General features: G+C 41.7%; 4 protein-coding genes across 6 annotated transcripts in view; all 4 read right to left on the bottom strand.

Moving 5' to 3' along the window:
* Window positions 1-46470, bottom strand: part of WWOX (WW domain containing oxidoreductase) — a 538444-nt gene extending 491974 nt beyond the window's left edge. Inside the window, exons 1-5 of the mRNA XM_083629828.1 lie at window positions 46226-46470; window positions 43970-44034; window positions 42245-42302; window positions 38993-39171; window positions 24058-24164 (exon numbers count right to left, since the gene is read on the bottom strand). Coding sequence (XP_083485954.1) covers window positions 24058-24164; window positions 38993-39171; window positions 42245-42302; window positions 43970-44034; window positions 46226-46332 — 516 coding nt within the window. The 5' untranslated portion in view covers window positions 46333-46470. The remainder of the gene's footprint in view (window positions 1-24057; window positions 24165-38992; window positions 39172-42244; window positions 42303-43969; window positions 44035-46225) is intronic.
* Window positions 46471-51024: 4554 nt separating this feature from the next.
* On the bottom strand, window positions 51025-56403 carry CLEC3A (C-type lectin domain family 3 member A). Its single transcript, XM_083626646.1, has 3 exons — window positions 55782-56403; window positions 54279-54362; window positions 51025-52215 (listed from the first exon to the last, which is right to left on the bottom strand). Exons 1-3 carry the CDS (start codon window positions 55924-55926, stop codon window positions 51824-51826), a joined length of 621 nt encoding a protein of 206 aa, XP_083482772.1. The 5' UTR covers window positions 55927-56403; the 3' UTR covers window positions 51025-51823.
* An 11754-nt stretch (window positions 56404-68157) lies between these two features.
* On the bottom strand, window positions 68158-120338 carry VAT1L (vesicle amine transport 1 like). Of its 3 annotated transcripts, none has more exons than XR_014551904.1 (10): window positions 119857-120331; window positions 109919-110048; window positions 107407-107622; window positions 102175-102317; window positions 97262-97365; window positions 94206-94261; window positions 93445-93639; window positions 76001-76084; window positions 70150-73224; window positions 68158-69890 (listed from the first exon to the last, which is right to left on the bottom strand). XR_014551904.1 is itself a non-coding variant. In XM_083629827.1 (10 exons), the coding sequence occupies exons 2-10, from the start codon at window positions 110152-110154 to the stop codon at window positions 73123-73125; spliced, it is 1056 nt and encodes a 351-aa protein (XP_083485953.1). In that variant the 5' UTR covers window positions 110155-114998; window positions 115459-120338; the 3' UTR covers window positions 70663-73122. The 3 variants fall into 3 exon arrangements, 2 of the variants coding, with proteins under 2 accessions (XP_083485952.1, XP_083485953.1); XM_083629827.1 differs by lacking the exon at window positions 68158-69890 and adding an exon at window positions 110129-114998 and having other exon boundaries at window positions 70663-73224; window positions 115459-120338; XM_083629826.1 differs by having other exon boundaries at window positions 68158-73224.
* A 22943-nt stretch (window positions 120339-143281) lies between these two features.
* NUDT7 (nudix hydrolase 7) overlaps window positions 143282-144179 on the bottom strand; it is a 7027-nt gene continuing 6129 nt past the window's right edge. The window contains exon 4 of the mRNA XM_083629834.1: window positions 143282-144179. This exon is cut by the window's right edge and continues 1234 nt beyond it. The gene's annotated coding sequence lies outside the window, so the exon portion shown is untranslated.

The following is a 144179-nucleotide window of genomic DNA, read 5'->3' as shown; positions in this document are numbered from 1 at the left end:
GTTAAGTAAGTAAGCAATGACAGATCAAGCAATGTTACATTGTTTATGTTTTTTGGAAGAAATAAATATGAATGAATGAATGTAAAAGCTATACCACTAATTTTTACACTTGAAATACAACTATGAAAATGTTGGCTATCACATTTTGCCCTCCTTGACAGATAGGCAGGCACAAACAAGATAACTTCTGGGCTCATTCAACTCACTGCTAATCATCAAATTAACATGAGATAAATTCTGTTCTATTCTGTGCTGTAAAAGCAAAGTCTATCAAGACATTTACCAGACAGCAGAGTGTGTAGAAACAACTACTGCTTAATGAATGTACAAAGTACAATGGAATGAAAGAGAAGAGGTTGTTAAAGCAGAAATCTAATGCTACAAGCACAGGGCACAGAATTAAGAGAACTGGAGGAATGCTGAAGGGAAATAATACTATATTGTAAAGATGCTAATTTTCAAGGTAAGTGAACTCATACAGGTTTGCCAATTACATTTAAGAGCCATATATAAATGGTGTAAGAGGCTAGTCAAGCCCTCTGTTTTACATATATAGGTCTCACTCTGCCCAGTATTCTGCCATCACCTCAACAATGCCACAGTATCACCAACTGTAGGTGACAGGATGTACCCACTCCAACCAGAACACGTTGGGTGGCCTAGGGATGCCATCCTGGTTAGCCCTAGGTGGTTGTTGTTTTTGTTGTTGTTGTTGTTTTGGGGGGAGGGGGGAGTGGACACAGACTTTTTTTCACCAGACAAATTTTCCACTCTGTCCTTAAGATCAATGGGACTTTCAAAGCTTAACTTTGGCTGAATTGTGCTCAGCAGCTATTACTCACTGAGGCCTGGGTGGAGGAGCTATGCAATGGTGATCTGGCACAGCTTTGCCCACCTGGGTTCTCAGCACAACACCTGCATGGGTTGGAGGGCCAGGAAGAGGGGTCACCATCTTCCATATGACCTTGCTGTGAGGATCCTCTGGCTCAGGCACCAGATTTGAGGCACTGCACCATGAAGTGCAAGTAGATAAATAAGTACCACTCCAGCGGGAAGGTAAACGGCGTTTCTGTGCACTGCTCTGGTTTGCCAGAAGCGGCTTAGTCATGCTGGCCACGTGACCCGGAAGCTGTATGCCGGCTCCCTCAGCCAATAAAGCAAGATGAGCACCGCAACCCCCGAGTTGGCCACGACTGGACCTAATGGTCAGGGGTCCCTTTACCTTTACCAGGGACTCAGCTACATTGGCAAAGAAAAAGTGCTTTATGTGGGTTATAAAACTGTGACACCATATGGCGCTGTGGAGTTCCTTTTTTCACGAACGTGATTTCCCTTTATGAAATTTAGAACGCATTTTCCTGAAACACTTTTTTGATGTATCTAGATCCAGCCCAGGTGATGGAACAGAGACACAGAATAGGCAGCTTAGTGGTTTGTCTACCTTCCTCAGAGCAGCAGCCCTGAGATGATCCCTGCTGAAGACCAACAGAGTTTGCAAATTATACCTTTAATCTGGTCTTTGTTACAGGTGGGTAAGTGTAGATCTGAAATTGAGAGGGGGCTGATCTAACTTCGTTGTCATGGACAGATCATTTCCAGGTAAGGTAAGAACTTACTGTGACTGCTCCTTTCTGCAGGAATAGAGGACCCAGAAACTAATGGCATTTGATGGATTCTGAATGCTCTAAGATAATTTCTGGCTAACATGGCTGGTGCTACAGTCAATACCCTAGTGTGATAGAAAAAGCTACTGACATGAACATTCCTAAATGCCCTCTCCTGCAAAGTAGAGCCCAGTTAGTCCTCTGGTATTTAAGGGAACTATACACAATGAAGCAGATAGGATGTTGGTGATAAATGTGCGAAACCTTTTGTGTGTGAAGTTGTATTCATACATGCAAAACTTTGTACTACTGTTGTTGCAGGTCTGGGAGAGGTGTCCACAGCACAAGTTCCATGAAGTGATTAATGTCTCTGTGGAACAGCTCTTTCCTTCAAAACATTAGAAGCAGTCAATACCCTATGCAGTGACCCTATTACCCATGTAGGTTATAACAGTACTCTGGCAGGCATCTAAATAATACTAAAACAAAAGGCAGTCATTAGATAACTCTTCACATAATAATGGTTTATGATGTGATCAATCAAACACCTCCCAAGGTTCAAACTATTTGCAGTGAATCTTGTCTATGGTACAGCACCATTGCTACATTACACTAGTGGACGCTGGGCAGAGATAAGGAGTACAACATTTTGTTCTTCCTGTTTGATTTCATATCTGTTGTGTTTTGAATCTGCAACTAGCCATAAAACCATATCTAAAAAACCCAACTGCCTGCTTAAAAGGGGAAAGCTCCTAGATCTATCAAAAGGCAGCAAAGAGTCTCTTCCAAAGCTAAAAGGCCCTCATAGAAAGTATGAATTTGTCAGTGGCTACTAGATGAAGACAATGGAATAATCCAAAAATTCTCTGTGCCAGACGTTAAAGAGTGTGAAAGCATATGTGGAAGGCATGATGCATTTAAACAGATCATTCATTATTTAAAACCTAAAAGGACCATTTAGTTGTTCAACCAATAATTTCTGCAGAGACGACAATCTGAAAAAAGAGTGCATGTGCTGCCAACCCAAAACCACCATGATGCTACATGGAAGTATTGCGTCAATGAAGGCTCTGCCGACCTCAAATAAATAAATAAACGGCTCATTCGCAAAGTCGAGATTCACTGAGTTAAAAAATTAAGTTGTACAGATCAGAAATGTAATCATGGGAGACAAGCTCTGAGAGTTTTTCAATCACTGTGGGGCTGCATCAATTTAAAGTCATGTTACATTAAAGAGAAAAACGTCTGGGAAAGTCTCCCACTTGTCACTTTGGATTAGATTTGTTGTTGTTATCAGACTGTGCATTTGGTAGGCTTCTTTTACATTTTAAAGATATTGCCTAATGCAGCTGCTCAGTGCATAAAGAAACCAGTAACATATGACTTTCTATCAGATTGCCCAGAGACTAGGAGCCTGTGCAAATTAACCAAATATCAGAGAGGGAGGGGAAGAGAGAAAGAAAGAAATGTTCATCTCTTCTGGAAGCCTATTAACATATTAAGATGAACTAACTACCTTAGGGTAGTGGTGCAACATTGGGGTCTTTTCTTCTCTTGAATAATGTTGCACTTAATTTAAGAGTTATACAAAAATCAATTTATGGTTTATCTCACTTCACCTCTTCTAGTGCACAGAAGGCAATTGGTAGCCTTCATTTAATATGTTTCAAGCCTAAATCAAACTCTGCATCTATCTTAGCATCAACCTCTGGTTTAGTCTCATACAAAATGTCATTTTGTGCCTGGCTCTGTTCAAAAGAAAACACATAAATATGTCACTTTATATATTTAACACAATGGGACGCTCCTAATTCTGCCCATAAATGTGTAATTTTTCACTTCAGAAGCTGTGTCATATTTAAATACATCAAAGCCTCAGGTAATAAACAACTTGTGATAATGCAGTTCCTAAATAGTAAATGAAACAAACTTATGCACATTATTTTTGCCTCTCAATTTTTAATTAAACAAGATAATTTTGTGGTGTATGTGGGTTACTGCAAATTATTTGTTGTTATATTCCCTGATTTTATTTGTATGTTTTACTGGGCTAATAATACCCACCCTTGCCCCCTCCCCCAAATCAGAGGAGATGGAAAGAAAAGGGATATGCTAAAATTTGAATGTGCAACCATTGTTTTCAATTGGAGGTGCATCCAAAATGTGCATAAATGCACAAATGCATTCCATTACAAGCAACACAGTAGTGACAGGTGACATCTGTGTTCAGATGCCATATAAAAATAACCTCTGGTACTGAATCATTAGTGTACACACTAAAATTAACTTTCTTAGATCAGTGTGCCTTGCTTCTTTAAGCCAGCTTAGAGTCCCACTCAAAAGCCTACTAGAAACCATGAAGCACCCACCTCAATCAGAAGTGGGTAGTCCATACCCTGGTAATCTCTAGGTTAGATTACTGCAATGCATTATACATAGGGCCGCCTCTGAAGACTGTTTGGAAATTCCAGTTGGTGTAGAATTCGGCGGCCAAGTTACTCACTGGCCCGATGCACTGGCTGCCAGGGCCAATTCAAAGTGCTGGTTTTGACCTACAAAGCGTTAAAATGGCTCAGGACCACAATACCCCAAGGGACCCATCTCCCCATGAACCAACCCAGACCCTGCAATAATTATTTGAAGCTCTTCTTCATGTGGCTTCCCCCCCCCCATGAGAGGTCAATCCTCTGCTCCAGCTGGGAAGATCCAGTTCAAGAAGTGATACTGCACTGGCACCTCTCCAGTCCTCATGATGGTTGGGGGATAGGAGGTGCATGTGAGTATGCAGGCCCACACACCCCTTCAACCCCAAAGCTACCACAGGGGCATCTCTTGTGATCAGAGGATGAACAAGCATGCTGCCTTCAGTCCCTGAGCTCATTGCTCTAACCCAGACAGCACTGGGGTCAAGGAAGAAGAACACTTGTGTCTTCTTCAGTTCAGCCCTGTCCATCTGGAGTTTGGTGGTGGGAAGAGAAAACAATCCATCAATTCCAAGGCCAAGTTCCCCTGCCAATCAATTATACTGCCAAGTAGATAGTCCACTCTTACAATTTGAGGGATACTTTTCAGTTTAGGAGGATGCATGCTTCCTTTCAGCCTACTCATCTCCTCGTTTGAAGCCCTAGGTTGAAAGGGTCAAGAACAAAACCATTTGCTTTCCTTCAAACTATAATGCACTTGCACACTGTTCTCTGATGCCAACATCTGGAATCAGGATGTGGCAGCCTTCCCAGTTAGGATTCAAGGTGGGGGCTAGACGAGTCTGGAAAAAACAAGGTTTCCCTGCAGACCTTAAGGAATATCCTCTTATCATACCACTTGGCCTGTTTTGACACCAGCATACACAAAGATACCCACTTCATTAATTATCTTCTCATTCTTAGTTTAATAAGTTACTGTAAGCATTCAAAGGTCACTGCACACAAAAAGAGCAACACACCAAAAGCCAAACAAATGGAGAGAATTTGGACTGATTAATCCAAACAAATCTCAACCCAAACATGACTACTGAGCTCTTCATCAGGAACAGCAGAAAATTATATGCACAAACACTAATAAAACTACCTTTGTTCTAATTCTAACACATAGTAAAACGAACTATATACTTCATATAGACGTAAACTGCAATAAATGTTAACCCTAATAAAATTTACATAGTTAACTGAAAATAGTTTAATAAAGCAGACAAAAACTACAATAAAGAGAGCCAGTGTGGTGTAGTGGTTAAGAGCGGTAGTCTCGTAATCTGGGGAACCGGGTTCGCGTCTCCGCTCCTCCACATGCAGCTGCTGGGTGACCTTGGGCCAGTCACACTTCTTTGAAGTCTCTCAGCCCCACTCACCTCACAGATTGTTTGTTGTGGGGGAGGAAGGGAAAGGAGAATGCTAGCCGCTTTGAGACTCCTTAAGGGGAGTGAAAGGCGGGATATCAAATCCAAACTCCTCCTCTTCTTCTTCTTCTTCTTCTAAAAGGGATGCAAGTTACACTTCTCTGTGGCTGTCCATAGTATGGGTAAGTTATTAGAAGGGTTCTCCTTCATTTATGCTTCCAATGTGATATGCAACAAGCCATTATTTGCCCACTGAGATGAAACTGCAACCTACGGTTTGGGGCGAACAAAGACTGTAAATCTGGAATTGTAACATGCACAAGGAGAAAGGACGCAGCGTGCCAGCCTGAGACTCCATAGGGCTCATTCATAAGATTCCAAACTATGGCTTGCTGTTGCATCTTGAGGACTAGCTACTGAAGTGCCAATACTTCCCATATGCCATGCCAAGTGTCCATTTGCCCAAACTGCCAGCCAAAAAAAAGTATTCAATGGCAATCTTTTTCAAAAGGCTGCATTCTGAAATTATTCAGGGAGTATCACAAGCAGCTTATTAGATTCAGGACACTCCTTACATGAAACAGTGTCAGAATCACACCTAAGGAACCTTTATTCAGTTGCCAACAGAGAAGCAGGGGCAACAAATAATATTGACTCCCATGAAGTCACGGGAGATTTCATTATTGACTGCAATGGCATCTGTGTTACTCCAACTTGCATAGCTTGCATATAAGTAAATGTGGAGAGTGTTGTAATTTCTTATGGAACTCTGATTTATCCCATTTAGCACCTTAGGCAATCTTCCTAAATCACAGAAATTTTCATGTTGTTATTTTAACAGCTTTTCAAATATTAGAAACCAAACGTAATGCAAAATGCTTCACAAATGTAGGGGAGTGCCCAGTATCTAACAAGGAGCAATCTTGCAAATACTCAAATTATTACAGATGTATTGATGACTTCCATTTGAATCTTACAAAAGAATATGAACATTCTAATATTTAAAAAACAAAAACTCAATGGTTTTAAAAAATAAAACCCTACTTAGAAATCCACTCATGAGCCAAAAGGCATAAAATTGAATGTTGGTACTTAATGCGGTTAAGTTCCAACTCTCCACCAGCATAAAGTCCAACCCTTGAGAGGGTATACCCTTGCCAGAATTGGTGCTTACGCAAGTATTCATAGCTCTAGTCCTTAAGAATATTTGGGCATACACAGACTATATTAGAGCTTTCCAAACTTTTCATATTGATGACACACGTTTTAGACATGCATCATTTTGTGACACAGTAATTCAGTTTTACTAGCAAACCGTAGGTTAAACAAACCCCTTTTCAGCTACAGGAGGAACACAGGGAGCATTTGTGCGAAACACCTATACACTGCAGCTGACACACTAACATGTCACGACACACAGTTTGGAAAGCTGTGGACTAGCGATGAGGGTTGTGGAGGCATTTCAAACAGAAACCATTCACCATAATGCCAATTACCTCAATTCTCTCAGATATAAGCCCATACAAATTCTTTTAAGTAATAAATTAACTTTTCCACATTTGAAGATTATCTTTACACCATGAATAAGCCACATCCTATCCTGAAGTGAAGCAGTTATAACTAGTGTAGGCATGGTGTACCTTTTAATAAGTTGCCCCAAATCTGTTCAAGTTCTAGAAATGTCTCTAGTCCCTTCAATTTTATTATCAGCAAGGAAAGTAGACCACCAAGTAGACCACTTTTTGTTCCAGAAGCCATGCCTAAATAATTTAGCTGTTCAAAGAAATCTTTAACTATAAATGTACTAACATTTTAACATTACAATAGATTAGCTACAAAAAGAAATTAACACTGCCTTAGGAAAAATGAGATAACATTTTCCCAAAGCTTTTTGATATGCTGGTTTTAGAGTTATATCAGAGTGTGCTAATATTTTTAAATGAGACTGTCAAAGCAAGTGAAGAAATTCACAATCTGGAATTCTTTAGACTGCATAGAAACTTGTAATTTGCAAAACTTTTTCTGTGAAAATAGCATAAAATTCATAGGTTTTCATCTTTTAAACACACACACACGAGAGAGAGAGAGAGAGAGAGAGAGAGAGAGAGAGAGGAAGGAAGGAAGGAAGGAAGAAATCCAGTTCTTTTAAGGAACTTGGTTGGAAAACACTACCACAAAAGATGATCACATTATTCCCTAACAACTTCAGAAGTTTCTCAAGGCTTTATCATTGCCACTCTCAGTGCAAGTAGGCTGTTTGCATTTGCCAATACAAACTGACAACCTAGTGATACAGTGCGTTAAAAATTCTCTGTAGTATTGACTGCCTGGAGCTCAGGCTCCCTTGGCTAAATACAGTACAGTTCAATTAACAGCTCTTCAATATACAATTTAATTTTTCTTTCATCTTGATCCACAGCCCAGCTTGAAATGAGGAATGTTGAAATAGATGGCTTACTTCAATATTCAAAGCACTTTATAAATAAACCCATCAAGCTCGTAATGATTTCTGTCATAATGTGACAGAACGGATGAATGGAGGATGCCGGTCTTCCAAGACCTGGGTGTCATTTGCTCCAAGAAAGTCATCAGCTCCATAAGGTGTGGTCCCTTCAAAACTATCTCCTGGAATAAAACCTGCATCTCGTGAAAACATGGTCTGTTGGATTCTCAACAAGAAAGCTGACTGCTTGGCAGTGGCGTAGCGTGGGGGGTGCAGGGGAGGCCAGCCGCACTGGGCGCAACATCTGGGGGTTAGGGTGAGGGGGCGCAAATCCATGGGTTAGGGGGCGCAAATCCACGGGTTAGGGGGTGCAAATTACTTGCCTTGCCCCGGGTGGTGACAACCCATGCTACGCCACTGCTGCTTGGGAATGTAGGATGTGCATCTGGATGCTACATACTTTGAACATGGTTTGTTCAGATGCACAATCTTCTCTTAAGTATAGAGCTCAGGGGAAGCCTTTAGTTTCTCTTTTTATCTGAAGCCAGCTGTGCTTAACACTGATTGGATGACTCCTTGTGAAAGTACAAATCCATTTTCTTATCAGTACCAGGGGCGTGAGGGACAGGCCCATTGACCTTGACAAATCAGGGCACAGGCTTCATGGCATGGGGGGAGGGGATGTGTCATAATATTGACTATTGCATTAGAATCAGCTTAGTCTCATATATATATACATACACACACACACACACACACAACTCTGCTAATGAACTTCTTCAATGCATTGCATTAATTTTCAATCACCTTTTGTGCATCTGTCCTTCAGATATATGTATTAGTTCACTCACATGAAGAAACAGAACCTACTTCAGAACATAAAGTTCAATTCAATGCTGAGAATGAACACTCATCTGTAGTTGTTGTGTTCAGAAGCAGCTAGAGATAAAATTTTTCATTCATTTCAGGAAATATAGCACCAAACTTGGGTCAAAATAGTCATAATAATTTTTTAAAAAATGAACTAGGAAATGACAGCACTGAATTCTGGATGGTGTACTCTAGGGCAGCTTCTCAACTTTCAGAAAAAGTGGTGTTTTGTTGTTCTTAAAAGTAAGGGGAAATATGTTTATGTCCCACTTTTAACCTTTTTAAAGAGGGAAGTCTAAAGTATGTGAGGAGAAACATATATCACAATAATGGATATTCCAAAATTGGGGGGGGGGGGGGTTAGGCCTAACTATTGAAGCATATGCACAGTAACTCATGGTTTTTAATATATCTAGAGAACACCAAATCTCAACTCACTCACTCTCCACCAACTTTGTCTCACATCTCCACTTTCAGTTCATGTTCACTTTTGGTTAACAACCTCCCTCAATGGAATTAAAATGCAATGGATTGGGGAACAAATAAAACAGAAGTAAATATAATCATGTAGGGTTATTTTAATATATTAATTCTAATAGCAGTGTTAAGCCTGCTGTAGCCGAAAAGGAAAATCACTGCAAGGAGCCCTGTGGCACACCTTCAAAGCTAACAAACTGATTTGGGCAGGAGCTTTCAAAGGCAGGAACCTACCTCAACATGCATCTGATGAAAAATAGGCTCTTCCCTATAAAAGTTCATGACACAAATGCATTAATCTTTAAGGAACCGCAGGGCTCTTATATTTTGCTCCAATAACATCTTTATTGAAAACTTCAAAGAAATAATGAACAAAAATAAAGTCCTTGCATCTTAGTCCAGCTGCTGCTCCTGCCAGCTAGTACAAATGGCTTGTGTACAGTAAAGGTGTATTTTTTAAAAAGTGTAATCCGTATCAGGATTTCTGAAGACAGTGTTACATATGATATATGATGATTCCAGATTATTAGAAGATTGCGTATTTATTCACAAGCAAATCTAACAGTTTGCTCTGAGCTATAAGATACAAAGCACTGCATTTAAATTATTCTCAGTTATGTATCTTGAAAGATACCATTAATCGCTTAAACTGTGTCTGAGGAGGCATCAGAAACAACTTCATTTCTCATACATGTATTATAATGTTCTCAGAATGGAAAGGTTCACTATTTCTCAACTGATGCACGCATTCTACTGTGAACCAAAGGCACTCTTTGCTCTTGAAACACATTTCAAAATAAAAAAATGACAATTTGTCTTTTGTCTTTGGTATTAGAAGTGGAATACTGACAAGGTTGTCTAAGAAACTTCCCAAATGCTTTTTAATGAGCAATAAATCTGCAGTTATTACAGAGTAGTTTAGATTATTTAACTGAAAGTATCTTGGGACATTTTGGGGAAGCAGGAAATGCAAGCCATGCAGACTTCCTGTTCTGCACGCTTGATTGTACTTTGGGAGATAAGGGGAAGCCAGGAAAGAGCACAGTGCCCAAGGCAACCTGGTGACCTTTACAATGTAGCAGGGATTTAAAACCAAGGCTTCAGCTTTCCAACTCAACATTTCCTAGCCACTACCCTAGGCTGGCTGTTGGCAGGGATCTAGTTGCCTTTAGTCAAAATAACATCTCAGCTGAGGGAGTATTGTACTTCCTGGCCCTTAAACCATAATATTTTCATTGCTAGTAAAATGTGATTTCTTGCCATGTTAAAAAACCTGTTGCACCTTTTCTGGAGGGCTACATAGTAAGGATATTGTGAGCATCTGAGCAGAAGTGTGTATAAGCCCCTGCTCCAATGCTTGCAGGCAGGAATGAGGTTAATACAGCTGATTTCAAGCAGGGCTGTGCTTGCAGTGATTATGTGAGTGGCCACATTTCTTTGTAGCAAGAGAAAAGAAAGGAGGCAGTAGTAGTCGGCGGCACCCTGTTACTAGTTTGAGAATTCCTGGCGTTCACAAAGCAAAGGCCTCCAACACCACTTTCCTGTGCTGGGACAGGAGCTATAGTATCATTCCTGGCCATCTGTAGTCATGGTACCGAAGCAAAACTGAGATTAGGGCAACAGCTTTTAAGTTGCCATGGTAATAGCAAGGCATAATGTGTCTGAGCCAAGCTGTCAATGTCCCCAGCTGCCTTACACCAGAATGTCTCTAGCCAGGCATTCTGTCTTCAACAGTGGTTGGTCAGGTACCTCTGCAATCTTATAAGGACATGATGGACCATGCATTTCCCTCTTAAATCTCCAACATGTGACACAGCCATTGCTCATTGCAGCTCGATGTAACTATGAATTTTACACATTATTTAGCTAGTTATCATTATCATAACAATTCAGTCTTCCTTAAAATATAGTGTAACTTACTTTCATTGCAATAAAACAACAACATTTAATTTGTGTGATGACATATATTTCCAAACAAGCATCACTTTAAAAATGTGAGCTGGTAGATTATCTAGAATTGTTGAATTCCTACCAAATCGTTTGGGGTGCATTATTTTTCAGTTGACCTAAATGAGACTTCTGCAGAATAAGTTTGAGGTCAGCTCTATTGTTATCACCTAGTTTCATCTTTGCTTTTATTTCTGGCTCTGCTTTTTAAATCTTAACTCAGCACTGTGATTTTAATTGTCAAAGAAATAGCATTTAACATTTACAGTAATTAATTCAAGATTATTTAGAATAACTACACTAATTGGTATGTTCTGCAAATCTGCAGCACTGCAGAATTAAAAATAAACATCACAAAGATATAATTTACAGCTAATCTATACTTACAATTAAAGTAAGTTTCAAGATTTATTTCAATCTATATTTTTTATTAGCTGTAACACAGTAATGGGGTGTACAGAGTTCTGGCTTTTCAAGCACCTAGATTATAAAACATAATTACACAAATTAATTAGAAATGAGTGCATATATTTATGCTGTTGTTTATAACCACAGAATATTAAACACGACAAAGTTAATGAGCAGATTCAACAATAATAAATATTGTCACTAGTATTATGAAATCAGTTCTGGAGCAACTGGACTTCATTTATCTCACTGCATGATAAGGGGGCATAATTTTCCTAAGTATATTCACCTATCACCATTTAGTGTACACATAAGAGGATATAGAAGGAGCAATTAAGAGCAAAAGGCATGCTGGATCAGGCCAAAGACCTGCACCCTGTTCTCACAGTGGCCAACCAGATGCCTATGGGAAACCTGCAAGCAGAACCTTAATGCCAACAGCATTCTCCACTTTTGTGATTCACAGCAATTCGTATTAACAGGCATACTGCTCTGACATTGGCACTATAACACAGCCTGATTCCCCCATTATTTACATAGCCTCCATTAAAGTAATCCAAATCACTACATATTGTGGGAGGGAGCAAAATCCAGAGTTTAACTGTATATTATGTGAAGTACTTTCTTTTGTCTGTCCCAAATTTTCCAATGTTTTCATTGAATCATAGAATTGCAGAGTTGGAATGGTTACCAAGTATCATCTAGACCAAATCCCTACAACCTAGTTCAACCCCCTCAACTAAAGCATCTGGGATAGATGACCATCCAACTTTAATTTACTATTACATTTATATCCATGGAGCTCAAGGTAGCATACATGGTTCTCCCCCTCTCCATTTTATCCTCACAAAAACCCTATGAGGTAGACTAGGCTGAGGGATAAAGGACAGCCCAAGCTCACCCAGTGAGTTTCACAGAGGGGATTTAAACCCTAGTCTCCCAGGTCCTGGTCCAACACTCCAACCACACAGGGTCTTCCTTAGATGTCCCTATTTAGCTTCACTGGATGTCCCAGAATTCTAGTATTAGAAGAGAGAGAAAGAGTCCTGAACACATTATCTCTGTTGCATCTTGAGTGGCTTTGCACATCATAGGAAGAACCCAAAAGTGGATGCATGAGATACTCATAATAAATATGAGTATTAGCTTCCCATTGACACCTATTCAAAACAGCAAAAAACAGATGGATAATAACACTGCTTGGATAGTAACACAATAATATCAAAACATAATTTGCAAAGCTTGACCATTATTTGGTATTGTGTGCAAATCAACAGCATGAACTGAGAATGGCCAGCAAACTAGAATCTGAAAATCTGGTTTGCTAAACAATTTGCTCACAGTCTGATTTGGTTTTACATCCAAATTGTCTGATGAATGACAGTTCTGAGTCAACAGAAAGCAAAACTCCCGTGAATCTTTCATAGGCCTCTCAACCATACAATCATGCTAACTTAATATTTTTATTAAACAGTCATATTTAACAGTGAAGCATATCTCAGCTATCTCACATGAAATAGGGACAAGAAAGGGAAAAAACTCTGAAAAAACTCACTATGCTATAACTTATTTTTACCACCTCCTTATAAAGTTATATGCAAGTAATAAAACTATTCCCACAAAAATGATGCACTGAATTAATAGAGGTTTCGCAAAAAAATGGGAACAATTTAGATTCAATTTCCAATCTAATTTCCCTTATAAATATGTCCTGAACATAAAGAATTGTGGAAGCAATGGGAAACACAGTTTACTTCGCTTTTTCGAAATGTTTCACCTTTCAATTTAAGGTTCTGATTGACAGCAATCCTTCCTGGCCCACAGTACTCACATGGAAAGTCACAACTGAAGCAAGAATACATTTTTAATAGCATGGGCCTGCATTCAAAAAAAATCTTTTCTTTCCCCTTTAGCACAATCAGAAATGCACATATGTGAAATGCTTCCTTACAGCACATAAAACAGAAAAGAGTAATGTAGAGATTTTTTGCTTTACCTCACTTTGTAATGAATGGACAGTTATATCTCGGGCGTACTCCCAACACACACATAACATCAATCTACCTGTACTCAATACAGTGCCAGATCTTTTTAAAAAGACACCCCCACAACCCCCCCCCCAGCATTTCTGACTTCCACTTGCACCACCTTTCTTTTTCTTTTCTTTTCTTTCAAATATGGAAAGCTTCACAAATTTGGATGTCATTCATTTGCACTATACATACTGCCGAAGGGAGCCCTTGCACCATCTTTCTAAACCAATCAAAATAAGTGATTTTTAATTTAAATTTATAACCTGAGCAATGCCCAAGGCCTTGGAAAAGCCACATATTCTCATCTTATTTATTCTTACAACAACCCTGTGGAATAGGCTGCTGTTACTCCCAGTTTACAGATGGGAAACCAATCCTGAGGAAGAAAGATTCACTTGAGGCTAGTTGGACTCTCAACACGTGTCTTGAGGTCCAACTTTATTAACCACTAGGATGCAATGAGCTTCTGGGAACAGAACAAAGCAATGTTTTAAAATCAGCACCTGTTACTCTAACAGGAGTGGGCTAACTTCATTCCTGCATAGCTGGTTGGTTTTAAACCAAAATCTATGTGGGTCACCATCAAGTTTTAAATCGACAAGTGTGCATCTGGGCCAAAACTTTGAACTCAGCCTCATTTTGTGGGGGAGAGAGATGGTGGGTGGTAAAATAGGGGCAGAAAGGGAAGGTGAGATTTGTGTTTTGAGGAAGATATGAAGCTTACATTCTGCATAAGTTCCCCGGCCCCCCCACCAATAAAAAAATCAAACCATCGATAAAGCCTCAATGTTCCTCAAGTTTCCTATGCAAGTGACTGTGAAAGCTGAGACTTTGGCCCAGCACCACTTAACTGTCAAACTGTTAAGCAATCCAGTGTGTGCACTCTGGTTTAAGAGCAACAATGTTTTGGTGGATCAGACCAGCATCCATTAGGCCAGAATTATTGCAACAATCCCAATTGGTCCTTTGGTGGACTACAGCCTCTCTTATGCCCTCCTCAGCTTATAAGGGAAAGCTTTCATGAGTTTCAATAACTATGTCTAAATGTGGTTCATCTCAGATGTTAAGAAATATTCATTTTCTGTATAGCAGGGAAGTAAGTAGCTTCTTTCACTGTGTGAAAATTCTGCTTTATTGGTAACATTCTCCTAACACCTATCAAGTTTGCTGAATTCTGAGGGTGTCTTCAAAGTTATTTTTCAATAGAGAAAATAATACTATGTGTAGGATATCTGTTAGTAGATTTTTAAAGACTCACATTAAATTCAATTGAGCAAAAATGGGCTGGGCTCATTTTTCTCCAGGACTTCCCATTGAAACTAATCACAGCATGTATTAAGCCACTCCCCAGAAATTCTTCTGCTGGATGGTTTTAAAATGCAGACAATGAAAAGCACTGCAGAAGCAAAATAAGGCCAATAATATAATTACGGTGGTATGCCTGCATAGTCTGAGTTAATGTTATTATTTGACATTGCAAGGCTATGTTTTCTCCCATGAGTCACAACGGAGACAAGGTTCACCCTAATTGGTTCCAAAGCACAACCTACCCTCAACAATCTTTCCTCAGGACCAGTAATGTTAATTTCTACACGACTGTAAATAGTGTTTGCCAACAATACAAACATGGTAATAAGAGGCTAGGTGGGTAAATAATGTGGTTACAAAGCAGCTTATTTGCATTTTTATTTAAAACTGCCTTCGTTAAAAAGCAGCTCAGATTTCTCTTTGCAGAAGCAGCCTTGGTTAAGAAGTAGAGCAGTAATTACTCTCTTTAGGGGTTCTTTTATATGTCCTTTAGGGAATTAGAATGAAAAGATAAGCAGAATTAGAAAAGGAATCATGTAAAGTATGAAATGTACTATAAACACTTAGTAGTGTATTTACCATAAGCTAAGCTGGTCTTCTTCATTATGGAATATGTAGCATGCTTATATTGCCAGTACTACAGTAGAGAGACTGAAGAAATTTAGAACTGGCAAGTTTACTTCTTCAAAAATTAAATTATAAGCAGAACTTGCTTTATGCAAGAATGAATCTGGAATGTGTGCATTCGTTTATATGTAGACTTATACACACAACCCCAGTGTTATTGGCATTTTGCAGAGATGTCCTGTGCACATTCCTGTCCACTTCTCCCAATCTGAGACAGACTTGAACTCCAAACAGCATTCAAACCCATCTATACCATTAACTCCTGTGTCAGGTTTTGTATCTGAAGTTTTAAATAGAGAGATTTGAAATATTCAAATTTTTACAATTTTGAAAGCTTCAATATATATTAAATGATATGAATAAATGACTAAGGTATTCCAATGCAGATAAACACCAGTGTGTGCTGTTCTCTCAAGTGAGCAGACTCTTAATTCTATATTGGACATAAGCTCCTGCCCACAAAAGGAAAGAGGAAAGTTCCTGTATGTGAATCCTCATGTTCACTTGGCCATAGGCTTAATAAATACACTTCCTTGTAAATCACCAAAATCTAATGTTGAAAAATTCAAGTAGTAACATTACATCACTTAACCTTTTTGGGACACCTCCATAAGACTCTTGAAAAGTGCCTACCAAATCTTTTAAAGTATCTTCTGCTTACCCACATGAACCAGAGAGGCAGCTTTTGTATTTCAAAATCTAATTACTTTTAAGAAAATTGCTGCATTTATTTGGATCATAAAAATCACATCTTTATTATGTTGGTAGTACAAGGCTAGTGATACACATAGACAAAGGTCTGAAACAGTTCAGCTGTTCTCAGGACATTGATTTGGTATAAATGATATCCACAATTCAACAATGGGCCAGCCTTTCAGAGTGCAAAAGGCTCAACACATCTGCTATATAATTCAGACCCTATTTTACAGTGGTTTCATTACCAACCATAAAAACTGTAACAGTGGAACTGTATAAACAAACTGAACAGTGTTTTTACTGTAAAACATGAACGTACTATAAATATTTGTCTTTCCCTTCTCTCAGCATCTGTAATGAGAGAAGGAAATTCATGCCATATGTTTATAGTACAAGGGGAAAAAAGTGTATCTCAACAGTTCATCCATGCAGTTGTTTGTGAAGCTGTTAAATTGCTTTAATTTGCCCATTTGCTTTTTAACACATTCATTTACTTACAGATCATTAAAAAAAACTAGTGCTTCACTGAATGTTCCTGAGGTTCAGTTGTTGATATTGTCAACAATGGAAGGCATGACCAAAAGGTCCAGGGACAAACCCAGCCGTCTGCTATTCCGGTCATCTTTGTGTATGATTGCAGCCACCGTTTCCTTGATCTGCCACTAATTTTCTGCCATTTTAATCTTTTAACTTGGAAACGTTTTTCTTGCATTTTTCCAGCCAATCAGGGAGCAAACAGTGAATAAAAACAGTCACCATGCCACAGATTTGTCTATGTGATGATGTCAATGAAGGCATGTATAAGAATGTATACAAAGTTGGGATGGGGACTGAGGCATGACTGGCAATATAGTGATAGCAACCATGTTTTCAGCGATAACATGTTTGTTGCTGTGGCTGACTGAGAAAAGCTTATTGTGAAAAACTGGATTGTTTTGCATCAGGTGTGAATAACCTCTGGCTCTCCAGATGTTGCAGCTCCAGCAAGCATCTCCAATGGCCAGGGATGTTTGTCCAGCAACATATAGAAGGTAAAAGATTCCCCACACCTGTCTTAAATGGTGCTACAGAATTACACAGAATGATACGCTAAACTACAATGAATGACTTCAGCAGTCCAAAGGCTAATTTATACTCAGAATTTGAAAGTTCCATATTCTAGAAGCGGCTTAAAAGTGCTGATCTAAATTCTTCAAACCATCTCATTCTCAGAATACAAACTGGATAGCTATTTAATTTGTGCATTAAATCTCTAAACGTAAAGTATACAGATATAACAGGAATGCCATGAAAAGCTAAGGTATTGGACCACTATCAAAACTTGGATCTGGCTGTTGAATACAATAAAGGATATTAAGGTATAGTTTTTAGAGCCTCTCAGCAAATTTTGCCTAAAATGAGGCTTTAGGAACGCTTAGCTATGGAACTCTGTGCTGCAAGTAAAATGCAGTGGCCAATAATTTAGCAATTTCCAGAAATGGATTAGATATCAGTAGAAAGCAATGTCTGTATTTGCCAGGTGATTATGCCCAATTTTAACTCCCACTCATACCACTTTGTGACTCTTCCGCCCTGCACCACCATTTAATGATTGATGAGACTATGATTTTCAGTCATCTCTAGTGGGCCCTGGGAGTAGGAAGTGTGAGAACCCTTGCTCTAGGAAGTAGCAAAACAAACAAATAAACAAAAACCTAGCTTCCCATTGTAGAACTGTGTAAACTCTTAAGCATTTGCAAAATAGTGCTAGTAGATGTTTGCTTTCTTATAATTATCTTTTGGCTCCAACCCTATAATTCTGTTTGTGTATATTCTGAAGTATTTCTTAAAGAGATGGCTACAGTCGGGAGCTGTGAAAACCCTACTCAATCATTACTCTTTCATTCAATGGTGTCAATAATATAATACAGAATAAGCCCCTGAGTTCTTCAGCTCATGGGATAGGATTTCAGCCTTCTCCTGAGCAAATGTGTTTACAAACTGTGCCAGAGTGTTTTTCATTAAGCCTTAAAGTCAATTAAGCTGCGAATTGGAACAATCATTCCTCCTTTGCAAAGTATTGATATTTTTTCCCCTGCTCGCTTTAGGGTCTTTTCCACTACTCAAGAAGAGATTTATGCTTGACAATTTCTGATTAAAATGAATCATAGCTTTAAAATTCTAATTTCCCTTTTTTCCAGCACAAGAAATTGTCACAGTTTTAAACTGATATCAGCCTCCAACATGCAATGAAAACCTCATGACAATTTGAAAACCAACAGAAATGCATTCTTCGTGTTTTAAGACACAATAAACCACCTAAACATCCAAGAATTGTGGAAAACACTATACATACACCTCTCACATGCAGCTTTTATTATTATTTTCTTCCTTTAGGGGGTTCAACAGTAGTCTCATGGTCTCCATCTTTTAACCTTGCAACAACCCTGTGAGGTAGGTTAGGCTGAGAAGGAGACTGGACAATGGTCACTCAGCAAGCTTCAGAGCTGAGCAGGGATTTGAATCCAGGCAGGTACAGTGGTACCTTGGGTTAAGTACTTAATTTGTTCCGGAGGTCCGTACTTAACCTGAAACTGTTCTTAACCTGAAGCACCACTTTAGCTAATGGGGCCTCCTGCTGCTGCCGCGCCGCCGCTGCGCGATTTCTGTTCTCATCCTGAAGCAAAGTTCTTAACCTGAAGCAATATTTCTGGGTTAGTGGAGTCTGTAACCTGAAGTGTATGTAACCTGAAGCGTATATAACCCGAGGTACCACTGTACTCCAAATCCATGAAGTTGAGGCTATGATAGCCCCCCCCCTGCAATTTTGAAGGGGCCTTCGGGGGGACACGAAGGGACTGGGAGGGAAGATTGGGGAAAATAAAACTGAGGCACTAATGAAGTTACAAAGCTGTTGTAACTATCAGTGAGAATTAAGGAGCAAAAACCTGTTGGTCTCTCAGCTGTGTCAGTGAACTGGCCCAGCTTCTCATCTCTCTACACTGCAGCCTGATGGAATGGCTGCCATCAGCCACTACATCACAATGGTCACCAAAGGCTGCATACAAAAACAAAACATTAAAACCAACTTTAAATACTAAACCAAAGAGCAGAGCAGAAAATCTCTCAAAACCACAAGGAGCAGACTCAAAGATTCACATGATATAAACTATTAAAAGCCACATGGAATAGAAGTGTTGTTTTTTTCACCTGAATGTAAGCAAAATGGGACCTGTTTAATCTCTGCTGCAAGGGAATTTCATACCACAGAAAAGGCCTAGCCTCATCTTGTGCAGCATACAAAAGGACCTCAGAAGAAAACTGTAATCTACTCTCAGGTTTGCATGGCAGGAGGTGGCCTTTCTGATATCCTGGCCTTAAGGGCTTTATAGGTAAACATCAGAACTTTTAATTTGGTCTGGAAATAAATCAGAAGCTAGTCTTTGATATAAAACAGGTATAATGCAGTCTTATAAGGCACACATCAGAAAGCAAACTGGCTGCAACATTTTGTATCATCCATAGCTTTTGAACACTCTTCAAGGGCAGCACCACATAGAATGCACTGCAGTAATCTAAACAGGATTAGGCTGACAGATCAGCAAGCAGCTCAAGGCAATGTGGTAAGCTTCAAGGCTGACGTGAACCACACAGGGATCTGAACCACACTAGCTCTGGAACTACAGGCATTAACTGTGGGATTAAGAGTTCAACCTCACTGAATTCAAGGCAGAGTTGAATATTTATGAAGAAACCAAATGAATTATAGTCAAGATACATCACTTCTGTGTCCCATTTTTGATCAGATATTATTTTCCTTTCAAGTTATGTATCACCCCACCAACAGGTCTTGGCATCCCAGTCTGCCACTGTACCAGAGACAACACTGGCAAGTTTTTGAACAGTGGCTTTACCACAAAAGTGACAAGCTTGGCATCAAAAAATGGCTTGTTTTGCTAAAGGAGAGAGAGAGAGAGAGAGAGAGAGAGAGAGAGAGAGAGAGAGAACATGTGCACATGTGCATTGTCTCCAAAAGCATAGCTTAATCATCCTCTGGAAGTTTGTTTTAAATTTTTTACAAAATACCTAGTGTGACACATTGCATTTTAAGGATTATTATGCCAAATTTAAGGTCAGGTTTATCAGGCCCTTTTTTTTGCAAAGCTTATTCATATGCTAGAAGTGGAGGATATAAACATTATTTTCATCCAAATACCTATTGCTTTGTGGCACTACTGATATAAATGGAAAAGAACATTTGTGTCAAATATACATATAAAATTTACATTTAATGCAATTCTCAGAACACATGTCTTATCAACATTATCAAATTATTAAATTGAGCTATTGCAATCAGAACATTACAACTGTTGAGAAGCCAACTGTTTGCTTTGAACGTGGAATATATTTCTGTTGCTATTTCATAATTCATGTTCTAAGGTCTCTCCTGTCTCAACTGCTAGCATCGTTGACGTAAGAGCAGATAAGTCAATAGTAGTCAGGGGGTGGGCAACAATGTCCTGTTGTGATATCAGAGCAAATCAGACAATGGCATCATGAGTTATAGCAAGCAAAAGATCACAAATGGAAAGCACAGGTATTAAAGAAGAGGTTTCTGACAGGCAGCTTTTTTAATGGCCACTAGCAAATATCAAACACATATATGTGTGTATGATTATAGGCCTCAGCATTTTAATAGCAGTACCAATCAGCTAAAATTTATCAAATAGATTTTTGTAAAAAAAATAATTCTTAACTTTAAGTAGCTACTCTCTTTTATCTCCTACTCAAGACTGCTTGTATTTTGATGTAAATATTAAGCATTCTGTAATTCATCAACTAATTCTCTCCTAGTTACACATTTCAAGTAATTAAAGTTCAGTAATAACTTATTCTTTCTGCTCCAGCACCTGCATTTCATTTGTTTATTTTCCCAGAGTCATAAATCTGAGGGACTGTCAAAGTGCCATAATATTAGTGCAATAATCAAAGTTAATTAGTCCCTCTCAATAAACAACAACAAAGTCATTACAAAGATGCATTGAAGGTGCTCTAGCTACCCACTTTACAGATGAGATTGTACTGAAAACAATTAGGAATGGGGAATGGTTAATAAATAAAATGCATTTTTTTCTGAAGTAATTTGAAACAAAGACAATGTGGGACCTTTGTTCTTCAATTCATTCCCAGAAATGCTCACTTCATACTGCAATGATGAGACAGGTGCATTAAACTCAAATCCAACAACAGCTTCACATTAAGCATGAAAGGGATACAGCCATCTCCAGTCACACATCAGGGAACCATGGCCAGTTGTGGTTCTCAAGTATATGCTGCCAAACATTTTACCATATATGTACTTATTGCAGAAAACACCAATGTAGTGACAGACACAATTGCTATGTAAACTGTGAAGCAACTAAATCTTCACAACGTTGTAAGGTTATTATAAGGCTGTTTCAAAAAATGGGTTCATGGTTCATTTCATAGGCCCGGAAAAAAAGTTATATAAGCAATAAACAAAATCTCTTAATCCAACATGATATTCTTTGAAATTTCAGGTTGAGTATTTTCATATACACACTCATTTATTCCGCTAATTACCTAGAGATAATCGTAGCATTAACCTTTGGTGGGTGTAAAACAGTATTGCATTTAACAACTTAGCTGATTTCCATAGGCAACTAGGAATTCCAGGCAGGCTAGCAAGATAATTCTGTCCCTGATCAGCTGGTTTTCATGCTAGCTGTGTAGGAAGGAAAGCCTTTTTCTCCATGACCAGCTGAAACGTAGGCTGGTAAACTTTGTGGCCTTATTAGGTTATTGTTCAATGTAAATTCAGGTCCTCAAGTGAACCAAATGAAGACATGAAAATAAACAGTTTATAATAACTTTTTCACAAGAACCAGATCCATTTAGGCAGCTCCATTTTAAGTCAAAATTTTAAAGAATTACTTAGCAATGTATTTAAACCCACATTATTAACAGTACAGTAGCCAACAATGGCAAAATTAGCGCTGGTTCTAAACGGAAAGCTAATCAGCAGTCTTTGAAATACTTATTTATCTATTTGTGTGGACAGGCGGGGTCCCCCCAACCCCAGGTGACTTCCGATCGGAATAATGACTCAAGACAACGTGCTATGGGATTAAAATTGGCCACAACTTTATTAAGTTTCAGATGTAGGGAGACCTTGGCTCAGGCACTGGGCATTTATCCTTCCCAGTCCCCAGCCAGGGATCTGGGCGACTTCAGGGTTATCCAGAATGTGTGGGGATTGGGCTGGTTCTGCAGAACATATGTTCAAGCAGAGAGCCTTCCCCCCCCCCCCTTTCGCCACCATTGGAGGGCAGAGCAATGACAACCTCTCGGTGTATGGCCAGTGCCTCCCCTCAAGACCCCTTTAACGGGGAACCCTGGTATCACCGACACAAAGGGTGGGGCGCATGGGTCACTGCTTCACACCCCACCCCCATTTAGGTAGGTAGACTAAAGGATTCCGCCCAAGGCCTGAAACCGCCAAAGTTGTGACGTTTTGCTACGGGAAAGGCAAAACCTTCCAATGCAGGAAAATTCCTTTCTAGCTCTTCAACAGCGACCCTGACGTAGCAGTGCCTGCATACCTGTGGAGAAAAGGTTAACCTGCAAAAGAAGACTTAACTGAGGGAAGGCAGGGTGGGAGAAGCTCTGGAGCCGACTGCTGCTTCGCAGGTAAGATTCACCTTCTGTTGTGTGGGCAGGACGGTCCCTCCCCTTACCTGGCTATTCCCCTGGCAACGCCTCCCCAGGCAGGATTGGGCGGCTGGCTGAGGTAGGTGGAGACCCCCAGGTATCCAGCCTGGGGAGGATGAAGCCAGCCCAAACTACCAGGAGTCGCACTGGGATCCGGGGGGCTGCGTGCGACCACGCAAAAGGCACCCCCATTTGATGTGTGGAGCGGTCATTATTTAGTTCTAAATATGGCGTGTATCTTTACTGACAGCTACAATATTTTCATTATTTACATGTCTCTGTAAAAATTTCACACAAAAACACAACAGGTAATGATTGTGTATTCTTCCTCCTCTTCCACCTTCCTTCCCCCCCCCACGTCAAAATTTAAAATGCATGCTTCTTAGAACAGGGACCTCCTTACACTGCAAAGTACCATACACACCAATAAATAATGGCATACATCATCTTCCCTGCTCGCAGTATTATTTATTTATTTTATTAGATAGTCATACAACACAAAACAGTTTCAGGGTGACTTACTATCCATTTTAAAAACATACAAAATGGTTAACAACCACCATAATTTTAAACCTTCCAATCAATACATAAAACACCAGCTTTCCATTGGGCAGAGGAACACTAATCAGCAACCCAGAGAAGCACTAGCATAAAGCCTTCACTCAGCTGGCTCAAATTCCATCAAATGCCCAGGTGGAAAGCACAAGTCTTAACCTGGTGTCAAAAGATGCCAGTGTCAGCAGCAGGTAGCCCTTGGTCCAGAGAGCATTCCACAGGCTCTACAACCAAAAAGCTCTCTCTCATCTAATCAAGCAATGACGAAAAAGACAATAGTTCAGGTAGTTTCAACCCCACCCCTTACCAGTGCCTCCCAAGCCAATCTTCAGTGTAAGGGTGCAAGTCAGATAGATAAAACCTGGTATCAAAATACATTTGGAATTTTACCCAGGGTTAAGAGCAACAACCTATAGCTAGTATTAATCATGGCTACGGTTGTATCTTTCCTTTGATACAACCCTCCCACTCTTTTGAACACTTTCTTTTCAAGAGCTTTTGACCTTTCTACAATACTTATTGGTGCCAAGAAACACCTTCTCTTACCCATTCTTCCATGATGCGTTGGACAGCGTCATTAGCTCTTAACGTATTTCGGCAGGCAAGGATGACATGTGCACCATGTAGCGCAAAGGACTTGGCTGTTTCAAAGCCTACAACAAAACACATATTGAGAACATAAAGAATCAGAATTTAAAGCTAAGCAGCAGGTATTAACTAACAACCAAGAGACTGGAAATATCTGGATTCTATCTGCATACTACAATATATTGATTATTGAGTCAAAATGTTTTTACCATACTTTCTCATTAAAGTTCAAAAACTGAAAACCAATAAAAGAATTAAAATAAAACCAAATTGAAATAGAGGTATATATTCAAATTGCAACATTACATTTGGCCAGCAGCCAAGTCTATTATCTTTTATAAGCTGTTTTTAGGCATAATGTTGTGAATCTGATTTTTAAATGCTGATATTCTCTACTTTGATTCCCCCCTTCGCTTGTGATTTTTAATTGTAGTTTTAATATGTACCATTATGCTTTAAGTATTGTTTTTAATTATGTATTTTTTCTGCCTAGTGCAAAATAATTTAAAATAAAAACAATTCTTAAAAAAACAAAGTTTTTAGGAAATTTAGAGATTTTAGCAACAATCTAAGTGTAATCAAACTTGGTGCAAGGAGTGAATGTTGGCACAGTTGACGCGGCACAAGAGAAACGGACTAACATTCATAGCGGCACACCTAACCTACAGGAGCAGAGCCTCAGAATACATAAAATTAATATAGAAGAAGGCATACTCAAATTACTCAAATGGCCTGAAATGAAGGTGAGAAAAATGTTCATTTTGACTCTATTCAAATCACTTGTTTACCACGTCAGTACCAAGCATACATGGAACTTAAGTGAGTCTTTTCTCTACCTGACATCATTTAACAGTCAACCATCCACCCAAATGCATTGCAGAGGGACTTGAGAAGTGGATTCAAGAAATAACTTGCTAGAAAGAATTGTTACGTATCCCAGGGGAGTGACTTGGAGTCATGCTCATATGATTTGTTATTATGATTCCTACTCCACTCTAGGGGCCCTCAGTGTGGCTTACATAATACACACACATTAAAATGCAATTACAATTGTATTTTAAAAAAGAAAACTCAATTAAGAACAGAGAAATTGGATTAACAAATGACAACACCCTTGGTCCCTGAATAAAAATGTTATGGTGTGACAATTGGTGCTCACTGGGAATACTCACTAAAATGCTCAGTTCTCATGGTGTTGTATTGGCCATTTGACCCTTGGGTGCTCCCTTGAGCCCCTTGTTTATGGGTGGTCCCAAATGGTAAATGGGTTCTTATACAGAAGGGAAATTGAGGCATGGGGGGAAACGCTGAAGATGTGAGCTTTTTAATGTTAAAACTAGGCTAACGTAAAAGTGACTGATACAATTGTAAAACTAACTTCGAGGTACATTGGAAGTAGGAATTTGACAGTAGAATTTGAAACTAGAGTATTCTGACATTGAAAAGATTTGCATATTTGCCCCTTTTGCAATAGGAAAAATCAAATTCCTATCATATCATCCACCATGTATTTTGGAAAGTGGATCGCCTGTCTGTCTGTTCGTCCTCTATAGGTTTGGCTTCCTCTCGAAACACAGTTGCCAAACTTGGTATGAAGGTTTTCGAGGTGGGAGTGGCAGTCTTTGTTGAAGTTTGGATGCCAGGAACCATTTTGAATCGTGAAGGCAGACTGAAATATGACTTTGTCATGTCAACTCATTTTTTGATGTTACAGGTCCAAAATATGCTGATGTGGACCACATCCCTGAAGATATTGTTGCCCCACTGGTGGTCCTTCACCAGAGTTGGCATGGCTGAAGCGTGGGATAAAAAGGCTTTTAATTAATAAATACATTTTATTTCAAATGGAGGCACCACAGAGCCTTTCTTCCAAGGCACCCAAGTTGCATTCTGCTTGTATATTTGTAAATAAACCATATTACCAAGACAGGTCTCCAGTGTGCACTCAGGCGAAACAAATCTAAATGCAGTATGTAGTGAAAACAAGCAAGCTCTCTGAGGCTCTCCTCAGATTGATCCAGGAATTTTCTAAGTTTCATGGGGTAGCAACTCACAAAAGATGTCCCAAAAAAATCTGAGAGCTCCGAAGAATGTTCCATACACAGCATCAGACTGCTCCACTCAAATACAATCTAGCCATGATATACACCTTAATAACTTCAAGTTACTTAATACTAGCAGCACTATTCCAAGTGTGGCTGAGGAATTCTAATAAACCAAAATATAGTGCAGTTTTGATATGTTTAATCTCCCATCTTGAACTGTATCCGAATATAGACAAAAACCTGCTCCTTGATCTCAGGAACCACTATGGCAGTATTTGGTTATGACATCTTAAGAGGCATCCAAATGCATAGCAAACAACAACTTTGCAAAACGTAGACTCAAAATCATTAATTAAATAATACTCCAGGGCTAACAGTAGCTTCAGGTTGGTGGAGGAGGGGATGTTCATCAGGACTGCCTCACAGGAGGAGGGGGCTAACCCCTTCACTGATTTAAAAATTGTCTAGTTTGGCCCTCAGATATAGCAGTAGGATTCAAGAAAGGAAGAACACAAAGTGCAGAGCCCAATTGTTTTGCTAAATTCCTTCCTGTTATTTCACAATACATTATCAATGCCCATAGCCAACTTTTCCACCTGTGACAACTGGTAGGAAATATAGCAGCAAGAATTATTAGGTGGTTTTGGTGCATGTTTTTGATAGATCAAATAGAAAATTTCCTACCAAGTTCTCATGATACTACAGCTTAATGACTTCCAACTGTAAACACTTGAATTAGCACATGAATGCTTAATAGGACAATAATATAAGTATATCAATACCAAGAAATTGACAGAACAAGGTAACTATTTGTTCCACTTTTATTTTAAACATGCTGCAGCATCCATTTAAACGTTGTTTACCCAGGGAAAAAAGCTATTAAACACAGGCTGCTTCACTTCTAGAAACACCCTGGGGCAAGAGAAATTTAGTTTACAACACAGGGTATAACTTAGATTATAGAATCAACAGACACCACGTAAAGTTATACCATTCTCCGCAATTACATGCTTACAGTATTTAAGTCTTAGCAATTTTCCTGCTTGCCTTTTTAAAGCCATTCATTGTACCGAGCAACTTTAATTATCTGGGCAATTCATTGCACACAGATGAATCCAGTTTCAACACATGCAACCTTTCTAATTCCATTCTAAGCAAATGTAGCAAGGAAACTTAAAAATTGCAAACATTATTAGCCAGTCATGCAGTTTACTGTTTCAGTAAAAATAAGCATTGATATTGAATTGTATTTGTATTGGTTTTAAAATGACCGTATTTTTCGCCCTATAGGACGCACTTTTTCCCCTCCAAAAATGAAGGGGAAATGTGTGTGCGTCCTATGGGGCAAATGCAGGCTTTCGCTCAAGCCTGGAGAGCGAGAGGGGTCGGTGTACACCGCCACCCCGTTATACCCTGACCTGATCTGGAGGCTGGCGGGGGGGGGGGGAGAAGCAAGCTTGCTTCTCCCCCCCGCCAGCCCCACAAGCTTGGGGGATAGCGGGGAGGCGGAGCGCCGCCACCCCGCTATTCCCCGACCTGATCTGGAGGCTGGCGGGGGGGGGGGGAGAAGCAAGCTTGCTTCTCCCCCCCGCCAGCCCCACAAACTCGGGGGACAGCAGGGCAAGCCGCTGCCCCACCGAAGCTAGGGAGGCTGTCGCTGAAGGCAGAAGAGGGAGACGGAGCGCTCCGTCTCCCTCTTCTAGCTTGGGGATGGCTGCGCAAACCTGGGGGGGAAATAAAAATTTTCCCCTTGATTTTCCCCCCAAAAAAACTAGGTGCGTCCTATGGGCCGGTGCGTCCTATAGGGCAAAAAATACGGTAGTTTTATACTGTAATACCAACTCCTCACAATTTATTACTAGTCCAACTAAATAGATATATAAACTGAATGATATCTGACAGCAAACAAGTGTTGGAAGAAAGATTTTTTATCCAGGAGCAGATCTAACCACCACCCAAAAAGTTTTCTGGTACCGGTAAGTCTCTTAAAATAACAGAACTAGGTTAAAATGAAAAGATGGTATTTTAGGCCTTTGTGTGTAAATCAGGATAGCAGCAGGAGATACAAATCTCAGAGTTGTTTTATTTATATATATTAAATTTCTATACTGCCCTTCATCCAAGGATCAGAGGGTGGCTTACAATATAGAAACACAAAAATGCATACGATAGTAAGAAATAAACCCTCAATAATCTCCACACACACAGTCTAAAAGGCTATAGATTCTTTAATTAGCCAAAGGCCTGGGAGAAATGTTTTTGCCTGGTGCCTAAAGGTATGCAATGAAGGCAATGTAATGAGCCTTCCCTGGGGAGCGCATTCCACAAGCAGGGAGCCACCACAGAAAAGGCCCGTTTTCATGTTGCCACCCTCTGGACTTCTCACAGAGGAGGCACACAAAGAAGGGTCTCAGATGACAATTGTAGCTGTTCATTTCTCTGTAAAATTCCCAGATATTATATGCTATGTAGGAGAGGGTAACTGTGTAACAGGAAAACAAATATGTAAAGCTGACTTATACTGAGTTAGTCTACTGATCCATCCAGCTCAGAACACTATTATTTTCTGTCTTTCCCATAGCTACCTGGAGATGCCAGGAATTATACCTAGGATCCTTTGAGTGCAAAGCATGTGATCTGCTACTGATTATGGCCCTTCTCCTGTGCTGTTTGAAAGTGTGCATCTCCCAGAAGTTTTGCAAATTTCCATATGCATATAACTTCACCTATATGGTGCTGGTAGCCGGAAATGAAATATTTTTGCAATAATCCCCTGCACTAGCTGGATTTCTGTTTAACTATTACGTAAATAAATACATAAATACAAGTAGAATATGGAGACGCAGGAGAGAACTGTACAAAGTACAAGTCTGACTTTAAAATGCCCATGCAAATTCAGGTTGGGGCAATAATGTTCAGTATAACATTCAGTGTGTTATAAATTCTAAAACGACAACCCTAAAAATCTCATGAGACAGGACTGACCCAACTAGTCTCCGGTTGAAAAAACTCTTATCTGACCCTCTAGTGACAATCCTATTTTTAACAGCAGTAAGAATACAAGCATGATGGAATACAAGCCTTACAAAACTTTTTAAAGCCTCAAATCCAATACTCAGGCTTTTTTTTGTTGTTCCCTCATCCCTACTGAACCCTTAACATTTTATAACATTTCATGTGAAAGTTTAAACATTAAAAGCTCTATGCAGAACAAAATGTTTTCTTAATTTATTAAAACTTCCCGTTTCTGCTTCTTTTTCTACAGCACCAAGGCAGTATAAAACAGAAAAATACTTTGTAATAATCAAACCTACCCACTGACCAGCATACAGTGGTACCTTAGTTCTCAAACTTAATCCGTTCCGGGAGTCCTTTCAACTCCCGAAACCGTTCAAAAAACAAGGCACAGCTTCCGAATGGCTGAGAGCTCCCTGCACTCCATCGGAAACCGCGTCGGATGTTTGGCTTCTGAATTTTTTTTGTGAATTTGGTTTTGCGGCATTCGGGAACCAATGTATTCATCAACTAAGTTATTTGGGCCCAAGGAATACACCTGAGGCCCTTCCAGCTTGAGTTTTCGTACTTGGGAACAATATCTGAACTAGCTCAGTAACTGGTAACAGAAAGTCTACTTAGGGGCTCCCATTTTACCTTCCTAGTGCTTTTCTACAGAGGCCTAGTTTCTTTTGCTTCCTATCAGTTTCCATCAGGAGTAATATCAAGGAAGGTTTATTTTTCTGCTATGATTTGTCATGGCTTCAACACATATTTTTAAGGTGTTCATCTTAGGTATAGATCGAAAATCATACATAGTAGGTTGTACCAATGTTAGTCCTACTCAAAGTGGATCTATTGAAAATGATAGGCACAGAATCATAGAATTATAGAGATGGAAGGGATCCAGAGGGTAATCTAGTCCAATCTCCACAACTAACTTAGATGGTAACTTCAGTTGGCCTCCTCTGAACAGAACTTAGCTGGATACAATCCTGTGCATGTGTGTATATAAAACCATGAAGCAGAAATTAGTTGTAAAGTATCCAGATGTATCCTTCCACATGCTGCTATTTGGTGCAGCAGGTTTCTTTTAGCAGGAGAGGGTGAAAGATGATTTTTGAAGATTTCCCTTCCTCTGCACCCCATTTTCCTACAACCTAAGGTTTCCTAATTTTCTACACATGAAATACAAAATTTAAGCGAAGGTTTCAGAAGGTTTGGATGAGCATGAATAGCAAAGTGCAATTTTCAATAACAGTATTAAGGAAATGTTGCAATTATTAATTACCTATTTAAGTCTTCATTTTGCTAATCATGTACTTTCAGTGTACTTTAACATTTGATGAAAAATTTAAGACGCACTTTGCTGGAATGTGCATCTAAGGGAATCTAAGATGTGCATCTTATATGGTTTAAGGGAATAAATATAGAGAATGCAAACAAAATATATTGCCTAATTTATCAATTCTAACTTCCATCCCACACATTAAAATAAGAGCCATATGATATATGTTAACATTTGTTAACTAGCTTCAAAAAGGCAAAGTAATATGTTGATGTACACAAATAGGGGAGTAGAACCAAATGTTTAATCCAATTGTAGTAACAGCCTATTCAAACAAACAGACAAAAATAAATAGATGAAGCAGATCAAATACCCACTAACGTCCAAATCACATTTAGACAAGATGTGTGAGAGGATTTTTTCTTTCTGTGGCTAAGCTTATTCTCTGGCACTGCCTACCTAGCGAGTGTCCTCAGATACTTTGTTATGACCTTTCACTATTTCTTTAAGAAGACATTTGAACTGCCAAGTTGTTAGTTTTAACTTCCCAGCGTAGTTGTTTTGAACTACTTTATTTGCTACCATTCTGCATATTAGTTTGTATTTCAAACGTTTTTATTATTGTGTACACAAACGTGAGTATTTTAGTGAAAAGGTAAAATAGGTATACACTGTATTTAGTAGTTAAATTACATTGAAGCCAGCATAATACAGATTTAATCTATACTTCTCAAAACTAGTTTTACCTCCAATCCTAAGCATAGTGCCAAGTCAGCCATCCTTTCACAATATGCTCTGCTAAAGGTGAACAGTCACAGCACCTTCCATATTGAAGTGAGGTAAAGCTTTCACAGTATCAGTACACTATGATGTAGGAAAGGAGACACAGACTCAATCCAGTTGCCCTCATGCTCCTCTATCAAGCAGGCAGCTGACCTGCATGTGAGTGGCTACCACATCAATTCAGTAAAACAGCCCTTTATTGTCACTTTTTACAGGCTTCTACTTTACAGTCCCAAACGCTTTTTGGAAGTGCATGCTTAAGAGGAAACATAGCTTGGCAACCCACAAAGGAAACTAGTCTCATTAGCAGAAATCTGTATTTAGGGAACTATACTTGGTATATTCATAATGTAACTGTTTGCTTTACAGCCACTCTTTTGAGGCAAAATCTGCCCCTTCCCTCTGTGGTATCAATATAATGGAAAAAATGACCTGCCTCCAGAAGATGGCACAAAAAAATTGAGTCATCAGTTAAAATATTCAGTTTATTTAGTTGCATATATTGATAAAGTTGTGGTTTCTACTATGCCAGCATTTCCCTGATGAGCTTAAAGGACAATCACCTACTACTTTGTCTTTGCTTTGGTTAAACATGATGACCTGCATCCCACAAAAATAATTTCATGTATCCAAGAGAACTTTGAACATCTATTTCTTGAATATCATGCCACACTGTAACCCTCTTTTTCAAGTGAGTGGTTTTTCAACTTTATTTTGTGACATGGTATGAGGTTCTGCTATAGAGATATAGAGAGAGAGAGAGAGAGAGAGAGAGAGAGAGAGAGAGAAGAAATAAAGAGCACATTAAAAATTACACAGGACATGCTTGAGCCTTCAGCTGAACCTGAAGCACTTATTTGAATCCCTGCCAATATTAGTGAACAAAAACAACACAGACTTCTAATGAAAGCTCAGTTTTATGGATATCTCTGTAAGTCAACTTCTTTCAATCTGGTACATTGCAAATAGCAGCATCAGCCTTTAAGAATTTCATATACTTCAGGACAGATGTCTCACTGCCTTCTCTTCAACTGGAAATCTCGGTCTTCAGCTACATGCCATCAGATTAGCCTGCATTAAACCAAATTCCTGGAATTTTACTTCAATTCAGTTAGCAAGACCCCCTTCTTCTCTTTTTCAATACCTACCCAGCAGATTTGTTTCTTGCGACAATCTACAACCCACAGCTTTGTATTTCACAATTGCTCTACCTATTAATTCTTTTTCCATTTTTTTTCAGAAGACAAAGCAAGTTTATCTTCCAGGGAAAGAATGCCTTTGTGAGAATGAAGTTTAAGAGAAGGTAGGTTTTCATGCCCACAGCAAAATAGAGCAGGAGGGGGTACTTGCTACTCAACAGCTTCTTCTTCAGATGTGAAAATTACTGTGCAGCTCCTCTGTGAGCAAGCTACTGCAGAACAGAGTACTAATTAAGCATTAAGGAAAAACAAAATTAGTTGCATGTTTTAAATCTCCTTTTGGCAAGTACAACAGTGCAATATTAATACAAGCAGTTTCATAAAATTAAAAAGGCATATTTCATCTCAGATGAAATTAGAAGACTGTTTTGTCAGCTAAAGTGTGCTGGATCTTTTCAAGCATTAAACCAACACATTTTCTCTGAGTTGGGAAAACAAGTGTGACTTCTAGATGCAAATGGAACCAACGACAGTTTCCTTAGATCATTCTCTATTTATTCTTTTATTTATACACAGAGGGATCAAATGGACATTAGGAATTGATTAACAAAAGACAATAGCCCCCCTCCAAACAAACATACAACTATCACCAAAACAAGCTCACAGATTTTTTTTAGGAGCAAGAAGATAAACGCAAAGGCTCATCTGCTCTATAGCCTTCAATCCTTTTGTCTGCTTCTTCCAAGAAACTCTGCGAATGCAGTTCTATACATAATGCAGGATGCCCCTAAAGGGTCACAGTCCCAACGCAGTGTATTATTCCCTCCTTCAAATTCCATGCAAAACCAGGGTCATGACAAATGCTAGGAATATATGGAATTTTTCAGAAATACAAGGACAGCAACAATGTCATGATGCCACCACCTAAATGGCAGCTCTTAGATCAGTACTAGTAGTTTAGAAGTATGCCTTAGGTTTCTCTTTTGTTTATGGGTATAACAGTTCTTACTTCTCCCAGTAAAGTGTGGAGAAAGTCTTGCAATTATTCTGATTTGGGGGCGGGGCAGGGGGAGGATAACAGTTTGCTTTGCTACTATAGACTGCTAGAATAGAGTCAGTAGAGCATGAGATTGCTAATCTCAGTGTTGTCGGTTTGAGCCCCATGATAGGCAAAAGATTCCTGTATTGCAGGGGGTTGGACTAGATGACCCTTGACCCCAAATCTACAATTTTATGAGTCTATGTAGCACCAAAACAAATATTATCAAACTCTAAGCAGATTATATGCAGCATCCCAGCCAACTACTGCAACCATTAATCCACATTATGTTTGCCTAAGGCAGACTTTAATAGGTTTCTAAAGCCCCTAAAAAGCAACATTACCTGATATAGACTAGAAGGGCTTCAAGTCTGAAAGATGTGTTGAAAACAAAACACTTTCTATTTCCCATTCTGCCTCCCTACATCCACCCAAGTAAGTCATTAATTTAAGTCTTCCATTTAGAAAGTCAAACTAGATGGAACTGCAGGAACATCACAACATACATTATCTTAGAAAAGGCATTCCTTCTTTCTGAGATAGCACCTGTCACCTGTAATTTTCATTAAGGACTTACTTTAAACTTAAAAAAAACAAAACAAATTATGATGCCCAGTCCATGAACAGCACACTTTTCAAATTGATCAGAAGGTTTATAAGCAGTTAGCCTAACCTACTATTAGCCAGCTAGATGTCGCAGCCCTAACCATTAGATATTCTTGAAGTGTCAAAAGTAAACAATGCTCCCAAAAGGCTTACGGGAAAATTGGAAGGGAGATATAAAAGCAGCAATGACAGCTTGTTCACAAGAACTGAGCTTTAATCCAGCTACGAACCAAGCCTGCCACAAGGGCTTACAGGGGAAACTGTGACAGGGCAAAAGAGGGGGAGCTGTTTCATTCCTTAAATAAGCCTTCATGTGACTCCAACTTATAGAGTTAGGTAGTGCACAGAGTTGTTCTGTAATGAAAGATAAATAATGTTAACAAGTGATATACCAAAGAGATTTCATTACAAGTGTAATTATTGAACCTTTTGGCCTCAATGTAATCTTACGTATTACAAGTTTGTCTTGCATTGTGAATTTCAGCCAAAGTTGATAGAGTTCAATAACTTGACTAACCATCCATGTATACTGCTCATTACCCAAGTAATAGATTTATCAAAGCAGGCATGAGGCAATACAAGGAACAGATACTATTTCTAGAAATACCTCAGTGGAAATTACTAGATTTCAACAAAAGCATTATTATTAAGAATTTAACTCCATAATCTAGAACGTAGAGAAAATGGTATCTAATGTAAAAGTAAGCACAATAAAAGATGGCAACGCTAATATACATACTAGGAGGTCATTTGAACTTAAACCCCATCAAAATAAACAAAAACAAAACTGCAGGTATACTTGACTGTGAGATTCTTCCTGCAACAGTGCAGAATACTTGCAGCACACTTTTGGGGAGTAAGATAACAGACCTTGAGCATTTTTGACACTAAATGCAAGTAAGTTCCATGCAACTTTCCTCCACTGTACAGTTTTCTGCTAGGCAGGCACTGAAGAAATTCCATTAAGGATGGACAGTGATAAGGACTGCTTCACTCCCCACCCACAAAAATAACATATTAAAAATGCATCTCTACCATTACAAGGACTAGGTTTTCACTTTGCTTATTTTTAAAAATAAAGGCCAAGGTTCCCAAGAGCTGTAAATTTCACAGAAAACTCCCAAAAGCCACATGTCTTGGAAAAAAACAAAAACAAGCAATGCCTGGCTTCTGTGCTTGGGGGATTTAAGAGAACTTTCACAGCAAATTTAGATAATCAGGATTCTAATGAAACTCTACTTTCTGATTAATGTGCAGGTTTGGGATTTTGAGCCAACAGCAAGATGATTATTTTCAGCTGAAAATATACCAAAGAAAGTATCCTACTATATGATCTGCAGGAGGTAGGGTATTACTAAACTCTTCATCACCATCTAAAAAAACACTTCCATAGTCCAAGGACGTTTAGGCTATCCTCTGCTAATATTTTAAAGATTTTTTTTCACCTTAATCAAGTTCCTGTTCATATTAGCTCTCCCCTAGTTTTAAGATTTGACAACAGAAACTATTCAAAAGTTCTGCATAGAGGAAAAACAATATTCATAATTCAATCTAACAATTTTGATAGCTTTGCCCCAACACTATGGTTTTACAGTTTTCCCTTAATCCAAATATATTTGATCACATCTGCCACTATGGTTCCAATGACTGCATTCCAATTCATTTTCTCTTTGCATTTGTCTACTTTTGACAAGCCTAAAAGAAATTTAACACAAATGTTACACAAAGATAGTTTTGCATACCTCACATGCCATTAGTTTGCTTTTCCATTTCAAGCATCAGACATTACAAAAAAAGTATTCAGCCCACAAGGGCAAACAAAACAAGGACACCAAGGTAAGCACGTTTGCAAAACTATTTAAAAACTGCATCTCTTATCATCACTTAGGTTTTGGAAAGCAGCTATAACAAAAGGGATGGCACTGTAGAGCACAAAAGTGTTATTGGCAGCTACCTTTTGAGGGGCCAATTGTGATATCATGTATCAATTTCATCATGTCTCAGGCAGAGACAAATGCAAAACAATGCGAGATCAAATAACTATGCAGGACTCAAAGACAAGGGAGCAACACAAAGTAGTTACTAACATGTACAGTCATACCTCGGGCTGAAGTTGCTTCAGGTTGAGCGCTTTCAGGTTGCGCCCCACGGTGACCCAGAAGTAATGGAATGCGTTACTTCCGGGTTTCACCACTCATGCATGATGGTAAAAATGACGTCACACACGTACGGAAGCGGCGAATTGAGACCCGCAGACGCGGGTTGCGTTCGCTTCAGGATGTGAACTGGACTCTGGAACGGATCCTGTTGGTATCCAGAGGTACCACTGTACAAATATCATAGAAGGCAGGTGCAGAGACACTGGGTTGTGGGCAAAGAGTAATTCAAGGGCTTGTCTGTGATAAGTACAAGTTGACTTGTTCTTCTTGAAAGATCAGACCCCCCAACCACAAAGTGGTTTTGTAACTTTTTTTCAGTTTTTGAGAACTGCTTGACACAAGCAATATAGGGCTAATGTTTGAGAATGGGGAATAAAAAGCTCCCCCTTGAGTGTACAGATCTAATTGTGCTGTTTTTTGCATCCTGGCCATGGTGTATATATTTCCTCTCAGAGTGGTGCAACTGAAACTGACAAGATGCGACTTGCTGAATTGTTTAGTTTCCATCTCTCTTTAATCTCCCATGTACACATAAACTCAGGGGCCAGGCATCAACACACACTCAAACAGTTTTCCAATTACTTTGACATTCAAAGGCAAAACGTTTGTTGAAGGAGACTCGTGGCATGCATGCGTATGGCGATCATGACCAAATCTACTATTGTACAGTAGCAGATACAATATTGCTTTTCCTCAAAAGAGTTTAAGCACGTTACAGTTTGTAATAGAAGAATTTAGGGAGCTTTGCCTATGCCCCTAGAGAAAAAGTGTTCCTTTAAAGAATTTCAGCAGCATCACAAGTGTTCTTGCATCGTGTTGCAGAGTTCTTGCACTGCCTACAAGAGATTAGATCCAAGTGAGTACTGCATACACAAAGCTAGACTACACAGGATTTCAAGGACATAAAGAAAGCTTTATATAAGCCTTAAAAGACAAAGGCTAGTGTTTTGATATCCACATTTATCTTTATCTTAAGTTAAAAATTCTGGGATAGTACAAACTACTATGTTTAGTTTTGTCAGATACATTTGCCAATGAAGTCAGCTACTTGCAGAAATTAGTTCACCTACTCTTCCACATTTGAACTTTAGCACCAGCAATTGATATATAAAAAGCCCAAGACAAAACTAATATTTGTTTTGGTAAACTTTGAAGCACTTTGATATGTTGCTCTTTTTTCTCTTTCTTTTTGCTTCATTTTTTTCAGAAGAGCAATAGAGCCCTCTAGTGGGGGGAAAAATCAAGACTGCTAACTCACAAGTAAGGTAGGAGCCCAGGATATGGCTGCCAAATGTGTATTATTTTAAAACATTTTTATGCTATGTTTCTGCTTTACACCACACTGGAAATGCTAAGACACATAAAAAAATCCAATAATATTAAAGCTATGAGCAAAATATATTACTCTCCATAGACTGAACAAAATACAAACACAAAACCTTGCCACTTGATAGAAACAGACTTCCCTGAACTATGCCTTATGAGACATAGAAATACCCTGCACTATATTTTTAATAAAACTTGGAAGCAGTAAATTTTCAAAACCCATCACTAATTTTCACTTCTTTTACTGGAAATACAGGTGAAGGGATGCTAGTTGCTAATTACAACAAGTGTTTATAAACTGTCAGCTAATATTTTTTGTGCTCCACAGAAATGCAGAAAACCAAACTGACAAGACCTTTAATAGCAAGTAAGTAGAACCCAACAATGAATATTTTAAAATTTTCATTTTGAAAAGGTGGTGTACTCAAAGGAAAAGCCTCTTATGTTTGTCATCTTATTATACATTTCCTCACTCTATGAAGTTTAAAGGAACTAGAAAGCAGTTAACTGCCAAATATATTCTCCCCCACCTCCTTAGGTAGCTTTGAATTTTCAAACTGCAAGTATGCTTTCTTTCTAGTTAATTTTAGAACTCCATAGTTTGATGCAACAGCTTACACATATTATCTTTTTTGAAAATACAGTGTTCAAATCACCATGGGAAATAGTAAGTCACATTACTCACTGGCACATATATACATGAACTCTTTTTTATTTAACAATTATTTGCTTCGTTGGTATAATGAGCTCCTGTTTTGGGCTCAATATTAAAAGAAGGTAAAAGTAAAGGGACCTCTGACCGTTAGGTGCAGTCACGGAAGACTCTGGGGTTGCGGAGCTCATCTCGTTTTACTAACCAAGGGAGCTGACGTAGACAGTTTTTCTGGGTCATGTGGCCAGCATGACTAAGCTGCTTCTGGCGAAACCAGAGCAGCACATGGAAACACCGTTTACCTTCCCACCAGAGCGGTACCTATTTATCTACTTGCACTTTGACATGCTTTCAAATTGCTAGGTTGGCAGGAGCAGGGACCATTCAATGGGAAGTACCTGATAGCAAAGCTATCCAGAACAATAACTGCCAAGAATTTAACTATGACCAAAACCTCTAAATAATTATCTAGAACGTTCTTTGTGAGGTAGCCAAACCAGACAATTGTGTAATAACGCACCATCACTTGGCATGCAGTTTTCCTGAGTCATTTCTTACCTTCCTTTGATGACAGACTGTACTTTTAGATTTGATGCTAAGGGACAAATCAGAACTGGGACAAGTTTCTGTGCAGATGAACCTTTACATGGAAATAAGTAGTTATTGGGACTTGCATCCAATTAAATAAATTTAAGTTTGGAATGTTGGTCCTTTTATACATAAATATACCACATATAGCATTGATCAACCTTGTATTTTGAAAATCAGTTATGAAGACCACTGAGGTAATATCCACATGCATGTAACACATGCAAATTCACCGATACAGCTTGCCACAAAACTGAATGCAATATTGACCTACCTATTCCTGAATTTGCTCCAGTGACTATGACCACTTTTCCACTCATATCACGACCCTGAAGGATTTCCATTGCAGTGGTGTTTCCATCATACTTCTGCTTGGCATTGGGTTTCATTGGATTATCTTCTACGGTAAATGCTAGTCTTGGGTCAAGGTATGTTGTCCTTTTATTTATGTGGCTTAAGAAAAACAAGAACGATGGTCATGCTAATATATCTTCAGTAACAATGCAAACACTGAGAAATACTTTATATTCAAACACTGCTATGTCCCTGTTCAGTTTTAAGTTACAGACTTGCTGCTTGTATTGCTGAGTCCGACCTTGTTAGTCTCCACAACCCCCATTCTTTCACAATCCTGGAGAAGTGCAAAAATTATGTTTTATCAGGGGGTTCCTCTCCGATACAAAAATGTGGAATAGTAACGAAAGAGGACAAATGAGAAATTCTATTTATCTCTCATCTGGATAAAGGCATAACTGCAAGATTCTATGACCTTTGGTTAAACTTGGATCATAACCAGGATACATATATGAGAAAATGGGTGTGAGATTCAAAGAATAATAAGGAAACAATGGATTTGTGCCAACTTCTTATCTAATATAATTTCAGCAGACCCAAAGGAGAACTATTTTAAAACCATTGATCAATGGTTTGATCAACACCTTATAAATTAAACTTAATATATGTTAGGATTGGATAGATGTTGAAAATGTGGATGATAGAAAGTGGATTAAATACGTATCCTTTGGAATTGTTCTCAGATAAAATTATCATATACCCTTGGAGCCTTAAATATTTCTGCTTCATTATTTAAAAGATGTTATTCCAGAAAATGATTTAAAAATAGTGTTCAATTTTATAACTATCGCTAAGACTAAAATAGCTAAAAATTGGAGGTAAAGTGTATATCCTACAATATCTGAATGGATTGAGAAAAGATGGTCCATAGTAACTATGATTAAACTAACTAACTTATAAAAGAATACATATAAACTAGTCTAACAGGTTTATTTTAAAAGTTTTTTTTGTAATGTTCTGGAACAAGTGTAAGGATAATGTCGAAACTTATGCTGCTTTCAACCTACTGTAATTGTACCTCATTTCATTGGCAGGTGAAGCCAAACTTTTTTGCCCAGATTTTTGGGAAGGTATAACTTGGAAAACATGAGCACCTGTTTGTCACTGCTACTTTGCTTTTATGGATCTGCAATTTGATGACAGATTTTCATTCTTGCATTCAACTTTGTACTACATTGTTTCAACTCTAATTTTGATGTTTACATGTTCTGTAAACATCCCTGGAACCTTCAGGGGCAGGGTGGATTACAAATATTTTTTATAAATAAGGTTTTTTGAACTATTTGTATAATTTTATAGTTGTATAATTTGTAAATAGTTGTATAATTTGTAAATTTGTATAATTTTATCACGACAATTTGGAGGTCGTGGTAAGAGTCTTTTAGGAATGAAATTAGACCCTAGAGGACAGACCAAAAAATCCTACCAATAATCTTACAGGCTGTAACCAACAACAGGAATATCAAAAGAGGGATTCAAATGAGAGACATTTTGCATAGTCCATTACTGTTTACATTAAATTGTCACTGTTTGTAAGGCATTCTTCTGGTCAGAAATCTATAATAGACATAACTTCCTGAACACTCGGATTGAAAAAACAGATTGATTGCTAAAAAAAAAACCACCCAGCAGCTTACAAGACCTGTGGCTATCTTAAACCTACAAATATAGAACACTTGCGTTTTCCATTATTTTGTTCCTGTAGCACAAAAGGCTGAAAGTCAATGGGGAACAGTTTCCAGTTTCATCTCTATGGATTAGCTTTCCTTAAGTAAAAATAAAGTGGTCTGCAACAAGTAAGAAACATTAATAGTCTGTAACTGAAGGCCAACTGTGATATTACTGGCTTACATTCTCAGTTCTGTGTGTTGGGAAGGTGACAGAAAAATGGCTATGAAAAAGAGTCGAATGTAATGACTACATGAAGCTGGTTTAAACAGTCAGACTATCAAGTCTACTATTGTTCACCAGGACAGTGGTTTACTGAGTCTCAGGGAGGGGTATTTCCCAGGACCTTCAACCAGCCACCACGTACCGCATTTTTCGCCCTATAGGATGCACCGTCCCATAAGGCGCACCTAGTTTTTTGGGGGGAAATAAAGGGGAAAAAATATTTTCCCCCCCGCCAGGCGCGGGGCTGGGGCGGGGGAAGCCCGAGCTTCCCCCAACCCCAGCCCCCGGAACAGGCAACTCTCCGCAAGCCGTGGGAGCCCAACACCGGGCTCCCGCCCCTTGTGGAGAGCTGCATGAAGTCTGGGCACGCTGAGCTCAGCGCGCCCAGCCTTCAGCATGCAGGCAACTCTCCGCAAGCCGCGGGAGCCCAGCGCAGGGCTCCCGCCCCTTGCGGAGAGCTGCGTGAAGGCTGGGCGCGCTGAGCTCAGCGTGCCCAGCCTTCGGCATGCAGGCAACTCTCCGCAAGCCACTGGAGCCCTGCAATTGTAAGTGCAAGGGATGAAACCTATAAACATAAAAGAGCCTGCTGAATCAGTTCAATGACCCATCTAGTCCAGCCTCCTGTTCTCACAGCGGCAAAGCAGATGCCTACAGGAATCCCACAAGCAGGAACTAAGAACAGCAGCACTCTCCCCAGCTCCCATTAGTATTAGTATTTGGAAACTTAATGCCTCTGACAACAGCAGGGTAGAACCTAGTCACTGTGGCTAGTAACCACTGATAGCCTTATTCTCCATTAATTTGTCTAAAACTCTTTTGAAGTCACCTAAGTTGGTGGCCATTGCTACCTCTTGTGGGAGAAAATTCGACAGTTTAACTATGTATTGTGTGAAATGGTACTTTCTGTTTCTCCTGCTCTTTTGTATTCCAATATTATGGGAACTATTTACATGCATATGCTCTGTAAATTAGCTGTGAATTCTTCAAGCCTCTAGACAGACTTGCCATTGACAGCTTCAAGCAACTTTTCCAAAGAAAATGAATTAAATCGTGTTAGATTTAATATGGTTTGGCATTTTTTATTAACTATACCTTTCAAGAGGCTTTTTACAAAACAAGCTTCAACATGCTACATGAAAATCTGGAGGTGTATTTCACTGCATTCCTGCTTTGAATAGTGCAAGGATAGATAATTTGGAAACCAGTGACCATCAAAATAACAAAACTGCAGAAATGTCATTTGGAGGAGAATTTGAACCCTTGCAGTTCTCTCACTTACTCAACAAAGTAGACTTGTCCATTTTCATCTGTTTCTTGCTCCCATCCATACGGCAAATCTGAAGGAATATAAAATAAATTTAGTGGCATTTTTAAAGCAATTTAAAGCTTTGAGCTTAAACTGTATATCCTCAGCAACATTTTGTCTTCAACTGAAGAATGTGGTGGAGACAAGAACCAGTAATATCCAGGAAAGGAAGAGTGTGACACAATAATGGAAGACAATCAACAAATTAACCTTCCACATGGTTTTAATGCTATAATCCTATGCACACTCTTTTGGGACTAAGCACACACTGAATTCAATGAGACTTGCTTCCAGATAACCAAGCATTGGATCAAGCTGAAAATGAGCAATGCCTGTTCGGTAGTTAGTGGCCCTTAAGGGATTCAGTTAGTCTGCACACACCTTTCTTTATAAGTTTATCGCTAAGGCTATTGTAATGGTTCTAGGGGTTGCTCATGCGTAAACCGGCGCCACACCTGGCTGGGTTGCCTGAGTGAACCTTTTCTGTCCGGACAGCCACTCGCCCGTGGCTGTCTCAATCGCTGGCAGAATCCGTCAGTGGGTGTTTCTTGAACTTCTTCCAGCAAAGAAGCTCTTTGACGCCTAGTCTCCGCCTACTCTCCCTGCACGGAAGCCTTCTGCGCCAGGAGGGTGTGGGCAGCGGAGGACCCCTACTCTCCCCGCTGGTCCCCAGCACGGAGTCATGGGACCACCTCGCCGCTTCTCCCATCTGCCCCCCTTCTTCACTGGTGCTACGCTGATTCTCTTCCCCAGAAGATGGGCTGCCTCTCCCCATCCTGGGGCGCTCTCTGGAGTCCCTCTGGAGCCCACTCTCTCCCTCCGGCCCTGATGGCAGTTCCCTGACAGCTATATATAATTGAAGATCTGAAATTACTGAAGTAGGGAGATGAGAAAAGAGAAAGCATTGTAACTGCAACATTTAATCTGAAATGGAAGTGTCATGGCAATGGCCACTGATGTTTCATGTTGTATACAATCCAAAGTTCTAGTATGCCCAATACAGCAACCCCAATAATGCAGGACAATTTGTTCTTCTGCAGCTATATTTTATAAAAGGAACACAATGAGTGAACAGCTGCAATAATTTACTTCCACTACAGAAGAAGCCTCACAAATTTTGGAGGAAGGATTCCAGATTAAATGGTTTAAGGATCAACATTGGGGTCCTCCTATGACCCAAGTATTTATGTTATTCATGTCTTGTTTCCCAGCCATAGAGATTATTATCTGCAATCATTTGCAAATTATGGCACACCAAATTGATGGCTCAGGCTTTAACTTTTCAAAGTTTATTTATTATTAAATTAAATTACTAGTCCATCCTTCCTCCCAAAGGAGCCCAGGATAGCAATTTAAAATAAAAGTGTATTTAAAACAATTATACGTGTTTTATTGGAAAACATTAATTGTTAGCGGGTCTTAAAAAAAATGTGCTTCCACTATTTTCCCTTGAGATTTTACTTGGAAAATTATCACACAGATAATGGGACAGACTAATTTACTAGTTATTAGGACTCAGCTACATTAGTAAAGAAACAGTGAACTGAATATGCTATCAACACCAGATGGCACCAGACTGCAGGAAATTTTAAAATGAGGTTTTCCATAGAAATTTTTTATTTTGTTAAAACGATCTAATTTCTGACTTTCCCCCCCTGTGTTCAGAACCACCCTTAGTCAGCAAAACTAGACACAAACCTCCTGCAACGCGTTTCCGTTTCCCAGATTTCGGATGATCCCACTGAGTTCTTTCTTCCACGTGACTGAAAGGGAAGCATTTCAATATAAACAAATATATTTTACAAATGAAGTGAGAGCTCAATTGTGTCACTATGCATTGGTAATATTAAAACTGGCCAATCTTCCTGGTACAACAAACATTTGCAGTAAAGCAGTGTGCTCCCCCCTACCAATGCCTTCTAGCTGCTTTGGGGCACAAATAATTCCTAGAATACTATAATGAAAGAATATGGGTCAGTGCTAATTCATACAAAGGCAAAGCTGACAGGGAAAATCTGAAACCAGAGTGACCAAGCGTTCCAGAGAGATTGGAGTAAATTTATGCAAAATACAGACAATCATTGTAAACATATAAAAACACTAGCAGGACTGAGATAAAACTCACAACGTTTAAAAGAAGGAACTTTCTACATGTGTTTTGACTTTTGAATAATTTTAGATATATGTAGAATTAAGCTATTACAAATGTGTGGGCATAATATGTGTTTTATAAAAACCAGAAGACGAACGGAGGGAAGTTGTGAGCTCGGTAGAGCATAACATTTTACAAAAGGTGTTAATGTGATATAATTATTGTTAAAAATAGAAAATTAATACAAATATTATTTTTAAAAAATTCATACCAAGGCAGTGGTTACAAACAAGACACAGAAAAGATAACCTGTCTGTATGAATAAATAAATAAAAAATATAAAAAATTGTCCAGTAGCACCTTAGAGACCAGTTTGTTCTGGGTATAAGCTTTCATGTGCATGCGCACTTCTGAAGGTATCAGAAAGAGAAGAGTGAAGGCCCCTGCTTGGTGTCAATGGGTGGGGAGTTCCAAAGTATAGGTGCTGTAAACAATTGTAAACAATCAAGTTCTTCCAAATGCAGAAAGGGCAATATGTGGCACCTGTTGTAGTGCCAACTCTACTCATTGAAACAGACAAGTAGGCCCATATAGGGTAAAGCAATCTCAAAGGTAAACTGGTCCCAAGTTGTTAAGGGCTTTATATTTTAATGGTAACACCTTGAAATTGGCCCAGTAGCAAATCGGCAACCAGTGCAGATCTCTGAGCACAGGTGCTCTATGTTGACAAGGCCTCAATCCCATCAGCAATCATGCACTTCCGCACTAACAACAGCTGCTGGATCAAATACAGTTTCATAGTCCACAACTCCTCAAAATTCCAAGGAACTGCTCAGGTTCCAAGGCGCCAAAGAGGATGCTTAGGAGTCACATCAACCACCCATTTCATCTGACCATTCCACAGTGAGAGAAGGGATTTGACAGGGTCACCAGCTTTCTCCATCGGAAAAATCCCCCAGGGCAGTGGTTCCCAATTAGCTCTGTATTGCAGATCCCCTGAACAAGGCCAAGCCATGGACCCCCTATTTTTGAAAAGGCTTACTTCTGAATAAAAGCGCATGGAATTGGGCTCTACTTTGTTTGCCTTTGAAGATACCAGGAGACTCCTGTGCTGTGCTTCTTTGTGACTTCTTCAGTTTGTTCTGTACTTATGCTACTGTTGCTTTGTGGACAGTGGTCTGCAACTGCCCCCAACCTTAGACTGGTCAGATACAAAAGGGAACAACATGCTTGCACCTTTAACAGCCGAGTAGAGGAAGTAATTTCAGCAGGTGTGAGTTTGCAGGACAAGCTGCACCTGCTGGTCGTGGCAGAAAAGAGGCGATGCTCCTGAGGTGTGCTGTTCGCTTTTGTACGGGTCACCCAACCAAACCAATACAACTGCGGGTGACAGCTTGCATCCCCCCCCCTAGCGTAAACTCCTTACAGAACTATGGGGAGGGGGTTGTTATTAATATTTTTACCACCATCATAACCCTCATTATTTCCAGGAACCATGTTGCACTGGGGACTTCTTGCCTCTCACCAATATAACCTCACAAACCATTCAGGTTCAAGTGAAATTCTGCACACACCCCAAGACATGACGAGGGTGGAGGGGAAGGAGAGAAGACAAAACTTTTCTGCATGCCACCCTCATAAACCATTGAGAAATGTTACTTTTTTGTATCCTACACTGGTAAACTGAGGAGGAGGAGGAGGAGACTTAATGTACCCCCCACCCACCCACGCCGGACAAGTCACTCAGAAAAGCGACCCTTTGCCGCTCACCCCTCACAAGCCTTCCCTCAGCGAAAGCTCACCTCAGAGGCAGGTGCCCTTCCTCACCTGCCTGCCTGCCCACCTGCCCCTCTCCCACTTACTTGGCATAGTAGACCCAGCCATCCTTCGTGGTCCTCTCCTCCCAGCCGGGGGGCAGCTCCTCGTCGCTGTCGGTGTCGTCCAGCCCCGCGTACTTCAGCGCCGCCATGGTATCTCGCGACGGTCCCAGGAAGGTTCTCCTCAGAAACGCCACCCTCCCGCTTCAATTATCGCCCGCCTCCTCTTCCCCCTCCCCGCACAGAGACGGAGCTTCTTGCAAGCAGGTTTCAGATTTTTGGGGCGGGGGGAGTTGTTGGGTTTTTTTTTTAAGGGGGGACAGCCCTTTCCGGTTCTGTTGAGCCAATCCCAGGGCACGGAGGACGAATTGTATCATGGGAAGCGTAGTCCCGGGTGAGGGGAAAGCACGTGCCAAGCCGAGCTTTCAGCGGAAGGAAAATACAGTACCGACGTTGTGCTCGCGGGTGTTGCCGCAGCGGGCAAGTGTGGCTTTTTGTAGTCCCGTGCGAGATTCATCTTAAAGTTTGGACTATATGTAACTGCGTCTCTGTAGTTTGTTTTTACTGTACTGAATATTCCCCGTGTATTGCTCTGTCATTGTTCGTGCTTATGTTTACGGTGAATGTATGTGGGTGAATGTATGATTTTGAGAGAAATGCCCCGATTTGGGGGGAAGGTTGTTGAGAAGTTTTGAAAGCAGGAGCAGAAAGTGAGGGCTGCTTCTGCAAATACTATTTCTACAGATAAGAATAATAAAGAGGAAATTTCCCCTCTGGCAACAGTTGCGCTTTGCCAGTTTCAAGTTCAGCGGTTGTTTTTGTACTTCAAGTGCGCCTGCAGTCTTTTTCACACATGAGAATAAATCCCATTTAACGCACTTTGTAACCACTTTGCTTTGTGCCGCAGTCTGTATTCCCAGAGAAACTCCCCAGCACCCACCACTCTTGGTTGTAAAAACTACGTCTATAAAAATACAAATCCCAAAGTTTTGCGCGTGGGTATATAGTGGATATATAGCTGAATTCAGTTTTCAGACTCAGAAAGTCTACATGAATTGCCATGTAGACTGAGTTGACAAATTAAAATGTTCATCTTATTTGTATGATTGTCCCACTATTACAGGGAACCTATAATAAAAACACTGCACTGCATTGTAAGTGTAATAACTGAACACAGCACCAGATGGTGCAGTATACAAAATAATATAGCAGAATAGCCTGCTTGTAATCTTTTTATGCTACAAACAATTAACCAAAAGAATGATACACGGACCATTTTATATTGCCTGTATACTTAAATCCTTCCAAACCAAAGTTTCTAACTATTTATTTCATATAATTTATTTATTATTTTTAAAAGTCTACTGCCTGATACAATAGAGCTGTATCATGTACTTGTTTTATGAATCTATAGATTGGTTATTAATATGTAAGATTATTTGATTTCATATCTGTTTTGTAACATGGGAAGTATCAAGCAGGTTAGTTTGAATATGGATGAATTACGAATAATCATACAGTTTTCTTTTCTACACCTTTGTGTTCAGATTAAACACCATCCCCACCCCTGCTCTCTCTCGCTTTCACTCTATGTGTAAGTATGTTAAGGAGAATGTAAGTTGAGTGGTTAATGTGACCATGATGCATATCCGCCAGGCCTCATGACAAATGTGCACATAGTCCAGCCATGAAGAGGGAATTTTGCACATTTCCCAGTCACTATACATAATTGCAGGCTTCGGAGAATGTGCATACATATATTGAATGAATTTTGTACATTCTCCTGTCAATATGGCAATTTTATGCCTCTGATGACAGGGCTGCTGGGGAAGGGAGTGGAGAGGATGAGGAATTGATATGGGGGGCCAAGTGAAAGTGCTTGGGGTTAAAGAGAACATTGTGGAGGGTCAAGAGGGCATTTGGAGAAATTGTGCTGAATATGGGAGTGAGAAAGTCCCTAGATAAATTTGGAAAGAGAAGGGAGAAGAAGAGAGATATTAGCATGAAAGATGAACTGGAGCTTCTGGAAGTAGGGACAGGGCATGAGGTTTTTGAAGGGGGCTGGGTGGAGTTGTATGTGTTTGGGGGCAGGATTTGTGCGACAAAAGATAGGCTGGTCGAAAGGGAGGGGATAGGACAGGGGTCAGCAACCTTTTTCAGCTGTGGGCTGGTCCACTGTCCCTCAGACCTTGTGGTGGGCCGGACTATATTTTTTTGGGGGGGAAATGAATGAATTCCCATGCCCCACAAATAACCCAGAGATGCATTTTAAATAAAAGGACACATTCTACTCATGTAAAAACACCAGGCAGGCCCCACAAATAACCCAGAGATGCATTTTAAATAAAAGGACACATTCTACTCATGTAAAAACATGCTGATTCTCTGACCATCTGCAGGTCGGATTGAGAAGGCGATTGGGCCACATCCGGCTCCCGGGCCTTAGGTTGCCTACCCCTGGGATAGGATTACAATTGGTTCTTTGAGAGGGCGGGGAGAGAAAAGAGGAGACAGAATGGGAATGGGGGTGAAGGTGAAAACACAGGTACAAAGTGGGGTGCAAAATAAGAAATAATCTACTCTAGGCAATTTTGAGCTAGATAAGCCAATAGTCTGACTCTTCATAAAGCAGCTTCCTGTGTTATTTTAATAACAATAGCTAAGCTGACCATCACAAAATATGAGTCCAGAGAGACTGCTCTGTACCCCATGTAATTTCAGCACCACCTTTATTCCCAATCCTAGGCTCCTGGCTTGGAAGGATGATCTTCACCCGCCCAGAGAAACTTTCTTCCCCATTATCATTGTATGTTTTTTCCGAACTGAAAGATGCCACCACTCTGTCCTCTGGCTTGCTCAGGAGAAAGCCCTGGCAAATTCTCTCTCACTCACTGTGCCCAGCAAGATGTGGATGTTCCAGGATGCTGAGCACCTGTTCTGCGAAGATCCCAATATTTGTGAAGAAGTGCCCCTGGTCCCAAAAGGCTTTCATGTTGTCCAATACCATCCTGAGCCCAAGCCCTAGAATGTGGATGCTGCAAAGGTCCAGCGTGATTTCCTGTGGCCTGCAGAGGAGTGCAATGCTGTGGTGTTCAAATAGCAGCATCAGATTCAGCACCTAACTTGAGTGGACAGCACTACTGGTGCAGTAGTCAGGCTCATAGGGCCAGTACCCACCACCAGCACAGCGACCTTTGCCCTTCAATGGAGAATATAACCTCCAATGCCTGTATAGCACTATGTCAGGCAAGGTACTCAGAGCTGCTTCCAGGACAGCTTGCAGAGGTTGGCAGCTGCCTTCTCCATGCTCCTCCTGTAAGTGTGCCTTAAACCCGGGTGGAGCATTAATCCAAGGTTTGCCTGCTACTCCCTGCCTCTGCTGAAGGCAAATGGATGACAGTAACACCTCCTCCAATCACTACCAACTTGCCTTAACATATCTTTTACTTACACTCCTACTGTGAATGGGGAAAACAATAACTTTTTTTTCGTAGTGGAAGATCAGGACCAAGAGAAAATTTGGCTGAGCAATCATGGAAATGCTTTTGAAAGCAAGCTTTAAAAACACACACACCAAAAAACAGAAAGTGGGGAGGGACCCACAGTTTTAAAAGTTGTGAATTCACCACTATTTAGGGCTAATGAATGATTATTTTAAGATCAGATCACACCTGGATTGAACAAACTGAAACAATGATTATGTACTCTGTTACTCTGATGGGAAGGAACCATATCAGTGGTAAGACACCAACTTTCCAAGCAGATTGCCCCTGGTTCAATTCCTGGTCTCTCAAATTAAGCAGGACCCAATAGTAGGAATTGTGGGCAGGCAGTGGGGGGGGGACACCTCTCTCTCTCTCTGCCTCAGACCCTGCAGGGCTGCTGCTAAACAGAGTAGATAATGCTGGCATAAGGAGCTTCCTATGTCCTTTCTAATAAGAATTGCAGCCCATTCCTATGCATGTTCACTCATAATTAAGAAGGTTGGCAATGTTTAACTAATAAGATTGGTTTTCAAAAACCCAGTTAACTGATTTTATACAGCCAGCCAAATTTTATTCAGAGTAGACTCATTTATTTCAGTGGGTCTACTCATGGCCAGCCCATAGGTGGCCCTTTCCTATAAAAGGGGATGCCTTTTGGTGCCTGCTGTGACAGATGTGGGTCATTTTATTCTATTTTTAATTTACATTATTATATGTCAACCTTAAAAAAAAAATTTTTTTCACAGGGTGGCTCACAAATAAAACTGCATAATCAACAAAACCACAAATTAGGCTTTTTACTTCAGAATTACTGGTTTTATCAACAGACAAATATAATTCATAAGTTAATTGATTATGCCAGTAAAACTCAAATGGCTGCAATCCTATACACATTTACCTGGGAGTAAGTTCCCCATAACTCAATGGAGATTACTTATGAGTACAGTGGTACCTTGGTTTACGAACTTAATCCATTCCGGAAGTCCGTTCTTAAACCAAAGCATTCTTAAACCAAGGCGTTCTTCCCCATAGCAGCAGGGGACTTGATTTACAAATGGAACACACTCAACAGGAAGGGGAACATGTTCTGCTTCCAAGGCAAAGTTCACAAACCAAAACACCTACTTCAGGGTTTGCAGCGTTCTTAATCCAAGTTGTTCATAAACTAAGCTGTTCTTAAACCAAGGTACCACTGTAGACATGTATAGGATTGCACTGTGTTTAATGGGCTGATAACTTTAAAATGAAGTACAGCACATACTCTCAAATAAGTGTACATAGGATTGGATGTCTTCAGCTCCCCTGTTCACACACACACATCCATGCATTAAAACACAACATTGCCACTGCAACATCAGCTCTTGTGCTTTTGGAAAATAACTTTATTGAAATGTGTAAATCATGCAAAGAGTGAAGATATTCTATTGTGTTAGATATAAAGCATGATGGGAAGATACATGTCAGAGAAGTATTCATCCCACTCACTATATATATGTTGAGAGCAGGGACACTTTTAATGATAACAAGCTTTGAATTATAACAAGAGTAGTTTGTTGCCTGTGTCCTGATGTCATAGGAGCCTTGGAAATAAGAAGTGTGCTTAAGAAGCCAGACTGATGAGGATTTAATACCTCAGTATCTACAGTATGCTTACAGCAAAACCTCACATTCCCTCTGTCCTGCAGTCCATTATAAATCTTGGGATGCATCTACCCTGTAATTAACCCTGCAGTGCTGGGATACTGACTAGGATCAAATAGTGGATCTACCACTAACAGCACAATCAATTCCGTGTTGGTTGTCCTATCACCTCTGTTTATGACATTAGCAGTGTTCAAAGCAGAGCATTGATTTTCTTGCAGCAACGGAACACACAGGGAATTGCAACTGAATGGAAAATTAATTAATAGAGGAAGTATCTGCTTTAAAAGAGAGGTTTGCAGTTTTAGTAAGCAGGAAGGATTATCAAGAGGTATACACTTGAACTCAACAATCCATCATGACTAAAGGCTATTTTGACTGCCCCATACAAAGCTAATTACCTGAAAGTGTGGTCTCTGACTCTGGATTTGTTGTGAAGCTTGGTGATGACTGCAAACTGGCATCCCTACCATATATGTCTTTCAAAAGTGAAAGAAGGAAGCAGACCTAGCTGTGATTAAGGGATCAGGAATTCACAAATATATCGTTTGACAGTACGGCAGACTTCATCCACCCACTTTCCTTGAGCTGACTGTGAAAACAAGACACAATTTTCCCGTTTTCCTCCATTGGGTTGTGACCGGTCCCAGTTGAAGTAGTTGAGGACCATTCCATTGACATCAACAAATTTCCCTTCGTTTACCATGTCAGTGACACCCAGCCAAAAATCTGCCACACCTGACAAGCTCTTCTTGCTGTACTCTCGGAGAGCATTGGTTTCATCGCCGTCTCTGGGGATAGCAAGAGTCCCTCCCTTGGCTATGCAGTCTTCGTTTGCTTCATGGAAATGTTTTGCACCATCAGATGCCAAGTAGCATTTTTTATGGACCTTTGTTCCACGAAGACAGACTGTGAATGAAAGAAGATGGATGCAATGATTAAAGAATCCATGTTAAGTGGACCAAAGTGGTTCTTCACTGGTTATTGCTACCTGAAATTTCCCTGGATTTGGAATTTCTCTTTGCAGAATTTAGGATGGGTGGGCAGCTATTTTGGCCCTAAGAGCCTAAGCCCGTACAAACTTTCAGTGATTGTTTTCCCATAAACACCATTTCTTCAGACACAGCATCAGCACTGTAGTTCATCACACCATTATTGATTTTGAGAGGTAGCAAAATACCTCATAACAACACTTTCATTTCCTGCCGAATCAAAGAAGCAGCCCAACATGTGCTAAGGGCAATGTTAATTGGGTCCTCTAATCACAGTTTCAATTTGTTCATTTGCAAGCTACTGAAACAGGCATAAAGATAACCAGCTATAAAGATGATGGCTGCTTATTGCTTTGCAGTAATTGATGGAGTTAATGGCTCCTTCAGCCTGTTGGCCTCTCTTTGTAGCATCATCCCAGTAGTAGATACAATGGGTTGCTTTAAAGAAAAAACTGAACCCTGGTTAGGGGATGCAGTTAATACTAGTGCATTGGGTAGACACTGGGCGGGTGAGCACTAACACTTACTGGATCCCCAAATTAACAGGAAAGGCTTGATGTGGTTGAGTGCTTTGGGCCAATCTCAGTATCTGAAATACTGAAAGTTAGCATATAAATCCATGGATTGATGACACTGAATATAACACGAGGACATAAGAAGATCATACTGATGGCTAATTTCAACATTTCCACAACTCTGGGTGCTTCTAGAATATCACCATTGTTGAACCTCCAGTCTCAGTCTACAGTTCTACAGTATGTACGCTTACCTCAGACTTAGTCTGAGAATGTCTATTTTGGGGTAGGATTCAGTTGCATACCAGACAATTCAGGTTGCGCAATTCTAGTTGTTTGGGAAGTGCTGCACAACAAACCTGCTCCCCCAAAATGCTGGGCTTTTTGCAATAACAAAAGTGGAGGGAAACTGAGAGATAGCATTTGCTTTGACATGTCATTACCACAACATTACCACAAAAAATAAGAATGAATGCTCATTTAATAGCCAGCATAATCTAATCTCTCTGTAAATAAATCAGGATGGTCATCTGGAAGTGCCCTGAGTCCCCAGGCTCTCTGGATAATCGCTTTTAAAACTGCCTCTCTTTCCTGTGTGCAATTACAAGTGGCAGAAGGGGGCACTGAAAAAAACAGGCCTTCTTGTTACCATGTTGTGATCTCTTGGGACAACTGCCCTCCATGACTTTATTACCCAGATATTATATTATGTCACTGACTCTTTAAGCTGTTTTGATTTTGGAAATCCAAGGAGAAGAGCCAGAGGGGGGCGGAGAGAAACTAAAAATGAGCCAGGACTGTTATTTGTACTATTTATGTTTGGAAAACGGTCCCCTCCACCTCACCACTTTGGTTTCATGGCATACTGTAAGGAAAAACAGATATTTGTCTTGACATCAGAATGGGCTGAACTATCAGGAAATAGGTGTATACTTGGCTGTCCACCAAGGGCAGGGATCTAAAGTCCTTTTCATTACTTAGAAACACAAAGTGCCAAAGTAAAGCTAGCTGTGCATGAGGTCAACTCAGTGCTTAGCAAATAAAACCAGGACAAGGTATCTGAAAACACTATTTTAAAGTCTGCACCAAACACCCCGAGTATTCATGTATTTAATAATATCTTTAATCATTTGATAAAAAATGGAACAACAAATGGAATAACATCTTTCAGTCCATTTACCATCTATCTCTCTTCCCCCACCCCAAACCCCAGTTTTAAAGCAAGCATTTAAAGTTATCTAAAACTGAAAAATATTCAGGGGAGAGCCAACTAAAGGAAACGATTCAACCCTGCAGAGCAAGGATGGATGACTTGTGTCCCTCCAGATACTGCTGAACTATTATTTCCGTCAGTCAGAGCCAGCACTGGCTAATGATCAGAGATGATGGGAGTTGTAATCCAGCAACATCTGGAGGACCAGACATTATCCACCCCTTCTGTAGAATAATAAAAAGCAACCCTTACCTGTCTGCAGTGCTTGCATTTCCTTCAGGGAGTTTACCTCTTGCCAAAGCTTGCTAATTTGACTCTTTAGGTCACCGTCTTTCTCTTAAATAAGTAAGTATATGCATACATTAACATATTTACATACATCAAAATATTTACAGTAAGATGTGGAGTGCAATACAAAGGCTGCAATCCTAACCCCACTAACCTGGGAATAAATCCCACTGAATTATTTGCAGGCTTCCTTTAGCATGGGGAGGTACCTGCCTGTGAAGGGTGAAGTCTGCACGTAGTAGGGTTCTATATGGCTGTGTACACAATATACCGGTACACCCACAGTTTGTTAAGTGCGCTATGAGGGGTAAACTACAGTTCCAAGCATTCGGGGGGGGCAGGTGTGTTTTAAGTGTATGGTATGTACTTTTGGTTGCAGGCAGCTTTCTTTATTTCCCTACTCCACACTACATAGGTGAGGGGCATTTTTATTTTTATTTTGCCAGTTCTGAGTGTTCAAATCCTCATGCCATGTCAGTAATATTTGACACAAAGAGAAGTGCAGCAGAGGTGTGAGAAGTACCTTTGCTACCTACACATCCCACATGCTTTAGCCTCTTTGAATGTTACTGGTAGAATGTGAGAACAGGCTATGCAAAAATGTCTTATCATGGCACAAATTTAAGAAAAACTGCCCAAGTATGAGGTTTTTCCATTATTATTTGCTGTCTGTTATAGTAACTATCTCACGGCATGGTCCAAAGCAGAGGTGGGGGGTGTTCTAGGTGTTGCTGAATGACAGTTCTTTCCCCCCCCCCCACTAAATTTTCAATGATACAATAAGATATAGATAACCAATGTAAACGAAAACAGCTACCAAAAGTAAAAATAGAGTATAGAGTCCTCTGTTAAAGTTACTTCTTAACCCTTACCGCCCTCTCCCAGATCTCACCTGGAATCTTTCTTTTCTCTTCCCAGCCACTAATTCTGGGAGATCAACATTTCCCTGCCTCCTACCCAGTTCTCACCATCCTTGACCACTGGTCAAGCTGGTTTGGGCTGATGAGGAAGGGAGTCATAGAAACACCAGAAGGTGGCTTATACTGAATCAGACCACTGGTATGTCAAGCTTAGTACCGTCCACACTGACAGCAGCTCTCCAGGGTTTTGGGCAGGAACTTTTCCCAGATGTACCTTGAGACTGAACCTGGAATCTTCAGCAAGCAATTGAGCTATGGTCCTTTCCTACAACAACACCTGAAGGGCCAAAGGCTCCCCATCCCTACTTTAAAGACACATGAAGCTGAAGAGGTCTAGGTTTGATCTGTGCCTGGGAACTCCGGGTATAGTATGTGTTATATGTTATGTGCCCAGGCTTTTTCTATCATAGAATTCATAAATAAAACTATCCAAATCAGATGAATAGCAAAAAATAAAATAATACTTGTTAATAAATTTACTAAGGTAGCAATCAAATAATATATTTATCATAATCTTCATTCTCTGTGGCCTACTAAGTTTGCTTACCTTTAACCCTCCGTTTGCTGTGTTTTCTGGCTTTGGAATGGACAGACTGGCCAGTTGTTTGATCCAGCAAAAGGATGGTAACAAGGAGGAAAATCAGAAATCCCATTTGTGCCATCTCTGTTTTCAGACAGTGAGCAAGAGTCATCAACAGCAGCTTGAAAGCAGTTGTGAGAACTGCAGCCCTGTAGAACTGATGGTGTTTGGCTTTATTAAAGGGTGGTGAGAGAACTGGCTGCGCTCCTTGTTTATTAAATGAGCAAAATACTCAAGCAGGCTTCAGCATAAGGTGCCCTCTTGTTCTCTGTCTTTAGCCTCTCCCACACCAGATTTATACTTCCTGTCAACTCTGACCAATTGAATTTATCAGGCTTGCAATCCAGGGCTTAACGTTTTTACTCAAGAGTAATGCCTGCATAGTTCAGTGCTGGAGAGTATGCTCTTTGTAAGAAGGATGGGGAATCTGTGGCCCTCCAAATGTTGCTGGACTTCTACACCAGCCAGTAGCAGCCAGCATGGCTGATGAAAGCTGTAGTCCAACAAAACAGGTTTACCATTCCCTTTACTGGAAAAGTGGCCTCTTAACCCTAAGGGCTGTTAGAACAGCTCAGCCTCCTAATGTGAGCTGCACTCTGCCCTGTATCAATTTATCTCATAATTGTTTAATGCATGCCCTTCTTCCCAAAGGAGCCCTGGGCAGCAAACATGAACTATTAAAACATTTAAAAACAATTCTAGTTTGCAGAGTTTATTATGATCCTATACAGATACAGACAAGGAACAGCAGGTTCAAGCTTTCCATCCAGTTAATTTTATTATTAGGTTTATATCTTGCATTTGCTCCAAGGAACTCAAGCTGCCATACTCTGCAGTACTTTGTCCTCACAACAGCCTTGTGAGGTAGGTTAGACAAAGAAATTGAGTGACCTTGGTCCAATCACAGTGAGCTTTGTTGCTGAGTGGTGATTTGAACCTGGGTCTCCCCATTATTCTACAGTGGCCCTTGCTGTCTACTATAAAAAAGGACATTTCCCTCCCAATCCCATTTGGGACTGATAAAACTGACCGCAAGCAGCTCCCACTCTTGTCAATTTCATCATTCTATAGCACATGGGTAAATGGTTATTGCAGTTGGTGGGAACTGTTGCCCACTTAGAGGGAAATTATCTACAGTATTGCTGTATCATGGATAGTGCAATGGGAGCATTAAGGGAGAAGTCTCTGCCATTGCTTGCGCACAGCCTAAACAAAGAATTGTCCCAGGTTTGATCCCAGGAATTTCCACGGAGAGCTGGGAGGGACCTCTCTCTGAAATCCCGGTGGGCCACTGCTGGCCATTACTGTGCTAGATAAACAATGGTCAGATTAATCATAAGACAGTTTATGTTTCTAAGCATTTTGGGGACAAAGGGCAGAAAGACAAAACGCCAACCTTCACCAACCTGTTGTCCTTCAGATGTTTTGGACTACAATACCTATCTGTACAATTCTATGCTTTATATTGCTTTCTGGTTGTCTTTGCTGAATAATAAAGACAAGTTTTGCCTGCTATGTATTAGCTGCAAAAGGCATGCTTTATCTGTGGTCTGTTGCCTTTCATGTGTCTTTTTGAATCTTTGCATTTTATAATATTATGATTTGAAACTGTAGTGCCTAGGCCCATGAAGGGCAGGATAGATAAATAGATAAATAAATAAATAAATACATGATTTGGAATGTAAGGGCTTCCCAGAGACAGGGCTCATTTACCAGTTGCTTGAAGATATTATTTGGGCAGGTCCGCACCTTGCTGCCTGTCACTGGATAACTGCATCCTCAATGGAAAAAGAGAGCCTGTTGTTGTTATAGTGAAGTCAGCCATAAATATAGACATGGGTTGGGAAGCACAGTGAAGTTTTCAGTGCAGAAACACATCTTTATTTTGATTACATCTTTGGAATGAAGTAAACAGCACAGAATGCTGCATCTTCTACAGGCTCCTGATGGTTCAGCAACAAAGCGCTCCTTATGCTGCCTTGGGAAGTCACCAGAAAGACTGGCGGCTGCTTGAAAGAACATGCCAAGCTTCCTTTAAAAAAAGCCTCAGACTTAGTCCAAGAACAGAAATATGTTGCTTATACACGTTATAATGGCATCAGTTACCCAGCGCTGGAAGCTGCCTTGATCCATTCAGGTTTGAGTTTCAGCTGAAACCATTCACAATCATTTTGGACATATCGGCGTCTTGTGAAGAAGGCAGTCTTCTTTCCTTCTTGCTTGAAACCAGTTAATTGACGAAAGCAGGCCTGTAAGTTAACAGAAGTTTGTAGACCATCCTGACAATCTTTGGAACAGCTTTCCTCATCCTTGACAAGGCCGGACAACTGGAATTGTCTGTGAATAGTCAGCCCACCTACCTACTGAGCACGCTGCAGGAAGAGAACCTGTGGCCTGCCAGATGTTGTTGGACTAGAATGTCCACAGGTTCCCCCTTCATAGTAAGTTTGCATATATTACAGCTATTGCTAAAACTCTAGGGGGTCAACCAGCACCCTAAGCTGCTTTTGCCCAGCCCAATCTCAGCTCTCTGTATCTTTTTCAGTCCATTTCTCAAACTGCAGCCCATTTTCTCTATCCGGTCACCTAGATCATGCCATCCTCACCAGGCAGGGTCAGTTCTAGCATCAGGCAGTGTGAGGCAGCTTCCTCAGGTGACATGCTGGGGTGGTTGTGGTGTCAGCAATGAGGTGTTGGAGAACAGAGCTATGTATGCCCGGCCTGGCCCAGCCCTCCACTCCATAAGCTAGTTTGTCAGTTTCAAATGCAGTGGAGGATGCTGTTCCATCACCAATGCTTGAAGGAGACTTCAGCTACCAATCCAATACGTGCCTTTTGCCTAGGACAGCAAGATGTCACCAGCAGTGTGTGAACTTAGGACATAGGAAGCCACCGTATATTGAGCTGGACCATTGTTCCATCTAGTTCAGCCTTGCCTACACTGCCCAGCAGTGACTCTCCAGGTTTTTCAGACAAGAAGTATTCCCATTCCTATCTGAAGATGCTGGGGAATGAATTAGGAACTTCTGTTTGCAAAGCAGATTCTATAAGCTGCAGCTGTTTCCCAATGGAAAATCTATGTGTAAGACATGCCCCCTCCCTTTTGACAATCTGGTGTTCATCATCCAAACCATTTTCTGGCCTGTTCCTAGTCATCGTGGGGCATTTGCCTGTAACTTCCCTAACAACCTGTAGAAGCTACTACATTAATGCAAATGGGGAACTTCTCCATCAGGTTCTGCTGTCTGCCAGTCCCCCTCCCTGCTTGCCTCCTTCCAGCTAGTAAAGTGGGTGGTGCTGGCTGTTGGCACCCTCACTCTCAGCATTCCCTTTGTAGAATTCAGGGAGGAGGATGGGGACAACCCCATAATTAGTTGTCTCTATACCTGGCTTTGGTTCCTCCTTACCAGTGGCGTAGCGTGGGGGGTGCAGGGGGGGCCGGCCGCACCGGGCGCAACATCTGGGGTTAGGGCAAATCCATGGGTTAGGGGGCGCAAATCCACGGGTTAGGGGGCGCAAATTACTTGCCTTGCCCCGGGTGCTGACAACCCACGCTACGCCACTGCTCCTTACTGTTGGCATCCTTGCCTTTTGCCCTACCAGCAGCCACTGCTAACAAGAGAAAGGCACTTGGCAACTTTGCTATGACTGTTAATGCACTCAGTAGCAGGACCTGGCTCCTTGAGTCCTCCTCAGTCTAACCCTCCCAATCCCACAACAATACTAACTTGAGAGAGATCAAATACAGTGGGACTTCGGGTTACATATGCTTCAGGTTACATACACTTCAGGTTACAGACTCCACTAACCCAGAAACAGTACCTTGGGTTAAGAACTTTGCTTCAGGATGAGAACAGAAATAGGGCTCCGGCGGCGCAGCAGCAGCAGCAGCAGCAGCAGGAGGCCCCTTTAGCTAAAGTGGTGCTTTAGGTTAAGAACAGTTTCAGGTTAAAAACAGACCTCCAGAACGAATTAAGTACTTAACCCGTGGTACCAATGTACTGTACTGGTCTTCAGTTCATATAAGCCAGCTGTTGCCTGGATCATCCTCAAGGTGGCAGCATTTGGGGAAAAAATCAGCCGTGTCACCTTTTTTGCATTTGATAGGCATCTATCTGTTAAGCATCTAGCTTCGTATTTCACACGTGAACTCTGGGCTTTTATTTCTGTTCAAATTCTGAATATGGGATCTATCAGGGAAGGATATATTGCCTAGTTTTTTAAGGTGATCAAACTTTCATATCTTTATTGCCAAGCCTACTTTGAATGAATTTCTCTGCTATTTTAACCGCAGATCCTGATGTGAAGGACATACCAGAACGGCCAAGGCAACATGTGTGGATTCCCCATACCCCAGTGTAGGAATTTTCCATTTCATACCTAATTTGTTTTGCAAGTTGCTTCAGTGATTCAATAAAAATGAGGTTCACACTAGTCATCCCAACTTGAGCAAAAAATAGTATCAGACAGAGATTTTACATTTTCATATAGATCGATAGATAGTTTAAACTCTGGGCAGGATTTGGGGCTGTTGTTTTTAATTGAAGGGTGGTATAAGGGAACCTGTGCTAATATAATAAAGTCCCCATGCTTAAAATCAACCACTAAAATCAATGAGATGTGCAGTGCAGCCCTAACATATGTTTACTCAGTTGTAAGAAAGATTACGCTCAGTGGGGCTTCCTCCTTAGTAAGTGAGGATATAGGATTGCAGCCTTAAAAGTACTTTATACTTTATATACATTTCCCTGGCATGTCTACTTTTGAGTAGACATACACAGAATTGCATTGGAAATTTGCCTAGACAAGGCTTCCAGATGTTTTTGACTACAATTCCCATAAGCCCCAGCCAGCAGGAACAATGTACAAGGTTGGTGGGAGGCACACAGGTCACTTGGTCAGCTTCCTGCTGCTACAGTGAAATGTGTCACCTCAATCACTGATATCCTCTGATGGGGCATTTCTAGTGGTTTCCCACATCCCTGAGGTTTGGTTGGCCTTTATTACTGACCAAGCCCTTAGTGAGGTGGACCCTGCCCTGTGGAACTCCCTGCTAGTAGCTGTTTGGAAGGAATAATCCCTGCTTTCTTTTAGCCACTGCCTAGAATTTGTGTAATTTACACAAGACTTTGAAATTTGAAATCTCTTTTAACCAGCCAGTATTTCTCTCTCTCTCTCTCTCTCTCTCTCTCTCTCTCTCTCTCTCTCTCTGTGTGTGTGTGTGTGTATCTCCTTAGATTTTTCCTGTTTATTATAGGTTGTGATTTTTGCATGGTGTACAATACTCAGAGCCAAACAAGGCTTCCTGAAAATCGACAGTGCAAAGTGAGGTTTATAAATAGTTAAATAAACAAATAAATTTCTATTTGAATTATAGCAAGTATTTCTAAATATGCTTTTAGACATATACGTATGCAAATTTCATGAAACCTCTATCCTCTTCATTGGTGATGCATTCTTTCTTTTTAGTGATAATGTAACTGATTGCCCTGTAAATAACACTGCCCTTCAGTGCCAGGGTCATAGACAGCTGTGGTGTTAAGCACCAGGAGTCAGACACTGAGACTGCCCATCTTATGATCTGGTGAAACAGCACACAGTTCTGTTAGCTGTTGGTTTTGGCCAGCAGTCCCATACAGTAAGATACTTTCATCCCAAAGTCCCTTAACCCACCTACCCCCTGCAGCTCCTAACCTGGACCAATCTCTCAGTGACAATTTCAATTTCCTAGAAAACTGCTGCCCACAACTATATGGCTGGTGTGTCTTGTTGAAAAGCAATATGCAGCTCTAGCCCCAACCTGACTTTTCCTGTTCTAATGGCAGGTGGAGAGAGTGAGAAGTGGAATAAAAGGAATATAATTAATCCACCATGGGTAAGAGACTTGGGAAGCAAAAACCTGGAAATCCACATGCTGTTTGTATTTGGCAAGGATGTGGCCTTGAGACTGGTATGGAAAGTAATGCATTTCCTAGCACAGGCAGAACTGTTTCTCAGAGGGCTGTAGGAAGTGTGGGGTTGATTGAGCGCAGCCAAGCGTGATCTCCTGGAAATGGAAAAGAGTGAAGGCTGTTAGCACAGGAAAGTGCTCAGAAAAAAGGATGAGTGGGACAAGAAAGGAGGCTTACCCACCTCCCTCTTTCCCTTAAACTCACACTTTATATATAAAAAAGTGTTCCTTGATTGCATCCTTCTCTGCCTCCTTCCCAACCTCCCCCTCCCATGTATGACATGTCCAGATCCTCATTTGCTTGCCTACAGTTGAGGGAAGTTTATACTGTAGGGATGAGCGAATCTGTCCATTCTGGTTTTCTCGAGTTTCTCATACTACCAGCCTCAAGTTAAGTTCTCCACATCTCCACATCAGTTTGCCCTTTAAAAAAGGTAGTCCTCATGGAAATTCATTAGCATTGTAATGTGAGATTCTCCTAATATACACATTTTAGTATGAAATCTTGTCTAACATACACATTTACCCTAGTATATGCATTATTTTAAGGGAGAACTACATTGCAAAATTCAGAGAAGTGTGACTTTGAAGGAAAACTGTGTTTTGGTTCATATATTGTTTTGAGAAGTGCAAATTAGGTAAGTAGGTTCTCCTTTAAATGTGAGCACATATGAATTTCTCCTGCCCCACCCCCACCCCTAGTTATATGGCATTGGCTGATAATTAACCATTTGTTTGTGGGGAGGTTATACAATGGCACATCAAACAGTTGTTACCATACATTCCACTGATGCATATCACTTTTCCTTACTGGAGGTTTCCGGAAGCAGGTTTCACTAGGGGGCCAATTCTACTTTAATTGTGCAACCTGAATTTGTGGCTGAATCCCGCTTGAAAATAACAACAGTCTGGAATCAGACCACGTCTGAAAACCCAGAGACTGCCTACTTAAGAAGACAATGACGCACTGCCCACGCCTCTCATCGCTCTTTGTGTGATGCATCGCCTCTGCTTCCTTTTGCTGATGAACTGGAACCTGAGGCTTGTGCTGAGGCAGTTAACGTAGTTTCCTGCCCACTGCAATTAAGAACAAAAGAGCATAAGCAGAGCCCTGCTGGATCAGACCAAAGCTCCATCTAGCCCAGTAACCTGCTTCCCACGGTGCCCAGACCAATAGCTCTGGAACTCATGGGCTTGCAGTGCAGCTGAATGTTGGAAGATTCAAGACAGATAAAAGAAAGTACTTCTTCCTGAAGCATGTAGTTAAGCTATGGCACTCCCTCCCACAGAAGGCAGTGATGGCCACCAACCCGGATGGCTTTAAAAGAGGATTTATCAGATTCATGTGAGAGAGGGCCATCAATGGCTACTAGCCACAATGGCTTTGCACCTTCATCATGTGTCCATTTCTGGTCAGCGGGTTATACAAGATTTATGGCATTGCCAAAACATGGAAAAGCTATTTGATCCCTGAGTCTGGGAGCAGAAATGAGTATGTACACTAAGATCGAGGGTACCATTTTATGCCATCTTAGATTCCTCATGGAAAAAGAATTGTCTGCCTCCAGTCTGGGTTGGGGGGGACAGCCTCTCTCCCTCTCATTTCTGTACTAAGCAGCAATCTTGTCAGAAAATATTTAGTCAAGGATGCTGTGATGGGCATTTGAGAACGACGAAGAACAAAGAGGCCTGTTTTAGTGAATGGGTCACTGAACGATTGTGTCATGTTTTCCTTCCCAAGAAGCATCTCAAAGCAATTTACAATCTATGTAAAAGAGTTATATATGTATAAACAGCATAATAATTGCATAAATAAAAACAACAATTATAAAAACAGTTTAACAACAGCAAAGACATAAAATTAATCCAGCCCTAGGACAGAATCCTGGGGTAAAAATCATAGAAGGCTAGTTGAAAAGGGAATATCTGTAGATAACATCTTATCAGGTGGGTAGTGATAATTGGGTGGCTCCAGAAACCATGGATTGTATCTAGCATTAATTTTACTCAGAACTGGCTCATTCTTATGGTTCTTTGAGAAGGGCTTAGCTGGATAAAACCCACTAATTTGAAGAAGTGAAAAGGTTGTGGACCATTATTAGGGGAACACAATTTAAATCCATGCTCTGTAGACCCCTAGTATATTGTGACTGTAAGCTGGGAGAGTGAATGTGATAGCAGGAAGATTTGGGGGCATATGTCCACTAACCCCTTGCTACCCTTTATCATCATCCATGGCTGACAAACCCAGGAGAACTGTCCCTAAAGTAAACAAAAGGGGGACAAAAGATACTTTAATCAACCTTGTCATATCCATGGCTTCCTATTTTTTGAAAAAAGAAAGAAAAAGGCCAATTTATCACAGAGACAGAGAAAGTGCACATGTCTATATATTGAATCAATGGCTAGAGATGCTGCAAGCATTATCATCCTACTGATGAATAAAGTCCATATTCCTCAGAGCACTGGGAGAAGCCTTTGATTTTGATGTGTTTTACGTGGGCAAACGATGAAATGGAGTGTGTTATCCTGAGTCTGCCTTATGGATTGAATAACATTATCTTTGAAGGGAGAGGACAAAAAAAGGTCTGCTTTTTGCATTGATCATTGTATGCGTCTGCTGGCAAATTTCCTGATTAGATGCTTCTCCTTCACTTCCTAGATCTGACTTCAGCCTGTTTAATGAGCCCTCTAATGCAGTGTCATTACTATCAATCTGAGTGTCTCTGGTGCAGGAATGAACCGAGACCCACGGCTATCTAGGGGTGGGGAATAATTGGCCAGGCAACAATACATCTGAGTGAGGATGGGGGAGAAATTAAATTCAGTTCACCTTTAAAGGTGAACTCACCTAATTCATACTTCCTAAAACAATATAAGAACCGAACCACAGCTATCCTTCAAAATCTACACTTTTCTGAATTTTGCATTGTCGTTCTCCAGTAAAGCAATGTGTACAAAAATGCATATTGTAAGGTAAATTGTGTATAAAAATGCATATAGTAGTGAAAATAACATTCTAATGTACAGTGGTACCTCAGGTTAAGAACTTAATTCATTCTGGAGGTCCGGTCTTAACCTGAAACTGTTCTTAACCTGAAGCACCACTTTAGCTAATGGGGCCTCATGCTGCTGCTGCGCTGCCGGAGCACGATTTCTGTTCTCATCCTGAAGCAAAGTTCTTAACCCGAGGTATTATTTCTGGGTTAGCAGAGTCTGTAACCTGAAGCGTCTGTAACCCAAGGTACCACTGTATTGTATATGGGGAAATTGCTTTGCAAAAATGTGTACTGTTGCATGAACCCCAATTTCAGAGCAACAAGAGATTCTAGGGATGCCAGTGCTTACCTAGGGTTTGGTTTCCTTGGAATGGTTAGTGGAGGCTGTGGCATGTTTAGTATATGAGGTTTTATTTGCACATGTATACAGTCTATGGAAGGGCTCAGAGCATTAATGCTCTAACAGTTATTGCTTTCTCATGAGGCTTTGAGGGGGTCTCCAAAGCCATAGCTTTGGATTTCGCACACACAGCAATTCAAGCCTCCTTATCCCTCTTCCAGATTCCTCCATCAGCCTAAACTCACACACAGATTAGCCCCGCATTAGGGTGACATGGCACACAGCCATATGGGGTGAGAATAGGCCTACCCCCATCCTCCTGAAAACACCTCCCATTTTCCCTAACTCTTCTTAGCTAACTCCTTACACATGCAAATGGATGTCTCCCAGCCCCACTATCCTAACAATTGCTCCTCTTCTGCCCAGTGCTTCTATTTGGGTCTGGAGCCCATTAATTAGGTAGCAATATTTATTATCTTGGGTTTGAACACCTTGTAATAAAGGTTGTGGGCAGCTCTTAGTCATGGACAGCTCTTGGCAATGCTTCAAGGTTATCCACCTGTTAAAGGAGCACTGGTGTTTAGTCATAAGGTCTCTGAGAATGTTTGTTGCCAAGATATAAAAGGGAATGGAAACTCACCTTGATGAACGTCAGCGTAGACCATGACTGTATAAGGTGCTACTTATCGGCCATTGGAGGAGTCCTACTATTGCTCTCTTCCAGGGGATTCCTGGTGACTGAAGGAACATAAGCTGTCTATCTTTTGCTTTTCTCTTTGTTTCCTGTTTTGTTTTGTTTTCAGCTGGCCTACAGATTAAACCCATTTATCAAGGAACAGATTTGGTGTGCTGCTCTTTGCCTTGTCTGAATCCAAAAAAGACCTCTTTTCTTGATAGAACACAGAACAAGTCAGGAAAAAGCACTTCAAGCAGGCAGTAAACAGGGACAAAAAGGTGATGTGGCTTCAGAAGAGTGGATGCATCTTAGGGAGAAAGTATGCCTTTCAAGGGCTAGACAGATAAGCCTAGATGTGAGGTTCCCCAGCCTTGGGCTAATAGCATGACCCCACTTTTTAGTGACGCGGGTGGCGCTGTGGGTAAAACCTCAGTGCCTAGGACTTGCCGATCGTATGGTTGGCGGTTCGAATCCCCGCGGCGGGGTGAGCTCCTGTCGTTCGGTCCCAGCTCCTGCCCACCTAGCAGCTCGAAAGCACTCTTAAGTGCAAGTAGATAAATAGGTACTGCTTTATAGGGGGAAGGTAAACGGCGTTTCCATGTGCTGCGCTGGTGCAGGCTCGCCAGAGCAGCTTTGTCACACTGGCCACGTGACCCGGAAGTGTCTCCGGACAGCGCTGGCCCCCGGCCTCTTAAGCAAGATGGGCGCGCAACCCCAGAGTCGGTCACGACTGGCCCATACGGGCAGGGGTACCTTTACCTTTACCTTACTTTTTAGTGAAGACAGCATTGCCCTGCACCCATGCAACATATGCCTAAGGCTATAGTATCTTGTAAAATAAAGGAATTACAAACAAAAAAGCAAAGAAGAGAAAATAAATCTCGTCCAAGTTACAGAGATGGAGAAAGAATTCCTAAAGTTCCCAGTATGGCCCAAATGATTGTTGTTGCTTTTTCTTTGACTCGTTTCATATTTTGCCTACATGCCTGAGCCTGTTCCCATTCATATTATAATTATAGCTCTGCTTGCTAACCGCGATTTTGAAAAACTAATTAAATCCTAACTATAAAACTTGTACCTATTTGGAAAGGAAAAGAAAAGGTTTTGATGATCAAATGTAAAGTTTTATTTTCACATGTAATCTTCAATGTACGAGGCAGAAAAACAGTTAAATTGGATTCTATATCATTTTGTGCAGCTGAGAAAATATGGGTTAGATGTGCTAGGAGCATCTCAACTCACTTCTGTTGGCAAGCAAGCTCTACACTTTTTACCTGTTGAAGTCTTCAATAGTAGCCCAGCACATGGTGTATTATGGCAGTCCTGCCTAGTGATTTTTTCAGTGTGAAATTTAAGCACATGCTTAACCATCTCATGTAAATTCAGTGAGACCACAGAGTTCTTTTGTTCCATCCAGCCTAAGTCTACAGCCCTAGACGCACTTACCTGAGAGTAAGGGTACTTCCAGACTGCCATCACAAATTCAGATTCCACAGTTGGAGTTGACTGGGATGTGCTGAGGGGGTCTGCTTCCTTAGCACATTACCTACATTCTGCTCTGCCCTGGGATGATCTGGGGTTCATCTCAGCTTTGGTTCTGGCTTCAGAATTCAGCCAAACCCAGCAGACATCCCTACTAATCTCCCTGCAAGCCAAGGATGAATGCTAAATAAGCAGGTCATCTGGAAGCACCCTAAGTCCCATTGAAAATGGGGCATATATAGGAGTAGTCATGTTTAGGATTGCACAAACTGTTGCACTCAATGGGACTTCAGTTAGTCATGGGCATAGGAAGGGTTATGCTATGACAGTCCTCCAGTGCTAGTAGTTTGCCTTAGTAATTACATATGTGCACCTTATGTCTAAGTGTGTGCTGTGTAGCTAATAAAACTTGTAAAACTTCACCTGAAAGCAGGCCTATTGCCTCCAAGTCAGAAAGGACTGTCCCTGAACAGAGCAGGTGTAGTCCAACAATCTCTGGAGGGCCACAGTTTCCCTGTTCCACTACAGACTGTAGGTATGGAGTCGTGTTTTTGAATGTTCTTTCATGTTAAAAGTTCCCTGCAAGTAGAAATCTTGTATTGCAAGAATAACCAAGCATTCAAAACCAAACCAGCCCAGCTGGAATAGAAGCAAATGCTGGACATTCTTCCTCCCTTCCTCCCAGGGTTCTCCTTGGTTTATACAGGGGAGTAGTATTAGCTCTTCAAAGTCTCAGGCTAGAGGTCTTTCTTACCTTTGCTATCTTAGGTCCTTCTAAGCAGAGATTCTTGGGACAGAACTCGGGAACATCTGCATTCAAAGTGTCTACTCTGTCACTGAGCTATGGGCCTGTCTGGTCAGGAGCAGTGCTCTCTATTAAACAACACCAGCCAAAGTTAATGCTATGCTTAATATTTTATTCATATTTTCATGTAAACATCATTTGCTTGGTAGGCACAATATAACAAAAGCTCTAAAGCAACAAATAACAATTAAAACAAGTGTTCCGGTTCTCTTCCTTCAGGCTGATGGCAAAGAGAGGCCTTCACAGTTCCATTATCGAAATTGAGAAATAATTTGCTTTCACTGGGAGAAAATAACCAATTAATTAGAGAGAAATTGAAAGCGCCCCGCTGACAGTGTTACAGTTTGGAGTTCAGTAATGATTCCGTTTCCCCTGTACCAGTAAAACACTGAGGAAATGCTAACTCCCTTTCTGCAGTCTCTTCTACTACCTGGAAGAGAGGTGATTCAACTGTTTGTACATAAAGAAATAGGGCCATGTCCCTCAGAGTAATCCCATGAAAGCCAGCACTAAATTTGTGATTAGATGTGAAGAACAAAAGGTGACATAATCTTTGCAGGCTTGTGTCACTTCAAAATGCATGTGGAGTAGTTACATATGTGGATACTCTCTCACAAGGAACACTAGCATATCATTTGAAGGCTAGACTCTACCTTACTTTCAAAATACAATGGGGGTTAAAAAAAAATCTGTAAGGAGTAAGCACACAGCTACCTGCTTCCCCAATGTATTTGAAACGAGCCATCTCTCTAAATCTCTTTCTAAGCATTTGATTGGACAATTGAGATTGGGCATTGGGTGCCCAATGTGCACTGTTGTAGTGCCATCATATCCAGACAAGGAACATACAGTCTGAAATGGCCTTGTGCTCCCAGTCATCTCTCTAACAGATGGTAGTATGTATGGGGCTTATTTTCCAAGTGAGCAACAATGCAATGTTGGCATGGTAGGAGAATGCAGTTTTCTGAGAATTTCAAGCCAGGAATGAGAGAGAGAGAGGGAGAGGGAGAGGGAGAGAGAGAGAGAGAGAGAGAGAGAGAGAGAGAGAGAGAGAGAGAGAACACATGAATGAATGTCTCGTGTGGTTTGCACCTGTTAGTGTACTTAAATCTTAAGTATCAGGATCAAATCCTGACTCTAGTGAAAATGGTGCAAATTAAGTGGAGGCCAATAAAGGTGGGATTTCAGTTTCAACCTAGTTATAGTAAATTTGCATGAACTGGACAGCTCTGATTAAGATTGACAGCAAAATGTTCTTTCAGTGCAGTGTTCCAAAATAATATTTCCCAGGGATGGGAGGCCTCCTGGAGTGATTCCCACAATCAGATCTCAAAGCAAACAAAAGAGTTCTACCCACATCTTGCTTCCTGATGATACAAAAAGGCATAACACTACGGAACTGAGAATGAGACTGAACTATATGTGTGACTCATTAATGGAACACATTGCACATGTGTATGTGTATCTTGCTGCACAATTTGCTCCTGGAAGCAGCCAGCATTTGTAAATGCGTATGATGCAATTGGTCCATTTTGAATTTGGCATGAATCCACAACCCTCATCAACAAAAGTAGATGCTTAGGAATACTGTACTACACATTGACCCCTACAAGTTGGACCCTATCAATGCATCTCTAAAGCAAAGCAACAATCCTGATCTGGTGCTGATTAGGCTCTTAGTTTTGTAGTGTCTTCAGTTTACACTCAGGAAAAATGTTTAATCTTCAGTCTTGTCTGATGGAAATACTCTGAGGAGAATCACACCAAGAACAAATGTTGTTCAGCCTGAAACATGTGATACCAAAAAGGTTGTGGAGAGCAGTACTCAGGGTTTCTAAATGCACTTTAAAAAACAACACACTTTAGACCTTTATGTTAAACACATAAAGGTCAGGAGTAGACAGAGTAGGACCAGTGAGCAGCTTAGGTGTGAGTTCTTGTGTTATATTTGCCACACATAGTTCAAAATGAAGTGAAAATTTGTGCAGCAAAAAGTAGGCCGCAGTAAGTCTTCTTAGATTTGCATCTGCAGTATTAAAGTTACTATGCTATGCAAACCTACCTGGGAGTAATCCCACTGGACATGGGACTCTCTTGTGAGAAAACATGCATGGGTTGAGTAACACAGTCAGTTCTGATTAAATCAACAATACAGTCATACCTTGGAAGTCGAACAGAATCCGTTCTGGAAGTCCGTTCAACTTCAAAAACATTCAAAAACCAAAGCTCCTGCAGCCAATCGGAACCTTTGGAAGCCCCGTTGGACGTTTGGCTTCCAAAAATAGTTCAGAAACCAGAACAGTCACTTCCGGGTTTGCATTGTTTGGGAGCCAAAACATTCGGGAACTAAGCTGTTCAAAAACCAAGGTACGACTGTACTGGAGTGAATACTGGAGCTCATCTTGTGAATGCTCCAATGCTGGTTTACATTATAACTCTCCCTGCTGAAAAATCTTTTCAGGCTGTGATTGTGTCAGGTTGGGTTGAGCCATAACCTAGACCCTTTCTGCAGCATTCAGAAGATCAGTTCATCATGGGAAATCAACTTTAAATGTCAACTTGCATTTACTGCGGTATTTTTTTTAAAAAAATATGTATGAATTTTTTTTTCATGCTCCTAGCTTTTGTTGTTTTCTCTTTGGTTCATCTGTAAAAGAAATGAACCACATCCTTGCTCAGCTCATTTCAACAGAGACAAGTACTCTTAAGCCTTAAGCAGGCCTGCCCTCTCCCAAATAAAGTATTTAGAGAGATGTATCTCCCCACTCTTTTCTTTTTCCTGGCTGACCCAAATGTATATGAAACACCTGGTCATTCATAACTATGGTTTATTGTGTGAATTGTCACGTATGAGGAATTATTTGATTGAAATACTGCTCCATGGAATACAGTGGGACCTACATCTGAGTAAATGTGCATAGGATTGCTCTGTAAGTTAAATGTTGTTTATCTCACACCCGCCCTTTCTAGCTCTACCTTACTTTTTAATTAAAAATGAATGGCTGCTCCTTTTAAATACCTCAGCTGCAGTCCCAGTGGCTATGACATTCCAAATGGCTTCACCTTGCTTGCACACCAACTGCAAAGTGCAGCCCAATATGGCACTTTTACTTTATATGAGGAATAGGATAAAGAGATATGCTGGAATTATGCTAAATTGTTCATACAAATCTGATTATTTCTTCTAACACTTAGACAATTATACTTCCAACCTCCCTCTCCCCCCCCCCACCCCACTGGGCCCTTTTTAAGCATTTCTCATCCTTATACAATTTTGTTCATATCTGTAGCTTTGTTGATTTAGAGTCAGGCTAAATGCTAGTAGGCTCAATATATAATGATTTACCACCCAAATCCAATTTTCATGTGAATGAAGGAGACAGTTATACACAGAACGCAATGCGAGAAAATTAGAAAAATACCAGAATGAGAATCATTAAAACGACATACTGTGTTAATCCAAATCCATCCTTGTCACTGTGAGGAAAAAGGTTAGCAACTGATTTTTCTTTGCTGTCTTGGAAAAATGATGTTAAGTTTAACAGTTCAACTACACATTTAGGTGAGATGTTTTCTTTAATTAGGGTGATGTACAATACTAGAATTACATGGGTGTGAGTGAGCTGTGTCAATGCAGAAGGGCAGGCACTGGAGTCTAAGAGACCTCTCTCTTGGGGCCTGACACGGTTCTCAGTTAGATCAGTGTGTGCTGAAGTGCTTCAAACTGAGAGAAGAATTACTCAAATTAGGCCAGCTCTGTTTTGGTGCTTGGATGAAGGATTAATAAACATTTATCCCAATGTTTATTAATCATTGCTATCATTGACCAACCTTTAAAAATATTAAGAGTGCACTTTTGAATGATCAGGGAATTCTGTAGTTCTTTGTGGCAAAGGAACTTTTTAGAATTTGGGGAGGGGGGAACTGTCATGTATGTTTTTCTTTATAAGGCAATAAACTTAGATGGGCCAACATTAAACATATTTGTTGGCACCAGGACTGAATACTTTCCCCCCCAATTAATTAATGGGTTCTGTCCACTAATGTACAGTGCTTTTCTGTCACCTAGTCTATTTCCCTGTACACCAAACAATAAAGAACAAATGAGGTATTTTATTGTCTTAAGAGTTTAAGAAGGACTTGTTAGTTCAGAAGTATCGTCAGGGGATGGAATGGATAGTGAACTGTCCTGTTAGCAGCCTGCATTTGTGCTTCAAAAGAAAAGTTCTCACTCTCCTCTAAAAGCTCCTTGCACAGCTGGGGGCATCAATAAATCCTTGGTGAAAATTCTAATTGACATATGTGTTGAAGGCAGTCTTGCCTCTTTGTATAGATGCTCGGGATCTCCATCATTTGGTTAAAGGTTGAAATTTGGAGTGCAGAATGTGGGTGCTTTCTCCCACCTTGAACAACATAAGCTGTTGTATGAGTCTAATATGTGGGCCTATTTACATGGAGGCCCAATTCACAAAGTGCTCTCTCTCTCTCTTTTAAAAAAAGAATGACAGGAATCAAGCCTACTCAGCCTTCTCTCATAATGCCTAATATGCAGTGCTGAAATGAGTACACATACCCGTTTTGTCCACCACAGAATTATCCTTAGGCAGGTGGGTGAGTGAGCTCACCCACTGCAATAAATGATTATAAATGTTTTTATAATCATTTCACTGGCCAATGGAATAGGTGAGGTTTAAGAAGAAGCCAACCAGAAATCACCCTTCTAAAACTGGCTTGAAAACATGCCTTTCTGAAACCACAAGAGAAGAGGTTCACATTTCAGTTTACTGTGGATGCTAATAAGGTTTCAGACAGGAACTCAACAGGCAAACTGGGTGGCATGTGATGGAATGTTATAATACTGGACTGGGTGGGAATGGCACTTGAGTTTCAAAACATCAATGATCAACAGCTTATAGCTCAGCTGACTGCAGACAAAAAAAGAACAACACACACTGTACTAGAGCATTTGTTCACTGGTGCACAAAATGGACCTCCCAGTCATCTTCCCTTCTTTTGCTCTATCAATTCTTCCCACTTTCATTCCCTCCACTCATAGCTATTGTTGGATGAATGGCATACGTTCTTTATTCTCATTGTCCCCCTCGTGGTCTTCTTCCTCTTCGCCAGCTTCACTGGTTTCTGTACTGTCATTGGCCATCTATGAACAAAACAAAGGAAACCAAGAGGTTGGGTGGCCACCTGCCATGGATACTTTAGTTGAGATTCCTGCTTGGCAGGGGGTTGGTCCCTTCCAACTCTACGATCCTATGATTCTATGCAATGAGTCAAGAAAAAATGCCAAGGATAGCAGAGTTGGCCCATAAGACAACATTTTAAAAAAATTAAAGGTCGCACACATACAATGTTAGTTCTACTCATAGTAGAGTTATTAAAATTGATGGACCAAAGTTAGTTATGCCTAGGGGCTGAAGTTCACAAAAAGTGATCTCAAAGCCATTAAAGAAAAAAAGAATGCATGTTCACAAACAGAGATCTTGCAAATGTCCTGTGATACTGATTATCCAGAATGAACCTTTTACCCCAAGCTTTTGCCTCAAGGGATCAGAGTCAAAAGCGTATCTTATGCACATTTACTCAAAAGTAAGTTTCACTGAGTTCAATGGTATTGTATTCAAATACACGATCCCACTGTGAGGCAAAGAAAGGATCACACTGGGAGGTGGCCCAAAGGGCAGATGTCCTTCTTGTGTGCCCTGGGGGCAGGTGATTTGCATTTGCAGCTCACATTTCTTTTGGCTAGAATGATAAAGATTGACATCAGAACCAAGTTCACTGTTGACATTTAAGGCTGCACAACAAGCCCATACAATGGTACCTCGGTTTACGAACTTAATCCATTCCGGAAGTCCGTTCTTAAACTGAAACCATTCTTAAACCGAGGCACGCTTTCCCTAATGAGGCCTCCCACCGCCGGTGCCCTTCCACCATTCAGCTTCCGTTCTTAGACTGAGGTAAAGTTCACAAACCGGGACACTACTTCTGGTTTTGTGGAGTTCGTAAACCGAATACTTCATAAATAGGGCTGTTCTTAAACCAAGGTACCCATGTACTGCAGTAAGGAGTAAGGAGATCAGTGTCATCATGGACTGAGCAACTGTGATAAAAACTGCAAATGCAAACTGAGTTAAGAAAAGCAACAAGTCCCATCCCTAGTCATGGCCATGAATTTCAATTGTTTTGCTCTGAGTAAAATTAAAATTTGAATACAGCTCCAAATCCATATTATGTCAATAACTTTATTAGGCTAACTGATGTGCAGAAACTGCCTTATTGACAATTGGACCCACTATTGTTCTCATCTGCTCAATCCACCAGAGCCTGACTTCGCATGCAGGGGAAGTCCCTAACTAGCCACGGGTTTGAGGACATGTGTTATCACTTAATCACCAGTGGAGCTTGAAAGCAACAGCCTTCCCATGCTGTTTTGCCTTCAGCAACTGGTACTCAATGGCATACTGTCTCTAAGAGTGGAGATAACTTCCATTATGGCTTGGGGCAACTTCAGACGACCTACTTTTAATGAGCATTCGTCCTGATTTTCTGGCGCAAAACTGATGTGAAGGTTAATTATATCCAGTCTTTACTGAGCATTCATTATTATTTTTTTGCAGGATGTTAGTCATTCATCCATTGCAAGCTTTTAAGTGTATTCTCTACATCACTTTCCAAACTGCAAAAAGTTGGATTCTTTTAACAAGTAGATTTGTTGTGCTAGGGAAACAGAGCACTTTAATCCACTTAAGCTGAATAAACTGGATGTTCTGGTATACATTTGCATAACTCCCGCAAAATACTGACAGTTTAGAGGCACCCTACAATTTATTTATGCATCTATTTTCCTACATTAATTTGCCTAAACCTTTTTTAAAAGCCACCAAAGTCAGTGGCCATCACTACATCTTGCAGCAATAAGTTCCATAAATGAATTATGCATTGTGTCCAAATTATCTATTAAAAAGCAAGAGTTCAGACTTTTGTTATGGAAAGCAAACTGTTCAGAAATTTAGTTCTTAGGCCATAAAAAGAAATGGAACCAGTGAATGAATTATGTGTAGAATCCTCTTTCACCACAATGAAATATGTCCTATATAGCAACCAAGAAAAAATGAGCAGGGCATTGATGAAACTAGAAAAGTAAAATACAGTCCCTTAGGAAAATACATGTAAAGTTTGCTAATAAATGCCCTTCATATACACAGTAGTCTCGCGGGGTCTGTGCTGATGTAAAAAATGTGTAGATTTCATGAATGTGATTAATTAAAGTGAAGGCTGTTTGCAAATGACTGTTCCTTTCTTGTTAATCCAGTGTATCTTTGCAATTCTATGTTCCCGGGGAGGATGTCCCAGGGTTATATAGATCATGAGATCTTCCACGCCTAGGGCAGAGAAAGAATTCTGGCTTTGGAGAAGGAGATCAGATGTTGGATGACACTTCTCTGTAGCAGCAGAAACTTCTATGCCCCTTGTCCTGCTGATTGTCAGAGTGCTGATGCCAGTAAGACTGAAAAGGGGGCATGTAGGGGCAACAGTGTAGGGAAAGGAACTGATCCAACACTTCCCATTCTCCCAATACACCCCAAAGCCAGAAAGAAACTTATGCAAGCTCTAATTTGCCTTCCATTTGGAACAATTGAAAGGACTTTTTTTTTTAATAAGAACCCCCCTCCCAGAAATGGGTGGAGAAATGGATGCTGTCCAACCCTCTAAATGCATTGTTAAGAGATGACAAAACCTCATGGAACCAGGCACAGAGTTGGTCAAGAGAGCATTCCACAAATAGGGAGCCATGCCCATTTTGGGCAACACCCACTGCTGCAATGTGCTCCCCCCTGAGAGGGTTCAACAATAGTGAATGTGACCATCTGTCCAAAAAAGAAATTAGTCACCACTGCCTAAAACTTATTTTCACTTACCAACGGAGTTGGTGTTTTCTCCACATCCAAAATTAATTTCCCTATGTTGCCTCTGTCATGGATTCTTTGCATTGCTTCTTTCACCTATAAGGTAACAAATGCCCAAGTTACATCCCCTTTGTGATGCACATAAACAAACAAAAAACAGTTCACCTTTGAATGCAAGCATATTTCATGACGCAAATACAAATGAACTCGAATCTTTAGCCCAATGAGAATATGTTGAAATTGGATGAGAAAGGTGTGCAGTACATTAGTGATAATAAAAATGTACCCATTCAACCAAGTGTTAAAAGAGAATATTGAATATTAAGACTACAATCCTCAAATGTGAAATTGCTAATCTTATCATGAAAATACACAACTCCTACCTAATATAAGTCTCTATTTCTGAGGGCCACAAAACTATTTTTTTAAAAAGAGATCCAGTGGGGATCTGGGAAATTACAGACTGGTTAGCTTAATGTATGTTCTGGGGAAATTGGTGGAAAGTATGATTTAAGATAGAATTACCAAGCATATAGAACAAGTCTCGCTGAAGCAAAAGCAGCATGTGTACTGTGTACTTAAGAATAACAAAAAGCTTTTGAAAAGTACCTCACTAAATTTATTTTAGTTATTTCTTAAACCTATTAGTTGCTTGTCACCTGAAGGTCTCCAAGCAACTTACAGCACAGAAAAATATACAATACATAATATCATAAACTTAAACATGGTTTGCGTATCGAGGGCCCCAGGACACCCCCCCCCCCATAAAAGAATTCACACAGATACATATTTAAGATTAAGGTTGCTGGGCAAAATTTAGGCCACAACTTTATTGAATTACACAACGTGAGCGGTATTTGCTTAGGCACTGATGAACTATAATTGACTCCTGCCCGCCTCACAGGGAGTCTAGAAGTGTAACCCAATGAGGGAGCTACATCGATGTAGATCAACGGAAGCACACCCCAATGTTCCCGTGGTCCTGGCATGGCCCTAGCCCCTCAAGTGGACTTTGGACGAGATCCAGGACCCCTGGAGCCCTTTAACGGAATACTCTTTTTCATGGAGGGGCTGGTGATGGCCGCACCTCCCCTCCCACATCCCTCACAGAGTCAATGCCTAACAGCCAAACCTTACAAAGTTGTGACAATTGCTGGGAGGTAGGCGAAAACCAAATGGCCAGTGCCAATTTGCCAAGTGGAAAAATTCCTATCAGCCCCCTGCCGCAAAACAGGCGACCAACCAAAGTCCCAAGCAAGGTCAGGCCACCGACGTAGAAGAGGGCGGGAGGGCGGGTCTTCGGCGGTGGGAAGCAAGTGAGCGTGACGCGTCCCACTGCTGATTTATATCCCTCACGATCGCGCCAAGCAGCCTGATTGGCTGCCTAGAGGTGGCGCGATTGTGGGACCAATAGAAGAAAGAGCCGGGCATAGCCCAGCGCTTAGGGTATGGGGGAGGGGTCCTTCAAGCCCCCCACACAAGTGGGACCCTCCCTTAAGAGAATCCCAATTGCTAAAACAAGCCACCTTCCTGACCCATGGTTTGAAGTTTGCTTGTTTCAAACAAACCAGTGTTAAGATTAACCACAGTTTGTTGGATACAAATAATGTAAGATGTGGTAAATGGAAACTGGAAGTAAAAAAAATTCTTCTTGCAGCTACGCCAGGAATGGAGTGTACAAGTTCAAGTCTCACTCATTCGCCTCACACTAAACTGTGGTGTAGCTGCTACACCACATCCTCACTGGACCACTAATACTTTAGCAAGGGATCCTTGCCAATCACTTATTTTGCAAGCTTTTTGACAGCAAATAAAGCCATTTAGAATTTCTTAGCAAACTATAAGGGTTTGCTGTACCAAAGCTGGAAATAGTTCCAGATCTGAATGACTGAGCAAGCATGTTAGACTGCTAGGTGAGACTTATCACCCAAATCCTGAATCTATTTCTTTGCCAAAAGAAAAAGAAAAGTAATGGACTACTCACAAAAATGTGGTTTTGGGCTGGCAGCCAAAAAATGGTGATTAAAGTAGTTGCTGCATGCCCATATCTCATGCTCAGTGGAAGGAAATAAGTTTCCCTTGCATTTTTCTCTCATACACAGTATCAGGTTTAACCCTCTGGGGGAAAGCTCAAGGTGTGCTTATAGGCAAATTTTCCATAATTTGAGCAACAGGTGCTGGGAAAGAAAACAATATGATTCCAATTTTTAATATATAAAAATAACGCTGCTCTGTGTATTGAATGCAGATGGAGGGAGTTAGGAGAGAACTGTAAAAAAGAAATTGTATGCATAGATGGAGTTGTATCAGATTTCTAGGGGACAGAAAAACAGTTTTGTTGTAGAGAGCAGCAAGAGAATTAGCCAGTTTTAAAGATCCACTTTTGGATGTATCCAGTATTCTTTCTCTCTCTCTCTATTTTAAAAAGCAGTGTTCATTGTGGTTACTTTACTCCAAGGGAACTTCAGCTGCTTTTTGACAGAAAATCTAGTCATTCCAGGCCATTGAAGGGCACCATGTTGACTCCCCCTGCTTTTCTCTTGACTGTGAGCAACATATATGCCAAATAAAAATACTGAAAAGGTATGAAAATATTTGGTGCAAAGCATTGCTGTACCCTCTGCTGTGCAGGCTCCTTGCTCTTGCTTCTGTAACAACTTATTTATTTCTTTACACAACTTAAAATTGCAAGGACCCTGTCCTCTTTTGCAGCAGACCACCCTACTTAACGGCTACAGCTCAGTGGAAGAGAAGATGCTTTGTATGCCAAAGGCCCCAATTTCAATCCCTGGCATATCTGTGTAGGGCTGGGGATTGCAGGCATATGCCTGCCCCCCTTCATGCTTTTAGACCCTGTGAACACAATACCAGTTGCTAAAAGGTGTGTTAGTTAGCTATTTTTAACCACTTTGAGCTTTGTTTGTTTTTTATGAAATAACTGTATAAATTATTTATTTTATATGTTTATTGCATTTATATCCCATTTTTTTCTTCCAAGAACATGGTTTCTTCCCTCCTCATTTAATCCCCACAACAACCCTGTGATGTCACTTTGGCTGAGAGGCAGTGACTGGCCCGAGGTCACCCACTGAGCTTCAAGGCCAAGTGGGGATAAGTGGTCCAGAAGGAACAAATCAGCAATGACCGCTCCCCGCTTAAAACGGGGGGCGCCCTTTGCGTGGACGCGTGCAGCCCCTAGATCTGGATCATAGGCTTGGCTTTGCCTTCCCTAAGGTGGGATACCTGGAGGTCTCTGCCTACCTCAGTCAGTTGTCCAATCCCACCTGGGGGAAGCGTTGCCAAGGAGACCAGGCCAGGTAGGGGAGGGATTACCTGCCCACACAATAGAGGGAGGATCTTACCTGGGAATCCTCACTTGGCTCCAGAGCTTCTCCCACCCTACCCACCCTCAGTTAATGTCTTATTTTGCAGGTTAACTTTTCTTAAACATGGAATTTCCCTGCATTGGCAGGTTTCGCCTTTCCCGTAGCAAAATGTCACAACTTTGGCGGTATCAGGCCTTGGGCGGAATCCTTTTGTCCATCTTCCTCTTTGCGGCGGCGATACCAGGGTTCCCCGTTAAAGGGGTTTTCTGAAGGGAGGCTTTGACCGAACGTCGAAACGTCGTCATTGCTCTCCCCTGCGGCGGCGGCATTACGGGGGCGGCTATCTCTGCTTGAACACATGTTCTCCAGAGCCGGCCCACCCCCCCCCACTGGATAACCCTGATGCTCCCTAGGTCCCCGGCTGGGGACTGGGGAGGGAGAACGCCCAATGCCTGAGCCAAGGTCTACCCACATTTGAAATTTAATAAAGTTGTGGCCAATTTAATCCCATAGCATGTTGTCTTGAGTCATTATTCCACATGACGGGGGGACCGCACGGGATCTGGGGACTCCGTCTGTCCACGCAATGAGATAAGCAATGAAGGTGCCAGTAAAATGAAGCTGGTCTGGACTCGAGAACAGAAAGCAGCTTGGTGAATCCTTCCAGTCCAACCCTTTTCTTTCCCCCAGTGTACTTTGCCACCCCTATTGCTCAGCTGAATAAAGACTGCTGAGACTCCCATCCACCATTTCCAATCTTCAGGCTAATTTGGAATTTATCTAAAAGCACGAAGTCATTAGTGTCTAACTGAAACAATTTACCAGCCCCCATATGCACCAAGTAAATGTTTAAAGAGTTCTGACTCAAGTGGGATACAATAACACTTAATTGCCTTGTGTTTCATTTCTCAGTTTGCAAAGTACTGCCCTCTCAAGACTGGTTCACGTGCCACATTACAATTGGAGGCATTGCCTGCATTTCTTACAGCTGGTTTATATGCTGCATATAGAAGCGGGAAAAGGGAAGAGCAGTTTGTGAAGTTTATGTCCATAATACCATTGCGTTAAGGATGTGGATCCACAGAGGAAGCATTCAATCCTCAGCATCTGCAGGTAGAGCTGGGAACATCACCTATCTGAAATCACGGATTGCCACTGCCAGTGAGTGTAGACCACAGATGGGGAACATGTGGCCCTTCAAATGTTGGTAGGTCCCAACTCCCATCAGACCCAGGCAGCGTGCTAATGGTCAAGGACGATGGGAGTTGCAGTCCAACAACACAACAACATCTAGAGGGCCAAAGTTCCCCCACCTCTGGTGTAGACAATACTGAGATAGATGGGCCAGTAGTCTGACTCAATATAGAGCAGCTTCCATTGTTGCTAGGTATTTTGGGCTGCCTAAGGAGTATAATGGGCCTTTCTAGGTCCCAGTTGCACTGGGATTCTCTGTGGGGCCCTTGCCTCTTCTTCATAATAGATCTACATAGGGGTCTTTGTCAGGCTGTATTCTGACCATGAGTTAGATCAAGGCCATGATATAGAGGTGGCAAGAGTTGCCAATCTTTTCCATGGTCCCCCAACCAACTGCTCACCTGGAAAGTCTTGGTATTAGTCATCGAGGGGGAAAGATACAGGCACCTATATTATGTCTGCATGCCTTCTGCTTTGTAGCTCACTGACAGTAACTGGATCAATGCCCTCCACCAACGCTTGGTCAGATAGCTCCCTCCCTCTGTAGCTGCTTTTTAGTAAAGACTAAACACAAACATTCATGCATAGCTTGATAGATCTTCAGAGGCGTATGGAAAGAAACTCATAGTCAAATGTAGCAGAAAACACAGCCACAACACTGAATGAATCATTACTGCATCACATCATACCAAAGGGAAGAAAGAAGCATTTCACCCACACTGGTGGATAACATGGTAGTCTCACATATAATGTAACATCTGGTCATTAGGCCCTGTTCCAGCAATACTGGTTGCTTTTGTATCTCCAGAGCTGGTTGCATTTTAAAACCAATGCTGACACCTGCATTTAATGCAACATTATCTACTGTGCTGTTTAAAATTTTCTCCCCCGTTGTATTCTGCAGACATGGAGATACGGACCTCCTTTTCTTGCTCTGCTGGATCTAAGAAATGTGCACTGTAGGGAATTCTCCTACTCCTGATGAACTGCTGCATAATAATCAATGGCTATTTGGCTTCTGTGTGAGCAGAAAATGCAGAACCTGATATAAGAGAGTAAGTACTATTTACTGCCTTTTTATTCCACAATTTCCCTAACTTTTATTACCACCACTGCTAACTTTTATCTTTGCAGTCACCCTATGTAGTACTTTTGGCAGAGATAGGGTGACTGAACCCAAAGTCACCCAGTAAGCATTGTGGAGATCTGAACCCAGCCTAGACTGACACTAACCACTGCACCACACTACCTGTCTGGTGGCAGTGTAGCAGCAAAGAGTATGAACTATTTGCCACAATCACACTAGGTAAGCCCCTATCCCTCAGCCTCCATCTCTGCAGTTGTTGGAGATAGCTATTTATTTACTTATTGCATTTGTACCCTGCTTTTTAGCCAAAAAGACTCCCAAAGAGGTTTATATACCATATGTTAAAACAAGAGAGTTCCTGCCTGTCTAAACTACATGACCCACAAGAAAAAAGGCTGGAGGGAAGAGGGGGGAAAGCAAGCACTCTTCTGGTCCTGCCTGGGAGCATCCAGCTTCCTGCTTCTTCTCCTGCCTTTTCTCACCCACATACCTTTGCTGCTGGTGTATCATTAGCAACAGGGGAATGGAGAAAGGGAAAGAGAGGTCTTCATTCTCTCCTCCCTTCTCTGGCATCTGTCTCATGATCTTTGCTGCTCCAGCTCCACCACCCTCTACCATCTGAAGGATTCCTACTTCTTCAAAAGGCTCTGATTTTACTCCTTTGCTATTGCATGCTTGGAACTGCCTCCTTCACATCCCTCTTCAAAACCCACAAAGCCTTTGCACAATCGCCCATGTCTCATGCCTTATTGTGATCCAGCCAGTCGAGAAGCCTAAGCATGGGCAACTGAGGCTGCTTCCAGACTGAGGGCATTGTTTTGGGGTGGGATTCAACCAATTGATGGCAAATCCAGGTTGCTCAATGATAGTGGATTGGGAGGTCATGTGCAACAAACTTGCTTCCCCAAATGATGGGACTTTTTGTGATAAGGAAAGTGATGGGAGAATGCATTGAAAAGTGTAGGATACTGCTCGTTTTGATGCAATGACATCTAACCTTCCTGCAACAAAATCAGAATGAATGCTCAACAGACAGGTTGAAACAAATACCTATTGCTTCCTTATTTTCCCCTGCCTTCTTTCTCATATTGTTTTTCCCATACCAATTCTTAGATGGTAAGCTCCTTTTGGCAAGGAGCTGCTTTCTTGAGCTCTGAAGTACTGTGGTGATGGCACTATACAAACAAACAAACACACTGCTAATTTCCCAGTGTTCCTTGCCCCTCACCTCTGCAGTGGTTTTCCCAGTGTTTCTTGCCCCTGGCATGCTCCACAGCTGTATGTAAAGCATCACAGAGGACATTTCTAAATGGAGTTTCACGTATTCCTAGGTCTAACCCTTGTCATGTTTAACACACCCCAACAGGATATTAGCAGTATCCTCCAGTCCCTAGCTCATGCTGTTTCTGTTATAGAACCTTGATGGATTGTGGGTAGCTTTTTCTACTAATACAAGTTGAGCATCGTTGGAGGACAGATTTAAGCCACTGGTCAGTTACACTGCAAAAAGATAAATTCCCCATCTCTAATTAATTCCTTTCCCCATCTGCCTTGCCCCGGTGCTGCTAAGGAACAAGCAGCTAAATCACGTTGTGATGAATCACAGGGATGAGATCTCCATGGTTACAGGTCATGTGGCTTACAAATACAAGCTTTTAGCGTCAGAGTTACTTTGGCAACACAAGTGGCAGAGGTAACTGATGCAGCTCTTGCCCAGATTTATGACAGGATAAATCCAGACAAAAATGTGTCTATTTTGCATTCAGAGATGCACTATCAGTCACAATAGGGTGTATTTGCAGCTCCTATACATTCACTTTTGACTAAACTGTGGGAGGCAGTGGAAGACAGAAGTGCCTGGCATGCTCTGGTCCATGGGGTCACGAAGAGTCGGACACGACTAAATGACTAAACAACAACAAATGCATTCACCGAACACACATAGGAGAGTGGGATCACTAACCACCATTCCTCCCTGCCTCTGGTGATTGCACATTGGGTGCATATAAAGGGGGCCTCTGCATGTAAAGGTGCTCCAGGCAAAGGTGGGAAGGTATGTAGCTCAGTGGTAGTGCACCTACTTACATGTGGAAGGTCGCAGGTTCAATGCCAGGCATCTCCAGGTATGTCATATTTTAGCACGGACCGCTCTTAAGCAACACTTTCAATACTGTAACCTTTCAGTGGAGCCATCACCCCTAAAGGTTTTCATTATCACTGTTGATTTGTCTGGTTTATCAGAGCTACAATGTTAAATTAGTAAAATACAGGTGCTTAGGGCATTCCTCGGTCCAGATGAGGGGCATGATGGTTTAGAGTTTAAAATAAATAAATCACAAACACTTGACATCACAAGGAACTACATAGAATGTTTAAAAGGCCAAGGGTCCTGTTGCAGGCTTGCAACCTAAAGGAGAGTGTGAGAAGTGATGACCACTGAATTGGAAGGCTTTGAGAGAGGATTAGACAAATTAATTAATGATAAGGCTATTAGTGGCTATGTTCCACCTCCACGGTCAGAGGCAGTATGTCTCTGCATACCTTCTGGGAATTGCAAGCAGGGAGACCATTGCTGCACTCATGTCCTGCTTGTGGGCTTATAATAAATAATAATAATAATAATTTATATATATCCCACCCTCCCCAGCCGAAGCCGGGCTCAGGGTGGCTAACAACAGTAAAAGTAATACAGCTTTCTAAAACCAATTCAAATTAATGGCAACCATTGGGCTAGAGTTCTATGAGGATTACCAAAGGAGGGGGTCAGGCTGTGCCTTGGCCAAAGGCCTGGTGGAACAGCTCTGTCTTGCAGGTCCTGCGGAAAGATGTCAAGTCCCGCAGGGCCCTAGTGTCTTGTGACAGAGCATTCCACCAGATCGGAGCCACAACCAAAAAGGCCCTGGCTCTGGTTGAGGCCAGCCTAACCTCCCTGTGGCCCAGAACCTCCAAGATGTTTTTGTTTGAAGACTGTAAGGTCCTCCGTGGGACATACCAGGAGAGGCGGTCCCATAGGTAAGAGGGTCCTAGGCCGTATAGGGCTTCGAAGGTTTAAACCAGCACCTTAAACCTGATCCTGTACTCTACCAGGAGCCAGTGCAGCTGGTATAGCACTGGGTGAATGTGATCCTGTGGCAAGGAACCCATAAGGAGTCTCGCTGCAGCATTCTGCACCCACTGGATTTTCTGGGTCAGTCTCAAGCATCTGATTGGTGACTGGATGACAGAGTGCTGGACTAGAATGCATTTATATGCATGCATAGTAAAGTAAAGCTGCACCTACCCTTTACTAAGGACTAGACTAGTCCTTCATGTGAATGCCACATTAAACATGGGTAGGGAACCTCATCTTGGGTCCAAATGCAAGTCTCTGGGTCTCTCTATTCAGCCCTAGGACTCTCCTAATGCCACACCCCAACCCCAACCTCTATCCCCAGGCTTCACCGTGCACTGACATTGCTTCTTGTCCTCCTTGAGTGTTCTTGCTAGACTGCAATGTGTCCTTGAACTCTGACAATGCTTCGTGCTTGACTGGATGAAGGATAGAGAGGTGTGCAAGAGTGTGTATAAACTAGCCTGGAAAGAAGCTGGTAAGAAATGGCTATGATTTCTTCTTTACTAGTGTGCCACCCAGAGACTGAAGGAACCCTAAATTGGATAACCTCTAGGAATGCAACATTTTAAACATAACAAGACATCCTTGAAGAAGCTTACAAAACGGTTGCAAAATAGGACCAGATATTTACCAGGCACATCCCTGGTAAATAGGGTCTTTTTGGGCATAGGATACTTTCCACATTTGTATTCTAAAGCTGTACAGCACCAGGAGGGGCTAAAAAGACAGCTGTGTCATTTTTTTGCCTTTACAATGAAGTATGTTTGTTTTTAGGTGCCCTGTCCACATCAACAGGGCTGGCCCTACCATTAGGTAGACTAAGACGACTGCTTCAGGCAGCAGATACTGAGGTAAGTGATAGGGGGCAGAGCTGTGTGTGCCATATAGAATGGCTTGCCTTCTTCTAAACTAGGCTGCTGCTCTCAGGAGCAGTGGAGGGCACTGTCACACCCTACTAAGATTTAGCTGCCTATTTGGTTGGGTTAGTACATGGAATGAGGAATGTGCTATCATTGCCTCAGGCAGCAAAAAGGCTTGGGTTGGCCCTGCACAGCAAATGCCTCTAGTAGCTACACTTTCCTTTGCTTTTTCTTTCAGTACAGAAGGACGCCTTTCCCCCTGAATGGTCTGTTGCCATGGTAGCCAGTATAAAAACAGGCCAGAAATGAAGAATTTTCTTTAAAAAGGACCAAAAACTGCTAGTGAAGGCAAACCTGGACTCTCAGGGACCAATTTTAGCTATTTAAACGAAGCTGCACAGTCCCACAATTGGAGTGCAAACTCTCAAGTTTCCTCATTAGCCTATAAATATGTAAAAAAAAAAAAAAAGTTCCTGACACTGTTTTGTTTACAGACTTTCAGTCACAACCATGATCTTCAACTCATGAATCAGGACCCACAAGTGAGTCAAGCCCAGACCTAAGGTGGCTTGCACCCGTGGGACCACCTGTCTCTCATTGGAATTTCCTTTGAAAGAGGGGCAGAGAGAGAAATGAGCAACCTGGTATGTAGAAAGATGATATTTTGGAAGGTGAGGCTTTTTTCAACCTTGCATAAGGAACTGCATTTTCAGTTAAAAAAGGGTAGTGTGTTTTTCTTTGCATGCTGCAATTTAGGGATATGGGGTTGGGGAGAGAAGGGAAATATCCTGGGTCTGAATAGAGTGAAGCCAAAGGAATTACAATACGTCTAGGACTATTATCATTATAATTATTACTACAAAGCGTGTAAAGCTGAATGCGCACAAGTTAAATGCATGTAAGCTGTGAGTTACCTGTACATTGAAGCTAGGGAGGCACCCAGGGTCTCTGGGGTTGTACCATCCTATATAGAACTCCTGCATCAGGATGCTAACATTTTCACTTCTACACTTGCTATAAGACGATATCTCTATCGGTGACTAAATATGTTAAAGAAGATCAAACTTGTTTCATGCCAGGGCGCCATCTTGCAGACTCAGTGTGGTGAGTCCTTAACTCAGTTTTGGCTACAAGTTTGGCAAGGCCCTGAAGCAACTTTACTCTCACTCCAAGATGACCTGTTGCCAAGTCCTATTTCCATTGTCGTTGCTTAGCCACCCCCCTCATTTTCCTGTGCAGGGAAGCTTAGATGACACTCCAAAGTGCCAGGCTTTGTACAGGGGTAACCAGCTACTGACCATTCATCTACACACAGCACCGTTCTATACAGGAGTACATCCATCCTGGCTTTATCTTCTTCTCAAAGGGGATATCACTAAAAACTGGCTTCTGATCGTTTGGAATGTGTCAGTTCACTTAAGGTTATTTAGGGAACACAGCCTTTGCCAGACTGTTTAGATAGAAGCATCTCCCCCCAGGTCTGTTCTCATTTATTTAGAAGTGAAGCTCATTATTGTTAATTGCTACAGATGCTTCAAGCCAAGTGCATGTATCGCTTTCTTGGAATCTAGCAGACAATTTGCTCTTTGTGGAGATGCTAAGATTCATTTCTGTAACTGATTTTTTTGTCGGTTTGCTCTCTGCCTCTTCTTAGTTTAGCCCTTCTCTTCCTTTCTTCATCAAAGTTCTGCCAGCACAACATGCTAAACTTATAGGGCAGTTCAGCTGGCAGCCTTCTGAAAGAGGCTTAATTTATTATGACTATCTTGTGCAGAGAGAAACAACACTGATCTACCATTTAAACATATTAGTAGACCTTGAGCAGCAGAGGTTTACTCAATAGAGGTATCATGACAAGCAGAATGTAAAGTACTGCAAGGCGAATGACAAAACAGGATGGCAGCGCACCACTCTCTCTGGCATTTTCCCATCCATAAATGCATTTGCATGAGAAAGGAAATGCTGTCGTAGAAATATCAGGAGTGACAGAAGAGTGCATTATATTAATTCAGCTCTAGATGAGGTGCACCTTGGAAAAGAAATGCTCCAATTAATGCAATTGCTTTTCTATTTTTAACATTTGGCTTGATGGTGTAAACTTTATTGTGATGATGCAGTCGATATATTGAATTAATATCCACTACTGTAATCAATGCAAATGAATATAGTTATTAGTCCACCCCCCACCACCACTGATGGAACAAGATTATTCCTTGCTCTTTGATAGATGTGATATTTGTCCATGTTCCAGCAGGCAAAAAGATGCCTGGTGACCAGCTTGCAGCACTGGAATTGATTTGACTTGGACGTTGACCAGCAGCCAAGTCTCAGCCACAGACATGGAACAGCCAGCACCAGCATTTGGCATCAAACCCTGTAAGTAAGCCAGAAGTTGACAACCAGGGGCCCTTGAAAACCAAAGCCCCTGAATGAAGACACACAGCCTGCCCAGAACAGCACTGCCTGAGCTTGACTTGACAGAGTTACCAGGCCCCTCCTCATTAGAAACTTCATGCTCCCCAGATTTTGATCACCAACAGAAGCAGTGTTCGAGCTGGAAAATTTTACCTAACGGGGTGCTTAGGTCCAGGACCTAGGTCTGGACTTTCCACTCTTGGAGATGGACAAAGCTCAGCAGGGATTGTCAGGGCCAGGAGATATAAAAGAGTTCAGTTTGTAGGGTCACCAATGTTTTAAACCACAACTCCCATCAACCCCAGCAGCATGGCTAGTGATAATGGGAGTTGTAGTCCAAAGCATATGATGTAGTCCAAAGCCACATGATGGCTATCCTTGGAGCAGAGAAGAGATTGGACGGGATGATCAGTTTAGTGACTTATCTAGGGTTCTGAAAGCTCTGTATTTGACCACGCTTGCTCATGTTCTAGATCTTTCATGCCTAAGAGCTTCCTGGGTTGTAACCAATGTTAGTTCTACCCAGAGTATTTCCATTGAAATTAATCGACATTGCTAACCTAGGTCCATTAATTTCAGTGGGACTACTCCGAGTAGAACTTAGTTGGATACAACCCTGTGTCCTTCTCTGTACTAGTGCTCTGGAATCTGTATTTGTGCATAGAACTCTGCCAGTTTTCCCTGGCTTTCGCTGGAGGATGAAGAACTTGAATTTGGAGTATGGTTTCCACCAAAATCTTTAAAGCTCAAATCAGCATGGTACATAGGCAAAAGAAGGTTCAAAGGTACAACAAGTGCTGTGTATAGCTAAGCAAGCTAAGATGATTCAACAAGGGAGACAACCCCTTGGGCCTCATTATATGGGAATGGGATGGGCACAACTTCAGCGTGGCAAGTAGGGCTGTCCTTTGGACTGGGCAAGCAAGTGGGATTTCTGCTGTCAATTAAGCTTTGCCACGGATGCGCCCATGCAACTCTGACCTTGCAGCTCTGCCCAGACTCATCCAGCTAAGCAGCACTGGTGTCAGTATCAGGTGGGTCATCCCACTACATTCACCACTTCTGGAGTGATCAGTGCTTGAAGGGGAGGCATGGCTGGTTGGCTGGAACAAGAATGCCCCTAGTAGGTTGAAAGGCACCACTGCACAAGACAGAACCCTGCACAAAATCAACAGCAGCTATTTCCTCCTGCTTAGTTACCTAATGAGACTGAGACTCCCATTCAGCAGAAACTGTGAATGTTGTCACAGTTGTGGCAAGGTGAAGGGAACTTGTGGAGGGAGAATTTCCAGTACCTTTCTCTTCAGAGTCCCATGTACCACATGGAAATCTTCTCTAAAGGGTCAGTGGGTCTGCCTGAGGAGTCTGGAATGAGGCATGGAGATGTTGAGGAAGTGGGAGAACTGCTCGCAATCACAACCTTCCACAAGCAGAGCTCTCTCCTTGGGCAAAGTGTCTCTACTTTATTTTGAGAAACTCCTTCCACTCAAGCCCCTGTAACACGTATCATGTTTTTCAGGAAGCAATCCCAACCCTGCAACCTAGACCTGGACGCAAGGCTGTCAATTTTCAAGTATCAGTGGCAACTCTAATGAAAGAACCCAATGTCATAGTGGATAGCAGTGTTTAAAATCACCCTTAGCTTGCAAACCTTCTGACTAATTTGAGAAAATCCATTCATAGTCTGTTGTCCCTCCGGCTTGATTTAGATGTAAATTCACCACTCACTTTTTGCACCATATCTGCCGCTGCTGTTTCAACCACTCTTCCAATCCCTATTTTTAATGACGCTGCATGTGCATTCATAGTCCACATCTGCACCATATATTTAAAGCACTATTACACAACTTTAACCGTCTTTGGTCAAGAACCCACCTCTCTTTCCAGGGAATTCTGGGGATTTCAGCTCTGTAGGGATCTCCTAACAACTTTCAGCACTCTTAACAAGCTACAATTCCCAGGATTATTTGGGGGAAATCCATGACTGCCTAAAGTGGTATAATAGTGCTTTAAATGTATGGTGTGGGTGCAGTTATTAGTGTTGAAAAAATTATCCCTGTAAGCTCAACATGCAGTAGACTAATGGGAGTAAATTAATTTATTAATCTCCTTAATTTCAATGGGTCTATTCAGAGTATGACTAGCATTGGGCATTTGCTCAATGGTGGCAACAATGATGTCAAGTGGGGATTCAGGGTAGGGCAACAATCTCTTTTTAAATATGTAAATAGTGCTAAGACAAGCTGTGTTGGTAGTCTTATATGGCAGCGTCCCTGTCCCTCCTCATTTGTTTGGCAACATTCATTTAACATTTGTTAGATTTCTATCCTGTCATTTTGACACTAGCCTGAGAAGTATGCAAATACAATCTGTTTGAGATTGCAGCCTAGCTCATTTATCAAGCCTACTCACTGCTCATGATCTAGCGGGGAATTTGTAAAGCATGTTACAGCTTGGAATCATCAGCAAGAATATAATGATCCCAGGGTTTGGGATGGATTTGTTTTATGGCACTTGCATTCAATTCAATTTTTTGTTGACATGCTTCCAATTTTGGCTAGAAAAACTCAATATTCCAAGGAAGAAGTTGATCAATATATATGTTATATCTATATCTATATCTATATCTATATCTATATCTATATCTATATCTATATTACACGTTATATGTATATCTATATCTGTCTTCAGTAGCTTGTCCTGTGTAGGCTGTACAGAAATCAACCATAAAAACTATAACAAAATAATATCAATATGTACTGATTTCTTAATCTTCAAGGCTAGGGAAAGCTTCTGCAGAAGGTAACTACAGAGATTTTAAACTGTCAAAAGGATGTATCTTTGTGTTTATTTTACCTTCTTGTTGAATGTAATGTAAATTGATAAAAAAATCTGAATCTATGTCTACTGTACTTTAATTCAGTATCTCATTCTTATCATAATGGTTAAAGTAAATGTCATACCAGGAGTTGACGTTTTTGCTGTGCAAATAGATCATTCTCCCATTCTAAGGTTTACCACCTCAAAAATGAGTGTAACTGGTATTCACTGTGGCTTTTCCCAACTGATTCGCCTCCCATTTCCCTTTCTCCCTAACAGCGAGTTTACTTTTATACTGTAACCCAGAGGGCGGAGCACATGCTATTTCTCATTTTAGCACAGAGTACCATCTGCAACTGAAGGTGTCATATACACCAATAGTGAATTCAGTTTGCCAAGTGCCAACCTTATGTAACCAAAACTGCACCATCCATGCGCGAGTGAAAGGTAGCAGCAGACTTGGGGAACCCTCCAAGTTTGCAGAAGCACACACACACACAAAATTAAATGGGGAAAAACCTAGGCAGGGGAATCAAAAACAGTGCAATGAGAACTAGCAGCTTATACAAAGTATCCTGGATGGGCTATTAGAGTTAAAAAGAAAACCACAAACTCCCTTTCCTGCACCATACAGTGATGTTTCAGCTGGAAGGAAAGCGGGGAAAGATGCCTTCTACCTTCACTACTCTCCACAATATTGTATATTTACCTACAATAAAATCCAAATGATCTTGCATCAAGGGAAGGCCTTATGGGAGCAGAATGAGAGAGATGTCTCTTTGCTTACACTCCCCCTTAAAAATGAACAGAACTACAACGCTCCTGTTTGAGGCTAGCTGGAACCTTGAAGAACAACAGTGTGATGACTCACTGCAACATCTGGTTACAGGCCTATATGTTACTTTCAAATCCAATCTGCAAATTCTAGCAGAGTCTGAAATCTGCTTTGCATCTGCTTGCAAGTCACACTAACAAGAATCTGTGTTATATATTCATTATCCATGCTTCCTTCACTACCCCAATACCAGGAGACTCTTATCTAGGATACACAGTGCCTTGAATGCCACATGGAGCCTCTCAAAAACCACAGGCTCGATACTGTCAGGAACTGGAAGCCAGCATACAAAGGTAATCAAGAGTCAATGGCAACCAAGCGGCAGGTTCAAGCCAGTAGTCAGGACTGAAGAGTGAACAGAATCAGAAGGCAAAACAGGAAGCAGGACTGGGGGACAACTGGAGGACTAAGAAGCAAGCCCAGAAATGCAAGACACATTAGAACTAACATAGACTTTGCTGCTCAAACAAGAGTGAGCTGGAAAAAAGTCCTATACTAGGGCTGCGCTGCCATATGTTCAGGAATCGGACTGTCAAAATGGCATCTGGGCGGATTTTTGCTGAATCAGAAAAATGTCCAGGAAAATCCGTACATATGGCAACTAGGGCAATTTTATTAGAAAAATGCTCCCCAAAGACATAGTTTTTGGGGGGAGATGTTTGCCGCTCAACAACTTTGACTGGATTTTCACTTTGGGGAATATGGCAATCCTACCTATACCCCTTTATGCCCAGGAGGTGCCAATGCTTAGCCTGGGTTGGTGGAGCTAGGCTGCATCTAGAAGTCTTTAAGAGGCTGAAATTAGCTAGAGCACCACATGGTCAATAGATCCCAGCACTAGCTCATTTACTAATAGAGAGTTAAGGAAAATGTGCAGGCAGAATGCTGCCTGATAGCTTACTAAATGGTAAACTTGTTCCTGCCTTTCTGGCCTATGAATAAGAAAACAATTAAATGCTATTTCATTGGCATTTGATGCAATTAGGTAATTGTAAAGAATATCAGGCTAGCTGGATTTTATGTGTTGCCTGTCCTGCAGCGATTGCTGCAGAAATTATTATTTTTTAAAAACACATACTTCCCCAACCCTTAGGCCTCCTGCATCATGACACTTCTGGCTATGGCCTTGGCTGTCTTTCTACACCTCTCTCTCAAAACTCACATTTCCTGTGACTGGTATCTTGGTTCTCACCCCCAAGTAAAACGCTGTATGTGTGACTGCATTTGCTTAAATCCCTCCTTTGTTAGCCTCAACTCTTTCATTCATAGGAATGCAGGACAATGAGTCCATAAGTGACTGTAGAGGCCAATTCCTACACAGTGCAACTGAGATCAATTCACATGCAGAGTGAAAACATCCAACATGTGCAACAATACTGAACAAGATGAAGTCTCTGTGATTAGACTGAACAAAATGAAAATCAGTAAGAATCTGTCAAAGCTCATATCAACAGCGGCATTTTCACAGAAATCAGTGTTCAGAATCAGAAAAGGGAACTACAAAATGGAATTATTCTGCCTAGTCATCTCCAGCCAAAGATTCATATATTTATTATAAATGCAAACATATAAAACACCAGTTCTCGATCTATCTCATTTGGAGGAATCAAAATTATATGCACAGATGTCATATTTCCTGGAAATAATTAACAATGCAATCTTATGCATGTGTGCTCAGAACTAAGTCACACCGTGTTCAGTTCATCTTATTACCAGGTAAGATTGCAGCCTAAGTATCTTAATTCAGGGATGCATTTTTTTTAAAAAAATGTATCAGAGTAAGATGAAAGAGAGATGATTATCCTACCTCTTCCAGGGCCCATAGTGAATCAACGAGAGGTTTGATCTTCTTCTCGTTGTATAGTTTTAAGAGTTTGTCCATTACATTTTGAATCAGGCCACTTCGGCCTTGTTTGAAAAGCAGGTTTAAGAGAGAAAATCCAGCCATGACTTTGTTTTCTTCATATAGCTTGATCGGGTTCACCTTCTCCACTTGCCACCACTAGAAAGACAAGCAAATAGCAACAAGATCAGACCCATGTAAGTTATTTAAGCAAGTATAAAACAATAAAGTTGTATCCAATGTTAATTCTAGGCAGAATGGACCCAGTGAAATGAATGGACATGACTAGGCTCAGTAGGTCAACTCTGAGTAGAACTAAAACTGGCAACCACCAGAAATGGCAATATTTAATTTTAAGAAATCAGGATTATTCTCCCATGTGCACTGGTTTTGAGTCTGCAAATGTTAGCCATTCTGTTAAAACAAAGAGTGCTTGGTGCACTAATGGTGGTGGGGCTGAACTAGGACTCAGCTAGACTGGTAAAGAAAAAGCGATTTATATGCATTGTATGTGCGATATAACATTGTGCCACCAGATGGCGATGTGGAGTCCCGTTTTCCTCTACCGGCTTTCTCTGTTTAAATTTACAATGCTTTAAACTGAAACACTTCTTTGATGTGTCTAGATCCAGCCCTAGAGGAGCTCAGAGTTCTTTTCCGAGCCAATGATTTAGTGACATATAAATGAGCACCATCTAGCCAAGCCACAAAGTTATTATACTTACTGATTTTGCAAAGCTGAAGAAACTTTTGGTTTCCCCGGTAACCATGTTTGATGAGCCTAGAAAAATAAGGGCCAGGGTAGGGGTGGGAGAAAGATAATTACATTTTAAATTAAAATATTGCTCATTGTGTGCCTTGAGGACCAGGCCTAAGATTTTGGAGATCCGAATCAAAATCTTAAAATAACATTCCAGTTCTCTGTAAAGATTTTATGAAAGTAGTACTGAGGAAGAATAGCACATCCTGTCCACAGTTTCAGAACACTTGCAAACCTCTGAAAATTTCCGTCCATTCAAATATGCAGTGAGGCATCTGGTAGAGTCCAGCTTTCACCAAGCTGTTACCCACCAGTTCTTTGGGGCTACAACTTGCACCAACCCCAGCCAGCAGGGCAAATAATAAGGTATTATGGGAGTTGTAGTCCAGCAGCATCTGAAGAGCATCAGGTTGAGGAAAGCTGCCTTGTATGATTTTGTGTTTGTCTTACATACTTACCCCCCCCCCAGTACAGTACAGTGCCTTACATTCTTGTTTTTCAGCATAGTACTTCCCAATTTCTGATAGCTGAAACACATTTCACTTTCCTTTGAATTAAAAATGGAATTTTGTATTTGAAAAGATTTACCTTCACTTGCTGTTTTTTTTACAGGTGTTTACATGGTTTGTTTGTTGTTGCTGTTTAAAAAATGATAATAGTGTTCATAGCCAAAAGAGATAAAAATAAGATGAAAAGCAAAATGTTACAAACTCAGAAAACTAAAACCGATACAACCATTTCTACCATTATGTAAGACACCCTGAGAACAGTAATAGTTGGCATATAAATTGTAAATAAAACTAAAGTCTCTGAAAGAGTCTATGTCCTTGACAGTGAAGGGAAACAGAGATGAACCAGCCTGGGCTTGGCAGTGCACACGTTTGCACACTGACTTGTAATATTTTTGAGGAAGGGCAGTTGAGAAATATTTTAACTGAAATGTGTGTGCAGAGAGTGGGCTTTTCCAACCTGGTGTCCTCCAGATGTTTGGGGATTGTATTATTTCCCCATGGATGAGGATTTTCTGGTATGAACACACCACCTGTTGCTACTATTGATCCAGACCATTTTGCGGACACCAAGTTGGGGAAAAGCTGGTGTAGAACATCTGCTTTATTGGTGTAAACATATTGTCAAGATCCCAGATGAACGAGTTATTTTGTATGCATCCATAATTATGGGAAACTAGGAGAATCTAGCAGTATGAACTGATGATCAAAGACTGATTTGTAATAACTAAGGATGCTGCCTGCTATGTTTTGAGTGTTTTCTTGTCATTTGCTTTTGTGGGGAGAGAGAGAGAGAGTGTGTAATCCAATTGTGTTGGAAGATGGTAAGTGAGCCAGCATGCCTGATAGGCCTGATGATTCTGGGGAGACCATCCTGGCACTCACAGAGCCTGCCCACAGACACTATGCCAACCTCATCATGGGCCTTTCACCCCCACCAGTCCCAGGAACTGCCAGATGACTGAATGCCCAATAACAGCAAAGTGGGCAGGGGGGAGTTGTCATTGTCAAATGTAGATGAGAACTGAGCTCTTAAGTATGGTGCATTCTCTGGCATACACCCACAGAGCCAAATTCTCTTCTGAAGAATTCTTTCAGAGATTGGGGGGAGGGGTCCTTCTGTTTTTCTACCAAGAGCATCCTTTGTGCACAAGGAGAAATTGGGCTCACAGCCCAGATTCCTTGGTCCTCTCTTGGCAGGGAAGGGTGCTTTCTCTGTGCTGCCAAAAGGATACTTTGTGAGGCAGGGGAAGTGAAATCCTTGAGAGATAATGTGGGGAGAGGGGTTTCTGCTAAACCTTTTGATATCATTGACAGGGCCTTTTCTTCCTCTCTGCCAAGCGGGGCTTGCTTTATACCCTGCCTCAGCTCTCTCCTCCGCATCTCCCTCCATGACTCAGCTGTCAGGGTCAATCGTGCAATGATGGCTGCATTCAAATCAAGACTTGAGATCAGTGTCTCCCAATCCAGAATCTGGAACGGTCCACGGGGAGCTAAAGTAGGGGATGCTGCCAGATGAGGGACTTGAGCTGGATCCTGAATTGTAGCAGGAAGTAGATACTGCTCACATATTTATGTTAAGACTCGACAATCTTACAGCTTGGTGAAATGCAAGCAAAGCACTGAATCAGGGAGCAGGTGAGTTTCTCATTAAAAAAAGTAAGAAGAATAGTGAACATACATTTTGCCCTATATTTCAGGTTCTTCAAATGCTAGAAGCCTATTCTCTCCACCCCACCCACCCCCAAATGAAAGCTACTGATCTGGGGATAATGGTTAATGGTGTGCCTGTGTGCAACTGCCCCTTTGCCCCCTAGATACCCTCAATGTATGAAAAGGTAAAGGATGCCTGTAAACTAGATGCCCATTGCATTGCCTAGAGCTGGTGTAAATTTCTCTTATGTTCCTTCAAGGTTCAAACTCCAAGCATTAGTATGAGAGCAGACTCAGAGGCAATTCAAATGAATTAGCACTTTTATGTTAGTCATGCTGACTGGGGCTGATGGCACCTATGGTCCATAATGTTCAGAGGCCTATCCCTGCATTAAGCACAGGTAGACCTGCAGCCCCAGTCACATATGTCCTGAAGCTGCCTGCTTCTTCCATGTGTGTATGTGTCTGCGTATGTCTCCCTCTGTATAGTAATGCCAGAAAGGGATTACTTTCACTTGCTGCCCAGAACAGTAGCTGTGCTGCTTTTTGTTGTGAGGATAAAATGGGACAGAGAACCATGTATGCCACCACGAATTCTTTGGAGGAAAGGTGGGTTATATTGTAATTAATAATAATAATAATAATAATAATAATAATAATAATAATAATTGTATTTGTCCATTGAGGCCGCAATGATTGTTCATGCATACTGCATCATAGAGCAGTTCTGAGTTGATGTCATCCATTTCCACCATATGAGACACCATAGATTGATACCAATGACAACCTGAGTTGGCTACCATAGAGTGGCGATTGGCAGAGCGGGTGGGGTTCTATTTGCCAGCTGACTTTCACTCACCATATAAAATGTAAGTCCCGAGTGGTTTGAGAAGACTGAGGCCTTTGCCTGTATTTTCTCCACAAAGGCAGTCCAGGACAATGTCCACGCCATCTGCAGAGATTCTAAAAAGCAACAGACACAAATTAAGACAATGCGGCTTGCTGCCTTCGACTCCATAGACCTCAGAAGATTTTCTGAGCAACTGAAACCCATACACATTTTTTAAAAAATGGGGCTGCATACAGCTAAGTCATATTCAGAGCAGACCCACTGAGAATGTAAGTTCGTCATGCCAATTGATTTCAGTGGGTCCACCCTAAGTATGACTTAAATGGACTCATGAACCACAAGAAGGAATAAATGGTTCAAGTACTCACCACCACAGCCTACTCCTAAGAGACAGGTGCATAAATGTGCCAAGGACCATAGATAAAGCACTTGCCAGTGTGAACGTTCCTGTCTTATTTCAATGCATCAGCTGCATATGGTAGACTTATACTCACGCCTTCTGAGAAAGTCTGCAATCTGTGGCTCAGATGGCACTCGCATGATACCAGGGGGTGAAATCAGGGGTTTCTATGGGTTGTTATTTTTAAAGTTCTGCACAGTTATGTGCAAATGGTACAGAATGGATCAGGAAAGGGAATGGAATGGAACTAGACTGGATTAGTCTTCTCATTCCTAGTATTAACCATACAATTAAGATTTGTTGAGTCTCCTTAGACACCTTGTAACTTAGGTTGCAAGCCTATACCTACTTGGTATGGACTCTGTATATATTGGGCCAATATAGATGATGGGACTATAACCAGACAATTAAGTGAAACAAACCAGGGAAGTTAAAACTACAGGTTGTTAACCTCTGCAGCAGACTACAGAGGAAGAAAGGAGATATAAAATGTCATTATTTATTGCTATTGCAATTTTACAAGACAGGATGGGAGCAGAGGCCGTCACCACAGAAATAAAGATAAATTACAGCTCAGTTTATAGGAGTGCATAAAGACAACAAAAGCAGGGATTGTGAGCATTTTAAGTTAATAAATAACTGTAGTTACAACTGATTGTAAGGACTCTACTGAACACAGACATTTGCTTTGCATAATCATGTCCCCCCCCTTTTTTGAGTGAGGCAAGCCAGTGTGGTGTAGTGGTTAGAGCAGGGTTGGCCAGCATGCAGCCCATGAGTCACATACAGCATACAATAGGTTTTTTGTGCCCCTGTCATTTTTTTTAAACCCACACATTTCACTTAAAAATAAGAATACTTTGCCTAAGGTGACACGATGCCAAAAGAATTCTGTGGCCCCAGAATTTGTCTATTAGTGTGTGTGTGTTGGAGACAGCATTAAAATTTATTGCTCCACCAACTTTCCATTTTGGTTTGGCCTACCAAAGGCATAAGGTCCCCAGAAAATTATTCAGAAAGGAAAGTGACCATTAGGCTGAATAAGTTTTCCCAGATCTGCCTTAAAGGATAAAAAGCCAGGATTCAAACTGTATTCCCTTTCTCGCTTAAATGGCAATTTCTGTTTTTTTGTTTTGTTTTGTTTTTTTGTTTAATAATTCTTCATCCTAACCAAACCTGTGAAATCCTGGCAATAGGCCAGATTTGAATGCACTCTGCAATTATAAACTATATTTGCGTCACTGATCATAGCAGTTGTAAAAAAAGAGAGAGAGAGAGAGCTAATTTTAATTAAACAGTTATGGAAATGATTGGTGCAGCTAAAATGGATAATTGCACCCTAGAGAGACTGAAAGGCATAAGGTGCACCAAACATTTTTTAATCCACACAAAAGGCATTTATTTTATGGCAATGATACTGTCTGAAATTAGATAATAGCACCTATAGTCATAGCACAGCCTAAACTTTGTGGCCTGAAAGATGATTTTTCTTTCTTTTTCGGAAACAAGAAGAGCACCTGCCACTAGATGGGTGATTTAGGAAAATATGGAATACTAGAGAGGCCTCAACTAGAAGTCGGATGACTGCAACCTGCAATATGTTCCTGTGGTTGTGCAATGACAACATGAAACCCTTTGCTATTATATATCATGTGACATTTCAGCACCACATAAAGCAGGCTGATTGCTCAGTTCCATGGGAGCATAAGGCTTGTTGGATAAGTAGGCAGTGTCTGATTACAGTCAATTCAAGTCAGAAAGCAGAAAGGAACAGGACCTTGGACAGTTCCAAAAAAAGGCCTGCTAAGGCACCCATAGGAACTGTTGTCTCCACATGGTGCAACAGCCAACTGAAGCCTTAAATAAGTTGTTGTTCTTGTTATATTTTTTATACCCCACCTTTCTCCCTTTTGGAGACTCAAGGCAGCTTACAAATAAAATAAGGACAGGTGAAATAAGTTGACCAGCCCCCAAGTATGGTTGGCTGTGCCTCTACAGAGGAGTTGGCAGGCTGGCTACAGGGCCCTCACATTATTTTGACTTCTTTGAGGCTGAGGAGATAGAGGTACTCTGGGGACTCATCTCCAGGGTCAGAGGATAGTGGCAAGGCTGTGTCCTCTGGCCAGGAGGGCCCTTGTGGTTGTGTGTTCCCCTCCCAGTGAGAAAATAGGTTGAACCTCATCCACCTCTGTGTCTTTTGCCATGCACAGTAAAGTGCCCAGGTTGTTTGTCATGATGCTACATGTGATTGCTGAATATGTTCCACTTGACAGCAGAATGAATGGGAGCAGAGTATCAAGAAAGAATACCCCAAATTGCAATGCCATTTTTGCAAATTATGACAAAGAAGAAAACCTCCTTTCACTTGACTCTGGAGATTTCAAATGCTGCTTCCAGAAATAACAACTCATCATTCTGGTTTAGTTCGAGAATGCCCTAGGGAGAAACCTGAGCCCCTTCCCACTTAGCTCAACTGAGGTACTGGTTTGCATTTTAACAGGTGTCAATTGGATTTTCCACCTCTTTTCATCTTAGTAAGTTGAAACAATTTTATTGAAAGATATAATCCTTTGCCCTGAGCAATCAAAAAGGAGTGTAAGCTAATAATATCATCTTTTGATGAGCTTCCTCTTGTAAAAGCACAATGATTAGCCTTTCCTTTCAGAAACTAACAAAAACTTTTAATGTAGACATCATCCTCTTTAGAGCCAGTTCATGCAATATCTTTGTTGTCCTTAAGAGCAGTCTTGATGCTTATCTAAGAATATAAGCACAAAATCTCAGACCTTCTTTGCTACCTCATGGAAGTTCCTAGAACATGAGTCACTTGGAGGGCATGGGCAAGGAAGGTTACATGGGGAATGGACAAGCACACAGATCTTCTCTAGTCTCTTGTGCAGCCTGCTTGAGTGCCAAGGCACATGCATAAGTGGTGAAAGGGGGAAAGCAGGGCTCTATTGAGACATCTTGGCATCTTTCCTAAACAGACACTGCATCCATGGTGTAAGTGGATCATGCTCGTAGCATGCAAAGCTGCTGGAGCACAAAGGTAGTTAAGCAGTCATTCTGTGATAACCACAGCAGTTTAAAAAACTGATGGGATTTGTTGCTGTGATCTACCGTATTTTTCGCCCTATAGGACACACTTCCCCCCCCCCAAAAATGAAGGGGAAATGTGTGTGCGTCCTATGGGGCGAATGCAGGCTTTCGCTGAAGCCTGGAGAGCGAGGGGAGTCGGTGCGCACCGACCCCTCTCACTCTCCAGGCTTCAGGAAGCTATCCGCTAGCCGTGGGAGACGCAGCTCTCCCATGACTAGTGGAGAGCTTGCCGGCACCCAGAAGCTTGGGGCGCGCTGAGCTCAGCACACCCCAAGCTTCGGGCTTCGTGCAGCGCTCCGCTAGCCGTGGGGTGCTTCCCCCGCCCCAGCCCTGCACCTGGGGGGGGAAATAAATTTTTTTCCTTTATTTCCCCCCCAAAAAACTTGGTGCGTCCTATGGGGCGAAAAATACGGTATATTTATGGTGTTTATTAGTTGCAGTTTTGCACTCAGGTGCCTCAAAGCAATTTACACAGTGAAAATAAAACAACAAAAACATTAAAAGCACATAAAAACAATAAACAAAAACTAAAATACTCATCTGACAGAATAGTTAAAAGGAACAAGTCCTCCCCACATCAGTTAAAGGATGAGCTGAACAAAGAGACATCAACTACCCTCCCTGTTAAAAAGTCATAAGTCTGCGTAAATTAGAATGTGTGTGTCTGGTCCCTAAAAAACAGGTGGCAATGGTGCCAGGTGTGGTTCTCTGGGGACAGTGTTTCACAATTAGGGAGCCATCCCATAATTCTCAATGAAGGATTATAAACCCACCCACCTATAATTATGATGAAAGCCTACAAAATAGGACAACAGAAATCATATATTGAACATAGCTCACATTTTAGGTTGTATCCAACTAAGCTCTACTCTACCTGGAAGGAAGGGACGTGGGTGGCGCTGTGGGTTAAAGCCTCAGCGCCTAGGACTTGCCGATCGAAAGGTCGGCGGTTCGAATCCCCGCGGCGGGATGCGCTCCCGTCGTTCGGTCCCAGCACCTGCCAACCTAGCAGTTCGAAAGCACCCTAGGGTGCAAGTAGATAAATAGGGACCGCTTACTGGCGGGAAGGTAAACGGCGTTCCGTGTGCTGCACTGGCTCGCCAGATGCAGCTTGTCACGCTGGCCACGTGACCCGGAAGTGTCTCCGGACAGCGCTGGCTCCCGGCCTATAGAGTGAGATGAGCGCACAACCCTAGAGTCTGATAAGACTGGCCTGAACGGGCAGGGGTACCTTTACCTTTTACCTGGAAGGAAGAGCAGGATATAAACTAGATAATAAATAAATACTCAGAGTACACCCATAGAAATTAACAGACCAAGTTAGTTATGCCCATGAATTTCAGCAGGTCTACTTTGAGTATGAATAACACTTTGCTAGCTTTTATAGTTATTCTCAGCAAGTAAAATAAAGCAAATCTCTTACTTTTTAACTTCTTGGACGTAATCTGCATTTCGGTCAAACAGGTGGGTTACAGAATCTTTGATTGCCTCATGCTTGAAGGAAGAAGCTGTTCCAAACACGGTAACGTCGGGGACTGTTGAGCAGAGCTGAGCAACGGCTTGTCCCTGCAAATACACCACTGCATTAGCTATTCTGACAAATGGAGTCTTTTATCTATCTTTTATTTATTTGGACCCCTTGGTTTAGACCCTCTCAGTTGCTGATGAAGTCATATGTCCCCTCCTGCAAGTTGCAATGAGACAAGCAATGGGGGAATTGGGTTTCTTTTCTAGATCAGGAAGACCTTGTTGCTCAAGAAAGGCTCAAGTGGACAGCCAGGAGGTTCCAACAGCCAGCCTGAGTTCATGGAGTTAGTCCAGCTTCTGAAGGTACTTCATCCAAAAGCTGCCAGCAGTTCAGTGTTTCACCACAATGGGCAGCTATAGATGGACTCAGCTATTCTGAATCCTGACGTGTGAAGAGCATCCAGAGAAGAATACATGGGTGTTTAAAATTCAGGATCCAGTTTCATCAACTTTCATTTTGGAATTCTCTAGCATTTAATGGAAGCTGATATTACTGGTGTTACTGATCGAATCTCTTCTGTTTTAAATCTTGCTTTTTTGAATATATATATATATATATTGTTGTGTTGTTTCTCTAAAATGTTGTTAGCAACATTGAAAAAACTTTAACTTAGAGATAGGAAAGTAATACTTTCATAAATAACAGGTAAGTGCCACAGACCACCAGAGGTTTCTGAGTTTCATTCAGGAGATATGTGGCATGTCTGTGAGGAACACTTAAAATCTATAAATTCAAGATGTAATATAATAAAATGCAATATAACAAATAAAAGAAGCAATGAAATACATTTAAAGTCACACAGCATCTAGCACACTACATTACAGTTGCTAAAATAGTTGCTAAAAAAAAATTTTTTTTTAGTGATCCATCAAAACTCTCAGTGAATTTCACATGGTCCATGAGAAATTCAGTTTGGGAATTACTGTAATAAATCAAATGAATATAATGATGAGTGAGAAGCTACCATCTGTAGTTCAGGAACTCACCACCTGGGGCAGCTGTGCACAGACCCAGCTGTTCTTTCTATACTGCACTTCTCCCTGTCCAGGATCCCCAAATGCTTTTACTTGTGTCCACCCCTTTGGCCTTCTCCAATATCTCAGAGACAAAACACTTGATCATGTATCTATTGCTGGACTGTACCACTTCAAGTGAGGTGGGAGGGTTGTATGTTTGAATGAATATCCTGCCTATTACAGGTTTGCAGGCCAGGAGGAACCTAGCTCAGATTCTGTTTTTAAAGGTATAAAGTGAGTTTTCTTCCAGACAACAGGCATGGAACAGTTAAAATTATAATGATTTTAAAGTGATATTAGCATAGCACCCTGATTATATTTTTTAAAAAGGAAAACCTCCATCAGGTGCTTTGAAAATGCAGACTAAAATGTACACATATGGGCTTTAAGTATGATGCATTGGATTTCTAGGTTCAGCAAGTTTGCACTGACAATGGATATTCAATATGTGCAGGAAGGTAACAGCATTAGTTGATGGTTTTTACAAAAAGGAAAGCAAAGCTGCACTCTGACCCAGCTAAGTTTTGTAGTTCAAACATATGACATTCCCTTTGTAGTCAGCTCAAACTGTTTTGAGTCAAACTTGAAACTGGAGATCAAGTTGGTGCTATAGGGTAGCAATCAATGCTTCTACATGAATCTCTTTTTGATTTTAGTTCCTGGGGGAAATAATATTTGAATGGGGGAAAATGTCAATAGTCACTCTGTAAACCCAGTTCTTGAACTGAAACTGATTTAGGGCACAACTAGACATTACATTAATGGCATGAACACAATTAGTGTGCATCTCAGCTGTTGGGGGGTCTGAGCAACAACAGGAATGCAATGGGTGGGGAAGTGGTATTTAACCCCTTCCCTTTGTACATGGTCCCCTCCTCCATTGGTTTGCTATTTGCATCCATAGTGAAATTTACAATCCATCTCTCTTCCCAGGGAACTCTGGGAATTGCAGCCCTGTGCAGGAATAGGGGCCTCCTAACAAATCTCAGCACCCTTTACAAACTACAGTTTCCAGGATTCGGGGGGGGGGTGCTGTGGCTGTGGTATCATACAGCTTTAAATGCATGGTACAGATGAAGCCACAGTTGTGTATGCACAGGCTCTGTTCAGAACTTTAGTTGACTGGGTGGAGGTTAGGAATTAGAATAGTTAGCCAGAACCCTTGTGTGTTAATTGAGTAGGTGAGAGGCCTTAAGTCTGTCTTCCTCTCTTCCCTTTAGGCTTTAGCCACAGAGGCAAAGGAGCATTGCACCAATGTTCATCCTGCACAGTCAGTGATATGGGTAAGCTCAGGTGATGGCATAGGAGGTTAACCAAGTGTTTCGGAACAGCTCCTGCAATGCTTAAGAGCTCCCCTAAGTGGTGTGCCAGTCAAGGTCCCAAATGGAAGAGAAGAAAGCCTCTTGAAGGCCAAGTGGTATAATCAGCATGGCATATTGTGATTTACATTGATCTCTTCCTCTGAGAGCCAGACATAGCAATAAATTAGAATGAAAGAGCACACAGACCTTTCAATGCCCTCCTTGGTACAGATGAATGAGTAGCCTGGTGTATGCTCAACCCCAAAAATCAATTGGGCCTTTCAAGCATTCCTTTTCAACACTTGGAATCAAAGCTGTGGGTGTGCTCAAATCCTGTTCCCAGAAGGGGACATTAGGAACAGGAAGGAGATACCCCAAGTCCAATTTTTAATGACTACACTACACTGGTTTTCTGGACATCAGAGAACTTCTGGGTTAAGAAATATACTTTCTGTCTTTTTATTGCACTACAAAGCAGGGAGGATGCAACAATTGTGGGCTCTGCTGATTCACTTTTGCTCAGGTCTTCCCAAAACTCAGAAGAGGCCTTGGTTGTAGCTTCCAACAGATCGGATTTTTCAGAAAGCAAACATGCCCTTAGATGCTTAAAATGCATTAAGCAGGGAAACTGAATTTTGCACTGACGTGAACAAAACAATCACCAATGCTCTGATGCCACAGGGCCCCCATTGATTTTTCTGGACATTTCAGTATGCCCATGACATTTGGGAACAAAGTGGGTACATTCAAGGCCCTTGAATTTATTATCAGGAGAAGTCCAGCAACGTCTAATCAGAAGCCATTTCCAAGGCCTGTTGTCCTGCATTATTCATAATGAACTTTATGTGCAGCTAAAGTTGTTGCAGTGGATTAATATGTGGAGATTTAGTGTGGGAGCCTCTGGCTTAATGTTCTTGTGACTTTGGCAGTTCATTCTCTCTAATGCTTAGCTGGATGCCAACACCCCTAAATAATTTCTTTACTGTTCAGATTCGGGAGGATGGTGGAGTGAATTTAAGAGTAGGAAGGTTTTGTAAAACTAGGTCTTAGCCCATCCTGGTGCACAATTAAGAACATATGAATCTAAGAGCAGTTCTCCTGGATGAGAATGATGAACCACCTAGAGTATGTTGGCAATGTGTCCTACTGTACAGAAGGCAATCCTGTCTGAATGGTTTTCTGGTCCAAGTTCCATTTAAAGATAAATAACTCTCAAGACTGGAGAGTGGGGCCTTGAAGTGGCCCACCACAGTTCCTGTTTACCCAGGCTTTTGGATCTCAATTTAGCAATAATGTGGAATAAGCCAGGCCTGGTCTGATGTTCAACTTTTAGTGGGGTAGTATTTGTCCGTTTTGATTCTTGTTGACGGATGAACACTTTTATTATTCCTGTGTTATATTATCTGTTGTTGATTTTAAATGTTTGATAAGTGGATACAAATATTAATATTCTGTAAGCTACTTTGACACATTTTAAAAATGCAAATAATAATAAAAATATAGTAATTATTTCTACATTTGCATCTATTCGCATAAATTAGCATATGAAAATGTTATGCAAATCCAAATCCTCTTCTGGCCTCCTTTTTCGTTATTCGTTTCCTACCCTTTCGTGATATATTAAGTGGCTTCCCTAAATATCAGGTCGTGGCCATCACTACAGCTTGTGACAGTGAACTCCTTAAGTTAATTACACACTGAAAGGATACTTGCATTTGAATTACTGTCAGTCAGGGTCAGACTAGATGTGATGCTTGTTATGCAGTTTGGCATCAAGTAGCTTTTTTTTTTTTTAATAAAAAAAACTAAATAGCAAGTGGTGCGGGATGTGGTGGGGTAGGGAGAAAGACTTCGATCCTCTATGCACTGTGGGAAGAGAGAGGCTTTCACAAGGGTAGGAGGGGTGTTTTTCAGCCCAAGAACCACATCCAATTCTGGGCAACCCTTTGTCGCCCTGTTTTGCACCTTTTCCAGTCTCATGATACCTTTCTTTTCCTTTATTTGTTTCTTTTCTTTTAAAAAAGTGTAACTAGAAATGTGCAGTGTATTCCAAAGGCTCTTTCTCTTCCCCTCTTTTGGACATGTGCCTCATGATTTGCATTTTCATTGGGGCAAGGATCTGCGCTTCTTTTGACCTGTAAGGCACTGTCTATTTAAGTTAAAGAACACACTAACACGGACCACAATTGCCCTGTGGAGTCCCTAAGCCCAACATTATTTTTTTAAAGCTCTGTGTTATTTTCAAATCCCACACTTGGGATTTTTTTTTTTTTTAACATTCAACAAGAATAAAACAGAGCTCCTCTGTACTGTACTGAGCTGTAATAAGATTATACATTCCAGTCCTTTACTGCAATGGGTCATTCATCTTAAACACAATTATTTGGGGCTAAAGAGATTTTGTGCTAAAATGATTTTTATCCTTGTTAGGGCCAGTTGTAGCCTGCATGGTCAGGATTTTGGCAGACAGTGATGATGGGCCCCCAGAGCTTGCAATCTTCTTTTCCAAATACCTTCCAAATCTTTCAGGTTGGTTATTTTTTTTAGTGATGGGGTGGGGGCAGTGGTTGTCAGATACAGAAGAGGCAAGCCTCTAACCCCTGGCTGTTGAGTTGAGATTGAGTTGAGGGGATCCTGACTCAAGATCTCTCTCCTTCTGGGGAGTGACTCGTCAGAGTTTAAGCAAACACTCCAGCAAGGCAAAAAACAAACAAAAACAAACGACTCAGAGGGGGCTGAGGTTGGACTGAAATTTGACACACAGGTTGAAAGTTATAATTCCTTTTAGGACAAAAGTTAAGCCAACTTACCACACCGCCGCCTGCAGAGTGAACCAGCACCGACATGCCTTCTCGCAAGTTGGCGACTTCAAAGAGCATCATGTATGCAGTTACAAAGTTCATAGGAAAAGCAGCAGCTTCAGAAAAGCTCATATCGTCAGGGATTTTGTACACAAATTCAAGAGGTGTGCACACAACTTCTGCCCAGGCATTGTAGTTGACAAAGGCCATGACTCTGTCTCCAATCTGTAGACATTTTGGGGGGAAACACACATTCGGGTTACAGCTTTCAGGATGTCCCTGGCAACATGGCTGCAGAGGAATGGAAAGCACAACAGGGAACTTTTTATGTCATTGCAGGCGGGCACAATTGTTCCCAGTGGGGAACAGTTCACACATTTACCTACCAGCCATTGAGTGTATGCCTAGCATATAAGGATCAAATGACACACATGTTGCCAAAACAGTGGTCTGGGATAAGAAATATGATTCAAGGCTTTTAATTCTTGCCTCAAATATCAATTTGTGCCCATAAAGACTTTCCCTCTGTGGATTTCCCATAGTGCCTACCCATTTCCCACTAAAAATAGAAAGAAGGCTTGAAATAAACATCTACCGTAGTTAACAGACTATGTTGAAGTGTGTGCTTGCTATGCCCATAAAATTTTATTTGGTTTGCAGATGTGCCCAGGGCCTAAAATGTTGGTGACTCATTGGACAGTGTTAAACAACAGCCTCAAACACTGCTATTTCAATCAATATAGAACCCGCTGCAACTAATTTAAAGTAAAAATATACATATTGGAAGATTTAACTGCATGCCTGTCTCATATCATTATGTTTCTCTATAGCTCTTATTCAGTCAGGTCAGGGAGGTGTCTTATAACTTGCCTTTAAAAAAAAAAGGACAGGCAAATTGGAACTGCACAGCTCCTTTGTAGATAATGAATTATCTCAAAATCCCGCCAATCCCTAAAGCTTAGAAAAGTTGCAATAGAGGAGAGCAGCAAATTATCCTACTGACCTCAATGAACAGATTTTTTCATCTTCTCTGATCACTGCTAGTGTTATATCAGTGCATATTTTCAAGTTCTTAGTGACATTTTTGGACTTTGCTGGAATTATCTTGAAATTATCACAAGTGTATGTGTGTGTGTTTTTTTAGTATAGATTGTATTTTTACTGCAAACTTTATATCATTGCCTTCTCATACCTACAACCAACTTTATCATTTCCTTTTGACAGATTCTAAAATAGGAAAGCAATTCATATTACTCTTCTGGCTCAAATTCAATTACAAACAAAGAGATATTACACCAGAAGAAAAGGTTGGTGGTGGAGAGGGACTTATTTCAAATATGATACAGTAGAAATCCTTTTTTAAAAAAGGGAAATTGTTATTCTATATATCATGTTCAGCATGTTATGTTGAAGTCCATAAGAATAAAGGTAATTTATTCGGTAATGTTCTCTGCATGTTTTGCTATAGATAATCTTCACATTGGTGCTCAAATATTTTTCAAGAGGAACATGCTGTTTTAGAGGACCCTAGAAGCTACTGAAACCCCGCCTCAAGAGTTCAGCTTGAATGTGAGGACAAAAAGTGTGTGTTGGGGGGGGGGGGGTCAGAAGCAAACCTACAGGCCTTGCCCACGATGTCCCTGCCTGTCTGATTCCCTTCCCTCTTCACTCCTGAACTTCATGTGTTAAGCACAAAAATCTGATGGCTTGTTAACTCCATTGACACACACACTCAGAAACCTCTCCATGATCAGGAACCCTACAAGTGATAGGGAACCCAACTAAAAACTTTGCCTGTGATTGGTTACTGGGTCAGGTATTTTGCCTGTGATCAGGAACCCGATCATGAAAGAAGTCCCCTTCAGAACTTCAGGGCATGCGATGCCAAATTTAGGTGGTGCAGGCAGTTCCCCACACAGGGCACTGAGCTGAGGGGATACAAATTAGTGCACTTGAGAGCATGTGCAGAATGGGAGGCAATGGTGCTGCCATTTTTGCTGTATCAGCTACAGAAGCAATGACCCTCACACCCTGAACATCAGAAATAGAATAAGTGAGGCCTATAACAAAAGGTTGCAGTGTGGACTGTTCTTGTTCAGTCCCCTCCCTTCAGGAAACTTTATTCCATCCCCCTCACCCCCAGTTTGTCTACCACTGCCACAAATCAGCATTCTGTAGCCACCGAGCACACTTAGTCCTCATCTGGATATTTTTTATCTACCTCAATGATTTTGCACACCTCCAAGTGTAATCATACCTCCCTCTTGTCTGTAGGTGGTGCCATTTTGGCTACATTAGCTGGGCAGTCACACCTGAACGTCAAAAATAATGATGATATCATCATATGGATCATTTTGATTTTCAACATCTTTATCAACAATTCCTATCGTTGAATGTGAATTTTTCACTTCTGTGGCATACCAAATTGAAGTTTTCCTTAAGCTACCCACCACAACTAATATGTGATCATATCTAATAAATACATTGCCACCGTCCCAATCAGATATACATATGAGATTACCTCATAGCCTTTCACATTGTCACCCAGAGCTTCTACGATCCCAGAGCATTCAAATCCAGGCACAAGTGGAGTTTTGGGTGGATTGTCAATGTTCCCCTGCCGAACCATCAGGTCAATAAAATTTAACCCACTGTGAATAAAAGAAACAAGTAATGAGGATGTGTATCACAGTACAGTAAACAAAGGAGACAAAATGTAGGTGAGACTTACGCAATCTGGTGTCCTCTAGATGTCATGGACTAGTCCCATACATTATGCCATCAAAACAAAACAATGACCATAACAGCCACAGGAGGCTTTGGCAGCACACTAGTCACAAAACAACATTGTCTCAGTCAAATAAAAATCCTGGGAGAAAAGGTAAGTCATTACCTGGTGCCAAAAAGATGTCAGTGAAGGTGCCAGGCAGTCCTCACTAGAGAGAGGATTCCACAGATGGGGAGCCACAACTAAATATGCCCCCTCTTCTGTCATCACCCTCCAAGCGTCCCTCAGAGGGCCACCTGGAGAAGGCCTCTTAGAAAGCGCTAAGGGTCTGGATAGGTTCATATGCATAACATATGAAATGGAGTTTAGAAAAGTCTTTTCCACGTTTCAACATCAATAGCATAGCCATCTCCTTCTGAATCTCGGGAATTGCATTACCCACCAACTGGTCACAGACAAACTGATGGCACAGGTACAGGTGACACAATGCCAGAATTCTCTTTATATATTTAATATTGTCTTCTGTAAATAGATTATGTAGGATATACAGAGCATATTTGAAAAGCATAACTGACCTAATCCAGATGGGTATTCACTTTCTGCGTAAAGTCTGTGCAGCAATTTGACATGTCTTCTTATGAATTATTTGTACTTCACTGTTTGCATTTGTGAAGTCTTTCAAAGCTATATTAAGAGACCATGCACAACCCACATTTGAAAAGCACATTTTAGAAGGGGAAAGGCCATATTATGTAATTCCAGCAACCACACTGACCTACAGAAAGCCATCTCTTATCCAAACATTGAGGTAGACACAGGATGGAAGTGAAAACTGAACTGAGCATCCACAGCAAAAGACATGCCCATCAGGATTAAATGAAAAGCTCAAATCTTGATGCACGCTGGATTTCTCTTGAAAATCAGCTAGGGGTGGATATGACTTGGGAGAAATGGTCTCACAGACCTAATTGGAACCCCTGGTGGGCCTTTATGCAACATCCCCCAGGGATGTTGCATAACATCCTACATGAGTTCTGAAGAACTCAAAAGTTTGCTAAATACTTTGCAATATTTGAAATGGCCCTAATAAAGGTTTTGTTTTTCTGTGGATCCCACCATGGACCAACAAAGATACCTATGATAGGTTCATACCCATTGAGTTTCCCTTTCCTAGGGTGACCGGGTGAAAAAGAGAAGTTTTTGCAGCTTTGATAAATAGTTTTAAGCTACACCTTTTGAAACTCCCTCTTGCACACAACAATTAAAGGTGTACAAGCCCAGTGCTCCTTCTCTCCTGTCCATTCTAGACATTTTCAGCTGGTGCTGAAGACTGAACCAAAACTGTCCATGTGTTGGCAGAGTTTTTCCTCAACTTGAAAATGTCCTCACTGCATCTCTGGTAAACGTGACTAACAGTGCAATCCTATACATTCAGAAGCAAGCCACACTGACTTCAATGAGACTTACTGCTAAGTAAGTGTGGCTAGGATGCAGCCTAGACAAAGCAAAATGGGATTAACTATATAAACCTTTTTCCTTGACTGCTTCTGCTGTAGGCAGACTCTGCTACAAGAAAATTTACACAGCAGAGTGTTCATACTGACATGAAAAATGTTTCGCTGTATTCCCAACACTAAGAAAAACCCTTGAGACGGGCCATTTCCTTCTCTTTGTGTCCCCTCTGAATATCAGAAAATAATTAATGCTCTTTAAAGATAGAAACATGTTTACACGTTGCCTCTCTGTAGAGATGCCAGAGAAACTAACCATTACATTGCCTTTGAAGTCTCCTAACAGACTTGGATGTAATCTTAGAGAACAGCTCCAAACAAAGAATGTGATAACAACACGTTAGTGGAACTAGATTGTTTTGGTTACTACTAGAAATTGGGGCCCCTCCCAATCCAAGGCGGATTCAAGTGTATAAGGGAGACACAGAACTCTCACTGCCTTATGGCACTCCCTCTAGTAGCAAACTCAGGTGGTGAGTGCCAAAACTAGGCCACTGAGAAACAGGGGTGTGCGCATGTGTATCAGCTGCTTAGGATAACCCTAAATTTTGCAGACCTACAAAATCCCCAAGGGGCAATCTCTACCCCAAACCAGTCCAATGAGGACTGAGCGACAGAATGCTGAGTCGTTTGGAAAAGGAAAAATAGAAGAGGGTGGGAATGTGTTACTGGACTAGGCAGCTGGAATCAGGAATGGGGGCATATCTGTTAGGAATGTTGAGGAGACATTGCAGCATTTTGTTGCAGTTGACACTGGTCCTGTCTGTTTCGTGCCATGGCAAGCTGTCATCAGACAACCTTCATGATCCAGGTTTTGGCTGCAGTTCTATACTCACAACCATTCTACATTCACTGAGTGAAGTGGAGGCGGCGGGGGGGGGGGATGGACTTGCATCCACTGCCCATATCTTCAACCTTAGCTGTACCCATGAACAGGGACTACATGCATACAAGTGGACATAATCACAGTTCACACATTCATTGAACATGGAATTGCTGTGTGAACAGGGCTTGTGAAGGATCAAAAAGCCCTGTTTTCAGACTTCGATACTTCTCCCTGTATTGCTTGCGCACCACATTTCAAATTTCTGTGTGGAGGTAAACACTAATTTTGATATCCCTTGTGAGCACCTGTGTAAGTCTTCTGGTTTCCTGTACACCTCTAAGCCAGGGGTAGAGAAACTGAAGCCCACCAGGTGATCCTGGACTACAACTGCCATAAATCAATGCACATTGGCAGAGTGGGAATTACACCCTGATGGAAATGATAGTACAAAACATATGGAGGTCATGAGGTTGGGGAGAGCTGCATTACACCATGCTAACTCCTATAATATCACATCCTTCATGTGGGGATAAAGAGTTCTTGCACCAATTGTTCATATGCAAAGCAGTGTTCTGGGAACATTGAGCCGGGGATGTCTGAGTGGAAGCTAACACAGACATTAAAGACAGAAAGGGCCTGACCCAGAAAAAAACTGAATGAAAAGCTGCATGAATACAAGACAACATTCATGAGGAGATCTAGGTCATTGGAAACATCAATGGAAATGAGTGCCTAATTTAATTATTGCTCCTGATTGCAAGTTGAGCACTGATTGGCTCTTTGACCCAGTCTCCAATTCTGCATCTATCAGATATACCCTGCCTTTTTATATGTTCAGGGCAACATACAAGTTATAATAAAAGTCACAATGAAGCCCTAAAACCAGATGATATCCCTCTGCCTACTGTGACTCACATTGATAGCACCAAATCTTATTAAGACTAGAAACTCCATATTTGTATAAGTGGAAGATTAATCAACTAAGTGCTTTGTGATTTATGAGTAATGGCAACTGGTAAGGCTGAAAGTTTTGGTTCTGGTGTACTGATGTAGGCTGCTCCCAGACTTTGAAAATCCCTCCCTAGAGAAGTTAGACGGGCTCCCTTCTTGCTGTCCTTCCACCAGCAGGTGAAGAACACCTTCATATTCCAGCTGCTTTTAATGAAAGGCCTGGGGCTATGCTGTTTTTATTGTAATTATCCGTATGGGGTTTTTTAAAAAATCTCTTATATTTATATATAGTTTTAATTCTGTAAATGTTTGTTTTGAAAGACCCCCCCAAATGTTTTTAGCTATTCCTATTCTATCTGCAAGCTGCTTTGAGTCCCCGTTAGGGAAAAAGGAGAGGTATAAATAAATATATACAACTACTGCTGCTGCTACTACTACTAATGATACTGACTCTGCTGTGTATAACTGTCCAGAAACCACTTTGCTTTTGTGTTATTTCTTATAACATCTTGGGCACATCCAATAAGCCAAAAGGTAGGAGTTGCAGTTATAAGCACACTTATTTGTGAGTTAGCCCCACTGAGGAAGAACTTACTTCCAAGTAAACATGCATAGGTTCCAATTGAATGAACTTGTCAGCATCCTTGTTACTTGTTTAGAAAAGGGAAGGGAGAGAGGAAAGTGATGCATGTAATATGCTTGAATCCCAGAGGTTGAAAAGAGCTAAAAATAACCTCATCCAGTTTCCTGCTGCAAGAAATGACTACGAACTCATCTCTTCAAACATCACACCAAATCACGCCACAAGCTAAGAACAGGCACATCACAGAAAATTACTATACAACTGATATAGTAATTTGTATACGGTACAGTGGAACTTTGGTTCTCAAAACCCGGAAGTAACTGTTCTGGTTTTCAAACGTTTTTCGGAAGCCGAACGTCTGATGCAGCTGTTGGCTATTGTTTCTGGGGCGCCTGCACCAATCGGAAGCCGCACCTTGGTTTTTGAACATTTCGGAAGTCAAACGGACTCCTGGAATGGATTACATTTGAGAACCAAGGTACCACTGTATAGCTATATATTCAAGAAAGAACCGTGCATTTTCAGATATCATGGGGTGAGGGAGGAATATCAATTTTTTTAAAAAAAACAACCAGCAGCATTCTGCTATGTAAAACAACCTGCATGTAGGAAAGTAGCAGAGGTGGTAGATGGGCAACTCTGACCTTTCAGCCTGCAATGCCAGGTGCATTTTGGAAAGGAGCCTTTTACAAGTGATGATTTAAAACAACAACCTCCTCTGCACGGGTACAGTCCATTCTACTACTTCACGACATTCTCTCCATGTCCTCATTCTCTCCATGTGTAGATCAAGCCTTAGTCACAAGTAAATTGGATCTGGGAGTTAGCATTGCTGAACCACTGAGAATACATAAGTACCTACAGTAGACTTACACTACTTTTAAAAAATCATCATTCTTCCTCAACATGAAACTTGGAAAATTTAGGATTGTCATTTATGTATCACTCGAAAATAAAGTAAGAATTTATATTCATAGATGTGCATTATGGAATAATTAATTACTATAATAGAAATTAAAGCCATGGTTTTCCCAGTAGTGATGTATGGAAGTGAGAGCTGGACCATAAAGAAGGCTGATCGCTGAAGAATTGATGCTTTTGAATTATGGTGCTGGAGGAGACTCTTGAGAGTGCCATGGACTGCAAGAAAATCATACCTATCCATTCTTAAGGAAATCAGCCCTGAGTGCTCACTGGAAGGACAGATCGTGAAGCTGAGGCTCCAATACTTTGGCCACCTCATGAGAAGAGAAGACTCCCTGGAAAAGACCCTGATGTTGGGAAAGATAGAGGGCACAAGGAGAAGGGGACGACAGAGGATGAGATGGTTGGATGGTGTTCTCGAAGCTACTAACATGAGTTTGACCAAACTGTGTGAGGCAGTGGAAGACAGGAGTGCCTGGTGTGCTCTGGTCCATGGGGTCACGAAGAGTCGGACATGACTAAACGACTAAACAACAACATAACAGAAATACAATAAATTTCACTGTAATGGCCAGGAGCACAGGAAGCTGCTTCAGGCCTTTGCTTCACCTGACTCAATGTTGTCTACATTCACTGGCAGTGGGTGTCCAGGATTTGAGACAGGGCTATGTCCCAGCCCTAACTGGAGATGTCAGGGATTAAACCAGAGACTTTCTGCCTGCAAGACAGATGCTACACTACTGAGATACTGCCCTTTCCATGTGATCTAAGTGTCTACAAAGTTTTCTGTCCACACTCTAACTGTTGAGGGCTGCCTTGGAGATGAAAGTTTTCCCTTGTTAGGGTTCTTTTCTTTTAACCATACCTGGACTGGATAGCCCTTCAAACAGAGGAGTCCCTCAAAAAGAGAGCTGTCCTCTGTCAGTCCTTCAGAGAAGACTATCCTCTGTAGGTCACGAGGCCACCTTAGCACCAAGGCAGCCAGCGACAATTTGTGATACACAGTTAAACTCCTGCTCTAAGACAATCTAGCTTGGTTTGAATGTTGCAAACCAAACAGAACTGAGTGGGTTTTTGAGAGAGAAAGCAACACTCACTGGATCCCGCTCTACACCTGACCCTTGGCAAAACAAACCAACTCACCCTCCAGATTACATCACCTGATTCTAAAATAAGCATCTTAGCGTTCACCTTGACATTTTCTTCCCAGAAAATGCCAGGGCATTTGCGTAGTGAGAGCAGAGCACAGCTGTTTACATGACAAAACTCTCCTTCCCTGGCATGTATGCCCAGAAGTCCTAACTTCTATGGATTTTGCTTGCAAAGAACTTGAGGAATAGCATCCTGTATTGATTTTCTTTTTAAAATGTGGAGTTATATTGAAAAAGAGGCTGATGCTTCCACCATGGGTAGAGTGACTGTTCCTCATAGAGACGCACTAGGAAACAAGCCAGGGACAGGGAAACCTCCTCCCCTTGGCCGCCAAAATATTTACATGGACTAAAGAATGAAAGTCCATGCTACTCACACACTGACAGTGAATATTTTCTTCAAAGGTCAAGCTGGAGGTGTGAGCTCTCTCACCCACTTGAATTTCACTATGGCCTAGAGCAGGGGTGAGGAACCTCAGCCAATCAGGGTCTGCAAGTCTATCCCCCCCCCAACCACACCCACCCACCTGCAAATCATAGGAACCAACTCTTAGGGATAAAATATTTGAGGGGGCTGGGGGCCCCAAAGTTGATGGATTTTGCCATTCAAATGGTCTTGTGATGGATTACATGGGGTGGGGCTTACCTGCCCCCTCCCAATATTGTATTCAGGTTGGCTGCAAATGTTACTGGTGATACCAGCTGATGGGCAAGTCTTCCTTGGAAAGCCTACCCTGCACGGATCCCTTCAAGCTACAAAAAGGATGGGCATGGAATCAGCTTTCCAAATAACCAGGTTTGCTTGTTTTCCCTGTGTGTGCAGTGAAAGCCAGCTGACCCCCTTCCCCCCCCCTTTATTGTTGCATGACAGAGCAGCCTCTGCCAGAGCCGATGTCTAAAATGAAAACTGTGATATCTGGGTTTGAGAACTGAATATAATACTTTTTAGTATTTTTAGAAAGTGGAATGGTTTGGTGTTACCTCTGAGTGCATGTTTTGAGTAATTTTCTACGTATAGCCGCCAGATGAAGAACTGGAAGTTCTCTTTTACTCTCGCTCTTTTTCTTTTCTATCTCTTTTCCTCTTTTAGGTTTGTGTTTTTAGTTGGATTAACTACTTCTATCTTTGATATTCTAAAAAATATTGGGTATTTGATGTTAACTTTTGTATACCTTTTTCAAACTTTCATAAAATCTATGGGTGGGAAAGAAACTACTGCCTTGTATGCAGAAGGTCAGGGGTTAAATCCCTGGCATCTCCAGGTAGGGCTGGGAATGGCCTCTTGTTTGGAACCCTAAGGAGCCACTACCAGTCACTGCAGGCAATTCTGAGCTAGATGGACCAACTTGATATAAAGCCATTTCCTATGTCCCTCCAGGACACAAAGGGGTATTAAGTGCCATGGTCTTGCTGTGTATAGTGTGTTTCTCTGTGTTCTTCTATTCTGACTTGCTGGCTCCAATTCCTAGCTCACCTCTGACAGCTGCTAATGACTTAGCCTTGAGAAAAGGGCAGTGTGCATGTAAGGACTGGCTTCAGAAAATGTGCATTTTCATGCAAAGTGCATGCTGTTCAGTCCCTGCTTCCTCCACCACAAGGTCATATAAAACTGTTATGGTGAATGCCTTTTTGCAGTTTAATGAACTGCAGACCAAATCAGATATACATCTAAGCACACCTGCACTTTACCTGCACTGGTATATTGCTTGCCCTGGAATGCCTAAATTCATAGGCACAGTGAGGATCATCAGGCAAATCCCCATGCCTAATTGTATGATGTGTAAGGAAACCCCAGCCTCCCACCCCCTCCCAGGGAAAGCCAGCTTGGTTGGGGGGCAGCTTAGGGACAAGTGGGAGCAGGAAAACAACTCAATAGTATAAAGGCCATCATGGAAGTCTAGTCCCCTTCCATGGGGGGGGGGGAATGAGGGGGGAAACATCAAAATGGAGGCCTAGCTCTTAGTGAGGTGGCCAATATGTGTCTAGGCTACATCATTTTCAGGTCACATCCACACCATAAATTTATGGATGTCCTATTGATTTTGATGGAGTTGACTTTATCAAGTGAGCACACCTTAGATTGCAGTCTCAACTTATTTACAATACCTTCAAGTACCTAACTTTGTCCAAGAACAGGAGGGGCACTGACCTCCTGCCCCCCACCCCAGATAGCTTGAATCTTACATCAAATTCATTCTAATATTTATTTCATTGTACATTTGTTTTATTACATTTGTACCACACCTTTCTTCCATCAAGGGACTCAGTATAGCATCACATGTGGTTCCCAGGTCTGCCATTCAGGCAATAACTAGGTCTAAACCTGCTTAGCTTCAGAAAGATGCCAATAGCCTACAGCCAGTAACCGCTAGAACGTATTAGTCCCCAGATGTTTCTAGAATGCAACTCCCATCATCCCTGACCATTGTCGATGGCTCAGCATGATGGGAATTGTAGAGCAATGATATTTCCGGTCCCTGGGGTGAAGAGCACTGGCCTAGAAGTTGAAATACCAGTCTTTTACCATGAGCTTGCCCAAGCGTTGGACCACCTCAGCACAGTTGCTACACACACACAATGCAGGAAACTAGCAATAATGGCAAACACTGAGTTGCTTCCCCATGAGAAAATGTGTTAGGATTAGCAGGCAGCAGAGAAATGTAGAGATGAGAAAAGACTCAGCTGGGGGAAAAGGGGATTCATTCAGAGCGAAGGCAATGCTGGGTCACAGTAACCAAATGCAATCAATGCATGGCTGACAGACAGAAAAAGAACTTCACACCATACAAGAAACCTAATAGGATGCTGAGGCGAGTAGTGTCTTGGAAACCAGCCAGTCTACTACTAAACTGCAGAGTCACAAACATGGGAGAAGAGGGAAGACTGACAGAAAAGAATCACAGAAGGCCAAAATGCTGTTTCCCAGCTCTTACCTCGTCCTCATACCCATTTCAAAAGGCTGAAGCAATAGGAGCAGAAGAGCTCCCATTCAGCTGTACAGAATGAGGACCACCATAATGGAAAATTAAGGTGATCACCAGCACCATAATAATGGTAAATTAAGGTGGTTATCCTATGCACATTCTCCTGGAAGAAAGCCCCACTGAGCAGTTTTAGATCTGAGTAAATGCCTCAAATGTTCGCCCTGTATGTAAACTGGCAATCTGATGCATTCTTACTTGGGAGTAAGACACACTGCACTTAAGCAGGACCTGCTTGTGGGTAAACATGCACAGGGTGGCACCCTTTATATTTGACACCAAGCCCCAACTGTACTGGTGGGAAAATGTGCCTAGGACTGGCCTGTAACTTTGCAAAAGTGTCTTGGAGGGGTGAACATCCCCATATCCCATCCATTCATTCCCAAGGGCAAGCAAGATCTCTCTCCTGTCCACCCTCAGGCTGAAACGATAGGCTACCAAGGCACTTAAAAAAATGCTCGCCCAGTGAAACACGGATGCTATCACTAAATGCAGAGAAGGGCTTCAGAATATGGATGGCAAGGAGTGGGGGGGGGGAGGGGCTGGATGGGGGTCAGAGGCAGAGCATCTTCTCATGCAGAAGGTCCCAGGTTCAGTGCCTGGCACCTCCATGTAGGACTGGGAAAAACTCTCTGCCTGAAACCTGGACAGCCCCTGCCAGTCAGTGTAGACGTTGCTGCTGAGCTTAGGGGTCTGACTCAGTTTCCTGTCTTCCTAGGAATATGCTTCTGGAGGGATGGGTGGGTGGGTGGGAAGGATGATGACGATGCTGATATAAGAGTAAGAATAAGAATAATACTGGACCAGGCTTTGACTCTGATCTTGAGTTCTCCTTCCTGAGGCTCCGGCATCACTTTTTTGGACACCCGCAGCTTGTTCAGTCCCCCGAAGGCAGAGAGCACCACGGCGCGCATCTCCTTCGCGTCCGCGCCTCTCGGGCCGCTGCTGCCGCCGCCGCCGCCTTCGGCTGCCTCCTTCTCGATCATCTGCTCCGTCTCCTCGGCTTTCTCGGCTCCTTCCTTGGCCATGGCGCTGCTCGGAGTCGAGGAGGGGAAGGGGGAAGGAGGAAGGCCGGACGGATGGACGGAGGGAGAGATGCAGAAGAGCAAAAAGGCAGAGAGGGCAACCTTTCCTTCTCACTCCGGCAGCCTTTCCCTCTCCTGTTGAATGCGAGCGTGGGCTCTGCGTGAGTGTGTGCGTGTGAGCGCGCGCGCGTGTGCGCGCGGCGGGATGCTGAAAGATGTATGCAATGGCTGCAGCCGGCTGGAGGAGAGAGCTCGGTCCTACCGCCAGCCTGACCATCGCCAAGCGAGTAGAGGCGCCGCCGCCGTATAAATAAATGAAGGCTGCAAATAAATAAATTAATTAACCTTCCCGCCGTCCTTGGAAATTTATTCCCCGCGAACGAGCGTGGAGGTGACGAATGGGCAGGTGTGTAAGCTTATCGGGGCAGAGAGTTGCTCTCTTTTTGTTGTCAAGCTGTAAAGGGCCTATTGCTTATGGCTTGCATTATATCATCACCATTTGCTTATTACTGGGTGGTACCCAATGATACCTGTTAAAGTTAATACACACAGTCAACTTGGGTTCCCTGATTTCAGAGGGTCTCCCCTGGTTAGGACTTACTTGGCGACAACCCATTATTACTATAGTTGGATTTTGGTGGATGCTGTTATTATTGCTATTGTAGTTAACAACTTCAGGTGCGTTTTGGCAGAGGTTTTCTCCCCCCCTTTTTAAAAAAAATACTGCCCTTGCTTTTATTAATCTCAGGGTTCTGTATTTTTATTATTATTACATATTTCTATAATTTGTGTGCTTTGATGTTTTGAGCTTTGGGGAAAGTGTTTTCAAGACATGCCAATGAGAAGGAGAGACTCCTTAGCTCAGTGGGAGTGGACAGGCTTTAAATGCATAAAGTCCCCAAGAGCCTATTCCAGGTAGTGTTGGGGCACATTCTTGTCTGAAACCCTGAAGAACAGCTACCAGTCAGTGGTCAGTCTTGAGTAGGCTTCCTCAACCTTGGCCCTCCAGATGTTTTTGGCCTGCAATTCCCACAATCCCTCGCTAGCAGGACCAGTGGTCAGGGATGATGGGAATTGTAGTCTCAAACATCTGGAGGGCTGAGGTTGAGGAAGCCTGGTCTTGAGGTCCATGGCCTGACTCAGCTTTCTACTATGCCACATTTGCTAAGGCTTCCGTAACTTTTATAGCTACGCAGAAGAAGGGATTTTACCAGATGCAGTTTCTCTTTGCTCTGAATGACAAGCTACTTCTGCTAAAAGTCGTCTGTAAATATGAAGAAAGTGGGGGTGGGTTTAAACAGAGGTTGGATAGGCCATCTGTCAGGGACTCATTAGCTGTGATGTCTGCATTTCAGGCGGTTGAACTAGATGACCTTCAGGGTCCCTTCCCACACGACAAGCCTATGATTCTAGGTCAGAGATGAAGAATCTCAGCGCTGGGAGGTCAAATGCAGCCCTCCACAGCTCTCCAACTGCTCCTCAGGACTCTTCCCACACCAAACCTCTTATTGGCTCTGCTCCACACCCTCTTCCAGTTTTTCTTTCTTTCTTTCTTTCTTTCTTTGTGACCAGGCTAGAATGTGTCCCTGAACTGTAATAATGCCTGCTTGGACAGAAAGAAAAATGTGTAGAAACTTCTGACCTTTGTCTAGCCTTCTGAGTGGTGGCAAGAGTCACATCCATTGCCCCACCCACCACTATCATGTGGCTCATGGAAGGTTTCCCAGCAGAGTATATGGCCTTCAAGCCGGAAAAAGGTTCTCCACCCCTTTACTAGGTTCTCTTAGCCAAGCCACTCCCTCTGAGACTCCCCGCCTACAACATGTGAATAATAATAGTGACCTACAACAATATGATGGGCTTTCAGCAATCATATGAGGCTGCCTGAAGTATTAGACTTGGAACAGCTGCCCTGGCCTGTTTGTGAAAGTTGTTAGATGTTAAGTGACAGGGGGTGCTTTGGGTGGTGATTCCACACAGTGCCACACTCGGTAGAAGCTAGAGAGGCAGGTACTGGTGTGTATAGCCTACTGTACAGATGGCAGGTGCAGTGGTTAGAATGTAGGACAAAGACTTGGGAGACCAGCGTTCGAATCCCCACTCAGCCACAAAGCTCGCTGGGTGACCTTGGGCCAGTCACTCCCTCTCAGCCTAAGCTACCTCACAGGGTTGCTGAAATAGGGAGGAGAATTATGTATGCCACCTTGAGCTTCTTGAAGGAAAGGTGGGATATAAATGCAATAGATAATTAAATAAAGGTAAAATTCACTTTCATTGTTTTGCTCACTTTTGTCTCTGGCCTTAAATACACTGGCATATGACACCCCCCCACCCCATATTGTCCAGAAAGAAATGCAGCCATCTTCTGCTCTAGAATGTAGGAACTGAACCAAAAGAGTTAAAAGTGGGGAAGTTGATTGATCTAGGCAGCGGCATAACTAGCCGATTGGGTGCCTGGGGCAGCGCGCGCTCCCTGCAGCTGGGGGCGGGGCGAGCCAAGGTAGGGCGCACTGCGTGGAGCCTCTCTGCGAGAGCCAGTGTAGTGTAGTGGTTAAGAGCAGTGGACTCGTAATCTGGTGAACCGAGTTTGATTCCCCACTCCTCCACATGCAGCTGCTGGGTGACCTTCAACTAGTCACACTTCTCTGAAGTCTCTCAGCCCCACTCACCTCACAGAGTGTTTATTGTGGGGGAGGAAGGGAAAGGAGATTGTTAGCCGCTTTGAGACTCCTTAGGGCAGTGATAAAGCGGGATATCAAATCCAAACTCTTCTCTTCTTCTTCTCTGCAGCCTCCCCCTTAGTTGTAGGACAGCTGAGGCAGTGGGCAGACGCAATCCCTGAGCTGTTCGAAAAAGCAGCCTGCAGTTTGCAGGGAGTCTGCCCACCCCCTCCCCCTCAGGAGAGACGTGTGGCTCAGGCACGCTGCAGGCCCTGTGGCGTGACACCCAGTGCCCCCCGCCTCACATACCTATGCCTCTGGATTTGGCAGATTCATGGAGCAGAGGGCTGTCGAAGGCTACTAGCCACAAAGGCTGTGCTCTGCTTGCAAAGTTGGAGGCAGCAATGCTTCTGGTTTCTGGAAATCACTTGAGGGGAGAGTGCTCCTGCAGTGGCATAGGAAGGGGTGCGCGGTGGGTGCGGGAGTTATTTTTTTCAAAAACACATATGTTTGCCATTTTGTCACCCCCCTCAGTGATGACACCCGGGGTGCCTCACACCCACCGCATCCCCCTTCCTATGCCACTGAATCTAGGGCTGGCTAGCTTTTTTTTGGCTGGGGGCTGCATTTGCAGTTGGCCAAAAGTAAGTGCATACACACTCCACTCCTCCCTGCCTCCTCAGCTGATTCATGCCCCAAGGTCATGCAGTGAACTTCATAGCTGGGTTTGGATTTGAACTCAGGTCTCCTCAGTCTACTCCAGCACTCAAACCACTACACCACATTACATTGTTTGCACATGTGGCACTCCCTGCATTGCAGAGGGCTGGACTATATGATCCTTGGAGTCCCTTCCATTCTATGATTCTGCAAATCATCCCTCAGCTCAGTCATGCCACAAATTTCAGGGAAATCACCTTGAAAGTAAATGTATGTATGATAACATGGACTGCAGTGGCTGGGAAAAGGGCACTCTGCACATGTGAAGAGACACACTGTCTTTTGGGTTGTTATTCCCAACAAGCCATCACTGAGCCTTCATTTTTTAAGAACAGTTTCTGTGGTTCAAATTAAGCCATCTTTATATAAGTCTTTCTCCTCTGAACACTCCCTTCCCTTAACTATAGCTACCAGACTAAAAACCTGAAATTACACACCTGTGGACATACTTATCTGAAATTATGCTTTTGAAATGAATGCTGTAGTGGAGGAAAAGCACTCTTGAAATTTTAGCTCATTTGTTCTGTCTGGTCTTTTCTTTGGGGGACATTTTGCTCCAGGCATGTTGACAACTTCCATTGTCTCAAAGTGTCAACCCACTTAGGTTGGGATTGGGTTCTTTGTGAGCCTCCTGTAACATCCATCCTATCTCCTTTCTAATAGGCACCCTGCGCCAGCAGAAAGAAATAAAGGAGTCGGCGCAATCAGACCACATCAAACCCTTCCCAGAACAACAGGAACGTTTTCTAATTGAGTAGTTTTTAGTTTGGGGGGGGGGGAGGAAATGTAAATCAGGTAATGTGGGAGAAGTCCTCAAATCCTAGGTGCCACTCAGGTGGACAGGAAAATGGATGGAACATGGGGTGCTGCCTCATAGTGAGTCAGAACATTTGCCTATTTAATCCTGTATTGTCTACACTGACTGGCAGTGACTCAAGCAGGGAACATGCCCAGTGATACCTGGAGAGGCCTGGGATAGAATCTGGGACCTTCAGCGTGTGAGCCAGTGCTCTGCTACTGAGCTACAGCCCTGCCCTGTGGCTATAGCATTCCCTGATGAAGGACACTGGGCATATGCTCAGAGACACCCTTGTTTTCTTTTTCCTGAAAAAGAAAGTGAAAAGCAACCCTAGACAAATAGTAAGGAAACCCAACTTCACTTTAGATATTATTTGCTTGTTTGTTTATAATATTTTTTTACCAGCCCTTCACCACTATGCCCCAGGACATGTTACAACATTAGAATATATACAATTATAAAAAACAGCTAAAAGTGTTACAATGATAAAACGTGCAATACCATTCTGAACGGAACAGAACGGCATATTTTGACACATTAAAAACAAAACAAATACACAGCTGCTCGATAGATTAAGTAGATGGGTGCACCTTTTCAAGCCCTGGATCTCCTTGCAAGAAGGAGGCAATGTTTAATTGCCTTAAAGGTAAAGGTAAAGGGACCCCTGACCATTAGGTCCAGTCGTGGCCGACTCTGGGGTTGCGGTGCTCATCTTGCTTCATTGGCTGAGGGAGCCGGCATACAGCTTCCAGGTCATGTGGCCAGCATGACTAAGCCGCTTCTGGCAAACCAGAGCAGCGCACAGAAACGCCGTCTACCTTCCCGCCGGAGCGGTACCTATTTATCTATTTGCACTTTGACGTGCTTTTGAACTGCTAGGTTGGCAGGAGCAGGGACCTAGCAACGGGAGCTCACCCCGTCGCGGGGATTCGTTCTGCCGACCTTCTGATCGGCAAGTCCTAGGCTCTGTGGTTTAACCCACAGTGCCACCCACGTCCCCGTTTAATTGCCTTACTGTTGGGTAAACATGCTCAGGATTGGAACCTCATTCTTCTGTGGATCTAGTTATGAGACAGAGGTCTGATTTGAATGTGTGTTTATATCACTTGATACCTCATGAATTCGCAGTTGTCCATGTCAAATAGCTGCCCCCCCCCCATGAATCAATTGGCTTTTTATGGAGCTATATTGCAGTCAAAACTCAACACTGTTTATTTTTCTACTCATGTATGATATGGTTTTTCTTTTACAATCAAGTCCTAAAGAAGACTGCATTGCATATTAATCATTTTTAGCTTTCTGGGTCAAAATTAAGTATTTCAGAAAGTTAGTCACTTTGATGACATGAATATTCACCACATTCCATTTCCACCAGGCACTGTGATGCTACTACAGTGGCGTTTCCCTCCTTTGTTTCAGAGATCACACAATGAATGGAATGACATCACAATGCCAGCTCTTCAGTCAGGTTGGGCTACACAGTGACATCACTGGTGGCAGTTGAGGGGAAACTGTGAATGAGAGCAAGGGAGGGCAATGTAAATTAACGGTTCATTGTTTTTCAAAGGGGGCGGACCTCAAAAAATGTGAGTCATTTTGACTCAACCTTAGTCTGAAATTGGCTCTGAACAATGTTTAGGAATAAATAAGGAGAAACTGCCTTGACTCTTCCACACATCTGCCACATTGCATTGCCTGCTTTTTTCTCTTTCTGGTCCTATAAAACATTATTGCTAACAGATGAAAAATGTTTTTAATTTATGGCATAGTTTGTGCCAGAGTCTCTATCCAGGAAAGCTATTTTTGTCTGTTATTATAATCCACTGTCCGCCACAGTTATCAGTAGGGAGATCAGGTTCAGGGTTTGTTTGTCCTCATTATGAAAAGCGGGTCTGCAAAAGCGAGGAAAGAAAATATCTTAACTGGCACGTCTCTGTATCAAGCAATCTTGTAATTCACAAAGCTAATTCACAATCTGAGATGATTATTTAATCCCCCCCCCCTTCTGTCAACTTCAGTGGAGGCTCATCCACCTCCCCCCCCCTTATCTGCAGAAGTCAGAGTGAATCATAGATGCAACAAAGCAATTTGCTTTTAGAGCTGCTACTAGGAGCTGCATTTCCCTCTTCAGCTGTGAAAAGACATACGAATGTGCTTTGGAAGCATTTGGAACAATGAAAATGGGTTCCATTTTAAATGGAAGAAGAGAAAACCCAGTGCATTCATGTTTGGGGTGTGAGGGCCCCTACTGACTTACGTTTCTGATGGTGCAATCCTATGCATGTTACTCAGACATGCAATCAAAGAGTAAGTGTGCATATAGCCACCGCCTGTAGGTTATGGTCCTTGCCATACAGGCTTGAAGCCTGAATCTGTCAAATAATTCTATTTAGACTCTGAGGCTGAACTGGGGTGGGTGTGTGTCAAAAGACTGCTGAAGTATCCTGGGTGTTTCCTTCTCCTGATGTGCCATGCTCTCTCTCTCTCCCCCCCCCCCAGTCTCCAATAATGTGCAGGACGAGGAGAGCAGAACAGAGGTGGACAGATGCAGTTTGAGATTGCGTGGGAAACATCTGGGAGAGGAGGAGCCTTAGAAGGGGTGGATGGCAGGGACCTTCAGCCCTGGAAACTGCCCCGCAGGGGCAAGACCTGCTGGGAAGTGTTGCCGAGTTGTATGCTGTCTACTTGAATCAAGTGTTAACTTCACTGACAACTGACGTTGCTTCTTCAAGATGGCCTGCATCTGACTCCAGCCCTGACATGTGGCTTAGCATTATGGGCAAACCTTCCCATAAGCTTAACTCCAGCCTTTTTACTGCTAAAACACCAGTATCTGAAATCATGGTTTGTTACAGGCCTCTGAAACTTAAACTAAAACTGAAACTTAAACTGAAACTGTTGTGTTTTAAACTATGGCTTGGTGCTAACTTACCACCCTTCCTTAACCATGGGTTGTTTTACTCCTTCACCCCACATGCTCAGAGACAGGGAGAGACGTAAGGGGGGAGGGAGGGAGATTGTTTGGTTTGTTACAATGTTATGCATTTTGGTGTTTTTATATTGTAAACCACGCTATGATTCTCGGATGAGGAGCAGTATAGAAATTTAACAATAATATTATTACTATTATTACTATAAATAATAATTACAAAAAGCCCTACAGAAGCATGAGGCAAGAGCAGCTGGAAAAGAGGCCAAGCTTTGGAGAACAAACCATGGTTTATTTGTTCATCTGTGGGACAACTCTGGTTTGTTTGCTTAAAAAAAAAGGCTTAGCATTTTGTGTGAACCTGGCTTCATCAGGGGAAATATTCCAGGCAATATTTATTTGGATAGATAAGTGCTACCTTTTGCCACCATTTTGCAAGAGGAACTGTTTCCAGTTGCCATAAGTGGAAATGTAAGTAAGACCAGTTGCCATAAGTGGAAATGCAGTATCTGAAAAATGATGATAATGTATAAATTATTTTTGAATTCCTTTGGGAAGGGAAAGGCAAGTTATATAAGGTAATGGGGCTCATTAATTCAAAGCTGCAGAATGACAATTCTAGTTGGGAGTGTCAGACAAAAAATATTGGTCCTCATTTGATTCAGTCTCATGACATCAAAAATACATACATAGATCTTTAGTCTCATCCTTTTGCCTGGCTTCTGCTAGAGGTTGATGAATAAAGCATGCTCCAGGGAATCATATGAAAAACAACATGTGTGCAAATTGGCTTGCATAACTTTGCTCTGAGCAATGAATTTTATTTATTTCATAGTTTTGTGGTTGGTTGGTGTTTTTGTTTTTAACCCCCCCCCCCGTATAAATAAAAAATGAATAAAAAATTTAATAAGGAAGCCTAGTATTAACAACAGAAATTTCTATTGCAGAACAAATATAGGAAATAAACTTTATATAATTCAGTTGTTCAAACATTCATCCGGAAGAATATTCGCTCAGAGTAATGAGAAGTGTCTTACTAGCTCCTTATTATGTAGAGGATAAATGGAGGTGAATTCAATTGGAAACTAAGATGCATAACTTGTAGCAGGCAGGGATCACCAGCCTGGTGCCCACATGTCTGCTTGTTTTTTAGAGATAAATTTTGGATTAGGAGAGGAATTTTATTTATTAATAGCAGTATTAGGCAAAGAGAGAGATGTATGTGTGATCTCTCTGTGTTAACGTGTGAGAGAGAAAGGGAGAAGGAAGGTGGTATGTATGTTTTATGTGGTCTGTGTGAGAGAGGGGAGAGGTAAGTGCATTCTGTTTGTATGTGTGGTCTGCTTGATGCAGACATAGGGTGAGATGTGTACCGTTTCAGAAAGTGTGAATTAGGTAGGTTCATCTTTAAATGCAAACTCAGTAACTATTTCAAACCATGCTCTGGACAAGAACCTTTAGACAAAAATGTTTAAAAAGTAGATGGGCATTGTTTTCGACTTGCAGGATTTAAATCACAATATTCTCCTGCAAGCTCAACACTTGGCGTGAGAGAGAAAAGAATCCCATCTGCTGCGACATGTTGGGTTTACAGGCATCTTTGTGACACACATTTCAAAACATACAGAAGCCCTTATCTTACCAAGACATCTTTCCTCTTTTGCTGTTGCCTGAGGCCTGAATGTCTCTGACAAAATGTGTTAATGCAGAGCTTGCATAAAATGTTTATGTACGTTTGGCAAAATATGTTTATATATTAGGTAAATTATTATATATTATTTATATGTATGTAGGTATTACCGAGTGCACTATACTACGAAAATGTTGAAAATATTGCTTGCTTCCAGGAGCAAATGGGGGCCGTTTGCAGAAATGGTAAGAACAATCAAGTTTCCTCTGTAAATTTTGATGCCAAACACTCACTGAGCATCACCAACTATTTGAGACCTATGTTTAACGTATTATGATATTTTGAGTTGATATGGGCAGTAATTGATAGTTGACGTGATGATATTTAGCATTTGACACTGAATAATAACAGTAATAATTTTAACGTTGGAATAAAAAGCTCTAAAATCGATATGAACATGTCATAGAATCATAGAATCATAGAATCCTAGAGTTGGAAGAGACCACAAGGGCCATCGAGTCCAACCCCCTGCCAAGCAGGAAACACCATCAGAGCACTCCTGACATATGGTTGTCAAGCCTCTGCTTAAAGACCTCCAAAGAAGGAGACTCCACCACACTCCTTGGCAGCAAATTCCACTGTCGAACAGCTCTTACTGTCAGGAAGTTCTTCCTAATGTTTAGGTGGAATCTTCTTTCTTGTAGTTTGGATCCATTGCTCCGTGTCCGCTTCTCTGGAGCAGCAGAAAACAACCTGTCTCCCTCCTCTATGTGACATCCTTTTATATATTTGAACATGGCTATCATATCACCCCTTAACCTCCTCTTCTCCAGGCTAAACATGCCCAGCTCCCTTAGCCGTTCCTCATAAGGCATCGTTTCCAGGCCTTTGACCATTTTGGTTGCCCTCCTCTGGACACGTTCCAGTTTGTCAGTGTCCTTCTTGAACTGTGGTGCCCAGAACTGGACACAGTACTCCAGGTGAGGTCTGACCAGAGCAGAATACAGTGGCACTATTACTTCCCTTGATCTAGATGCTATACTCCTATTGATGCAGCCCAGAATTGCATTGGCTTTTTTAGCTGCCGCGTCACACTGTTGGCTCATGTCAAGTTTGTGGTCAACCAAGACTCCTAGATCCTTTTCACATGTACTGCTCTCAAGCCAGGTGTCACCCATCTTGTATTTGTGCCTCTCATTTTTTTTGCCCAAGTGCAACACTTTACATTTCTCCCTGTTAAAATTTATCTTGTTTGTTTTGGCCCAGTTCTCTAATCTGTCAAGGTCGTTTTGAAGTGTGATCCTGTCCTCTGGGGTGTTAGCCACCCCTCCCAGTTTGGTGTCATCTGCAAATTTGATCAGGATGCCCTTGAGTCCATCATCCAAGTCGTTGATAAAGATGTTGAATAAGACCGGGCCCAAGACAGAACCCTGTGGCACCCCACTAGTCACTCTTCTCCAGGATGAAGAGGAACCATTGATGAGCACCCTTTGGGTTCGGTCAGTCAGCCAGTTACAAATCCACTGAGTGGTAGCATAGTCAAGACCGCATTTTACCAGCTTCTTTACAAGAATATCATGGGGCACCTTGTCAAATGCCTTGCTGAAATCAAGGTAGGCTACATCCACTGCGTTCCCTTCATCTACCAGGCTTGTAATTCTGTCAAAAAACGAGATCAGGTTAGTCTGACATGATTTATTTTTCAGAAATCCATGCTGACTATTGGTGATCACAGCATTCCTTTCTAGGTGCTCACAGACTATTTGCTTAATGATCTGCTCCAGAATCTTCCCTGGTATTGATGTCAGACTGACTGGGCGGTAATTATTTGGGTCCTCTCTTTTCCCCTTTTTGAAAATAGGGACAACATTTGCCCTCCTCCAGTCTGCCGGGACTTCGCCTGTTCTCCAGGAATTCTCAAAGATGACTGCCAGTGGTTCTGAGATCACATCTGCCAGTTCTTTTAATACTCTTGGATGCAGTTCATCTGGCCCTGGAGACTTGAATACATCTAAACTAGCCAAGTATTCTTGTACTATCTCCTTAGTTATTCTGGGCTGTGTTTCCTCTGCTGAATCATTTGCTCCAAATTCTTCAGGTCGGGCATTGTTTTCTTTATTGGAGAAGACTGAGGCAAAGAAGGCATTGAGGAGTTCAGCCCTTTCTGTGTCCCTTGTTTGCATTTCACCATCTTCTCCTCTGAGTGACCCCACTGTTTCTTTGTTCTTCCTTTTGCTACGAACATACCCATAAAAGCCTTTTTTGTTGCTTTTAACCTCTCTAGCAAGCCTGAGTTCATTCTGTGCTTTAGCTTTTCTGACTTTGTGTCTACACGTGCTGGCTATTTGTTTGAATTCCTCCTTGGTGGTTTCCCCCCTTTTCCATTTTTTGTACACATCCTTTTTTAATCTTAACTCAGTTAAAAGTTCTTTAGATAGCCACCCTGGCTTCTTTAGGCACCTTCCATGTTTCCGTCTCATTGGTATTGCCTGAAGTTGTGCTTTTACTATCTCCCTCTTAACAAACTCCCAGCCATCCTGAACTCCCTTTCCTTTTAGTATTACTGTCCATGGGATCTCACCCAGCACTTCCCTAAGTTTTATGAAGTCGGCTTTCTTAAAGTCAAGAAATTGAGTCCTAGTATGCTTGGCTGCTCCTTTCCGCTGTATAGTAAACTTCAGAAGAGCATGATCACTCGCGCCTAATGATCCTTCCACTTCTACCCCACTAACCAGGTCATCAACATTGGTTAAGACCAGATCTAAAATGGCTGTTCCTCTTGTTGCTTCTCCCACTTTCTGGACAATGAAGTTGTCTGCAAGGCCAGTGAGGAATCTGTTTGACCTTACGCTCTTGGCTGAGTTTGACATCCAACAAATATCCGGGTAATTGAAGTCCCCCATTACTACTATCTCCCTTCCTTTTGCATGCTTGGCCATCTGTTCCATCTGTATGTCACACTAAACAGTAAAACACAAACTAAACCATAAAATGAATTGAAGTATTAATTAATAAAAAACAGCAACCATTTATCTGTCTTATATCTAGTCTGTCTTATATCTAGTCTTATATCTGTCTTATATCTAGTCAGACAAATGGTTTATCTAGCTCCGTTCTGCCTACAGTTCTAGCAGCAGCTGTCCAAGATGTCAGGTAGGAGATACTCCCAGCCCTACATGATGGGGTCTGAAGCTTCTGCAGGCAGAAGGTCCTAGGTTGAATCCTCAGCATCTCCAGTTAGGGATATGAGAGACCCCTGTCCAAAACCCTGGAAAGCTGCTGCCAAACAATGTTGACAATGCTGAGCTTTATGGACCAATAATCTGATGCAGTATGAGTCAAGTTCTTAGGTTGCTAAAATGTCTTGTAAGAAGACCCACAACAAATTTGAAAAGGAATGATCGAAGAGTCTTGTGCCAAGACCAACAAATTTATGGAGGCATACTTTTTTGTCATGGGGACGCGGGTGGCGCTGTGGGTAAAACCTCAGCACCTAGGACTTGCCGATCGCATGGTCGGCGGTTCGAATCCCCGCGGCGGGGTGAGCTCCCGTCGTCCGGTCCCAGCTCCTGCCCACCTAGCAGTTCGAAAGCACCCCTAAGTGCAAGTAGATAAATAGGTACCGCTTTATAGCGGGAAGGTAAACGGCGTTTCCGTGTGCTGCTCTGGTGCCAGTTCGCCAGAGCAGCTTCGTCACGCTGGCCACATGACCTGGAAGTGTCTGCGGACAGCGCTGGCTCCCGGCCTCTAGAGTGAGATGAGCGCACAACCCTAGAGTCTGTCAAGACTGGCCCGTACGGGCAGGGGTACCTTTACCTTTTTACTTTTTTGTCGACTCAAGCATGGTTTGTCAGAAATGCCTCTTAAGTGCACGTTACACCTAAAATTGTTGTGTGTATATAAAAAATTTTAGTGTGCAATTGTACCAAATAAATATTTGCTAGAATCACACCAATATGGGCTACAGGATGTTCAGGAGGTTTGTCCAGTGAACAACCACAGAAACCCCGGTTTTGCTGCCATGTGATGAAATCTAATGTGTGAAACAGCCCTTACCCCTTCATTTTGGATCTGCAGGTTTAGTTCAGGAGAGTGTGCTCAGAATATGTTGATGTCAGTAACCCAAACCAGAGTTTCAGTACCGATCAGTTGTAGTTCCATGGTGTATATATATCCTTCTTGGCCTATGTTGCAGATGTGCCTTCAAAAGGTATCCTACTGACCTTGAGACATATGGTGAATATTATTGAAAAAGTCCTGCCCTGTTAAAGGTAAAGGAGTCCCTATAAGCAGAATGATTCTATACAATTTCCCTTATCCTTCTGAGAACTAGAAAAATAACTTGTCAGTTGAATTATAACATTTGAAGGCACCTTCCTCTGCCTCAAGCTACTGTGCCTAAATAAAGCTGCAGTGACACTACAATTCCGCACAAGTACATCTGTCGAATGAAACACATTACTGACCCATCAGTCTGTTCAGAGCTTGCTATATTGTAGTCTAAGATGAAGTGTCAACTTGCATGGATGAAATGGCACAGCATGTCCTGCCTGAAGCATACTATCACAACACAAAAAAAATTTTTTTCTTCCAGTAGCACCTTAAAGACCAACTAAGTTAGTTCTTGATATGAGCTTTCGTGTGCATGCACACTTCTTCAGATACACTGTATCTGAAGAAGTGTGCATGCACACGAAAGCTCATACCAAGAACTAACTTAGTTGGTCTTTAAGGTGCTACTGGAAGAAAAAAAATTTTTTTGTTTTGACTATGGCAGACCAACACGGCTACCTATCTGTAACTATCACAACACAGCAAGACATTTTAAAAGGGGTTTGTTTGTTTATTTATTTAATGACCCTCCTGGAAAACCAGAATTGCAAGTCCCTATCCAGCATGCACAAGACGGGTGGGGTGGGGTAGGGAACAGTAATGTCAGAAATATGAAAGTGGAAGGAAATACATCTGGTTCACACATGCATGACCATTACTACATTTCTCTACACTTGACTACTGTATGTTTGATGTGGTGTTATCTGAATGTGCCAACTGATGGCAATTATAGGTGCTGCATTTGAGGCGTTGTGAATTGTTAAGAGACTTTTAGCTGTGATGTATTCCATGGACATAGCCAGGATTTATGTTGGGGGGGGCTTCATGTTGGGGGGGGCAGAACCTCAGTTAGTTAAGTATTTTTATTGATTTACTTGATTTAGAAGGGGCAGTTGCCTCCCTGCCCTTGGCTACACCCATGATGTTTTATTTTTTACAACATTCAATCTGCAGATCCTCACCAGACATGGGAAATAAATTCTGTTTGGTTTGCATTTTAATGCATATCTACCTACTTTGCAAAACATGCAGACTGAAGCAAGACTATCTTTCAAAACCTGCACTTCTCAGAATTTGGAAATGCAGTTTTACAATCAAAAAATGTGTACAAAAATGCATATTGCTTTGAATTTGGAGACTTAGCTTGCATGATGCCTGAGTACCTTCATATTCATGGGATCCTGGATCCAGTGAGGGTTAAAATCTAATGGGGGGATTCCATTGTTGAACTGGTCAGGCAAGTTTATTTGAGAGATCATGACTGTAGTTCCCACCTAAGTACCATCATTAGTATAACAAATTAAGTTGCTCTGTGCCAGAGGGTAAATGGGTGGGCCTTCATCAGTTTACCTGGCTGTTATAACAGAAGGACAATAGCTAACAGTGTGAGAGAGCTGAGTTAGAATCAAGGGGAAGCCAGAGAGCATGAGACATGATTGACTTCTATTTTGATTCCAAGGCTGTGACTATGGGAGAAGCAAGACTTTTTGAGATGTTAATACTATGAGCCCCACCATCATAGGCTCAGGTTTTAAGTTAACCACCACAGTCTCAGCTGTCCCTCATTTGAAAAACTCGATCCCAGGTAAACCCCTGGAACCCCTGGAATCTCTCACCGCTCTGAGATTGGGATGGCGTGTAACAATATATTATTATTATTATGAAGAAGAATCTACAGGGGATGGGGGTTGGTCAAGGTTTTGGCAATGGTATAGGTGCAATTTATTCAGAACAAAAGGCTAAATTAATTGTGAATAATGTAGTGACGGAAGAATTTAAGATAGAGAAAGGAACACGACAAGGTTGCCCAATCTCTCCATTGCTTTTTATATTGGTCCTGGAGGTTCTTTTAAACATGATTAGAAGGGACCAAATGGTTAAAGGTATACAAGTCAGAGCTAAACAGTACAAATTGAAAGCATTTGCTGATGATTTGGTATTGACATTACAGGAGCCAGAATCTAGTACTAAAAGAGTACTGGAACTGATCCAAGAATTTGGACAAGTAGCGGGATTTAAGTTGAATAAGATGAAAACTAAGGTTTTAGAGAAAAATCTAACAGTGACGGAGAGAGAGAGGTTTCAGAAGGAGACAGGACTAACACTGGTTAAGAAAGTGAAATACCTAGGGGTTAATATGACTGCTAAGAATGTGAATTTATTTAAGGACAACTATGAAAAATGTTGGATGGAAGTGAAAAAGGATTTAGAAATATGGTCAAACCTGAAGCTTTCATTGCTAGGCCGAATTGCTGCGATAAAAATGAATGTATTGCCAAGGATGCTGTTTTTGTTTCAAACATTGCAAATTTTGGATAAAATGGAGTGTTTCAAGAAGTGGCCGAGAGATATCTCTAGATTTGTCTGGCAGGGCAAGAAGCCTCGAATAAAATTCAAGATATTAACTGATGCTAAAGAAAGAGGTGGATTTGCCCTGCCAGACTTAAAACTTTATTATGAATCAGCCGCTTTTTGCTGGCTGAGAGAATGGCTGCTTCTTGAGAACACTGACGTGCTGGATCTAGAAGGCTTTAACAATGTTTTTGGGTGGCATGCATATCTGTGGTATGATAAGGTCAAAGCACATAAAGCGTTTAAAAACCATATTGTCAGAAAAGCACTGTTTAATGTTTGGATAAGATATAAGGACTTGCTTGAAAATAAAACCCCAAGGTGGTTGTCACCAATGGAAGCGAAGGCTCAGAAAAAGCTCAATATGGAGGCCAAATGGCCGAAATATTGGGAAATTTTGGAACAAGAGGGAGACAGATTAAAACTGCAGAGTTTTGAAAAATTAAAAAATAGAGTGCGAGATTGGCTTCATTATTACCAGATAATGGAGGCATATAACTTGGACAAAAAAATTGGCTTCCAGGTGGAAAAATCAAAATTGGAAACAGAACTGCTAGACCCTAAAATTAAGAACTTGTCAAGAATGTATAACTTGCTGTTGAAATGGAATACTCAGGATGAAATGGTGAAATCTGCTATGATTAAATGGGCACAAGATGTTGGACACAATATTATGATGGCTGACTGGGAACAGTTATGGACCACAGGTATGAAGTTCACGGCATGTAATGCCTTAAGAGAGAATATAATGAAAATGATCTACATGACACCAGTCAAGCTTGCAAAAATCTACCATTTGCCCGATAATAAATGTTGGAAATGTAAAGAGACTGAAGGTACATTCTTTCACCTTTGGTGGACATGCCCAAGGATTAAGATATTCTGGGAGATGATTTATAATGAAATGAAAAAGGTATTTAAATATACCTTCCTGAAGAAACCAGAGGCCTTTCTCCTGGGCATGGTCGGCCAGTTGGTGTTAAAGAAGGATAGAACTTTCTTTATGTATGCTACAACAGCAGCAAGAATACTTATTGCAAAGTACTGGAAGACACAAGATCTACCCACCCGGGAAGAATGGCAGATGAAGGTGATGGACTACATGGAACTGGCGGAACTGGTGGAGGAAGATTGGAAGAAATTTAAAGACTATTTACAGAATCATTGTAAAATTAATGAATGTTAGAAGGATGTTGGAATGATGTTATGTGGCTTTAGCAGAAATGATACAAAGGATTTGGGAAAAACTGACTGTTAATTGGTGAAAGGAGGGAAAGTAAAGCTACATTATATTAAGATAAATTACAGGACTAAAATTTGAAAAGATGGAAAGGATTTGCTGAAATAGATAATCGAACTAGAATACAAAAAAGGGAGGTGTGAGGAGGTCAAGGAAATAAGCTAATGAAAGATAAGTAATGGGAAGATTTGTTGTATCTTTCTTTGTTTTTTTGTTTTTTTGGTTTTTTTTGTTTAATGGACTCTATTTTTCTGTTTTTTCTTTTTTTTATCTCATCCTTTTTTCTTTACTTATTGTGATGTGTTGTATTGTTTTTTGTTTAAAATGGTGTTTTTTATTCCTTCTTTTTGTAACCCTTAAAACTTTAATAAATATTATTTAAAAAAACAAACAAACAATATATTAGGTGAAACTGTGCGCACAAATGTATACCTCAGCGAGAATACCATACAAAAATGCCTCTCTCTTGAGGAAGGACTGCACTTTCCCCATATCTGCCCTGGAGGATTGGAAGAACCCCCAGAAAAGTGTGCAAGGAAGGGGAAATTGTTCTGTTGGGCAAGCCGAAATGCTTCTACAGGTGCAGTGGCGTAGCATGGGCTGTCAGCACCTGGGGCAAGGCAAGTAATTTGTGCCCCCTAACCCTAACCCCCAGATGTTGCGCCCGGTGCGGCCGGCCCCCCCTGCACCCCCCACGCTACGCCACTGTACAGGTGGATCGATCTCCTTAGAACTAGGTTGAGTACAGTCCAATATAAAAACTGTGTTGAAATATACACATTTTTTAAAAAAAATGATTTGAAGAACTGGTAAGCTAATGTTGAACATATGTGTGAACAAAGCCCTGGTTACTTAAGTCTCTTTGACATTAAAGCGATTAAGCCTATCACTAAACAGATCTACTGCTAGGTCACACATTACAATTGAAAAACACCTTAAAACACAGATGCAAAACCACTGGATGCACACACCCAGTTTGTTGATGCTGCTGGACAGCAGATGGTGGATTAGGTGAAGTGGTTACCATGACAACTTCATTAATGAAATAAACAACTGTGTGCACTACTAAACCATAGTCCTCCACATGATCTCTGCACCTGGAACTCAGAGGAGATATGCATGGAAAATAAAAGAGCACTACTTCATTTGGATAGCGGTGAAACGTATGAGCCTGCTGCTTTCAAATGATGCAGTGATACACTTCTGTTGGCGGAAATAATTAAGTTATCCTGATATCACTACACCCCAAGTCTGCTGCTGCTAATACATTTTTTAAAAACTGCACGCAGCCAAGGTTATCTTCATATCTCTCTCTCTCTCTCTCTCTCCTCACCCACCCACTCACTCACCATCCAAATCTCTCTATATGGAGAAAGATACTTAGACTTATTGATATGTTAGCTTAATAGGTGCAGGGAGTTTTGTCAACATGAGTATGAAACACTATCAGGATGTGCATCTTTTCTGCAGCAAAGTGTAGCAATACCTCAGTGGTGGTGAACAGGCTTCCTGAACTGTTTCCATCCCAGCTACTCACTACAAGAATTGTAACTGGGCTAACCCCCGTCTCCATCTTTTCCCTCTGAGTGTAAACCTGAGGAAAGTGATTGTCTCACTACCGATCTTCCTAAGTCATTCTGGGAGCTTTTTCAATAGAAGCAGTGAAAAAATGCTTTAAAGAAACAAAATGTTCAGTGGGAAAATGGCATGAGGGAAAGAGGGATTTATTTGTTCATTATGATATTTGTAACTCACCTTTCAGCTAAAGAAGAAAAGTATCCAAGTCAGATAAGCCATACTATAATCACATACCTTTTAGGAATGTAGGAAGCTGCCTTCTCATGAGTCAGGCCATTGGTTCAGTATTGCCTGCACTGATGATATAGTTTGGACCGGGGCCTTCCCAAGCAACACCCCCCCCCGTTGTATTCAGTTGTGATCTTCTGTGAATGGAAGGAGTCCTTGATCTAATGGAGTCTTTGATCTAGACCAGGGGTGGATAACCTGTGGTCCTCCAGATGTTGCTGGATGTCATGAACTGGCAGGACGATGGGGAGCAGGAAAAGGAGGAAGAGGATCCAGGCAAGGGGTGTAGCTGGGATGCTCTAGGGTAAGCAGGGGATGGGGAAGGAAGTATTCATGGGATGACAGAGGATGGTGAGGGGATGGAGGTCAATGCATTGCAACCAGAGCAGCAGAACCCATCACCAGAGGCAGAGGGGCCTCTGTCCCCATGAACACAACAGACTCTGAGGCGCAGGGAGCAGTGGGAGGGGTGCTCTAGGAGGCTGAGGCAGACAAGGGCCCATAGCCCAGCTCACTAGCTGGCAAGGTGGGGCTTGCTAGCTCTGGCAGGAGCTCCTCAGCTGGAGTAGTCTTGAAATAGGTGAAGGTCAAATGCCTCATGAAGCCCAGATGCTGCAATCAGCAGGCATAGTGTAAAAGGGAAGCATAGTTGAGGTACTGTCTGCTCAATTCCCCATGTTGATGGACGTTGGCCTGGATGCTTCTGGACCTCTATGGAACTGTGCTTCAGGTTTGACTCCAGACTGTATCCTGACTACTGGACTTCAGGCTTGGATACTTGGATTGACCCTGGACTGCATTTCCAGACTTTCTGGACTTTGCTTGTGTGGCTTGGCCCCAGACTTTGGACTTACATACTGATTTGATGCCAGGTAGGCCAGGGGTTCAAGACACTAGACTATAAATTCCATCTTTGACAACAGGGCACGCAGGCTGGAACCAGTGGTTGTTCGGGTACAGCAGCTTGAATGTCAGACCTACTTCAAAGGATTGCTGTGAGAATAAAATAGAGAGGGGGAGAACCATGTATGTTGACATGAGCTCCCTGGAGAAAAGGAGGGATGCAAATATAATAAGCAATAAATAAAACATCTAGAGCAGCCTTTCTCAACCTGTAGGTCCCCAGATGTTGTTGAATTACAACTCCCATCACCCCTAGCTAGCAAGGCCAGAGCTCAGGGATGATGGGAGTTGTAGTCCAACAACCTCTAGGGACCCACAGGTTGAGAACTGCTGATCTAGAGGGCAATGGGTTCAACAAGGGCAGTTTTATATGGGAGCAAGAAGTCCCTAAGAGCTTTAGATGTTAAAACTTGCACAATAACATTCAGCCAGCAGCTGAAAGAGTTAAAATTCATAACAAGCAAGTAAAACATCAGATAAATGTCAGTGCATGCTACTGTTCAGATCAGATCAAAATCACTATTTATTATATGCTCCGGCAAATAAAAATATCTTAAATAAAAATGGTTGTGGTCTTTGGCCAGAGTCTGTACACCAATTACTCCAGAATAGTCCAAAACTGGAGAGTACAGCTGGCAAAATGCAATCTATGTTAGCTTTTCTAGGCAAATGATAACAATCTCATAATGTACAGGGCGAGTCTTTTAAAAGAGGCCCTGTGGAACATGTGTACTCTGTATCCACAGGGCCTCTTTTAAAGGACTCACCCTCCAACACAAAAGTTGTTGCTTGCAGTATCCAGGGGGCTTTTCCTGCTCTCCAGCTAACAGTTCACAACCACTGTATTTTTGTAGTATTTTGTAAAACCTGCTGTTTCTGAATTTTATTGAAGTCGGGAACTTCCTGCCTTTTGTGAAAGGTACAGATATCAAAGCAATATAACATCATAACAAAGCATTTCCCTTGGTTAAACATAAAAAGGTTAGTTGCAAACAATGTTACCATGTGGGGAGGGCACAAATATTCCAAGAATGAGAGCAACACTTTGAAATAAATGCTCTCTCTGTGTGTGGCCCTCTAAAAATGTAAAACTATGCAGATATCTGGTATATTATACCCATAGGTATTGGAGGCATGCAACTCCATCTTCAAAACACAATGGTGCAACAACTTCCTCACACAGCACATGGTTATACTATGGAATCTGCTTCACACAAGATGTAAGAGATGTAGGCCACAAACTAGAAGAGATTTAAAAGAGGATTAGACAGACTGATGGAGGATGAGGCAGTATTCCTCTGAATACAAGTTGCCTGGAATCATAGGTGAGAAGAGTGCTGTTGCCCTTAGACCCTGCCATAGGCATCTGTGAGACTAGGATGTTGAACTAGATGGACCTTCTTATGTTTCTGCAAAACTAAGTATCATCACTTTTCATAAAGAAGGAATTAAAACACACACACAAAATGATTCAAACTCCCCGCCCCCATTATACCCAGAGGGTCCTTCTGTTCAGGATATTTTTTTGAGCAAGCAGTGATTGCTATCACAAACTTTCTAGTGCAATTATCCTTCCACTTTTCTAACCATAAAAACCATCAGTACAGAACTGGAAGGTGTGGGATAACAACCAGGAGCGGGCAATGTTGCATAACTTCTACAAGGAAAGGGTGAAGACTCAATAAATAGGTGATGTCATATAACCTCTGCAATTTTTATGTGAACACTTCCAGCATGGAAATTCATTGAGGCTGGTCTGAAAACTCCCGAGAGTGTGATTAACAAGCAGTCGTACACATGGCATGTACATACTGACGTATACCTTTGAATATCCAAAAGAGGAAGATACGGTAATAGCTCTTCTCCTCGAATATCATAGAACTGTGTACAAATAGTCTCTTATCTACCTGTATTTAGCAGCAGTACCAATTGTACTAGCAACATGGTCTCCATTTTGTATCTTCCACAATGTCTCAGACTTAGCATCATTCTGCAACACCATGGAAGGAGAATAATGAGCATCAAATGTTTTTTTAAAATAATTATCATCGTGGAGAACATTTGGATACAATTATGCAAAAGGGCCTTCCTGTTCTAGGAGTTTTTCAGAAAAATCTCAAAACTTTTATCAGAAAAGTGTCTTCTGATGAACTTCAGCTAGGACATAGTCTAGATTCAGGTAGGTAGCCATGTTGGTCTGACGCAAATATATAAAAACTGGACTATTTTTTTATATATTAAGACATAGCCTGTTTATTTTTCTCATTATAGTGACTTTCCTTCAAACCTTACCTTTTCCGTGAAGATTTTGATGCAACCCTTTAGTCCAGGGATTGGAGACCTGTGACCCTCCATGTTGTTGGGCTACTATTCTCATCACTTCTGAACATTGGTTATGCTGGCTGTGGTTGATGTGAGTTGGAGTTCAAAATCATCTTGCTGTTTATAAGCTCCCCATCCCTGCTTTAATTCTCACACAACTATAATGAAGTCTACATCTATGTAACAGCATTTGCTCACCTTCAAACTTTTGTTATTGCTGCCTCTCTTTCTGATGTTTTCTTCCTCATTGTAGAGCTAAATTAACATGACATTTGGAGATCAATTTCCCACTTTAAACCCCCCCCAAACCAGGGGGTTAGATTGATGCTGGATGAGGGCAATTTTAACTTTATTTCCCTTGCACTGCTTTCCAGCCCTATATTGCTCCCCCGAAGCTATATTTTTCCACAATGAAAAACCTATAAGCTATGCACATAGGTGAGGGATGTGGGTGGTGCTGTGGGTTAAACCACTGGGCTGCTTGGGCTTGCCAATCGAAAGGCCGGCGGTTCAAATCCCCATGACGGGGTGAGCCCCCATTGTTTGGTCCCAACTCCTGCCAACCTAGCAGTTCGAAAGCACACAGTGCAAGTAGATAAATAGGTACCACTCCGGAGGGAAGGTAAACTGCATTTCCGTGCACTGTTCAGGTTTCACTAGAAGCGGCTTAGTCATGCTGGCCACATGACCCGGAAAACAATCTGCGGAAGTGGACAAATGCCGGCTCCCTTGGCCTGTAAAGCGAGATGAGCGCCACAACCCCAGAGTCGTTCGCGACTGGACTTAATTGTCAGGGGTCTCTTTACCTTTACGCATATAGGTACCTATGTGTTCCCTCATGGGAGGATATTTAAATTGGGAAAGTGGCATGTGGGGTTGGTTAGGGAAGCTAAGTAACTCCTGTCACCCAGTGACTTGGCTCTGATCTGATCCAGCTTAGAATAGCATTTGCCTTTTTTGCTGCATGTCTGTGGTTTACTAAGACCACTAAATACTTTCCACATGTTCTACTGGCAAGCCAGGTGTCCCCCATCTTAAATTTGTGCAGTTGGTTATTATGTTTGTCCCTACTGAAAATCATTTTGTTAATTTGGGCCCTGTTCTCCAGTTAAGGTCATCTTGAAACCCAATTCTGTCTTCTGTAGCATTGGCTACCGTTCCCAGTTTGGTGTCATCTGCAAACTTGATGAGCATCCTGTCAATACCTTCAACCATGTCATGTATAAAGTTGTTGAACAAGTGGGCCCAGGATAGAACCCTGTGGTACCTCACTTGTCACATTTTTCCAGGATGATGATGAACTGTTAGTGAGTACTCTTTGGGTGTGGTCAGTCAACTAGCTACAAATTCACCTTATCTTGTACACATTTTACCAGCTGCTCTGCAAAAATATCACGGGGGACTTTGTCATACGCTATACTTATAAGATACATGTGGGTGAACAGAACCTTTCAAGTTCTTAAGTGTGAATAATCCAGCCAGATCCCTAAAGAATTCACTCGCTCACTGACTCACCAATAATTGTTTTATTCTTTATTTCAAGTAACATAAATTTGAATCAATAAGCAACAAAACATAGGTGTTTAAAAGTACAATTACTGTTTATGTTAAATGTCTAACTGCCCCACCCAGAGGCCTCAAGCAAAACTGCAAGCCCAGCTATGCCTGGTGATGTACCTCAAGTTGCAAATGTAGTTTATTTGTCATATCCTTTCTTCAATGATCAAGTGCATGAAGCTACTTCTTTTTATCCTCAAAGCCAGGTGAGGTTGAGAATGAAACAAGTAATAAGAACATAAGAAGAGCCTGCTGGATCAGGCCAGTGGCTCATCTAGTCCAGCAGTCTGCTCTCACTGTGGCCAAACAGATGCTTTTGGGAAACCCGCAAGCGGGACCCGAGTGCAGGAGCACTCTCCGTTCCTGCTGTTTTCAGCAACTAGTATTCAGAAGCATTCTGCCTCCAGCCATGGAGACAGAGCATACCCAACCCAGCTAGTTGCCACTGATAGCCATGAATCTTAAAGTCAACCAAGTTGGTAGCCATCACTGCCTCTTGTGGGAATGAATTCCACACCTATGAGTTGTGTGAACAAATACTTTGGTTTTTTGTCCTAAACATTCAGCTTCAGTTGATGTCCATGAGTTTTCGCATCATGAGAAAGTGAGAAGTGATCTCATAAACCTCATTTTAATCCAACAGTCACGAGCCATCTCCTATTTATTTTGTAAATTGGTCAGTCAATAAAGCATTCAATATCTTTACTGTAGTCAATGACCAGTATTGGTCAGTCAAATTTGTTAGGAATCATTTGTCTTCACAAAGAATACAAACAGTATAGAAGTATGTTTAGCACAGGAGGTCTCCAGCAGATGGGACAATGGAATTCTGTCCGATCTGCAGACCTGCTA

Source organism: Podarcis filfolensis, assembly GCF_964270895.1.
Source record: "Podarcis filfolensis genome assembly, chromosome: 8".
In the NCBI taxonomy this organism is placed as follows: Eukaryota; Metazoa; Chordata; class Lepidosauria; order Squamata; family Lacertidae; genus Podarcis; species Podarcis filfolensis.
This window is presented reverse-complemented; position numbering and strand designations above follow the sequence as displayed.

What these genes read in the sequence shown, in the direction of transcription:
- CLEC3A (XM_083626646.1), bottom strand. Translation starts at nt 55,926, where the DNA reads ATGACTCTTGCTCACTGTCTGAAAACAGAGATGGCACAAATGGGATTT. An exon ending in CAGCAAACGGAGGGTTAAAG is followed by an intron (nt 54,363 to 55,781) that starts GTAAGCAAACTT and finishes TACTTATTTAAG; the next exon opens with AGAAAGACGGTGACCTAAAG. An exon ending in AATGCAAGCACTGCAGACAG is followed by an intron (nt 52,216 to 54,278) that starts GTAAGGGTTGCT and finishes TTTCATTCACAG; the next exon opens with TCTGTCTTCGTGGAACAAAG.
- VAT1L (XM_083629826.1), bottom strand. Translation starts at nt 120,080, where the DNA reads ATGGCCAAGGAAGGAGCCGAGAAAGCCGAGGAGACGGAGCAGATGATC. An exon ending in AAGATCAGAGTCAAAGCCTG is followed by an intron (nt 110,049 to 119,856) that starts GTCCAGTATTAT and finishes TTTTATTCACAG; the next exon opens with TGGGTTAAATTTTATTGACC. An exon ending in ACAATGTGAAAGGCTATGAG is followed by an intron (nt 107,623 to 109,918) that starts GTAATCTCATAT and finishes AAATGTCTACAG; the next exon opens with ATTGGAGACAGAGTCATGGC.